Genomic DNA, 144,179 nt, shown 5'->3' with positions numbered 1-144,179 from the left:
ACATCCCATCTGATGTTGCTGAAACACACTGCACCAAATTTAAACAAGCTCAGGGCCTGGGTAAACCCTTGTGGACTCGCAGTGCAAGGATTATTTAGGGAATACAGGTTCAGGAACCTCTCACAGTGAGTCAGTAATCTCCAAGAAGGAACTGAATTCCATCTGGCAGGCACAAGTGGTAGAGCTTTCCCAGCTATCTCTTCCAGAGGTACCCTCCAAGCAAACTCTGGTGTATTTTGCACATCACAGTTAATGCCATTGGGGAAAAACCAACATGTTTGGTGTTTAAACAACTGCTTTTGTTAGGCTCTACCAAGACTGACATTTACAGTAATGCTAGTAGAAATACTGTTCAAAAAAAAAAAAAAAAAAAGCTTCCACAGAAAAAAAATGCAGGCATATGTGGGGAGCTTTAGGATTCCTCCCTACAAACAATCCCCTTGTTCTGAGTCTCTCTCTCCCAGGGGCTACCATCCACAGCTGCAATCTCTGCTCTCTGTGCTCTAGCCTCGGTTCTTGTTACACTGCACAGTTATTGGCAAAAAGGGAAAGAGAAATTGAGACGGCAGGAAGGTGTTTTAATCAAGAAAAGTCATGTGGCTTTCATACAATGACTGGAGCAATAGCTTAACTGGTGCTAATGCAAAAATAGTTACTAAGCCAGTTATATTAAACACTCCAGTGACACAATGACTTGGTTTCCACATGCAGACACACTCCTCGCTACTTCTCAGAGCCAAGGGAACTCCAAGGCCTTACCAACTCCAAGCAGCACAAATGCCCAGACTGTGCCACATGGGGTTACACAACACACCTGCACACCTTCACACTCCTCACCACCTCCTCTCACCTTCACAATTTCAAGACCAATCAAACACACTTGGATTAAGGAATTTAAACTTTTCCCCCTATCTCACGGAGTCATTACTTCAGCCCTAAATACAACCTAATTTAAAACAGGTTCAGTCAGGCTAATCAGTATCTGTATCCCAACATCGTTCAATGGAAGTAGCCACCCTTCTACAAAAGGTACCAGATATTGTCACTAAAACAGCGACTTACTTTATCAATGTTTGTGTTGTCCAGTGCAGCATCTATCTCATCCAAAATAAAAAAAGGAGCTGGACGAAAGCTGAAGAAGACAAGAGAATATTTTGCCTTGAGATACCAGAAGGTTAATCAACACTAATTACTTATTCCATAAGTAAAGTTTATAATATTTTGCAATATTCTATTTAATCAAATAAATAGGTATTATTTAACATTAAATAACAGACAAGAAATCAATTAACAGTTAATAATTTAATTAACATGAAATTCTACATTGAATATGTAAAGTCATGACACAAAAAGAATAAGGACTTCAGCAATGCCTGAACACTCCATCAGCAGAATTTTTCTTTTTTAACGTGTGTGTAAGTGTAACACTGTCTCCTTCTATCACCTACTCAGCCAGATACTTGGAGAATGCTCTCATACTTCTTTTTTCCCCCCCTGCATATTCCCAGAACACTTCTTTTACCTGTGAATGGCAAACACAAGAGCCAGGGCTGCCACTGTTTTTTCCCCTCCTGACAAACTGTCCATTGGCATAAAGCGCTTGCCTGGAGCCACACAGTTAAAGCCAATGCCTTCCAGATAGGGCTCCTCAGGATTTTCAGGGCTAAGGAATGCCTGGAAACAAATATATTTAATTGTTAATTGTGAGATTTATCAAATTATTTAGATAGGTATTTTTTTAGGTTTAAATACTGCCTGAGCTAGTGACAAAACCAGCGAGTTTGCTTCACTTTTAGGGAACCTCTTCATCCATTCTGGGACCAGCAGTATCTGGAGAACATGGTTTTGTTAAGAAACCAGGAACCAAGAGGCTCAGTAACAACACCAGTATGAAAATGGTTCCATATATCTGTTATTTCCAAATTTTCAACTACTAAACAAACTTGATTTTATCACTTTTTATGTAACTGCTTTCATTTTTTTAATTATTAAAATGTTAGACTTCAAAAGCAGATTTCTTGTTTTTTGGCCTGGAAGACAATATAATTATTTGCAAAATTGCCTTTTTTTGTGAAATGTTAGCTTTACAGAACCTAGCCTTGAGCTAGACAAAGACTGCTTGTATTGAAGTCTTTTTCTGTACTTTGTATCTCTGTTCCCAGGGACAAAACTTGAAAGCATTATTTTAAATGAACCACCATTTTTCCTAACCACTAAGGGTACGATGGGTAAGATCTTTGCTACATGGTTTATTTTTCTCATTAATAGAAGGGTCAATAAAATAACAGACTCTTTCTCTCTGCACAAGTGGACATCGGTAAGAGAAATTTCCTTATTTAACCCTTGTTTCAAATGCCACCTCTCAGATCACAGACATCATGGAAGAAAACCAAACCAACACACAACATGCTGAAGGAAAAAACCAAAATCTTGAGAGACAAGAGATCAATCCTTTAAACATTCCCCAGCCTATGGAATTTGACATAACCAAAGCATTTGGGAGTTCTCTCTTAACTTTTGATATTAATACAGGAACAAAGATAATTGTTAGACAATTTTTCTACATCTTTCTTAGAAGTTACAAACATACCATGTCTGATTATGTTTCCTAAATATTTAAGCAGGATAGAAGGTGCTTCAAGACCTTGTACAAAACACTAGCACTGACTTAGGATTTTTGTACAACTTGATGTGTAAACCAATGTTATTTTTAAATGAAGTACTTAATCACATTCCACACTTGTGTTCTGATAGTTTTACTCCTTGCTTTTAGCAGACTTGTAAATTAAGCCAATGTAAATAATTCCCAATTCTGCTTGCAGATTACCTCTCTCTGTCTAATGTCAAGCATGCTCTGCCTTATAGCCTATTTCTTCCCTGACCCTAAACTTCTGTAGTCTTTATTTCTTTCATTTTCTTCTTAGGGATTGAGACTGTCTTTAGAAGCCACAAGTGCTACTTTATTCCAGGTAACAAAGCATCCAGTAAGGCCTTTAAGGCAAAGCCCCCTGAGCAGGACAAACCTGAGCACTACTGTTCCTGCAAAGCTTCTTGTAGATCCTGTCAATGGCTATAGAGGCATGCTCAAAGCACTGGCTAAACAGGTCATATCTCCTTTTTTTCACCTCTTCAAATTCCTGCTTGCATATTCTGGCCTCCTTTCTGCTGCTCTCAAAAGCTATGGGAAAAAAATAAAAATCACAGGAATTACTCCTTAAGAATTCTTTGAACAAACACACAGAACAAATAACAGCAAAGAACAAACTGGGTACCATGAGCAGCATCAAAGAAAATACTTCTTGCAGAAAAAGGAACATATCAATATAGCGTCAATATCCTTCCAGATTTCAAACGGAGGACCCACAAACCAGCAAAGCTGTGATCCATTCAATCTGCTCTGTGCCACATTTGTTGGGAGCAAGGAATGATATTCTCCTCCTAATTCCTACCGGGAGCCAGGCAGCTCTAAGCAGCACTAGCACTGACCTGGCACAGCTCCAGAACCCCTTAAGTTTCTTACATTGTTAATATCTTCAAAACTCTCTGAAGAGGTTCATCATTTTGCAGAAATGCTCATGTCTGAGTTTTGGACAAAATTCACAGTTCCTTCCGTTATGTAAGAAAAATTTAAGCAATTTTACCATTAAAGTCAGTACTTCTCAGAAAGCAAGTAAAAACACTTCATGATGTCATGTGGAGAACAAATCCTCCCAATCATTCAAACTGTATTTCAACAAACTACTGCACACTCAAGTGGTGTGTTAATGAATTGTTTACATATAACTAAAAAGATAACTGAGGATAAACACTTAAGCAAAAAAAACCCCACAAACCCTTAGTATCTGAAAGGGACAAAGCCAGCAGAACCAACCCCAAGAAGAGGAATTTCAATTAGGGTGGAATCACAAAAGGGATATGAAAGACTCAGTGTTACCATCTATTGATTCTTGGAACTTGTTCCGAGCCATCTGTAACTTCTCTCCTGCTCTCAGGTTTGGAGCAGCTGTCTTCATTAATGTAACCTCTTTAGATTTGATTTCCTGCTGCATTTGCTTCACATGATCCTCTATATCTTTATCAGATTCTAGTTCCTAAAGAAAAAGAAACCCCAAAACAATAGAGCAATCTAATTTGCTTCTAAGCCAAGACATTTCAATACATAGAGCAAGCACTCACGGTTCCTGAAATAATCACCTCGCTCAGTAATAGCTTTAACTTGAAACACAACTGAAAATGCCACCCAAGTCTTGGTTCTTGCAATGAATCTACCAGGTCCTCACTCTTCTTTCTCAAGACCTTTAAAAACAGGGAGCCAATTTTTTCCCTCTAAACCCCTTTTAAAATACAACACAGGAGCAGGATTAGTGCTTCACTCCTTGATTTTTAAAGAAGAGGCTCTCAATGAATTCTTTGAAATAAATTCTACTGATGACAGACTCATCCTTTGCTCTGTGCTTAGCCTCTGACATTTAAGTATTCTCCTCAAGATTAAAAAGGAAAAAAAACCTACAAAACCTGCTGAGAAAATGTGACCTAATGGGTTGTTAAGACAGGTAAGGATGGGAAGCCTTGGTCTCTGCAAACAGAAGGTAACCAACCTCCCACAGCCATACTTGGGTTCTTAAGTTTTGAGCCTTAACACACAAAGCTGGAACTTCAAGGCACAAAGTAAAGGAGAAAGAAAAGAAAAAAAAAATCAAGGTTATATTAAGTCTCTCAATTCCATTTCTGTGGTTCAGGTAAGGTGTAAGTTAAAGCCAGTTATATGGGAAACCGACCTGTCCAGAAATCCCACACATCAATGCTATGTCACGAGCACAAAACCAGAGCACACATAGACACACGCTTCAGCTTAGCAGTGGCTCTACCAAGTGTCACTTAAAGACCAGGCTGAAGAACAAAAACAACAAATAAAATATCTCTCACAAAAATAAAAATCAAACATTCCATCTCTAATAATTTCAGGCATAGAAGATTACCTTTAGGTCAACTTCTAGGGTGCTGTAGTCTATCTGAATTCCTTCTTCCCTTTCATAGATCCCTGACAGAGTCTGGGTGCTATCTGTTTCAGTTCCTAGCTGTAAGATGAAGGACATTCCAGGTCAGAACTTTGAAACTCTGAAAACAAATCATTGAAAGATTTTAAAATTAAGAGACAGTGGTAACATAGTATGAGGCAAACTTAATCCATGGCTCTTGCCCTGGCCCAAATGGAATGAAGAGTTAAGACCTCATAAGCTTAATTAACACAAACCCCTACTAAATGAAGATGAAAATATCTACTAAGCTCAGCTTGAAGCTATGTTAAAAAAGCAGCAGCTGTCTGTTTATTACATATTTGCAACACTGTACATACTGTAAATCTCCTGATTGCAAAGATGTACACTCCCTGATACCTCAATCCCTTCCAAGGGGAGGCTGAAGTGTGTAAACTGAGGCATTTCTTCCACTCAAATTCAAAAGAATCAAAGAGCTTCAGTTCTGTATGGCCTAAGCCGAGTATCTTCTACACTCTAGCCTGAATTTCAAACAGTCACTTTCCCTCAAATGAAACATGGGCCATCTCTCATTATTAGACCCCTTTACCACCAACATTCTTTCTTGAAACCAAATCTTGCTGGTCTTCTCAGGCAGGTTAATTAAGAATCCACCTTGTTATTCCTTCTGCTCCCCTCCTTGGTTTTCTTACTTCCTTATTCAGAAACAGTGAGAGCAGAGCTCCTATACATACTGAGCAAATTCTTGCAGTTCTTGCTCTTTCCCTTCACACACTGCCCACCTCACCTCACCTGCCTGTATTTTGTCAGCTGCCCAGTTCACACCTATCCTCCACAGTTAAAATACTTTTCTAAGGAATGGGTTCCACAAGACCCCTTCCAAATTCACACAACTTGCTTTAAGTTCTTCAAAACCCACAGCTCATCTCTTTTGTAACAGTGCAGAAAGTTTATTCTTCCTCACAAAAGGTATGCTGGCAAAAGAGGGAAGATGGGAGACAAATAATAAGGTGCACTCATCAGATAGAAGCAATGTTTCTGTTTTAGCCTATCCCCGATTTCTGCGAGTATCTAAATGTACTGAACACAAAAGGGTGATTTTATATACAGCATTCATATTACGGATGTTAGACCAAATATGATCTGAACCCTTGCACATGCTGTATTTATTTACATTTCTGAACTGACCCTTGTATATCTTCTTAATCTTTATACCAATTTTCTTGCACCACAAGATTTTATATATTTCACAAGAATATGTTTCAAGCACAATCAAAAATGTTTGCAAACAATATTTCTGTCTACAAAAATAAAAATAAATCCTTCTTTTGAATGAAAGAGACCTGATCACATGAATAGAGTATATTGGTTTGAACATTACTATGTAAGAAAGACAGTCCTGTAAGGAAAGAAAGAGGATCTTTAAATCCATGAGTAAGTGCTCCTCCATGGTATCTTTTGTAAACACTAAGTACCTCTACTTCACTGATGTCATCCAGCGATCCAAACAGTAACTTGATTTTCAAGTCCTGCACCTTGCATTCAAGCAGCAGATTATGTCGCCTCAATCTCTTAGCTTCCAGAGAGCTTTCCAGAGCTGTAGCTTCCCTCTGCAACTTTGTGGCTTCTCTACGTAAAGCACAAAAGCCACAGCTCAAAGAGTGGAAACACTACTGCTAATAACATCCACATGATTAATACAGCATGGAAAGCAGATTCTGAGCACCAAGCAGGCTTTTCCTCTGCAATAACCCCCATCAAACATAAAGGAAAATGGGACTGTACTTCTGCTGTCCCCTCCATTCTCCCAAATTACTCCAGAGGGAGCCTCAATCTCAGTACACTGCCAAGTTCACTTAAAAAGCACGTTCAAATACGTATCTTTCCTAATTACAGCCTACCTCTGTTCAACCCTAGTGAACATGTATGGAGATTTGATCCTTTAACATGTAATCAGATACCTTTTATCATTATTCCCCTTGAAACAGCTTGATTCTTTGCAACCAATTCCTCTGATAGCAGCAAGATTCCAGGAGTCTACCTAGCCATACTGTGCCAACATGATGGGATTTTTAAACATCGTGATGACTCTACATTAAGGGACATCAATAATAAGCAAGAACAACAGAACTGACGTATAAACTGCCCAAAAAGAAGTTAATCTAATGTAACAGTAGGACAAAATCATGACCTAAAATTAGTATTAGTTTAAGGTATCCAACACATAAGAAGTCTGGAAAAATAACAATGAAATTGGAAAATAAAAATGTTCCCATTAATGAGATCCACTGTGAAACTACAAGGGAACTTGACATGCCCTTGATCAAGCTGTGAACTACAACATATGCACTGCAAGAGATGAGAGATCTGTGGTCAGAAAGCACAGTGAGAGTTAAGACTAAGTAGACAATAAAATAATTCTATATGGTTTATGGGATGGCTCTCTTGAAATACTGTCCTTCACACTACAAATTAGAAAAACACTGTTAAACTAAGGCACGCTGTAGATGCAAATCACTAAGTCTCTAATAAATCTTTCACAAGAAAAGAAAACGAGAAATCCAAACATATGATCAGTAAATCCCTTCTAACTATTATCCTTTTAATCATCTTCCCAGCAAAAGGCGGAATTACCTATTAAGAGTTAACATCATCTTTCTGAACTCTTCAACTTCATTTTGGCTTTTCGTAAGCTCAGATTTATGAGCACTTAATCTATCCTTAAGGTGTTGCTGCTCCTCCAAAAGTTCATTCACTTTTTTAAGAAGCTTTTCTTCCTCCTGCACAGAAATATATTAATTTTTAACACCCCACCAAGAATCTGGATCTGGAACCTCTGCTATACAGAAAGGAGTTAGTTTTAAACTGTCATATTCAAATGTTTTACAGCAAAGATCTGAAAGGCACTGGGAAGGGTGGGTTCCCCCACTTATGGCAGTTTTACACATTTCACTTTCTGTTTTTTTTGTCCAAAGCACATATTTTCTCCATCCCTTTTCTGTGAACAAGCACAAGCTTGTTTCTTTAACAAGCACCATAAGCACAATACAGGATAAAGAACACTGTGATGGAGGAACACATGCATATTACTTCAACTAAAAATCTAAACTGGTTTCATAGGATTATTTCAAATATATTGGCGGTTGTAAAGTAGCGTAAAGATGTAAAGCACCAGAGTTGCTTGCTCTTATTCATAAAATCTTCTGAATCTGAGCCACATGCTGCTGGTTTATCTACAGTTGTATATTGTCTTTTCTTATCAACTGAACACATTAACTGAACAAAATATAGAATACTGTACAGACAGTAACCCAAAACTTAATTTTTAGTAAGCTATTTTTAATAATAAATAAGCATCCAAATACAGCAGTTTATTCCAAGGTTAAAATACAATATGCATCAGCATTTTTCTAAGCAATTACAAAGTCCACACTGAATTAACCCCTTGAAAAATTAATCCACAGCATCAGCTACATTTATTCTAAATTGGAATTGAGAGGAAAGAATGCATTGAATTACAGAGAGAAACTGATTTGAGTGTTACCTTCTGTAGCTTGATAATCTCAGCTTCATCTTTATGAACTGTCTCCCTCAACTTGCTGACTGAGTTTATTGATTTTTGTAGATGATCACGGTTATACTCCAGCTGAACATTCAGTCGTGTCCTCTGATTTTCAAACTCAAGTCTAGTCCAAGTAGAGGATTTAAAACCAGTTCTTACAAAGCAGGCTAGTAACTATGATTGGACTCTATTTAGATACCATTACTGTATCCTCTATGTGAACACAAAAATCTGCATTACATTGATTCTATTACACCACACCCTGTTGGTATATAGGAGATTACAAAGATGTAGTGATATTGGTTAAACAAATACAATATAAAATATAGCCACATCATGGAAAGTGACAGCTGAACTTCAACCATCAGTTCATTTTAACACTCTCCTTCTAAGATACAGATCCGTGGAGAAAACACTAGCTGAGGTTGGCAGTGAAAAACTCAAGAACTTGTTCTCCTTACAGGAGTATGTTCCTATACCAAACATCTGCATCTTACACCCAGTTTTCCTTAGGACTTTTTACACACAAGTGACCTTTTTCTCAGTCTGGGAAGAGCACCATTTTTCAGTGTGGGTATTAGAAAACTACTTTTTATTTTTTTACAATAGTGCTGCCAAAATAGTAAATGTTACCTTGCCAATTTGTTCCAAGTTGTCACTGACTCTCTCTAAAAAACCCAAACCATAGCAGTGATCTAATCTATAGCTGCGGCCTGACTAATCCTTACAGTGACAAGAACCTTCTATATTCTCTGAGGACTTTATGTTATTTCCTGTGAGGAAGCGTCTCAAGTACCAGTGTGCCCAATCTAATGCCAACCACTGGTTTACATTTCAGTGACATATACCACCTTCTCTTATCAATCTCCTCTTGCTGTTTCACATGTTCTTGTTCATACACACGAATATTTTCTATACCAATTTCCTCACAGAATTCCCGGAAAACATCATCTTCAACCTTTGAAAGCAAGGAAATGGAACAAAAAATGATTCTCCTATTTTGCAACTCACAGATGTAAAATACCCAATCACTTCATGCTACAGACTAGATTTTAAAGGCACTTCAAGAAAGCAGCTAACAGCAACGGAGAAGTAATTTGTACTTGAAATTTTCAAATAACACTTTCAGTCCAAATGCCAGACATAAGGTAGATCACAGGCACATATGCCAAGTGTAACTCCAATCTAAGTTCCTCTTGACAGCACCTGATCATTCTGAAGACCAAAGTCATGACAGTGTAACCAGCTTTCCCTGGTTTTGCCTTTTGTTCCCAGAAAGCTGAAGAAGAGAAAGCTGGACAAGACACTAATCAGACACACCAGATTTCTCTGAGTTGTAGTTCAGTTCTTTATTTGAATCCTTTCAAGAGATCTATAAATATTAGTTACTGTGCTCTGTTTATAGAAAAGTCATAGCAAAAACTCTCCCATGGAGTATCTCACTTCCTAATTATACAGGAGATACTAACAAAAAGCATCAGTCAAAACCAATTCTAAAATTTTTAAGAAAAATTTAAGCAGGAAAATACTAGGTACAGTGTATATGGCTGGACTGAAGGAAGAAATAGCTACAGCCTGTTTAAAAGGAAACCCAATAGACTGAACAAAATCTTAAAGACAACTCTACAGATCAAAGCCTGGTATTGTTTATATTGTTTTAGTATTCAGCCTTTTTTAGCCAGGTATCAAATACTATGTCACCAAGTTACACCACTCTTTGGAAACCAATGACTGGTTCCAAATGATAGCCTCTGGTTTTGTTTTTTCAGAACAAACAAAAGAAGTTCCTGTATCTGGAATTCTTACATGGTTAACCATCAACATCTTTCTCAGTTTTTGCAGATGACAGACATCTGCACTCCCTCATGCCTGCAGCCCAAGCAAGAGAGAACACGCAGCAATTTTGGCTTGTTCTGACATGTAGAATTCCAGTCATGGATTAATCCCAGACTGACTGATGAGAATGGGTCAGAAGACAGAAACTAAATTACAGATGTAAGATAGAACCTGAGTTACTGCAGGCAGTGGTGAGGAATCTCTCCTTCTCCAACAATATACATTTACACCAGCATCTAAGTCTTAGGCTGTGAATTTTCCAGACACAGACTTTCTGTAGCTCAACAGCATGAGCTCTCAAAGCTCTGACAGAAGGCATTACCTCATTCATTTTTTTCTGAAATTCTTGTATTTTTTCTTTTCTTTGTACTATTCCTTCATTCAGCATATCATGCTGAGCTTCAATATTTACCAGTTCACTTTCCAGTTTTGATTTTTCCTAGACAGAAAGGAAAAATATGGTAATTTTTCTTAATAAGATGCTCAGTTTTCTAGATATTACAAGACAGCTGTTCCAGGTTAACTGTTTTTTGTGATTAAATACATTAAATGTTTTCTTTTCAAATGCCACTTAACCACTATTATTGCCAATCTGCATGTAAAAATTACAGTTTTAACGAGCAGAAAAGCAAACTAAGTACCACAAAGTGTATTCTGACTTACAGACTTCTGAAGGTTACTAAATGATAAACCCAAGATCACCAGAAATCCCAGTTTTAAAACCACACTAAAAAAAGTCCTCATGTAAAGTACTCTGCAATCTTGTTTTTTATATTTTATCAATTCCTTGGCTGTAACTGCTCTATGTAAAACTTTAACTGAGTCTAAAAACCTATGTAAGCAGCATTACTTGATCACTAAGTGCAGTTTAAAACAATAGAATTATTAAACATGAAAATTATAAAGACTTAATATTATACCATAAAGAGATTAGCAAGACGTCTCTTTTTAATAAGGTCTAATTCACTCTGTGAATATTTAAGTCGTGTCTGAGTTCCTTGGCACTGAGCACGCAATTGCTTCAAGTCAGCCTCCTTCCTTCTGGTCTTCATTAAGCCCTGGGAAAGTGTTATGGGCGAGAAAAAAGCTTTTTAAACAAAAGGCAAACTATTTGAAAACTATTTGTTTTTCAGATTTTAAAGCTAGCCTCACTGACGCAGGCATCATTCAAGGTAAAGGCTGACAGGTCATACTCAATATTAATATTGTAAAGGATTTATTTCTCCCAGGAAAGTAGCCCCTTGCAGATTACGTTACAACTCCATCCCTCTTAAAAAAAGACAACACTAAAGGTCTGATGTATCATTTTACACTGGCAGGTTTTGGTTCATGTCAACATTCCCATGTTGGCAAGATCATACTGTCATTTTCATTACATGTATTGAGGTACTCTTAACTTTTTCCAGGAGGGAGCTTGAACCGAGAGTGTTGTCCTGTATTTATTTCTCCCTGCAATCTGAGAACCACAGTTAAGAACTGAGATGCAGAATTTATTATTAACTGGAAGAGGATGAACATCTATTATGTCCCGTCTGCATCTTCTAGAAGCTTTGCAAATCACATTTTTAGAAAATCATCTTCCCAGAGCTGAATTAAGTCAGACATAGCACGACTTCTGCATTTAAGTGCTTTTAAGAGACCTACCTTTAACTCGTTAACCAAGCTATCTCTTCTTTCTTTCATTTTACTAATTTCTTTCTCATCCCAAATTCTAGCTTTAAATCTTAAATCACTTGATCCTCCAGAAATCACTCCAGATTTCAAAAATAAAGTTCCATCAAGAGCCACTGTCTGGAAGAAAAGAAATTATATCCAAATAAATCTGAAAAAACCCAACCAAAATACTCCATGCCCAAGATATGGTAGTCAAACAAGTAACAACCACATTTGAGTTGGACTCAAATATTTCTTTTCTCTTCCAAACCTGCTAACATGAGACATTTGAAGCAAATAAAGGCTGCTGTGCTTAGCCATAATCACATTTTGGTATTATTACAACTGATATGTAAATAAAATGAAACTGTATCATTTCCATGCATATAGCCCATGCACTTGCATTTAAAAAGTGTAGAACACACAGCTTTTAAACCTGCTAGAACAGACCAAGCAACATGGTAACAGAGTAAAGGCAAACAGCTTGTTTTGTAGAGTGAAAGTGTAAATTTTAGTAAATAACATGGATGTTTTTGTGACTTCATTCCAAGTAAAAATGACTTCACACTCACCTTCAACTTAAAACTGTCTTAATCAAAATTTTAGAAGGTTTATTAGGTGAATAAAATACTGTCTGCAGCAACAGAGACAAGAATAAGAAGAAAGAACTAAAGGAAGTGACAGAGAAGCTTCCGGTCATCAACATAATCAGTATCTACAACCAGGAGGTTCTGGCAGATGTTTTAAAAAAGCTTAAAAGCATTTCTTCAAAGAAAATCTTGCAAGATAAAATCCGTATTTTTAAATCAGGCAGTTTTAGAAGGAGGATTATCCATCCCTCCTACTCCTCATCACAAGGACCATATCAAGAACCAGATTTGGATACCATCCATCCTTTCATTTGCTTCTTCCTTTTCCCAAGAAATCACTTCAACTTATTATCAGAGGAAAACACAGCCATATGAAGTCTCCAGTAAATTGTTTCTGTGGGATGAGACAGCATAGTACCAACTGTGTTTTTATCTGCAATACTCCAGCATGTTTACAGAAATTATTTAATGGCATCAAACACGTAACTGCAATGAAAAACATACGCAGTAAACTTTGGCTTCTTACTTTCAACCTCACTGGTCCATCAAATGCAATGTGCTTTGCTTCCATGACTGTTTCACAGATCAAGGCATTCCCACTCACAAACTGAATCACTCTTTTCAGTGGAGCAAATTGTGTTTGTATAACATCCACCATCATTTTAGCTCCTTTTATCTCCCTTAGCTTCTCGTTAATTGGTTTAACCTGTAACACAAACAAGCAGTGTTTCAAAGCCATGTTGTTGCAGCAAAGCATGTCCAGATCTGAGTAGTCTGGGGACAGGATGTGCAGATCAAGACAACAGGGAGCTCAATCACTACAAGACTAGAAACAGACCTGGGGTTTATGTTCTCTGTACACCACGGCCCTTCCACCTGTGTAACCTATTGCATTATTATTTATGGTGGCATTAAAATACCATTGTGTAACTAAGCCCTATTCTGTTATTCATATCAGAAGCCACAATCAAATCAAAGGACACCAATGCATGGAGAATAAACAAGAGAGTTCAAGATCTGTGAGCAGTTGCAGGGCTACCACCCTGCCCAGGGAAGCTGTGGTTGCCCCATCCCTGCAAGTGTCCAAGGCCAGGGGTAGGAGCAACCTGGTCTAATGGAAGGTGTCCCTGCCTATGGCAACGGTGGAACTGGATGAGCCTGAAGATCCATTATAAACCAAATCAGTCTGTGGTTCCAAGATTTTTTGGGTCAAGGCGTCATGGTAGGATAGTTCCTCTAGCTGGAGCAGTACCATGGAGGGATACAGGCTTTTTGGGAAGGACAATTGGGGTGGACAGGAGGACGAAAAGTTTCCCTTTATGTGAGAGAACAGCTGGACTGCATGAGGGTTTGCCTGGGGGAAGATGAGCCATTTGGGAGCTCATAGGTAAGGACTGAGGGGCCTGGTAAAGCTGACATTGCAATGGGTGTCTGCCACAGGCTGCCTGATCAGAAAGGACAAAAGGATGAGGCTTTCTACAGACAGCTAGAAGGACAACAACAAAGGGCATAAGCGATCCACATCACTCCTGAGAAGCACTGATGACCAATTCCTTGCCGAAGTGACAGAGATAACGGAGGTGGGAAGAGGTATGCTTGACCTCATTCTCAAAAGGGAAAGGCTTGTAGGGGATGGGGAAGTCACAAGCAGCCCTGGCTGCAGTAAGCATGACACAGCAGAGTTCAGTATCCTGAGAGCAGGCACCAAGGCAAAAGGCAAGCCCACAGCCCTGAACTTTGGCCTCCTCATGGAACAAGGATGTCAAACGAAGACAGGCCCAAGAATCCTGTTCAGTGTTCAAGGATCAGCTCCTTCAGTCTTAACAGTGTTAACAAACCAGTAAGCAAGAAGTCAGGCAAAAATGTCAGGAGGATATACAATGAGCTTCTAGCAAAACTCAAACAGAAAAAGGAAACAAACAAAACGTGGAAGCAGCAACAGGCCATCTTAAAGGAATCCAGAAGCACAATCCAAGCATGCAGGTATGAGGCTGAAAAAGCTGAAACTCAGATGAAACCAAATCTGAGAAGGGATTGGCATCTGTAAATACACAGTGATACAAGCCAGACTAAAGGAGATGTGAGCTTGCTACTGAATGGGGCAGGGGCCTTCATGACACAGGTGACAGAATAAATTGAGGTACTGAACTCTTTTTACCTCAGTCTTTACTTGCAAGACTAGCCTCCGGGAATCCAGGAGGAGCTCAATGGGGAGTCTAGAACACGGAAGACATTCTTGCAAGAAAAGAATCAGCTCAGACAAACTTGAGCAAACTGGACGCATGTAAACGTGCAGGCCTTGGAGTGATGCAACCAGCAGAGCTGAAGGATGTCATTACAAGACCACTTTCAATGTGTCTTTGAATGATCACAGCAACTGAAGGAGGTGCCTAAGGATTAGGGGAAAACAACTGTCACTCCTGTGCTCAGAAAGGGGCAAGGAGCAGGACTCATGGAACTACTAGGACGGTCAACCTCATGTTGATCATGGAAAAGGTAGTAGAGCAACTTATCCTTGAAACCAGATCCAGGCATATAAACACAAAACCTAGGAGAAGCAGTCAGCATGGATTCACCAAGCCAGTCATGAACCATCAACAGCAGCTTGACACAACAGAAATGACTGGCCTGGCAGACCAGAGGAGAAGAGTGAATATCATCTACCTAGACTTCAGAGAGGCATTTAACACTGCATCCCCCAAGACTGTCATGGAGAAACTGACGAAGCAGGGTCTGGATGAACAGTGAAGTGAACTGAAACCTGGCTGAACAGACAAGACCACAGGGGGGTGACTGGCAGCACAAAGTCCAGTTGAAGGCCAGTAGGTAGCCATGTCAGTACTGGGATTGATCCTGTTTAACATGTTCATTAATTATCTGGATGATAGGGAAGAATGTACCGAGCATCTGCTGGTCACAAAAAACTGGGAGGAATGGTTGATATGCCAGATGGTGATTCTGCCATCCAGAGGGACCTCGGCTGGCTGGCAAAGTGGGCCAGCAGGAGCCTCACAAAATTCACTTCCCAAGTCCTCTGCCTTAACACTTATGCTGATTTTAGTTAAACTTAAACAAGCCAGAATCAATACTTACAAGGAGAAAGGAAAACATACTTACATCAAGGTAATCCAAAGCAAGAAAAGTTTCAGGCTCAGCTCGTTCTTGTTTTAGGAACTGAATGCAATCTCTTGCTGTTTTTTCAGTGGAAACAACAATAGCAGTCATGTATTTGCTGAATACCTTGGTAACAGCAAGCTGGTATTTTTTATGAATAGGATGACACAGGTCAAGCAATCTTCCAAACTGAAGATTAAAATACAGAGGAATATTAATGTTTTAGATTTCAAAAATGTTTTGGCATACAAGATATTTTACTCCTTCAGTATTACATATCTACCAGCTGTACTCTCTCACCACAGCTGTACATCAGAAAAAACAGAAATCATAGCAGTCCTCAACCCAACTTATAAAGTATTCCTTCAGAATCTGAGAGGACCTCCTTTTCTCTCTAAGGTTACAGGTACATAGTACATATCAATGTTTTATGGAGAATATCTTTCATGCACTTCTAGAAGCATAACAGAGCGAAAAAGTTAGCTAAGTCTTCTTTTTCGAGAGTAAAAAAGTATCTAACACTAAATAAAATCTTAAAATACGAGGAAAATAAGTAAAATATCCTAATATATATGCCAAGACAGACCATTTGATAATATAAAAATTGTCATTCAGAAGCAGTATTTGTTCTGGAATAAATGGTCTCATGGCTAACCTTCCCATTCATTTGTTCAAAGTAACAACGTCAAAAAGGAGGACAGAAGAAAACAAAACCAAATAAGGAAAAAATGAAACAGTTAAACCCCACTAAACCACACAACAGATCAAAATTACTACTTGATGCAAGCAGTAATACCTTCATTTTTGGAACCTGTGAAAAATAATGACAGTATATGCTGCTGTTCTTCCAGCAATACTATTTCATCAAGTACACTCAAGCAAGATCAAAATTTAAGAGGATATTCCAGACTGTCCAATTTACTCCAGCTGCTTACTCAGTCTAATGCAGAACTTCTAATACTTAAAACTCTAAAATAAAGCACTTAAATGAGGCCATTCCATTACCACAGAATCTGGATACAGCCTTTTCAGACTTTCCAGGATCTCTGCTCTCATCTGCTCACGCCTTCCTTCATGGTAATCAATTTTGGCATTCTGCAGTTCGCCAACTATTTTGTTCAAGTCTTCGTTCACTTCAGCCATTCGTGTTGTTGCATTCTCAATTTCCTGAGCCAGCACTTCCTCCTGCTGTTTTTTTTCTGTTAACGATCCACTTTGAACAGAAGCAAAAATAAAAAGCAATTCACAATTTCATATATACACACTTTCAGCATAAATTAAGGTCATTCTGCTGTCACCTAACTTCACAAGGAGTAAGTATCAGGCAAAAGACAAGACCCAAGCTGTGCTAATACACAATGTAAATATTAATGCTTTCTAGAGCAGCACAACCACAAATTGTCCTGTTTCCTTGCTCAGAATTTGTCCAAAAACAGCCCCTATCCACAGTAACAAAATTTGTGAGAAATTAGACTTATAGAACCAATTCAAACAATATACAGATTAGTCATAATACTTCCTACTTCATTTTGACAGCTAAATTGAGTGAAATATTGAGGTAGATTAGTAAGAATTTTAGTTCTTATTAAAATTTCAAATAAAGTAATTAGAATGAAATTGAAACCTATGTTTTGAAAATTATTAATACCCAAGAAATCCAGTTTACTTTTAATTTTTAAAACATACATGCATATTTTCACATATTCTTCCAACTTCTCGATGCGTTTTTCATGCTCTTCAATCTGTTCCACAGTCTGTTTTATCGTTTCCTACGCATTCACAAATAGAAAGTGTTAAAAATAAACCAGAGCAAGATGACAAGTTTTAAGATATACAGCTCTACATTCAGAACAAGTACTGAGATAGAGCTTTTCTTCTTTATTGCTAGTTCATGGTGAAGTAACAGCAGCTCTTCTGCAGTAGTAGTTGCCAAGCTCCAACAAGAAATCCTAGGTCTTGAAACAGAAGAGATGCTATTCTTGGCCCTACATCAATAGCTTTTTCCAAAGAAGTTGACACAGTTTCCGAACTGATACAAAATCTAGTAAAAAACCCCTCCAAAGGTAAACCAAGAACTTTTATTTACTCAAATTTATTAAAAATACATTAACTGAAGCAACTCCAGAGGGAAAAAAAAATACTGCTACCTACACAGTTTATTAACCCTTAATTTAATTCCTGAACTCCTTATGACCTTTTAAATAGTCCTAGGGATGGAAAAGTTAACCTCCTCTTGCATCCACTACAATGTTTGCATATTCGTATTTCATGCACTCTTAAGCATTTCTTACTCCTTTCTCAACAATACAGTGGGACTTGCTCAGTTTAAGAAGCTCAAGCAATGCATTTAACTTCTAGATACTTACTACATTTTCCTGGTAACCAGTAATTCAAAAAGAAATACTACTTTATTTTATGAAGAAAAAAATGGATGTACAAATATTAGCTTAGCTATTGTGGTAAGGATAACTTTGTAGCCTCATAAATAGGGAGTCAAATATAGACCTTTCAACATAAGCAAGTTCATATGTCCAATAATGAGGTTTTTGGAACGTCATCACTCATGAAGTCTCATATGATGCATTTTTAAGCTTTCTGAACAGCAGTCTCCCTCAACCTTGCCTCTGTAACTAAATGCTGAAGAAATGCACATTGCTAGCTTGCATTTTTGTCACCTACTAAGAAGCTAAAGAGGCAAAGTTTGGAAAAAAAAAAAACCCACAACCCAAAACACCTAACAGAAAAAGGTTCCCATCAAAACAGAAATCACCAGCTGAGCTTCTGCTCTTTTTACTTGTATCAGAAGCAAACATCATGCATAGTAACCAAGCCAGAGTGAAAAATGTACGTATTTTGTTGTCACATGTTTGGATCTGCAATTATAAAAGTTATCACAATCAAAATGACTGCAACTGTATTCACACAAAAAAAAGCTGCCTCCAAAGTGCAAGAGAAGAGTGGACACTGAGATTTTTGCAACTACAACACAATCTCACACACAACTGATCTTAAAACTATCTCAGCAAAAAGGCAGCTGTGATCAAAATACACCTCTGGAGGGGCATTAAGTGTCATACACATATATAAAGGCAGCGAGACACCTCAGAAAGGCTACAGTTACAAAACTAGAAACTGGTAACAGTTAAGCCAATGTTCTGAGTAATTGTAAAATATCAGAGCCAAAGCTTTCAAACCTAAATCCTCAGTGTGGGCCCACACAAACAATTTCTGAACAAATTTAGAGCCTTTTTTCTAAACCTGCTGCAGCTTGGAAATTGAGTTAACACTTGCAATGTACCTCTTCTGCTGAGGATTTGATTACATCAAAGCATTGAGCATGTTTATAAAGACAGTTATACCAGAGGGAATGGCAGAGAGACATTTTTCTCCTAAAACCTAATTCTAGTTTGATACAGGTACCTCAATTTCATTTTTCTTCCTGCGATTAAGTTTCAGCCGTTCTTGATCTCCTTTATCCTCCCAACGAAGTTTTTCTAGCTGCTGGGCTAGTGTCGCCACTCTCTTTCTTGCCATTTCCTTTAGCTCTTTGTACTGCTCTAACTGGACCAAAAAAAAAAAAAAAAAAAAAATTCATTCCTTGGAAACTGAGAAGACTCATGTTGTTACAGCCTGAAGTAACTTTACCTACCCTAAACTTCATGAAAACTATCCAATTGTCCAGAAGACTCTTCTAGCTACTGATTGCATTACAAAAAGCTCTATTTTTTTAGAGTAAGATACAATCCAAAGCTTACATCTAATAGTTCTTGCCTGTAGTCTTTTTTTAGCCTTTTTTATTATTTATTGTTCAGGGAAGACTATAGTACTTCCACTCAATCTGATGGTTAACACTATGTTTTTGCATAGCAAAATTAGTGCATTTTGCTATGCATTCAATTTGCAGCATTCTCATGATATTAGAAGATTTCATATAGTAGGTGAAATATAAAAATTTTAAACAAACCTGCTAAGTGATGACTGACCAAATGCCTCTAAAGTGCAGTACAGGAAGATTCACAAACGAGAGTAACAACCCTGCAGGTTGTTACATTAATTGATCAGAAACTATTTTAATGAGGAGACAGTGGGGGAAAAAAAAGCTATCACATCGTTTTACAAACGTTTGTGGACACACAGTTGCAGAGACCGCTCCGTCCAACGCGAATTTCCTATCAAGGGATAGTAAATTTCCTTCTCAAACAAGCTACTCCAGTTTTGAGACTCCCAGCAGACTGTATGTGTACTACCAGGTCTGGTTTACCTTTTTGTCTTCATTGCTTTTCCCTAACTGATACAGCAGATGAAAAGCCAGTTCTCAAAAATCACTCACCCTGAGACCCTCACGAATGTTTTTTGTCCTACCCTCCCACAACATACCATGTGTCTAAATGAAACTTAGAATTTTGGTTTTGTTTGAGTTCAAGGGGGGGAAAAAAAAAATCACTAAAATCCACAGGTATTTGGTGAAATGACAGTTTCTGTGTGATCAGGAGGTTTTTTGGCCTTCTCTAGTAAACAGGACTTTTGGGCCTCCTGGCTCACCTGACTTTCTTCCAGCTCAATATCTGCGGCTCTCTGCATTCTCTCTTGTTCAGTTTTCTCCTCAAAGGCTCTCCATGCCTTCTCAATATCATTCAATTCTATCTGTAGTTCTTCTATGTTCTGCTTTTCCTTATCACAAGATTTCTCCTTATCCCTTAGAGATTTTTTCAACGTTTCTACTTTCTTGATTTGATAGGATGTGTTTTCCTTTGCTTTTATATAGAGAGGTCTCTGCTGAATCAGTGATGCTTCCAGAGTCCTAAAGAACAAAACCAGAGACAAACACAAAAGAACCAACCACCACAACAGAGATAGTCAAAACAACAAAGCCACAGGAAAGGGGAGAGAGGGAAGACAGAAAAGATACCCCTTCCCCCTCTGCTGATCACATATGCAAACTATCAGTTTTAAACTGTAAGGTTGGGGCTTACACTGTGGATATACCCACAGAGGGGATTTTGTTTTCCATAGCCACTGAAAATAGTAATTTAAGAAGTGAAACATGACTTCCTAAAATTTAATAGCATACAAGTATTTATATAATTAAATATGTATCCAGGCATGGTAAAGGAGGTAAAAACCATTTCTGGTTTTTACTTCAGAGAACTGCTAGGAACTGACTTCCATAACATTAGGTTATCACCCAAATTTTTACCAGGAAATGCACACCTGCCAAGCAACTCCCAGTGCAGATCATGCTTTATTCAACTATCACAGAATCTGGTTGGAAAACCTACTTCATTTCTTTTTCCATATGCTGTTGGTCCCTGTTTAATATCCCAAACATTTTTTTCTTGACTTTAAATGAATCTTCTGCTGCAGAAAGAGACTCTTTCTTGATATAAGCCTCCATATTCTTTTCATCCAAACTGTTTTTCAGAAAGTCAATTTGTTTTTCATTGTGATAAAGCTGAAAAAGCTGCAGTTGTATCCTTTCTTCATCCAGCTCCTTGATTAGCATCTGGTAATGCTCTGCCTACCAACATTAAAATTTAATTTATAGTTTATAAAAACTATTTTCCATCATTAGCAGTCTAATTTCAAGGCCAAAGTGATGTAAGATGACACACAAGTAACTGCAATTCCAGTAATGGTCACTAATCATAAAAATCAAATATTTAAGCAAAAACTTTAATTAATTATACTGGCAAGCCTATACTTTCTTTTATTTAGATTACATGCACTCTTCTACCTTTCCAAATGATACTAAATTATTATATAGTACACCATACTGAAAAAAACTACTAGACTAAAACCAACAGAAGCTCGTGGGTTTGGTTTTGTTGGTTTGTTGTACTTTTTTAAACACTACTGAAGTCCACAAGAGATGCAAAATCTGGCAGCTTATCATGAAAAAATACAGCAACTTGAAGTTACCTCCTCTTTTTCCATCTTTGCTTGTTTGCGTTCTGCTGCCACACTTTTCTTCTTGTTATAATTAAACTGTGCATCCTGTTCTGCTTGCTGCATCCTCTTCTTCTTTCGGTCATAGTCCTCAGCATATTCCCATGAATTACTAATTTGTTCAAAAAGTTGAGTTCTCTCCTTTGGCTTCTTCATTGCAATTGATTCTACTGTTCCCTGAACCAAAATTGAAAATAAATAAATCATGCAGCAGTGTGGATCATTCTGATGCCTCATGAATTTAAGACCATAGAGTACAGATTGACCTTTGTATATATTTAAGGTGAACGCAGCTGGTGGAAATGCATCCAGATTCAAACCCCAGAAAATGTTTAGTGCCAAAATGAGGATCACCTAAGCCACTCAGGTTTCTAGAAAGCTTTCTGTAAAAGGGAAAAATCCATTCTTCCTTAGGAATTTTTGTCAGCAACTCTTAGGAAGATGATTTTGTGAAATGTATTATTCATGAAAAGCTTAAGGCCTATGTCATTAAATTCCTGGAAAACTAATAGCTGAATAGAAATTTCAACCCCCTCAATCTTAACAAAAAAGATCCTTTACATTTTCATTTATCTTTACTAACAGGAGTGTTTTAAGACGAAATTACTTTTTCTTACCACTCTACTATTAAATACACTAAGCATGAATACAGACTCATACTTTTTTATGTATTGTGAATAACAGAAGCACACAACTTCTTCCAGATTAGCTTCTTTCTGACTAGTGTATGCATGTACATACAAATCCCATTAAGTGTATTTTGTAGTCTTGTAGTTCTTGGCAAGGTCATGAAAATATCTGTTGCCCTGCAGTTGGATAAGGGTGCTCTCATTTCTAGACAATACTTAACTGTGTGTTCTATGAAATAACCTAAGAACCTTTTGATTTCTTTTGAAAGTACCTTGAATGCTCACCTGAAAAATAAGGCAATTCCTGGCCTTGACAAGAATGCCTATTTTTTCAAGCTCAGCTATGTATGCAGATCGGCTGACAGACTTGTCATTGAAAAGAAACTCAGAACAACTACCTAAAGGAGGAAAGGAAAAAAAAAATACTGCTGAAAATGGATTAAAAAAATCCACTGGAAAAGAATTAAACTAGTGGAATAATTTAACTGAGCAATTTTCTCAAAGGTGACAATAGATTTCAATTACTCATTGATTCCTTTGAGTATTTAATTTTTTCTGCTTGAAAACTCTAGTTTCTAATTTTAGTACTTTCTAAAGGAACTGACACACTCATGGTGCTCACACCTGCAGCAAGGTGTCAGACCCCATTTCCTAGAGCCTATATCATTTACAGATCCCAAGGAAATATCTAAACAGATACTGAAAAAGAACATATAATAACTTGTTTAATTTTTAAACTAATTAACCCAAACATCTCTTTTTTCATTTATATCACTACTAAAATGCTATCTGAAGGACTATAATATTCTGCCCAACTATGAACTAATACTGGGCATCTGAAATTCTAAGTTGGGTATTTTTGGTCTTCATTTCTTTATGTATCAGACAATAGACAGTACAACCAGAACATACTACTCACCACGGATAACTCTTGAAAATGTTCTTTCTTCCCCATCTTCCTCACAATATATTATCTTCACACTAGCTGTAGAAGAAACAGGTTTTCCAACATGTGCTCCATGAATAAGTTCTTGAATACTTTTAACTCGCAAATTTGATGTCTTCTCACATATCACAAAGCTAACAGCATCCATTATGTTAGATTTTCCTTAAAAAGTTAAAAAAAAAAAAAATTAAGACATTTTTGACATGACATAAATGGAGGCATTTAATTAAGAATTTAAAGAATCTGGAGAACTGCCAAACTCTTTAGAAATTCTATTTCTAATTATGATTTTTTTTATTCTTTTAAGAAGAAAATCTTCCCTGTGAGGGTGGTGAGATAGCGGCACAAGTTGCTCAAAGAAGCCGTGGATTCCCCATTCCTGGAAGTTCAAGGCCAAGCGGGATGGGGCTTGGAGCAACCCAGTCTAGTGGAAGGTGTCCCTGCCCACAGCAAGGGGTTTGGAACTAGATGAGATATGAGCTCCCTTCCTACCCAAACCCTTCTATGATTTTTGAAGAAAAGATGTTGCACATAATAAACACATTTTTAAGATGTAACACACTGACAGCAGAATGTAAGCCTGTCTAATGAAGATTATTACAACACTGATTTATTTTTTCAGTCTTATTGAAGAAGTCTTTTGGTTTTTTTATGTGGCTTCTCTAGAAGAAAGTGTGCCACATCAGCCTCCTCCCTCGGCAGTGTGCTTTCTGGAGTGGTGGAGGGAGGTTTATTTTGCATGAGCATTCCAACCCCAGCTTTTCCACTGCAACTCCAGTCTCCTGAAGAATACTAGAGCACTTTCCCAGAACCATTCACGACAGCAACAAAGCTATCTGGTCATAGTCCTTCAACAAAAATCCTCTTTTTGCTTTATTTCTTGAGTCTTGAGCATTTCTGTCGACAGCTTATTTTCAGCCTTCAACCTTGCTACTTCGAGAATATTTTAATTTACTCTCAAGAGTATCAGAAAATTAACACTAGGAGGAAAACACAGGAATAAAAATACTCAATTCAGGGATTACATTATATTAACGCCTGTTTTCCCCCCTAGATTAATCTATAAAATGTACTCAGATTTAACTGAAAGAGCACCTGGAAAAAGTATCATAATTCTGAGACTTTACAATACAGAGCAGTGGGGACAGGATGATCAAGAACGCGGTAACAACGCTAAACAAATTCAACTTACATTCACAGATCTTACTTCAATCAGGTGAGAAAAATATAGGGTCTAAAAATCTGAATTATAAATTAAACCATTACATTAACAGACTGGGGAAACTAAAGTGAAACGTTAAACCCATCGTCGCTGCTCTGTTAAGACAGCCCTCAGCTCCTATCACTCTGGCAGACATGGAATGGCCTTTGCTGAGCGGCGCTTTCTGAAGCGGAGATCCCCGTTAGAAGGTTCCAGCACTGGGGCTGGCGGCGCCCGCCGAGCCCCGGCCGCCCGAGCCGCGCCGCCCGGCCGCCGCCATTTCGCACAGCCGCTCTCCCCGCCCCGGGGCAGGCGCAGCGAAACCCACGGGCTCCCACATCAAGCAGCAGGTTTCCGCTGGTACAGCCCGGGGTATTAAAATAAAGCCATCTTTATGCGACCTTTGTAAGCTGTGGCGGCCAAGACAAGCTGTGCTGTTTGCAAACTAGGCTTTCTGCTTAAGCTGGAAAGCACCAAGTCAACTCGAAATTAAAGTTCCATCAACCCCCTCTCTCCCCCCAGCCTACTCCTGCCCTTCCATGCTGGAAAAACCTACACTTTGAGCTACGAATTAAGAGGAGGCACAGCCAAGGCTTCACTTGTGCTGCCACCCCTTCAGGTGCACAGGAGGAGATTTCCAGCAGGCCCGTGAGGCTAAATCCCACCAAAGTGAGCCCTCGATGCTGACAGCTCACGGAGCAGCTGCCCTCTACCCGTACACCCACGCACACTACCTGATCCATTGGGCCCGATGATGCAGTTGAACCTCATGAAGGGGCCGATAATCTGCTGTCCCCTCCACGACTTGAAGTCCTTCACCACCAACAGCTTCAGGTAACCCATCCCCGCCGAGAGCCGGGGTCAGGGGCCCCTGAGCGCCTCAACTCCCTCAAAGAATCGACGGGGCTGCTCACCAGTTAGTCTACTAGCAAAAAGACAGCCCGACCTAACGCTCTTCCTCCACAATTTTATTGCCTCAAAAGGCGAGGAGACCCCGCCCCACCCTCACAGCCCGCGAGCCTCGTGCAGCGGCTCCGCTCCGCCCCGCGGTGCCACCGCCCCCGTTCCCATCGCGACGGCTCGGCTCCTCTCCCGGCCGGCCTCCGCCGCTCCTTCCCATCGCCGCGGGCCGCCTTGTGTCCCGGCTGGTCACTGCCGTTCCCATCGCGACGGGCCGCGGTGTGTCCCGGCCGCCGCTGCTCCCGGCCGGCGCTCTCATTGCAGCCCCGCCGTCCCGCTGTTCCCTGCCGGCGCCATGAACGGCCTGGGGCCGCAGCGGGAGCTGGAGGAGGCCGCTGCCTTGGAGCGCCGGCGGCGGCGGGAGCTGCTGCGGCGGGAGCGCATCTTCAACCCGCGGATCCGCACCATAGGGGTGAGGGCGGGCAGGAAGGCAGGGAAGGCGCCTTGTCCCCCCGGTGCTCCTGAGGAGAACGGCTTAAGGCGTGGGGGACCCCCAGTGTGGGGCAGGGAGGGAAGGGGCGGCCGAGCCGGTCACCTCAGTGACCCCTCCTCAGTCTGTGTTGTGTGATGGGGGGGCAAGCAGGAAGGGAGGGCCCAGATGCAACTTTTAGAGTCGCGTTTAAAGTTACTGGTGAAAGAAATCACAGAATATTTAGGGTTGGAAGGGAGCTCTGAAGATTATCCACTCCAACACACCCGCCAAAGCAGGGTTACCCAGAGCAAGGGACACAGGAACATGTCCCGGTGGGTTTGGAATATCTTCAGGGGGAAAGACTCTGGGCAGGTGTTAGTGCTCTGCCACCCTCGATGGAAAGAGGTTCTTCCTCTTGTTGAGGCAAAACTTACGTTTTATTTCATGGCCATTGCTTCTCGTGTGTGCCTGTGCCCCACAGCTCTGGATTCAAGGGCAGGGTGTCATTGTCCCCTCACAGCACAGAGACCTCAAGCTCTGTGTTGTATCTCTGTGTAGGAGTATTTTGAGGGAAGCCAAGAGCTTCCAGAGTCAGCTCATGTAATGTGGCTGAACCAAGTAATTGTTTTTTACCTCTCTGCTCCGTGATACTGCCCTCGTCTGCTTAGACCTTGGTAGAATTGATGCTATGAGAGATTTACTGCTCTAAGTGTCCTGCAAGTAGTCCACATTTTGCATCAGACAAAATAGGCAGATCCATTCTTGTCTGTGTACGTCTAATTAATTGTTGTGTCTGATTTTTCTTGGCATGGATGTGTAAATGTGAACACCCTTCAGGCTGGTGGATTTTCTCCAAAGTTTACTATGCAGTTTGCATCCTGAACATCAGGGAATAATGTATTCTATACCTATTTGACTTTGGAGGCAGTATGAACACAATGAATCTCCCTGTGATGTGTCCAAAGGCCCACATTAATGTTTTGTCAGTGTGCATGGAGGAAAGAGTGCTCAGAGGTGATTTCATTGAACCGGTAGAATTGCAACAAATATCAATTGGATCATCTTTTCTTAGGTACAGAAACACGTCTCAATGGAAAGACATCTTCACCTTATCTTATTCTTGTCACTCTTATGCAAGATTCATTGCAGCTGCAGAGTCATTAGCAGTTCCCACTTAAGGAACATGACAGGTGTGACAGCATCTCCCCCCCACACACCAACAATATACTTAAGTACCCAACAATATACCTAAGTGGAAGGAGTTAATAACATTTTTAGCAGTTCTGGGATGGATAAAGATACTTGAAATTTCTTCGTTGATAACACATACTTTCTCGATAAACTGACTTTCCTAGAACCTTAAAAATGAAGTGCAAACCATATATTCTTAGTTAATGAAATAGCTGACAACTAACATATCCTGGTGCATTTTATTGAGCCATACTGGAGTACACCATCTGAAGGTTTTATCCAAATACTTCTGTAGAATTGACTTGTTTTTTAGAACTGACTCAGCCAGGTCTTAATAGATCTGTTTACATTTGACAAACAATCTAAAATGAAGAAGATCATATCTGGGGAATTTTGATTAACAGTTTGTTTTGATTTCACATCATTCAGTGTACCTGAACAATGATGCTGACAAAAGGGACTGTTCTTATCCTCTGAAGTTAGGCCATAAGGATACCATAAAGGGCCAGGAAATTCATACAGAGGTATTCTGTATCAGTATTTCCATGTGGCTTTAAGATTCTTTGCTTCTGTTCTCTGACCAGTTTACCCAAGTGGCACTCGCAGAGAAAATTTAAAAATCAAGACTATATTTGACTTAAAAACGAGAAATCCTAAAGCAGGGTTTGAATATTTTAAAAACATGGAGGTAATATACTGGAAAGCAGAATGGGAACCCAGATTTTACTTTTTTTTTCTTTGATTATTACTAGTTTTATTATTACTTTGACTACTGTATCTGTTTTGTCATCCGAGTAATGGGAATGTAAACTCTTCACTTACAGATTGAAGAGTTTATCCTCAGTGAATCTCTGATTTTTCTAAAGAGTTCAGTTGAGTAATCCAAATGAAAAATTACTTTCCATTTACATATAAACTGTAAACATAAATAGAACTAGTTTAGAAATTAGCTGCCTCCAACATAGATTTCTTATTTAAACACTTTAAAGTGAAACCTGTAGTCTTACGTGACTGGGAATGTGTGTTTTATGGATGTTTTTATATCAAGTGAAAGTGTTTTGAAGAGGACAGAGCCAAGAGTGTAACACAAGTCGATACAGTGACTTACCTCTATTATTGCCCGAAAACAAAGAACTTGTATTGAATTTCTCTTAACAGTATTTCCTGTAGTTGTATTGTTAGCTTGGCTTTCCCAATGAAACCTCTGAGAGAGTTCGTGTTTAGTGTCCACAACACCATTGTTTTTGAGGATAGAATTCTTGATGGTTTCACTCTTGCTTGCAACCTTACTGCTTTGCCTGATTGCTACTATCAGTTGTCCTTTACAGCACTAACGCTGTGTATTTTCAGCCATGATCTGTTTCTGTCTTCATCTGAATAGGTTTTCGACAAAGGCTATTAAAATTGTTTACCAGATTCCTGAAGATTTGTCATTGTATTTTTTGATGAAATTTTTAAAGACAATGAGTGACTTGACAGTAAAAAAAAAAAAAAAAAAAAAAAAAAAAAGTAAAATCCATGTTTCTGCCTACTAATTTGACACCATCTGCCAACAAAAGTGAGGCCACATTTTTTTGCCTAAAGTGGAGCTGGAGCTGTCTGCTCCCATTTGATGATGTGGGCTATATTATCCTTTGCTCAGGTCCCACTTGCCATGCATGTGGATGTTCTGTACCACACCTGTCAGCTCATCACAGATCATGTATGCCCTGTAGTGCATTTTGGCAACCATGTGAATCTCTCTGATAAGACTGGGAATGTTTCCATTCCATTCTTACGGTGAACCTTCTGTATTTTTTTCAAGTATGAACTATTACAACTGCCTGTCATCTTTACTGTTAAAACAACCTGCTTTATAAATGAAAGCAGAACAATAAACTAAAATTGCCAGCTGTATAATGGGGAAAACATATTCTGTGTAATGCAGCTGAAAATATTTATAGCTCTATGTATCATATAAATGTGGTGTTTTCATCTGATCAGGTGCAAGAGCATAGCTATCAATATTAAAACAAAGCAAACGAACAAGAATATTTCTGTTTCTGGATTTTGTTTTACTTACATTAGTAATGTGTGTATATATTCTGTTGCTAGTGGGATTATATCTATCTTGTACAACTGTGAGTCAATGTAGCTTCACAATACCTGTTTTAATTGTTCAAACACAATATCTCCTAAAGAGCTGCTTTTTTTTTTTTTTTTTTCTTTTCATTTTAATAGATTGATAAAGATGCATTGGATGCACAGGTCAAGGAGAAGAAAATTCAAGAAGCAGCTGAAAAAGCACAACATGAAAGATTTGGTATATTTCTAGATACTGTGATATTTCTGTGAATAGTTGAATGTTTTAATCCTGCTTTCTTTTATCCCTGAATATATTCTCTAAATTCAGCCATCCAGTTGGTGTCCTATTTATGCTCATACATCTACATTGGCACAGTATGTGTTCTCCTTGCTATTTCAGGATTTATACTGACATGATTAAACTGGGATACATTGCCTAACAGGCCAGAATTTTCAGTGTTTTCTTTTAAAAGGTATTGATGAATAGCTTTATTTTGGTTGCTTTCTTGTAGAGTCAGCTCATCTTCTGTCTAGCCATTCCTCCATAGAATATATAGATTCTGCAGAATTCTCTCTAGATTGTTATTGCTGGAAGCATGAGTCATGTACAGTAAGGCAACAAGAGGAGCTGTTGCTGAGTCAGAACTTGCAGCCACACAAATATTTCATGCTGTGCTGTTTGTGGTCTTCTGTGCTTGGCATGCCTTCTTTGCTATCAGATGAAAAGGTCCCACAGCCTGAGCTCTCTGTGTGCTTCAAGAGGAGCTAAAATGGAGCTGCCAACTTCCATGCTGTGCTTCTACTGCAGCTGCTTGTGATTTTCCTGGCTGGAAAATACACCTCTCAGGGTCTGCCTCTTGGGAAACTACCAGCAGCAATGTGGTGTCTGGCAAAAGAGGAAATGATCTTTTGTAGCAAATTATTTTAAATAACTAAAATGGCTAGTTGAGTGGGAATTTGTTGTTTGTTTTTTCTTAAAAATGCTGTACTTTGTTTAGTTTCAATTAAATGGGCAGGAGCTCTTAAGCTGTTCAAATCTTAATGCCAGTCAATGGTTTTACTGCTATGGTTAGAAAAATCATTGGAACTATGGAAGAGCTACCTATATTCCTTGCAGTTGCAGCCCAGTTTTGGTTTGCTTTCTGACAAGCAACAATTTATTTCAGCAGTAGCTGTAAAGGAAGAGTAAATGGAAACAACTGGATTACTGTACATTTCTTGTGTTCTTGCAGGTTTCTACCAAATGAAACCTCATAGCTCTAGTACTTATTATTGTATTTGTTTCACATGCATATATTTCATTGTAACATTAATAAAATAATTTACACCTAAAAAGCTGAAAATATTTGTTAAGTAAATATTACTAACATTAGAGTGTTTGCTGGGCTGGTACTTATGGATCAAATACTCTCCTAAGGTGTAACAGTTTGAAGATTTATATTCTCTTTATTCATCTTGAAAATTTTATTTTCACCTTATGTGTGCACTCCAGTGACTCGTGCACCTCTAAGACTTGTGGTTTCATTGTGTTCATTGTTGCCTAGCTCATGACATGAAGAGAAATGACAAGCTCATGTGTCTGCTGGAAGAACGACAGAAGAATGAAATCAAAGACATGAATAAGGCTCTCACTGAATTTCAGAAGAATTGTCAGAAGCCAGAAACAAGACGTGAATTTGACCTGAATGATCCACAAGCCCTAAAGAAAGACAGACCTGCTCGAATCTCAGATGATGATCCTCGATGTACTATATCTGGCATGCAGAAGTTTATGGGTGAGGACTTAAACTATGATCAGAGGATGAAATTTCAAAAGGAGCAGTTAAGGGAGTGGTCTCTTCAGCAACAGAAAGACTGGAAAAATGCATTAGCGGACCAAAAATTGGCAGGTAATAAAAAAGATAATGTAGTTTTAATCTTCTTTTTCAGAAGTTGTGATGTATCTGATGAAAATATGGCATACCCTATTGTATATTTAACTTGTAGAAATACTAGAGCAGTTTTTACTTTTTGAGCTCTAATATATTCACTGTTTCTTCTAGGAAATCTATATTTCATAAGACATGATTGCAATATCAGCCAGGTTTCATTTCTTGTTTATGCCTCCAGTTGATATGCTTACTTCGTCAGGCCAAACTGTCCAATCCATACTGTCCTAGAGCAGAAAAAATAATACTGATTTTTCTCTCTCAGCTTGTCATGAAACATTATTTTCTGCAGTACTTAACATACTTCTTTCATTTTTACACTAACTGTTTAGACAAGATAGGTTACGTATTAAACTCTTTCATGAGTCACCTGAAATCTGAAGATGGACAGTTTTGATGGTAGGATTTGGAAATAGTTATTTAGTCTACTGCATCTTTAGCTCCCCCCTGCCTCTTCCCCTCATATGGCACATCATGTCCATGAATATTGACTGAATTTCATTTGAATCTAATTTAGATGATCTTTATGACAAGTTTAGGATTGAACTTGACAGAAAGATTATGGAAGAACAAAAAAAAGAAGAGGAAAGCAGGCGTGTTGTCTGTGCAGCTACTAAAACTTTCAATAGAATCCAGGTAAATTAATATTAAGTTGGTTTGTTTGTTTGCTATGAAATGTGGAGACAGAGAAGGAAAACGAGGCACAAAATCTGAATGAGTAGTGATGTTTTCACTGGGGTTTCTTAGCAGCTGAATTCCAAGTTTGTCTCAGCTTGGAAGAAGATAAATTCACTTTGCCAAGAGAACAAAAGATCCAAGGTTCTAGATGTCCTCTATCTAGTTATCCTCTGCCAAAACTATCTCTCCTGGTTCTCAGCTTGCTGACTAGTGGGCAGTAAAAAGCTCCCCAGTCATTTGGGGGCTTTGAGCTGCTAAACTGAGGTACAGCAATAGCCTCCCATGCTTCTTTCTAGGTTTGTGTCTGTCTGCTTGTCTTTGCACCTGTGTGGAAACATTGCTAAGAGTTGTTTGTCCTTATTTATATTAACTCCCCATAACCACTGGTTTTGGCACTTTAGCTGCTTCATGGGTATTTGTGTACCATGTGTCTTGGTTTACTGACCTTGCTTTGGAACCTATCTTAGTACCATTATCTGTCATGCTCTAGAGGGTTTTTGTCTTCAGCTTCTACATACAATTCAAAGGGCTGCATGGATGCTGTTAGCTTGATTAAACTATATTTGTTGTGACTTAGCTTTAAATGTATTTAGTCATATCAAAATAAGCCACATTTCTCCTTGTCTGCTTTGCCAATGTGTTTGTGCCCAGCAGTGATCAGGAAGGAGCTGTTCTACATAAGTGAATATTCCCAAGGCAGGGATTTTTTTTTTTAACAGCAAAATAGGAGAGCGTGCCTTGCAGTGAACATTAGGAACAGTGATTTCCATAGAAAATGTATACTGTGATCTCCAGTTCCAGTATTTCAGATACATTCACACAATATGATTCAAGTTTGCATTTTGTATCAGGAAATGGAATCAAGGCTGCATCTTCTGACTTTAATTGGTCTGTCTGTTTTGAGGGCTTACGCACACTCTTCACCTTGATTCAGTATGTAATATATCAATCAAGGCTAGCAATTGAAGATTGTAAATTTTTATTGTGTATTTCTTCCATATTGTGTCTGTCTGCCAAATATATATTGGTTTTTTACACGGGGATAAATGTGGAATTATTTTTTATTTAATTCTGTGTTTCCTTATAAAACAAAGTTATTTTTCCCCAGTTTACTTGCTGTATGTGATATGACAACATTAAAGTACTGTTTGATATTAGGCTTTTGATCTTGGCCAATAAAACAACAATGATAGTATTTGTATGTGATGCTTTTGACAATTGTATGCAGGTTGGAAATGTATCTGTTATGATGTGTTAACATGTTTTCATGCCTTAGTTCATATTTTTCTCGGAAAAAAGATCACTTCTCTCTTTCCACTGAATTTAGGCTGCTGAACTAGATCATAAAAATGAATTGGAAAAAGCTCAAAAAATAAAAGATGACATGGATGAAATTACCTGCCTCCTTCGAGGAGACTTCCTTTCTGAAAACCCTGACCAAGCAATCGGCCCCTGCAGTAAACATCCTGTCCTGGTGGATCGATGGAAGGGAATGAATAAGGAGCAGCTGATGGCAATTCGTCAATTTCAAAAGGAACAAGCTCTGGAGAAAGAGGTATTTAAGCTCACATGCATTTTCATGCATTTTCTGTTCTCTTGGTTGGAATAATACTATAAACTACTAATGTTTGTAGAAGAAAAATACCACTGTTGGCCCTGGATATGCCAATATGAGCCTGTGTTTTCCATTTATCTGCATTTTACCCAAACTTCAATCAGTCTAACTGAACATAGTACCTCTGAAACACCTGGGATGTGTCATGGAGTAGGCTGGAGCCCTGGAGTTGGATTGGGAGGAAGGTTGCTGGAGACCCTAGGGCCAAGGGAGCTTAGGGCATGGCCCATGATGGTCCAGCTGAGCAGCAAAGTCCTGCCCAGCCCAGGACCCAGGCTTCATGGTGCAGTTCAGAACCTGAGAGTGCACAAGCTGCCTGCAAGGACTGGGCTGCTCCATAGGGGAAGATCTGGGAGCTGAAGGAAAGCAGGGCAGGGCAGGGCAAAGCACAGTATTCTCATTCTCAAGGGTACCCAAGCAAGGCAAATAGAGCAGGTCCCATGACCTTGCTTATGCATATTTCAGAGGCCTAAAAGTTCATGAATGTAAGAATGTAATGGAATTTGATTTCTACCACCCCACACAACTATGAGGCATGCTGTAAAATAGAATTTCAATAATTATTTATTGAATAATTGCTGATTTATTGATAATAATTGCTGCTCTAGAGATATATAGAAGCACAGTCAAAGACATCTAGTTTCCTACGAAGAGTGTCCAGGCCTAGAAATTGTGAAGTAGGAAGTGACTTGCCTCCCTCAGTGCAGAGGCAGCATTTATGACAGCTAAGGAATAGTCGTTTATTTTATCTTTTATTCCTTAGAATTCCTTACAATATCTTACCTAGTACTGTTATTAAAGCTGAAGGTGGAATTGTCATTTTCCTGCCTTTCCCGTTACTCTGAAATGAAGCCATTTGAGTCATTAAGCTGGCTGAAAATGAGTACAACCAAGAAAAGTAAGGTTTTTTGCAGGCTTGATTTTTTGATTTTGTTCAAAGGGGTGTCAGACAAGAAGTGAGGCAGAGGAAAAAACCAGTTGCAGTCGACTCATGTGGTGCTCGTGGCTCCCCTATTATACCAAATTAGCCATATTATAAGCCATACTGATGTCTATGCACTTCTTGCCTCAAGAAGTTTGAACTCTTGCTAACAATAATAATAATAATGAAATCTGTCTTGGTCCTCTGGGTTTTTACAGAGAGAAAAGAATAGATCTTTCATTGGCCATATCTTGCTTCTGCCTGGTTTAGAAATCCTCACTCCTTCTCCCCATTTCAAATGCTACCCCTAGCGTTCAATAGAGGCAAGCAGGTTTGTTTGGATGAACTTACCTGTGAGACTTTATGTACACAGTTCCGTCTTTGAAAGAGAAAATGGGGCATTTTCCTCACTCCTGTAGAGAGCAAGAGAGCAGGAACGCCGAAGGGATGCTGAATGGGACAGGCAGCGTGTGCAGGCTGCAAGAGTCCAGCTGCTCTGGGAGCGGCACCAGCAGCGGCAGGATCGGGTACAGCGCCAAGATTTAGACGTCAGGAATGCAGAGCTCTCTCAGGAACAAAAAGCAAAGTAAGTACCAAGCAAGTGTTGTTCAAATAAAACAAACAAACAAACAACTCTTTATCATTATTAACCAAATAGCTTGGATTTTAAAGGGCTTTTTTACTTGTTCTGTTTGTAACTCTTTAAATATACTTGTTACAAGTTCATTTTTTTTTTAAAGAAATCAACAATTCATCTGTAGTGTGTTTTCCAGTGTTGTTTAATCAATCTTCAAAGGGTAGATTTTCAGTGTTACTAACTGAGATGAATGAATTAGGATCTGGAATTCTTAAAACCGTTCCACTGACAGCAGACTGTTTATATAGATGGCAAAATGGAGAATAAATATAATTAGCTATGGAGGAAATTATATTATTGAGTGAAAACCAGTACATGTTTCTTTAATTTATCTTAGTTTTCTGAAACAAAAAAAGGATGAACTGCCAGTAGAGCTGCCAGTTTCTGAAAGCTAGCTTCTGATAAGCTAGCAACACTAACAACATTTCCATCATGTATGACAGAGCTAGATGATTCTTTAACTAACCACTGGATGTCTTGTTGGGCAGTTCTTATGTCTGCTCTTACGGGAAAGAAGGAAGATAATAAGTGCAGGAAAAGAAAAACAAATGTAATGATTTGATGATCTATTTTTCCAGTTCCTTTTTTTTTTTTTTTTTTACCTTGGTGGGAGCTCATGAATACAGAATCACAGAATAGTCAGAGTTGGAAGGGACCTAAAAGGGTCATCAGATCCAGCTCTTAATTGAATGACCTGTATGGGGATTGAACCCATGACTTTGGCATCATTACCACCATGCTCTGACCAACTTAGCCAGTCTCTGGTTCATACACACCTTTTGCAAATGAATTTCCTAATAGATGATACCTTCTTACTATGAAAACAAACGTTTGGAATTGTGTTAATTCAGGCTTTTTTACAGCTGAGAAATTTTGAGGGATATTTCAGGAAGAAAAAACCTAAGTTTTCTATATTGAGATGTGGTGTGTATTTTGCAGAACAAGTTTTAGTTACGTTAAATTCCATCTCTAAGAATTTATGAACATTTATGGGTGTTAATGCATTGCATCTTTTTTAGGTTTCTCAGGCTACTTCTGTATAATAGCAAGAAAACATTTACTAATGGCTTTTAAACAAATTTATTTATTTCTAGGAACATTTATCTTAAAGAGGAAGAGTATTCAAATATCCCAACAGAAGAGTTTTATGCACAATTTAATACAACCACCCGATGACGATCTGGATAAATCAACCTGAATTGTACAGAAGTATGTAGACACATTAAAATTTTCAGTTGAGCAATCCTATGTTTTATTGTTTTTATCTGCCCTGTTCAAGCACTGCACTCAAACTAAAGGACAGTCTGCTAGGCCAGATCTGTTCTAAGAAAAGGAAAACATTGTAATAATTTTTAAACATAATTGTTGTCCTGAAAGGACTAGTAGATTCAGTAGTAGGTTGTTGGACTCTTATGTCTCAGGCTTAGCTGTAACATTTACATTATTCATGCCTATAGGAATCAATTTTTGGAAAGAAATCTGAATTTAAACTATAGTGCTGCTTTATGCAACTTGGGCAGAGTGATGCCTTTCTCTGGGAGGGAAGAAAGATGACCTAGGCAGAAAATTTTGGGTTGGTTTGTTTGTGGTTTGGTTTTGGGTTTTTTGTTTTGGATTTTCATAAAGCAAGAAATCCACCCAGACACGAAGGCAAGAAAAAATGAAGTGGTCAAGTTGGTCAGAAATGTTGCTTTTATTTTGTGAACAGTGGCAATAAGGAGATAAGGGTTCAATAGTCCTTGAGGTGATTAGTGTGCTGAGGTATGGCACTGAAACAGAATGTGTGTTAGTGTGGAAAAGCAGGGGGGAAAATATTCCTACATTCACCCTCATGCTTTGGAAATAATGGAGAAGGCTCCAGGTAATGTGCTGCTGAAGGAGAGTGAGGACAATTCACAGGTGTAACAGAAGACAGGTGTAAAAGCAAGTGTGCACCAAAGTCAAGGAGAAAAATCTCAGCTTGTGCAGGGTGATTCAGGGAACCCATGTACTTTCTGTGTTCTTGGTGACAATATGGACTTCGCAATTAGAGCCAGTCACTGACATTTGAAACATGGGCAAGCACAGCACAGAGGAAGAAAATACGGAAAAGCAATGTGGGAAACTGACTGCATAAGGGAAATGAATGGTGGAGCTAACAAGGAAATGAATTCCAGAAGAGAAAGAGCTGACATGGAAAGGACTGCAAAAAGGTTTAGATGACCAAACCTAAGAGTCAGAAGATCTGAAAGAGGAGAAAAAATGAGTCAGATGAAAGATTCAGCTGGGAATCCAAGACCTCTAATATTGTGAATCTTTAATAAAAATAGAGCACATTTATGAGAATAGGCCTCGAACTGTAACTTGCCAGCACATGGGACATAAATCTGAGGTGAAAACATATCCTGATGATGTTAGCTTGGAGTCCACTGACTGTTCTTTGTCTCAGCAATAATGGTAATGTTGAATGAACTTTTTGGTGAAACAGGTTGAAGATGCTTCCACCAAGCAAAGGAGGAAAGATGCCTAAAAAACCACAAGGGCTGAGGTAAACTTGAATGAGTTATTCTTATCTCTATGAAAATAATAAAGCATGCATGGTTCTTAAGATATTAGCAGGAGGATTTTAGATGTTTGAAGGAAGCATTTCTTGAAGGAGACTGTTCAAACAGGTCTGTTTGCTCAGCTGAAGAAGTGCGCTGTAGGATCACACCAATAAAATCTTCCTGTCTGATTCAAAAACACTGATTAAAGAAGAGTTTGGAAAAGGGCTATCATGTTAATGCCTTTAGATAGACAGGTGAAAGAAAATCAAGGAGAACATTCAAATGATGAAAGAAATGCCTTTCAACATGATTATCTTGAGCAAAAAGATATGTCCCAATTTTAGTACATTGATACAATTAGAATTCATTATAGTATAGATAGAAACTAAGTAGAAGAACAGTGTGGCTGAAATACAGGAACTGAGGAAAGCTGGAAAATGAAGTTGAGAGGGCATCATACTTGCATTGTTAATAATGAGCTGATCTACAGAGAAGTAAGGAATGATATTCAAGGGATTCCAGTGGGATAGCATTTGGAGATCCATTTGTCAGACTGAGATTCGAGTATGGCTGGATCTCTTTGGAGTATTACCTAGTACTGTATTAAATTGACAACCTCAGGAGTGGCAGCTATGTGTCTCAGAATAGACAGGCCATCAAATGGGATACGTGGATTAATATGCGTTCTCTAGTAGTTATCACGTCACTAAAGTTGGATTTGATCTGTGTTGAATATCTCAGTCTCTGACTTCTTCTTTTTATGTAGAATTTTAGTTACCTGACAGAAAAAATGAATAAAGCATATGCTGAAAAGTTCATGAAGTTGTCTTCATTTGTCCAACTCCTGTGACTGGATGCTTGCAGACTTTACAACAGCTCTATAGTTGAACTAAATTATGCTGGACCTCGTCAGACGATGTTTCTGTTTCCTTCAGCAAGGATTATGTGTTGAAAGCCTTATTGCATTACCTACTTGATTACTTGGAAACATTTTATATGAAGTCATAGAGGGATAGGTTTCTCAGTTGTACTCTGAGTAAGGCTTTAGATGGAAATTCAAGTAAGACTGACAATTCAATAATTGGATAGGATCAGGCATCACGGAATTTCCTAGAAAACATTGATTGTATTTGCAAAAACAGCCACATTCCTTTCTACCTGTTGAGTAAAATATAAATATCAGAGTATAAAAACTGAAATTTATTTTGGGTGTTAAAAAAGAAGCACAATCGAGCTGTAGATAACATGCTTAATACAAATTGGAAAAGGTCTGATTCACTATTACTGATATTTTATGTTAACTTCCATCTTGAACTGAAACAAGTCATGTTTTCAGTAGGCATTGTCACTTGAGCAGGTGATAATAAAGAATTGAAGTGCAGGAACTCTTCAAACCTATGTGGCTTTGTAACAAACAAGCTGTGAGTGGTACCTTCACCTTTTGAAATTTCACTTTCTTAACTTTTACTGAGTTTTTGCTCAGTTTTGAAATAAGTGGAGAAGACAGATTAAAAAGAGCCTTAGCTGATGGAAGGTGCTGCTTGAAAATGTTGGTTTCCGTTACTGAGGTGATCTATTTTTTGTGATATTTTTAGATATTTCTATTAAATACAACAGTGAAAAAGACAGTGTCTTCTGTGTGATGATATGATCAGCTAACTGGAATGAGTACAAATCACAGCTGCTGGGAGTGGAGGGATTGCAACCATCTCTTCATAAAAAATCTTACATATATTTTTCATTTCTTAAGAAAGACTTTTTAAAAACTGTGAGTATGGCATAAAAAGTTCCTAACATTTATCAGTTCTTATATTGGTCCTTAGAAATAAGCACATTTAATTAGATTACCTGGTCTTCATGGAGCTTCACTGAAGTAATTTCGGTAAGATGAAAATGATTTTCAGAGAGGAAAATGATGATCAGTACCTATAATCTTTTAATTTGTGGGTTATATTCACAGAATTTTACCACACTTCTTTGCATCAACAATCTGGGAAAAAACTAGGTATTTGAAGTTTTAAAAAAGAAATTATGGTGATTTAGCTGAATCCAGTATTCTACTTTCTCTTGGGATTATTTTCTATAATATTTATAATATTTCTCTGTCTTAACTCTGGAGCAAAGATCTGACCCAAGGAAATTCTTAGTTAATGTGCAAGATTTTCATGACAATTAGCATTTTTTATATGCTTATTTGTTCATTGACACATATACTAGCTAATTATATATAAAAATGAAGTGTATATTTTTGTGTCTCTCAGTGATTGTAATGCAAAGTGCATAGTTAAGTCTTGGAAATGGTAGTAATTGGTGTGAGCAAATGAGTTTGAAATTCTGGGTATGGTTCCCCTTCGTCCATTCCTTTCCCTAAACAGGGTCTAAGGAATTTGAATAAATATCTAGCTAAGCCATCATCTTCTGCAGGATGGGGGAATACTCCTTTTCAGCAAACTAACTGAGGGACTTCCAGAGCTAGAATAGGTGATTGCTAATACAGTCATTAACTGTGATAACCCTTTGCTTTTTGAACCCAGGTAAATGTACCAGTTAAGATGTATTTCTGCAGACTCACCCTCTATTTGTTTGGTTCTTGAAACTGGCATCTTTGAGCTTCACTTGCTTCTTGTTAATCTTTTTATGAAAATGTTTTAAAAAGGTGAATATCTGTTCGTCATATTTTTAAAGTTGTTTTAGACCGCTGTGACATCACCATTTAATCTTATCTTTTGTAGGCTGAAGAATCCTGTTTGTTCAGTTTTTTCTCTGTAGCAGTTATCACACAGGCTTCTCAGTGCTTTTTACGGACTTCTGTATTTTTAAAATTTTGACTATATAACCTTTTTGAGATGAGAGGGTCAGAGGATTGTGTAATAATGATATTTTCTGGTTTATTCTGTATTTCCCATAATGCAGATATATGTGTATTTCTATAGAATCCTAACTTTGGGGGGTTTTGACCACTGTTTACCCCTGAGAGGCATTTTCATAGAAGTCTATAGTATCTCAAAACATCTCAAAGATACTTTTTTCTTCAGTTATATCAACTAGTTCAGGTCCCCTAAAATATATACTTAAAATCAGGAATGAGGAGCAGTTCTTGGTCTATGTCACTTTTGGGTTTTCCTGTATCAAGCTTCACCTAACATTTTATCTTCTCATCATTCTTTTGCTACACAGGTAAGTTAATAGGATCAGGAAAGTATATGATCACAACATTTACTTCCTTTTTCAGGATGTAGTGCTTTACCCAGGGCTCAAGGGACTTAGCAATTTCCCTCCAAAGCACAGAAATATTCTGTATGAATTAGGGAGAAAATTCCTGTTACATCTTTTCCAGTGAATTTTATGTGTCATTTTTGTCATGCCTTGTTGCAATTATTAATGAAGTTAAATGCTGTTCAGATGGCAGCAGTGGAACTAGGGAAAATTGGATATCCAGTGGACATTCTACTCAAACGCTGATGATACAGTGGGAGTACGATGAGTACTTCAGGTGATCATTTAATCAGGATAGCTACTGCTTTTTGAAGGCAGAGTTTTATCTAAATATGATTTTTTTTCAAGTTTGGCTTAGCTTACTGGTTTGAGTTAATTTCATTAAGTTGATTATCATTACTTTTCTGTTGCCACAGATATGTCTATGTATATATATATATGTATCTGTGTCCAGTTTTGAATGAATCTTTAAATACTTTTTTAGGACATACTTTCTGTTGGTTTAAATATTTTTCCAAATACACTGTCCTTTTCTAGATTTATTACAAGAGTTATGAAATGAGGACATTACCGTTAGAATGTTTCTTGCTATGATGCTCTAACCCAGAAATGTAGTGCTGCTTAGAAGAATTGTAGTGAACTCTCACCCTGAGAAATCTAATTCCTGTGGCTTCTCATTAGCAATCCTGATTCTTCCCAGAAGAAACCACAAAAATCTTGCCCATAGAAGAAACCACAGAAAATAAGCAGCAGCTTCTAGATATCATAGTAGAAATTGCACAATTGCTGTTCACACAGCAAAAAATACTCATGATCAGCTCCCTAGAAAATAGGGATAAGGGTATATCTATATTTTTTAAAAATATATATATTTTTTTAATAATACAAGGTCTAATCTAATTATGCCATTTTGCAATAATACAAGAGATTAGAAATACTGAGGGCCCAGATACATCACTGTCATACCAACTTGAACAAAGCAGTGCTCCAGTGTGTGCTATGGCTTTTGTAATAGAATATTTGTTATTGCAGTAGTGGTGGAAATACACTAAAACCCACAGTATTGTAAATACTGTGAGTATTTGATACAGCATATAAAAATTGAAATGATTTACCTTTGAGCTTTATTAAATTTAAGAGTTAAATTAGACTTAAGTCAGGTTTCATGTTTGAAAATGCTAGGAAGGAAGTGGGATTAAAAAATAGAGCATATACAGGAAAAATGGACAAACAGGAACAGCCAGCTACATAAAGGTGTTACTATTTAAAAAACCAAAATATTTAATTGGCAATATTAAGCTATTAGTTGCTAGTTTAATGCTGTCACTGGCAATTAAGTGTTGTGATGTTTAAACACAAATGTCTTGAAAATTGGTTAAAATGCATGAAACCAATGACACTACTCTTAAATCAGGATGAGTGGAGAAATTAGTGAAAAGACAGATGAAAAACAGTACAACTGCTCAACAGTTTATTAGTACAGTATATGAGAAAACTCAGTTAAAAAGACATACAATACTTTTAATAATTGTGGTTTGCTGAGTAGCAGAATGGGTAAGATAGTCAGTCTCAAGCAAACCTTCTAACTGGAAAATATGGTTTATCTTTTCACATGCAGAAGGATCCACAGTCATTTCTTTGGTTCATGCTTCTGCTGGAATAGCAGCCAGTGTGGAACAATGATAATTTAGGGTTGTGAATTCTTGGGAGATGCAGGTCTGCTCACATCTGTTGTTATCTAAGTGCAGCTCAGAGATCTGAGTACCAAGCCTAGACTCAGGATAACTGAAATTGCAGTGGATGGATGTTTTTAGCCTCCTGCAATATATGTGAGCATGTAATGTGGAAATACAGATCCATGCACATATGCAGAAATGAGAGCACAATTTTCAAAATCATCTGTTCAGCTCATGCTGGCTTTAAAAAAAAAAAAAAAAAAAAAAAAAAAAAAAAAAAAAAAAAAAAAAAAGAAAGATAAAATAGTAGTTTGTTGGAAGGATGTCCAGAGCCAGAGTTCATTCCAACAGAGATCATAAGCTTATTTCTACAAAGAAAATGTTTTTCCCTGGAAGCTTAAAGGACTGAAGAATGAGAGGTTCTGCCAAGGCTAGCCAAGTGTTATCCAGCTGGTGTAGAGCTGGGAAATAGCTTATTGCTTTGATGGACTGCATTAAAGCATGGTCTGCAGGCTTTTCACTTTTCTATTTTTGAGACCTTAGTAGGATGTGTAACAGTTCTTCCAGAAGTGAGAGCATGAGTCATGCTCTGGTGGGGTATGTACCTATGTATGTTTAAAAGGTACACAACCTGTGTAAACACAATCCCTGAGTGGAACCAAAATTTCATCCCTAATCTCTCCCTGTTGGTTTTTTGTTTGTCAAGCTATTGTTAGCATCCCACAGGGAACAGAGCTATAGTTTTTCTGTAAGGTTGTGGGATAGAATTTCACTGATACAAAGGTTAGTGGCAAGTTTTGTCTTAGACAAGGGAAAATAGATTTCATGGTAGTTAACTGAACCATCTGTGTTTTCAGATATCTAATGAAGAAACAGAATAGAAAGACAAAAAAAACAAAGTAGGGAAAGAATCAAGGAAAATACAGACGAAAAGTCAGAAACACCAAAGCATGGCTGAATAAAAATCTGAATAAATTTTGAAAGTAATATTTCATGCTTCCAAATTTTGCATTTTTGAGCCACTGAATAGGTAATTTATGAAAAAAATAGAGCAGAGGTCACTGAGGTTCTGGTCAGGATTATGGACACTGTTGGCTGCAGCCATGATTTGAAAGTTCAGGTGTGTACAGCTATATGACCACTCTGCCAGAACATGGGAAGCAGCATGTACTGAGCTCAGGAAAATGGAAGGTGACAGCTTTTGTAAGGCCTTTTCCACTCTGAAGTAAGTCTGCCCTTATTATTCTGTAGTTTACAATGTGTGTTGATGCATTAGTATTCTGCAAAGAGGCCATGGCCACATACCTGTTGCCATCTTTTCCTTCCACATTTCTGATTTAGTTGTTTATAGTTTGACAAGAAATTACACATTCTGCACAGGCTCCATTAATGCAAAAGGACACTTGGGAGACTTAGTCCTCTTACAGTCTGGATACTTTTTTGAAACATGGAACAGAAAAGTTTGAGTTTCTTCTTGCATCATTATAATCAAGGTGTAGGTTGCATAGAGATAGAAGAATCTCAGGCTACCAGGTGGGTATGTATTTCCAGTTACATTCCATGTTGAAAAAAGTGAAGGTCAAAAAGGGGAAATTATAAAAAAAAGGGAGGCTCTCACAGCAATGTTCTCCTGGCTTGGGATTTTCTTTCCTCCCTTCCTTGAAAAACTCAAATTGTTAATTGTATGCATCGAAGAAGAAAATGCTTTTGCATCCTCACTGAAGACAAAAGCCCTTGCTGTATTAAATCTGGAATACAGCATCAGTTTTCAATTTGACCTGTATATAAATAAGCCACAGAACTGTGTCATAATTCAGTTTATGAGGAAATGCATCAGGGTGGAGCAGAAAAAAGCCTTCTGTTACACATAAGTAAGGCTGAAGAGATTTTAAAGAAATAGTACACATTTTTCTCTTCTGGAAATGTGACTTCTGCTAAAGAAAGTACATTTTTCTTTTCTGTCAGATAAAACCCATGTGCCCTGAAGTTACCAATTATGACTCAACATACCAAAGGCTTGGGGAAAAAGAAGGGCCTCAACCTTCTCCTTCAGAGAAAACGAAAAGCTAGATAACTGCTTTATTGTCATATTTCAGTACAAAAGATCAACTTATTAGAAAAAGTTGAACAATAAATGAGTATATGAACAATTAACGAGTATAACAAGTTTGGCCAGCACAGCAAATCAATTCTATTTATTCTAGTATTATTTATTAATAAGATTAACTCCTAAAGATACCTGTATAACAATCATTATCCCAGGGCCTATAGACCTGCCTTGCTATGAATTGAAATGTTTATTCAGTTCTGCTGTGTGTATTAACTCATGTTTCAGTTTGCTGGAAAATGTTGTAATTTATAGATAGCTACTGTAGGATTGGATTGTTGAAGTTCTCGCGAAGGTAAATGTCAAGAGAAAGTACTTGAGTAATGCCAGCATCTCTACTAAAGAAAATTTCTTTGTACAGTAGGTCTCTAGCACATGAGACTTACTGTATTCTGATGTTATCATGCATTTATAGAAAAGCCTCCTAAATTATGTAGAGGTATTTTAACTTATCCTTAATAAGATAAGTCAAAGGCAGGATATTACGATGGATGGACAACTGGTATCATCCAATAGGTTGTTCATGTTCTTATATTTTCCTGTGAGGAGCCAGTTGTTCAACATTTTGTTTTCCTTTCTCTGTAGTGCATTGAGGAAAAAGGAATTATGAGCCCTATCTTCTGCATGGTCTGTTTGACCTCTCTGAGAACAAAAGACTTGTTCCCATTGGGAAATGTCAATTACTAGACGTGTATATCCTAGGAAAAGACACTTCTAAAAAATACTATATAGTATCCAGGTTTTTTTAGTAGCCAGGAAAATAATTTCATTCTTCAACAGTGATGTCACTGAGCTTGTAGTCCAAATGGTGTTCTCATTCTTGGCAAGAAACATTAAACAAAGAATGTATGGTTTTCAAATGCTACTCAGATTCAGTAAGAAGCATTTACGCAAACAAAAGATGTTGTTTTGTCTAGAAACTGTTGTTTATCTTTAGAATGGAGCCATGTTAATAGTTTTAATATGCTAAAATGTGAGGTCCTAGATGCATAGAATAATCAAATTCTGTTCATCTGCCTGAAAGCACTGTCTTCCTGTGACCTGAATTAGGACTGTGCTGAAGCCTCAGGCCCTGAGTCATCTTGCACAAACTAAATATCATAGAAGGTTTCTTTTATTCTTTCCTTCTATGGAAAGTATAGTTGTCTTTATCAGTATTAGCTGTATTTTTTTGAATGTCTAGAGAAAATATATGTATTATACATATAATTGTCATCCTGCTGCATGCTGCCTCGATATACGAATTTACAGATTTTTACAGTCTGGTTTTTTTTCTGGAATTTTGGAGGAGATTTACATTGAAGAGACATTGTGAGTTTTGGTTCAAAGTGGTTTATGTCCACATCCATGGGATTTCAGTATTTTTGGTATCCTCTGTTTTCTTATCAAGTGCTTACTTGATTTAATCAAAGGATATGATGGTATTGAGTGTGAACATGTGGAGTTATCTTCATATTCATGTCACAGAAAATAAACACAGATCGAAACTTTTGGTTGACAATGTTATCCCTAATGGCAGGTAAGAACACACAAATAGATATGAAGTAAACTGAACAATGTATTCCTGTGGTGATTACTTGACTGCCAACGTGTATTTCCAGCTTTAGCTTTTCTGGGTATTTTTTCTAAACATTTATATTTCATTACAGTGTACAGTGCCATTTTTGCATGGAGCTGTGCTTTTGTATTTGGAATTAATTCCCAGGAAAATGATAGAGCACTGTAACAGACTGCACAGAGGAGATGAGTCTTGATTCTCAGAGATACTCAAAATTCAACTGGGTACAGCCCTGAGTGACCAGCTCTAAGTGGCTCTGTTTGGCTGAGGGAGACTCCACATGATTTCCAGAGACTGCTTCCAAACATAACTATTCTGTAATTTTGTGATTTTATTTCTTGCCTCTAAAAAATGAAAGGAATATATTTTTTCTTAATTTAAAATATTTCTCTGTGTATCTAGGTGTCTTTCATCTCAATATCACTGTGGCATTCAGGGGAACAGAGAAGGAACATCTGTATGTCACCTATGCACCAGACAGTTCTAAAGCACAACCTCAGGGCCATTTGGATAACTGTGTAATTTAGCAAGGCAAGCAAGACTTTATAAGCCATTTCTGAAGTAATATACAAGCAAAATAAATGGTTAGTTTCCATAGTTTGGTTTGTCCTTTCTTTAATTTGTTTTTTTAAGTTATTAAATTAGTCTCAAAAGGTCTTGGACAGAGAAATAAGATAGGAATAACATAAAACATCAGAAAAGAGGAGAAGGAAAAAAATGTAGTAAAATGAAAGGAAGGTTAATTTAATGCTGTAATAAAAGTAATGGTGTCCTCTGAGAACAAAACACTCTGATGGAGTAAAATTCTGTGTAAAACCAGGAAGTTTTAATCCCTTCTGTGAAGAGCTTAAGGTTCCAAAAGTCTTGTGAAATTGTCAAAATTTACTCAGTGCTGTTATTCTGGACAGAATTAATCAATCTACCTTCATAATGAGTCAACCCATACACAAATACATATATACAAAGAGTAGGTTTTCCTAAAATTCTCAGGAATTACACATTCTTGGTAGTTTCAGGGGAGAAGAACCAATATATTTCTATCTTTTAAACAGGAAAAAAGCACTGTGCTGTTTTGAAGGCAAACCAGCAGGAGGAATTAACTCCACACAAATATGTTATGAGAGATTCCAAGTCAGAACTACAGTTTGATAGGAAAAATCACAATAAAGGCAACAGTACAGAAACACTGGCTTGAACTGACAATGTCAGAATACATCCTGACACCTCGTTGGTCAGGGTGGTGGCAGCAATCCTGCTGGATTGATAGATGTGGTCCTGTTGAAGTGGTGATCCTGTAGAAACATCTGGTCCTTCTCTGGAGGTCCAGTGATGGTTGTTGGGAGCTCTTGTCCTCTGGGCACCCAGTGGTGGTATTGTGGTATCCCAGGCCCTAGATTATATTCAAGTAGGAACATTCAGTGCCACAGCGGGGCATTTCACAATAGGATGATGTAATTCTGTGGGTCATTCTGGGAGGTCCTTGATGGCTTATTAGCAGAGATAGCCCCCCTTTAGGCTGAGTGTGCATTGGGCAAATGCTGCAATGACTGACAAGTAACATCTCTTCAGAAGGTGATGTAGGTAGTGATAGAATAACCTATTGTTACCCAATTGTAACCCAAGACAAGCACTCTGAGAGGCATATATAGTACCAACAGACTTCAATTGAAGCAGTCCTGTGAGACAGAGGAGGAAAGGTACCAGTGCTTGGGAGACAGGGAAGGTGGTTTTTTTATCCTCTCCTGCTGTGAGATGCTGTTCTCCACCAGCTGAGGTAGAATATTCCAAATTATTTCAGAATATGAAGACCAAATCTGTAACCCTGTGAATCCCCACAGGTATGGAAACTGTATCATTTACAATTTGAGGCAGCCATGAAGATGTGTATATTTGGCACAACTTGCTGTTTAAAACTGTGAGAAGAAAAAAAAATCCATTTTCTTCCATCTTTTCAACTTCTGCTTTTTGTATTCAGTGACAGACTCCAAGATCTAGTTGCTTATTTTCATTTGTTAGAATAGGCCTCTTAAATGAAAATATTGATTTGCCCATGTCACGTTCCAGTCCACAGACTTTTCCCAGTGATTAGGAAATAATAAACTTTCCTAGAGCATGATACATCATTTTTAATCATCTATAATGCAATATTCCTCATATAAATCTGAATCTTCTTTTTCTGAGAATCTGAGGGAATTGTATATGATTATTCTGGAGTTTGCTGTGCCAGTTCCTAATTTAGCACTAGTATTTTTTGGAAAAAGTGCAAAATAACAAGCAGTGATGCTTACTTTGTATGTATTTATATCTCAGATTTGGAGTCTTGGTTTTGCCCAAGGTTATTCTTTCTCTCATTGACTCCTTGTCATGTAATAATCCTGTCATATAATTAAGTAGTAACCTGAGATCACATAAGGCCATTTAATGTGTCTATTGAATTTGGCCCACTCGGTGAAAATAATGTAGGACAGAAAGAGAGATAGGTGAAAGTACTAGGAGCAATTTATTTTCATTTTAAAAAGTATTTTAGACAATCTAGCTTCCTTTTTGTCTCTGTTTCTTTATTTTTTTAGCCTTTAATGTTTGCCCTAGAAGAAGACTTTTGACCTACAAAGGTTGTACCAGTTCAACTATAAATCACTCAGCAGAGTTAAATATAAAAGGAAGTTGCAGTAATGCAGTTGGAGTAACACAGAGGAGGCAAGGATAATTTTGACATGCCAAGGTAAAAAACTGGTTTGCAAATGTGACAGTGTGCTAAACAGAGCAATGTCTGACACATTCCCCTGACAGTGGCTCCCTGGGATGGAACAAAATGCAGCAGCATCACCACGGGAAGCATTTGCCATTAGTTACTAAGGTGGGTCGGGTTTTCTATTGTGCAGAGAACAGTTGTTATCTGATGGTGAGGTGTGGCATTTGTACTTGGAGTTACAGTGTTTGGGTAGAGAAAGGAGGGATTTCTAATGGGATTCTTCACTTATAGAAGTTTCTTCTTAGGAAGGTTGTTGTCATTTGGAAAATTCTTTCATCCCGTATTGTATGGTGCCCTGAAGAGGTGGGAAAACTGAAATTCAAATGTGCACTGGAGGGAAATAAGCCTCCTGTTATCAGAGACCACTAAGTGTTCTTAATGCAGCAGTTTAGTAGAAGTATAACTGGTGCAGAATTGAGGCTTAGGCTTTGTGGTTAGGCTTTGTGCTCAAAGGTTTGTCTTTCCACACTCAGTTCTTACATCCGGGTATAAAATGTTATGGACAACTGAGTATCTACTTCCCGTACATAGAGCAAATAGGTTGGCTGGAGAACAGACACTGACATGGCTATTTGATTTATTTGAATTATACTGAATGGGGTTTTGCTAATATTTCGACCAAAAATATTGTTGATAAAGATGCTTTTTGTTTGAGAAACTCTGCAAACAAATCAAGTCTTTAACTCACTGCAGTCTCAAATGATTACAGTAAATTTTAAGTTAGAAAAAACAAGCAAAATTCAAACACACCATTTTTTCCTATGCCATGGTGCTCAATTATATTAATATTTTAACTACAAAAGGCCAAAAAGTTCTTCACTCATGGGCACAGCTTTTATTGACAAAGCCCCAGCAACTGCCCCTAAAATATTCTGATTTTCAGCCTGTTCTTTTCATCCTGCCTTGCATCCATGCCGACTGACTTACAGTACGGATGCAGTAATTGGAACATGCTCCTCACTGTCTTGAGTAGTTTTCAGAGCAGTATTTTCCAAGTGTTTGTAACACTTACCATATGGTTTCCAACTCCAGTGCTGGCCAAAGCCTGGCTGTCACCCACAGACATGAACAGCACAGCTTTAGAAACTCACGTTCTTTATTCCTTGTGTCTTGCATCAATTCCCTTCTGCAAAAACTGCACTGAACTACTCTTCATTAAAAGAGGAGAAATTGAAATCAAGTGTTCTAAACATGTAAAACTGCTGCCCACTCACAGGACAATGAATTGCATCTTCTCTACCAGCACTGTTTGTCCTTTTACACCCCTTGAATTTACAGTTCCTTTGATGAATGACTTAGGGTTGATATTGATAAAAGAATGAAAAACTGAAGATACTAAGTGGGGCTAACCAGCTCAGCTATTATTACAAACATGACAACTTAATTCTTTGAGTACTGCCATCTTTATGTTAGCCTGTGCTCCATTTGTGTGTTTACCTCTCACTGATATTTTCTGTCATAGATTTAAATTATGAGTCTTTTGGCCCATGTATACTTTTAGCCTGTAAAAGGAATTCTGTTTTGGATTTTGTCCTACAGGGTGGAGTTTAAAATGTATTTAGGTGCTAATTCATGTTGAATGCAGAAAAATTAAATGCGTTTATAAATATAGTGACTCAATATAAATAATAATTGGAAATTTATCTAATACCTTTGGAATATCATGATTGAGACAGTATTTTTTTTACTCACTGATTTTGCACCATAGGGAGCTTTCATGGATGGCCCTAGGAGACTTGTTGTCCTTTAGATAGTAGAAAAAGTGTATCTGTTTGGATCCTGCTTTCAGGTGACTGTGGGCCAGTGTTGTGTGGAGAGGATACAGGGTAGTGGAGCTGGCTGTGTAACACTGGCTGTGGGCATCACTTCAAAAAGATAACTGTAATGAATACAGTTATTTTTAAATCAAATTCTTTCATAGGGAAGGAAAATACAATTCATAGTTAAATGCTGTGTTTTTCCTTGAAGGCTTTTGCAAGTACTTTTTTTTTATCTGTCTAGAAAGGGTTCAAATAATATGAGTTTTCTTCATAGACAACTTTAGTTTTCCAGGTTTCTAGGTTTTCCTAATGAATTAATTAGTCCTTTTTCTTCTGTGAATTAAAGAAAAGGAATTAATAATTTGACTTTACATTTTTGGTAAAACCTGTGATTTTGGCTTACAGAATGGTATGTTCCGGTGAAAGTAAACGCCAAGCAATCCAGTTTACCACTGATGTAGATAGAATCATTATGGTTAGACAAGGTCTCCAAGATCATCAAATCCAAATCAAGGCAGCTTCATAGAATCATGGAGTTGTAGAATGTTCAGGGGTTGGAATGCACCTTAAAAATCATATAATCCCATCCTCCCCTACCATGTGCAGGAATACCTCCCACTAGACCAGGTTGCTCAAGGCTTTATCCAACCTGGCTTTGAACACTTGGGATGGGCCAGCCACAACCAGTCTGAGCAAGTGCCTTTCTTTCATTGCCATACTGTCCCACATTTGTAAAACAGTACCTGTTTGGGTTTGGAAATACTAATTTGTTTATAATGTGCAGTGATCTGTTCCATGCCGAGTTCAGTTGTAAACTCATTATAAAAATTAAAATGGGGATACCTAACTCAATATGACCTATGTAAGGGAAACAAGAGACTTTTGCCTTATGAACCTCTGGGTAATCTTTCAGAGGATCAGTGCAGTTGTGGACCACGTTGTTTCATGCATTTTGACCACAATGACCCTCTGCAATGCTCTAGGCTGGGGAATGTGTGGCTGGATAGTGCCCAGGTAGAAAGGAACTTGGGGGTACTGGTGACAGCAGCTGAACATGAGCCAGCAGAGTGCCCTGGTGGCCAAGAAGGCCAATGGCACCTGGCCTGGATCAGGAATGATGTGGCCAGCAGGAGCAGGGAGGTCATTCTGGCCCTGTACTAGGCAGTAGTGAGGCCACACCTCGAGTGCTGTGTCCAGTTCTGGGTCCTCAGTTCAGGAAGGATGTTGAGACGCTCAAGCGCATCGAGAGGAGACAACAAGGCTGGTGAGGGGCTGGGAACACAAACCCTGTGAGGAATGACTGGGGGAGCTGGGGTTGTTTAGCCTGGAGAAAAGGAGACTCAGGGGTGACCTTAACACTCTGCAACTGCCTGGAAGGTGGCTGTGGTCAGGTGGGGGTTGGTCTCTTTCTCCAGGCAGCAGCTGACAGAACAAGAGGACACAGTCTCAAGCTGTGCCAAGGGAAAAATAGGCTGGATATCAGGAAAAAGTTTTTTACGGAAAGAGTGATAAAGTACTGGAATGGTCTGCCTGGGGAGGTGGTGGAGTTACCATACCTGGATGTGTTTAAAAAATGACTGGGTGTGGACTTGGTGCCATGGTTTAGTTCAGGTGTTAGGGCTGGGTTGGACTCTATGATTTGGAAGGTCTCTTCCAAACTAGTGATTCTGTGATTCTGTGTTATTTCAGGCCATAGTCCATGTAGATATGCAGTGCATTTAAAGAGGTCTGTCACTGAAAACTTTTAAGAAAATTAATCAACACAGACCAAAAAGGAAGGTCCTGACTTAGCTAAAGTCACCTAAAATACTGACTAAGGAGGATAATCTAAAATGTAATTTTTACAATGAATGGTCATTTGAAAATTTCAGGAGTGGTCTGTGCTAAGATCTGCTCTTTTCAGTGTACTCATAACCTAGAAGCAGATGTGAACATTGAGATTAAAAAATTGGAAGATACAAAGTTATTCAAAATAGAGAGAAGAGAAGATGGTAAGGAAGAGCTTATAGAACTAAATGACCAGGCAATAAAATGGCAGCTGAAATTCAGAGTAAATAAATGTGAAATCAAACACATGGCAAAAAACAACTCTGGAGTCACATAAAACTGAACCAGCTGTTCCCACTCAAGAGCAGGATTCTGAGGTTATGATCTTCAGTTTCATAAAACATTGATTCATTGCTCAGTGACAGTCATAAAACCAAATCAACTGTTAGGCATTTCTGGGACTGAAAACAAAACAGAGAACACCAGTATGCCACCATGTACCTTTATAGTTCCATGATGGGTTTTTCGATATTGTGCAAGTTCTGATCTCTTGATCTCAAAAAGGCATGTATTAAAACTTGAAAATATTCAGAGAAGGCAAAAAAGGTAACAAAAGTATGGAGTTTCTCTAGAAAGGATGGATTACTAGGCCAGGCATTTTTAACTCAGAAAAGGGTGATTTAAAGGGCTGATAAGAAATCCACAGGATCCTGGCTTTCACAGGGATAGTTGATACAGGTCAGCTGTTCACTGTTTCTTTTCATACGAAAACTAAGGACTGTCAAAGGAAAATGACTTCAGAACAAATACAATATGGCAATTCTCTATGCAAAGAGTAGTAGCCCCATGGAACTGCTGACCAGGAGGCATTGCAGATGCTCATATTTATGTGGATTTTAGGGGGAAGTAGACAAACACTTAGAAGAGGAATCCACTAAAGATTACTAAACAGAAAAAAATCCAGTAAGCTTAGGAAATCGCGTGACCTGCGTATAACTGGAAACTGAGGGACTTCTGAAGGAAAAGTCTGGTTTTTTCTGTTGCTCTTCACTGAGCATCCACTTACAGCTACTGGTAGAAAAAAAGATACCAGTCTAAATGGCCCCCTCGTTTGAATTCCTGTTCCTAAGAAATGCAGATAAAGTGTTTCTTTTTTAAAAACATTGAAGACCAAAATCACACCGTTTAAGACCAAAATCACTTGTCAGGGGCATGTGGTGTGCTGTACTATTAGACTATTTAGATATCCAAGCGAGAATTTAGAGGTGATGTTTTCATAAAATATTAAGGGACTTAATGACTTCCAAAATTACTTAAAGGGAATAAATGACTTCCAAATCTGACCAAATTGCAGTCTGGCTTAGACATTTCATTGTATTTGTTGTCCTTGAAAACTAGGGCATAAAAAACTATACAGACAATATCAGAGGGTACTGATCACAGTAAAAATTATATTGACTTTGGCACTTTAATTAGGGATTTATATCTTCTCTTATTTTTTAAGGTTATTGATCTGCCAAACATATTTTCAATATACCATGAGTAGAAACTCATGTTTCTGTTTTAAAAGCCTGGTATGAGAAAAAAGGAGTTCAAAACCAGTTGATGTATATTGTGATTTTCCAGGAAACATGACTGTTCCATTTATGTACTATGTTGTTCGTTCAAGCAGAACAGTGCTTTCTTTATTTGCTGACTCATTATACCCACTATAACATTCCAGAATGGGAAACCTATTTGAAGGGTTATTGCTGAAGAACAAACTGGGGCTTGGAGTTTTTTTGTTTCAGCTAAAACTCAACAAAAAATTATGTGGTTCCTTAAGGTGTATATTTCTTAAAACTATCCAGCTTAAGATCTAGAAGAATATTGCTGTACAAGATTATAATAATGCTTTCAAATGCTCCATCTGAGAATTTATGTATGAATGGGCATTCTCAAAACATATGTGTTAGATTAACATTCAGTCCACCCCAGCCACAATGCATTTCCTTTAATGGATTCCAGGGATTTAAGAAAAGTATATTTTACATTATTACCTTCAGCTTAGTTCTATTAACAGTAATTAATCCTCTTTTTTGTTCAACTTAATGAGATTTATGAAAGTTTAGGATTTTGAAAAGAATAGTTAAATTAGCATAAAGCTACTAATGAAGGGATAAATAGAGAAATCACTCTTCACTGTCTATTCAGTGAAAATTTCCTGTATATCCAGATGCTAGCCTCCTGTCCATCATTAACATACCAGCTTGATTCACAATTAAATGAGGCTTATAGCTGGCACCCTAGAATGCTGAATTCACCTAAAGACTCCTGCTGACTGATACTGAAATTAATGTATTTTTATGTATGTACAAGTATGTGTTATATCTAGCAATACAGTACAGCATTTCTGACAAAATTAGGAATTTTCTTACTACCCTAATCCTTCTGTTTATGTTATTTTGTTGTTTGTTGTTTGCAGTATATATTGACCCCAAATACTAAAACTAATACTAATAATAACAATGTTCTGTAAAGATAGCAAAGGACTTCAGTTCTTAATGTCAGACTAATGTGTAATGAAATAATATCGTGTTGTATGTGACAGCCTATTTCTTGATCTGACTACCTAGTAAGTAATAAGGTGCAAGAACTCAAATTTTATAAGTTGGAATAAGAGTATTTTTGAAGCTTGGAGTCACTCCAAGTGAAGGAGGGAATATTCACTAAGAATTTTGCTCCCAATGTCAGTGCATCCAAGACTCAAGTCTAAATTACAAGCAGCATAGGTCATAATTTTGTTATTTTAATCCTTCTCATCCTTTAGCTATAATAAACATGGTAGTAGCCGTTTTTCAGGATGGCATTTAGATTTTTTTTTTTTTTGTATTCTAGTGTATTAGTTGAATCCTGAGACAGATTGCATCACTTCCTGTGTATTTGGCATGCATTCATTCATTCAAACAAGCTTTCTTGTTCAGTTAAGAGCACTGTACTTTGGAGCTGCACTTGTGTTTAAATTCCTGCTGCAGTGGAGATTTGTTTGCTGAAGTAACATGTGCCACTTTTGACATAACCAAACCATTTCTGTCTTGCCAACAGATGATATGTGTTTGGATTCAGGCAAATTGCCAAAGAGGCTCCACTATATTACCTTTCTTGTACTGTTTAAAAGTTGCCCTGAATACATCAGAGAGGCTAGGAAAATCTGTTTGAAATTTAGACTATAAAGGGGTTGTAAAGGGCTGGTTTAGGAGCAATGAAAATTTTAGTCTAGAGAAGAAATTGCATTCCCTTGTTTTCTTTACCCCACAGGAGTGATTGGAGACCTGTGCCTGTGTGGATATGAATATGGATAATATGAACTGAATGTAGTCTGAGAATTATATTTCTGGTCAGCATAGCAAATTTATTTTCCCTGTTCCTCACTGGGAAGCCAAACTGGTGGTTTAGAAGGAGAAAACAAAAACATTTCTTTTGAGATGTTTTGGTCTGTTTCTTTGCTTTCAGGAAGTTTGTACTTCCTGAAAAACTTCTTTCCTTGTACTTCAGGAAGTTTGGGAGAATAGTAAGAATGTGATGATGATTTTCATTCTTATGGTAATCTCAGTGTTAATTTCCATAATGAATTTAACATACAACTCATTACTAATCATAACTACTAGTAATGCTTTGAGAACTCTGGATGCCATAAAGCCAGACATAGCACTCCTCCCTAAATATTGAAGGGGAGACATTCTGAGCTTGAGAGAGCACTTGTGGCACTTCGAGACCCTGAAATATCCTTTAAGAAAGCTTGGTATAAACTTGGTGTCCTTACTTGCATGTTCTGTGCAATTGTTACAAGATGGCAGCTTGCTTTTCTCCATTTCCCATATGTTGTAAAGCCTTCTGAGCTCTTCTGTTTGGACACTTTATATGTATCCAACACAGAAACCAGGGATTAAATGAACAGAAAAATTACAGAATAGTTTTAAAACAACATGAAGATGACTCCATGTTAGAATTAATGTGCAGCTTCTGATTCCACTAAGTGAAAAATTTACATTGATTTTCTTTTAAGTGAAAAACTTGATTTTTTAGTGAAAGTTAATTTTAAGTGCCATCTCCCCTTCTCCTGAGCTGATTTTTCCAAAGGGATATGAGGCCAGTGGCTCCCTGGCTCCCACAGTACATGACAGTATGCCAAAGGGTTTCCTCTCTAACAGGAAAAAGAGTCAGAGTCGCTGGTGTTACCTGTCAGAGTAATTATAATGAGCTATGGATCTAGGGACAAAAAGTGATCTTGAAAGCAAAAATGGGATCTCACTATCTAAGCCCTTTCTTTTCTAAACCAGTGTATTTCAACTGCATGATTCAAATCGTGGATCTTAATATTCACAGGACCATGAAATTAATAGTAAAGAGAGCTTACATGTTAATAAAGACATGAAAAATAATTATTATATGGTTAGTTAGTATATGCATACATATTAACTGCCTGCTAGTTTTCATTTGATTTGAAGGGCAGAGTATGTCTAAAGTAATCTCCATAGCAGAAAATGTTTCACATAACTTGGATTGGATCCTATTTCCTATGAGGTAAGGATAATTTTGCAGTAGATTTCAATGGACCCAAATTCTTATATAGTCATTTGAGACAATGCAAAGAAAATGAAAGAAAGCTCCCACTATTTTTCTGTCTTACTCACAATTAGTGCAAGGGCTAATGACTAATATGAAACACAGGGAAATAAGGCTCACAAAATACTGTCATTGGGAGCATGCCAGAATCTGTATGTGCAATTACATTCTTTCATTGCAGGAAAAAAGCCTTATAAATTTGAAGTAAACACTTGTAATGGAGCACAAGTGTTAATATCTTAGTTAAATAATTGGCCAGTAGTGAATGCTATCTGGCAGTTTGAACCAGTTGAAACACATTGAGAATTGTTAGTTGACTTCAGTAGTCTCTGGACTAAGCTTTCATGTAAATGTGCAGAGCTGTCTCCATTATTTGTAATTTGATAATTTTATTTTTTAAAGACCAGACTTCAAATTAAGTATTTGCATTTTAACATGCTGTTTCAGCCCTGTGGGCAGGAAGTATTTCTGTTTATTCATTTAGCGCAACTGCAATGTAAGTAGCTCAGTCTTTCTACCCTTGAAATGAATGGAAACGTTGCTGCTGATTCCAGCAGCAAAAAGCAAATCTACATCATAACTAACTGCAATTAGTTTTTTTTACTAATAGCAGTTAATTATGTTTATGCAGTTAGTTATATGCAGTTAGTTAGTTATGTAGTTAGTTATAGTTTACTATATGCAGTTAGTTACTTTACTCCTCCTTCCTTCCCCAAATATTATATTTATTAGAGAAGATTAATTTTGAAATGTTCTTTAGCTAGTGATCTGCTGAAAGACATTTAACTCCCTAAATTTAGTTTCTAAATGTCAGATCTTAAGAAACAAAAGACACTGATTAATGTACTTCTCTTTTCAATTTGTGTTTATGCTGCATCTGTGACTAGAAGGGAGATATTTACATGGTACTTGGTATGTTACAAACACTAAGATCTTTTAGAAATACCTATATTAATGTAATTTCCCTGCTTAAATGTGTCCTGTGTGCTTTGCATGGTACCTTTTAAAGCTTATTATCATACAATGAAATGAAACAGTCCAGTGAAGCAGGCTGTTGTCAGATCCCACATGATGAATTGTAACTTCAGGCATCTCTGTGTAAATCTCTCTGCTAACCTGTTCCCAATTAGTGACATCTGGGACCAGATTTTCTTGTATTTGAAGCAGGGACTGTAAGAAGGTTTTATTCTGAGGGAAAAAAAAAAAAAAAAAAGCATAAGGAAAGGAGATGGGAAATGTAATAACAGAAAAAACTTTAAATCCAAGTCCTATATATGATTTTACAAGCAGTGTCAAATAATTTTAAGTATTACATCTCCGTGTAGTGCATTATATCACGAAGAGTTAAAAGTCTGACTTTACAGTGATTGCTGTTATTCGAAGTCTATTTCAAACTTTAATAGGCTTTTTGTTTTTTTCTTTTTAATAAAGAGATTAACTACAATATCTTTGAGGACACACCAATAAACTTCCTGCCTTACATATAAAAATTCGTAGGATACTGCACCTCCTTTTTTTCCCAAGAGTTGGCAATCCTCTTCTGTTGCAAATTGTCACAATTTTGATGAAAAAAATGGAGCCATGAGGATTTACATGAGCCATGAGATTGAGAATCTTGACATATAGATATTTGTGCTTCCATTGCATTTTTGGTTATGATATCACTTTTGTTTTTCTTCATGCCATGGATGAGTTTTTAAGCTCTGTATCTGTTCAGTCTTTCCCTGAAATTATGGTTGGAATGTAGGACTCTGAAGGCGAAACCGTGTAACTTGCTGAAGTGTACAAAAGGTCCTTTAAACAAGAATTTTTCATTTTGAGAGACACTGAACATTAACCTCCTGAGCTTTTCAGCTGAAATTGGGGATATGTTGAAGCAAGAACCAGGCCAGCATAACAATGTATGCATAGATATATAAACAAACAAAAAAGTAAATGAAACACATGCTCAAACTTGGCACTTTTGTGGTGTTTCACTAGTAATTATGGGTGCATTTCATAGGCATTAGGGCCAAAAGAGAAGGTGGTTGTGTTTGTCCCAGAAAACACATACTCTGTTCTTGAGATAAATAAGAGGGCCTAGATAATTCAATATCTAAATGTAATTATACATGCTGTAGTGACAGCTCCTTTTCCATGTTGCAAAGTGCAAAACATGTATTCCTTTGCTGAGCCCTCTGAAGTAGAGAGGAGCACTGTGAAAATGCCTCCAAATAAAATACAACTTGGGTGGTACATAGGATTGCCAAAGCCAAACTAAGTACAAACACATAAAAAGGGAGCCAGAAAAACCCACATTGCCTGAGCATTTTCTTATATTCTAAGCAAATTTTGAAAAAAATATACATTTTGAAGAGTGTCCTGTGGGACAGACAGAGATAGACAGGAACCATTGTGTGTGCATTCTGGTTGTCAAGTGCTCATAATACAGAACTTAAAATTGCTGCAGGCTGATGTGTATGTTGCTTATCTGTGTCTGTTAATGTGTTGGTTTTTCAGGGCCTGGTGTTTGGTAGCAGGGGGCCCACAGAGGTGGCTTCTGTGAGAAGCTGCTGGAAGCTTCCACCACGTCAGGCAGAGCCAATCCCTGATGGCTCTGAAGATGGACATGCTGCTGGCCAAGGCTGGGCCAGTTAGAGATGATGGTAATGCCTCTGTGGTAACAGATTTAAGAAGAAAACCAAAACAAAGACAGTGGGGCCATTTAAATTGCAGATGGAGAAGAGAAGGAGGTGAGAATGTGTGAGGGAAACAACACGGAGACACCAAGGTCAGTGCAGAAGGAGGGGCAGGAGGTGCTCCAGGTGCCGGAGCCGAGATTCCTCTGCAGCCCATGGTGAGACCGTGGTGGAGCAGCTCTGTCCCTGCAGCCCCTGGGGATCCACAGGGATGCAGAGATCCACCCACAGCCTCTGGGGATCCACAGGGATGCAGAGATCCACCCACAGCCCCTGGGGATCCACAGGGATTCAGAGATTCACCCACAGCCCCTGGGGATCCACAGGGATGTAGAGATCCACCCACAGCCCCTGGGGAGGTGCCCAGGCTGGAGCAGGTGATGCCTGCAGGAGGCTGTGATCCAGTGGGAGACCCTGTGGAGAGAGGGGGCCCTGCTTCCAGGCTGGAGCAGCCTGTCCCTGGAGGACTGCACCCCGTGGGACAGTGACCCAAAGCTCACCAAAATGAGTGTAAAGCAGAAAAAAGGGTAAAACCCCCAAAGAATAGCAAGTATGAAACAACAAAACATCAACCTGAGAAGAAAGAAAATATAAATTGCTGCTCTTAAATGGAAGCTTCATAGATGACTATGAACATAGATGTTCATAGACAGGACAGAAGTTTTCTCAACTACTTACCAATTTAAAAAAATGTAGGAAGAGGTATTTTGACATTCCTCTCTCATCATATGTCTGGATGGAAGGGTGATGTGGGACATAACACTGTAGAAAGGCATTAGAAAATAAGGTGAATATTCATAATAAACTTGAAAATTAATATAATGCTGAAAGCATTATAAAGGGTGATAAAATCTTTCTAGTAAGTACTTTCTGACCTTGCCATGCTGCTGGTAAAATAGTGAGGACTTTTTGAAGTCACATACACAATTAAGTCTCATTTTTATACTGGCGGTGCTCTTAAGAACAAACCTGTCTTTCTAGCAGGAAAGATCTCTAGTAATTTTTCATCTCAAAAGCTGTCAATCTGATGAGAAGCTATTAGCAACTCTGACAGCTTAAAGTTGCAGTGTTTTATCTGGTGTCTAAGGTAAATATTAATTATATTGTATGAGGAGGAGCCAGGGAATGTAGGAAGAGAATACATATAAATTGTTTTGGCTTTTATTAATATTTCATTGACCATTACTACTGCTGGTTGCTGTTTATACGAAGGCAATATCTAGGGGTCTGATTTTAGACAAGTCACTCCACAGTGCTAGATCCTCTAGGAGTGACCAGCTAATGTCCACATAAATAAATATAGGAGTGATTCCACTATGTAGAACCATGACTGGAAGAGATGACTTTCAGCTAAACGCAATGAAGGATAGTCAGGGGGATGTGACAATGTGTTAATGTGTTTGTCTGTAATCTCCTGAAAGTCCCTACTTCTGTGTCTTCTTCACTCATGAAGAAATTGCAGTTTCCTTGAAATGGGATACACTTGCCTGAGATACAAACACAATCTTTGTGTTCTCCATGGAAGTAAGTTCTGAAGAAAAACTGAATGCTAATTCTGCTAACTCTTGAACAGTCATTGCCTCCTTCACAGAATGAATAAACTCAGAATACAGGGGGGAAATTTTACTTTATCTTTTTCTTTTGAAAATCGACATACGATTGACATATGATGACATATGAAAGCTGGCATTACTATTTGGGTCCTCTTCCTCAATGTTGAGTTGAAGAGAAATCTGGCAGTAAAAACTCCAGCATGAATTTTTTTACTAGACACAGAACAGCAAACCAGAAGAGAATTTACAGACAATTCTAGTAAGGCCGGCTTTACTAAGAAAGGAAACAGCTCAACTGACAGGCAGTGAAGTGAAAAAAACCCTCAGATTCTGTGAGCTGTCAGAAAATACAGAAGGAGGCATGAACAGCATGTCTGTGAAAAAAATCTTTTGAGCCATGATGGAGTCTGGCAAATGCTGGCTTCAGAAATCATAGTGAAAGACTACAGTTCTCAACATTTTGAAAAATAAAAACCATGAGTGGACTATTTTTTTTTTAGGACGCTTTATATAACCCAGTTCAATAAAGAATTTAAGGGCATATATAAATTAAGGTGTGTGAGTAATCCCAGTGAAGTTAATAACCCTGTTAAACGATGATGAAGTGTTTGGCTGTATTGAAATCAGGCTACATACCATCCCATGGGAACAAGTCCTGCAACAATCCAAGAGAAATATTACCAGTTTCTTCAGTGGCAATTCCTTGCAAAGTTAAAGCTATTCTTAGCTTTGCTGCTTCAGAGAAAACAGCCCAGTTTCTTCCAGCTATGATCAGAACAGCGGTATTTCAACCTTTACTGTGAAACTTTACTGTGTTAAAAGGAAAAGCAGCTAGAAAGACTTTGCAAGGGGACACAGAGTTAGTCAGTGACCACTAACATGGATCTGCATTCTGTGTGCTTAGCAGAGGACTCTAAGTATGGAGCATCCTCAGTAAAACTTATAGAGAGAATTCGCCACTATCACAATGTTGCTGAGTTTTTGGTTCCACATTAAATTCAGTTCCTTGTGTTTTTTTCCTGTTCGCAAAGTCATCTTTGTATTTGGAGGGGAACAAGGAAACTGAATGGTTCAGTGTAGTAAATGGTCTGGAAAAAACATATATTTAAATCATAGAATGATCTGTGTTGGAGCTTACAACCCAGCCCATTTCACCCCCTGTCACAGGCAGGGACGCTTGCCACTATCCCAGTTTGCTCCAAGTCGTGTCCAACTTGTTCTTGAACACTTTAAGGGATGGGCAGCCACAGCTTCTCTGGGGACCATGTGTCAGGACCTCACCACCCTCACAGCAGAGAATTTCTGTCTAATATCCAATCCAAACCTACTCTCTGTCAGTTTGAAGCCATTCCACTTTGTCCTGTCACTCCAGGCCCTTGTAAATGGTCTCTTTTCATCTTTCTTTTAGGTTCCCTTCAGGTCCTGGAAGGAGCAATGATGTCATCCCAGAGCCTTCTCTTTCCAGGATGGACAATTCCAATTCACTTAGCCTTTCCTCTCAGGCTATAAATCATCCTTAATTCTGATAGTTTCAGAAGATACAAAACAATATACTTATATTTCAACAAATTTTATATATTTCAGTGCATTTATAATGAAACATCAAACTTAAAGGAGAATGTTTCATCAGTGTTCATTTAATAAGCATGAGTTTCTTTTTGGAAATAATAATAATTTTTTAAATTTCTGTAAAACTGTCAGTGAAACCACTGGAATATGGAAGTCAACATAGGTGCTTTCATTTATAAAATGAGAAGCTTTGCTTTACTCCAGGGTAAAAGTTTGGGGATAATTTATTATGCTAGTTTTGTCTTGAGGATTTGGCAAATTCTCAAGAATAACAGCTTTCATAATTGTACAAAGTCAGTTCAACATGTAAGCAGTCTGGACTGGGGTCTTAGCAGAGGCAGGCCAGCTTCCTAGCCAATCTGGATTTTCCTTGTAGGGAAGAGTTAACAGCAGTATTGGCCCCACTGAAGTCAGTGGGAATTTTGCCAATGATTTCCATAGAGCCAAGCTTTCACTTGTTTTTAGCAGAGCTATTAAATACAGTATATTGCATAAACTGAGATGAATAAAGGCACTTTTTTTTCTGGATTCATGTAAATGATTCTGCAAACGCTTTTCATACAACCTATCTTCTGCAGGAGAGTTAAGACACCATTTATATAGCCCCCAAATAAACCTATTTGAAAGAACTCTGTTTTCTGGCTTGTAATGCAACTATTACTGACATGCACAAGTTGCATCTTCGTAATGACAGCATGTATGTTTGTGGAATATTTCAGAAGTAGAGTACAAATTATGGAATAACTATCCAGCAAATGTCTATATCTGCTATTCATCTGGAAATGTTTTCATTCATCTGGAAACATTTCTAAGTTTGGAGAAAATATGAGAGCTATTCTAAACATTAATCTTACTGTAATACAGACTATATAGGATGCTGCTTTGAAACAGGGGAAATAAAAATTAAAATTGGCCCAAATTACTTCATACCGCAATCTTGGGAGGCTAATGGCCTAAAAGTTGCTAGTTTGTAACAACGAATTCTTATGAACCTTGTTTAATTTTATGGAGCTCAAAACATTTTACAAATCAGGTTATCCCTATAGACAACATGAGGCACCAAATGGTCCAGTATTTACCAGAAAGATACCTCAGAAGCCAGAGAGAACGAGCTAGAAACAGAATGTCTGTTAAAGTCTGCTCACACTTGCTGTTTAGCAGGCCATGTTTCTCCTGGATAATTAATTCCTAAATATTTAGGACTTTCAAAGCGTGGAGGGTAATTTTTGGGAGCAGCCTGGATAGTTTTTACCTCCTTTTGGTGGAAGTTGCTGCTGTCTGTCTGTGTTCTGTGTCCTATTTTCATACGTTTACTTGGGGGCTGTTCTTCCCTCTTGCAGAAATATCTCATTGACCCAATCCCAAATTCTATGGCTATCTGAAAGAACAGTTGTGAGATCAAAGTCAAGAGAAATAAGAGTGTGAGGAAAGGGCGGTCTGGAAAAGAAAGGGTTAGTTGTTTCAAGTTCTTTTAGCTGGAACCTAAACTCTTGCTTCCTCTGTTTCCAAAGCTCACTCAGGAGCTAAGAAAGGAATGACGGAGTAGTCCCTGACAGAAGGAAAAGCTCAGTGTTATCCAAAACTTAGAGCTCTCCAAAGACTCTGAGCCGGCCTCCTCATCCACATAGGCTGTGGCTAATGATGGAGTATGAACAAATGAAACTGGCTGTACTGACAACCACAGTGCACACACAGCATGGAACATGAAGTTCATTCAATATTCACATTTTGCAGCTGTACATAGATCCTCTGACCTATTCACCCTTACAGTTAAAACCCAGTGTGTACAAATTTCACACATACCAGGTATCAATCAGTTTCCGTGGAATTGTGCCAGAAAATATGGTAAGCTTACAATATTTTTATTCTAAACAGTTGGCTACACTACAATAACTCTTAAATTCATGTTTATTAAGGTACCCTCTGACAGCCACTGCTCAAAATTGTGTGAGCATTTTGTAAATGCAAGCCACACTCCCTGTAAACAGTATTATTAACACGTGTTTGAAGAATCAGGCCACCAAGAATGATCTTGGGTTCCTGGGACAAAGACATTCAGCCCAAGGCTGTGAAGTCTAAAAGATGTGGTACATAAGTAAATAAAATTTGAGAACCTCTGATAAGGAAACTGAGACTGAGGAAAAGAAACAGGCTGTCTGTGAAAATGGGGGAGAAGGAGGAAATGACCATACATGAATTTGTTGCTGAGTTTTATCAGTGTTCATATTCTTTCCCCTGGCTGCCTGCTTACATTATACTGTTTTAAATCACAGTTTCTACTGGTAAGATAAAGGTTTTCTGGCAGGCTGGGACTGTTTGCAGATGGGTAGGATGGGTTCTCATTTATTAGAACTATGCAAAAAGACTTGTAAATAATACAGCAAATTCATAAAACAATGAAGAAACAGCACTGAATGATACAGGTCTTCAGTAACCATGAGGAAACATAGCAAACTACTCCTGGTTTGAAGTTAGTAGGTACAACTGACTGTGATATTTTATTTATTCAAGACTGAAATGTCTTATATTCTCTTGTATATTTTCTGGTGTGCAAAGATCATTGGGTCACATACTCGGACATTACTTTTATTTGACAAGGGATGGAGTTCAGATTTACCAGGGTTATCAGGAGGGGAAATGGCCTTTACCAGAATAGCCATTTACTTTATTGATGGATTTTCCCCACCCTTTATTATGAGATTTTATTTGGACTGCAGCTTAAATAGTGACTGATCCCTGCTGTTGTTGGATTTGTGGAGGCTCCAAGCAGAGTCTAAAGCAGATGCCATTGTCCCCTCCTACATGTTTGTGCATGACTCACACTGTTCTCCAGCTTATCCAAAGTATCCCAGCCTTCCTAAGGCTCAGGTCATGGAAAACACCTTGCAGATTCACACATCAGGCTAGTTCAGTGTGTGAGGACATGAGAAAGTTTAGAAGGGGAAAGGAAATTTATGGGAAGTGAGAGATCTGAGAGACTGGGAGGATGCATCTCTAGAAGGAGAGGCCCCATGAATGTCAGATTGAGTTATTCCTGAGTACTACAAATAATGCCACAAAGGAAATGACATGGATCATCAAAGCATTCCTTTATGTCCAGGTAAACTCCCCCCCCTTGTCTTAGAAGCAGTCCCCATACATATTAATGGACAACCAGTATGTGTTCTGAGTGTCCAAGATACCTGTATCTATATCCAACATGGGCAAAGCCTCAAAATGCTTAAAAGCAATGTTGTTGTAAAGGACTCAGGGTTATGAGTCCTAGCCTGGAATATTTAACTGATCCATGCAAAGAGGGAAAAGAGGTATTGTCTTTGACTAGGAAAGCTCTTCAAGATAAGCCAAACCTCTTCTGACAGTCTTAAGGCATTTGAAACCTAGAGCCCAGGTAGATTCCTTTTCCTGGGTAAAAGCATCTGTATTTCTTGCATATGCAAATGACATAGTGGCTTGGACTACTGGCATCCATGTAATTATATGTACGCATATATATATATAATTATTTATTTATGTATTTATATGTAATACAATTTATATAAAGAACAGTCTAAATTTAGGATTGTTATGAATGACATAATAATTATTCTAAAAGTAATTCCAGCTCTGCCTTTAGTTACAAGATGCTATAACAAGCCTGGTGGTGGTGTCTGGGTGGGCCTTCTTGGAGGTGCAGTTTTGGACTCACAGCACAACAGAGGAAGCTCACAGTCCTCTCATTTCCTTTTGTTTACCTAGACTGGGAGCCATTTGGTATCGATGCTCTGTAGTTTGGGATTTGAGGATGGGGATGTGGCTGGATTCTGATTTATTCCAAATTGATCCCTGGCAAGAATATGGAAAGTGCATATGAAGTGTCCCCAAGTGATACTGCCCTAAGTGATCAGTGGTGATGCACAAAGTCATGGCTTCAACATGAATACAAGCCCAGAGAGTTGTTAAAAACTAACCTACGTTGATTTAGACTCAAAATAAGCAAGAAATTTTTATCTGTAATGGCAGTAGCCATTTCAAAAAATAACCAGTGATTACTGCATGTCCATCTCTGAAAACTCTTTAAGTTTCTTTTTCTTTTCCTGTTCCAGGCAGCAAAGAAGCTGAATGTTGGTTGTACCATGCTCATACTAGTGTTTGGAACTAAGCTGAGTGGTCATTTGTACTGCAATAGCCATGGATTTACCTACTGTGGAGATTGAGGTCTTATATTTACAGTGGGAGACGGTAAGAACCACATGAATCTTCTTAATCCTTGTGTATCTGGACCAATCAGTGATATATTCTTCCTATTAAGTAGGAAAAGAGGCCTTTTCATGGATCTTTAAAGCAGCACATAACAAGAGCCAATATGTAGCTTCATTTTTTCCATAGGAACCCAAGGAGTTTCCCTTTACAGCTAGAAATCTACAGTTAGGTTTAATTTCTGGGTGAGTCTATGAAGTTCCTTGCAACATTCTTCCTGAAAACAGGAAAGACAGTGCAATTTCATTTCTCTTTCTTTTGCTCAGGTTCTGGGACAGATAAGTGGAGTGGAGGAAAAAATCAGGCTTTGGGAACTGCAGTAAAAGAGATGAGCTGGGAGGCACAACTGCTGGGACTTTGTGTCAGCTTTGTTCATTAGACAGAGGTTGATGCCCTTCTAGAGACTTAATCAGGCCATCTCAAGAATTCCTAAGTAGCCAAGTGGGAGCTGTGAACCTGCTGCCATAGATGGCTGGATTTGATAAAGTAATTCTAAATTCTTCATCAATCTACTTGCGTGTATCTACGCTCAACAGGACCCTTGGAAATGACTTGTGCAATGATTTGTTACGCTGTCATTACTCATTAATCTGAGCTTCAGCAAATGATTTTTATTCTTCTGAAGTAGAAACAAAACCCTCATTAAAGAATTTGTTTGTTTTAGAGCTACACAAAAGACTACAGAGCCTTTACAAACAGATACAAGAAAAAAAATGTGGTTATGCAAAATGTTCCCTCTCATAAGCCCTTGCTTTCCATTGACTCTCAGGACCTCTGGATTGAGCCTGAAGTGCATGGCTCAGCTCATTACAAAGCTTGGGGTCAGTAATTGGAATCACATGTACTCGAGGCCTCTCAATCTGACTGTAGGTGAGAGTGCCAATTTATAGTAGAAATGTGTATTAAGCAAAAAAACCCCACCAAACCTCATCCCAAACCAAGGAAAAACCTATTGTCACATCTGCAGATGACAAGTAGCCATGATGTTCTCTAGAAATACTTCTTAAACTTTTATTTAAATTTGCCTCATTTCTGGTATAGTTTGTGGTGGCAAACTAAACGGGAACAAGGAATTCTTATTCTGGAGTAAAAATGTCCACACATGGTGTTAATCAGGGTAACTCCATGTGTGGACAGGCTATTATGTGTGACTTTACACGGTTTTAGGCACGCTAGGTGAAGTTCTTTCTATCCATCTTTAATCCATTAGGGGAGGTTTTAATGTAGAGTGAAATAAGGCAATATTGAACTGAACCCAGAGTTTCTATAGAGGGGATTCCTCTGGTTCAGTAAACTGGTATGAATTTTAGGCGAGGTGTAATCTTTGTTGGGTGTCTTTCCCAGATGTCTGATACATGAAAAATGGTAGCTTGGAGTTTGGAATGAAACACTGGCAAGGTCTCACTGTAACTGATGTAAAATGCTTTTAAACTGAGTTAGGGCATTTAAAGAAGAGAGAGAACTAGACATGCTTATATAGAAAATCCCCCAATTAAATTCCCACCTCCCTCCCATAAAATCAGCCATCCATCCTTTTCACCTTTTCCAGCTGCCCCTTCCCAATAAAATAGTGAGGAGAAAACTAACCAGAAAAACCCAAAAACCAAAAAAATACCACCATAAAAAACCCACAACTCCCCCCTCCCCTGCAGCAGTTAAAGTAAGATGATGTGGCTGTTCTGAATGTGGATAGAGGTCAGTTCTTGGTCAGTTCTTTCTGCTGTATATGTGTATGTGGGAGGCAGCACCAGAAGGGCGTTGGAACCAGTTTCAAAAGGATCACAAGGAAATGGCCCTTCACACAGTCGCTGGTAAATCCATGAAACGGGTTGCCAAAGGGTATTTTGGATGATAAACTTTTACAAGAACTCATGGGGAGAGTTCTTGTCGTCTCATTTCATGGAACAGAAATTCACTGAGGGCTACTAAGTACACATAGGCCACATTTCACCAAGGAAATGCTCCAAACTCAAACGAGCCGAAGGCTGGGAGAGTAATTGGGAAAATTATCTTGTGTGTTTTTCTTGTTCATGCTCGTCCACACTACTTTACGATTACAGCTGAAGGCAGGCTATTGAGATAGTTGGACTCTTGGCCTTATGACTGTATTTTATGTTCTTGTGTTAGAAAAGTACAAATAACTTGGTGCGGAAGAAAACACACATTCAACTCTTACTGCCTTAAAGACTTTTTCCTTTAGGACATTTTGAGGAGAGATACTCAAAAGTCGCATTATTGAGTAGTAACAAGAGGAATCAGAGTCCACGTGACACAACCTCCAAGTAAACACACAATGACTTCCAACTCTTTGTTTGTGTAAAATCGAGGTCAAAGTATACAGGGGTGTTGAACTCTCCGTGTGTTTCCATCCCCATTTGCCTGCAAATATTACCCCTCTCATTATCTTAAAGATCTCAGCAACAGCATTGCCTGGGTCCTTTGACCACTATCAGTGTTTGTGTTCCTGTTTAAATAAGATAAGGAGGTTAAAAAAAAAAAAAAAAAAAAAAAAAAAAAAAAAAAAAAAAAAAAAAAAAAAGAAAGAAAGAAAAAAAGAAGGGAGGAGAGACAGAGCAAAGCTGCCTCATTTGGGTTGAAATTCTCATCCTGACTTCTTAAGAGGAGGGGGAGGGAAGAAGGGATTTTTATTTTCCCCACTGAATTTCATTGATAGATTCTAGAATCTACTTTTAAAAAATCTTATTTTATTGACAAAAGCTGTATTGGGGTAAAATCCACGGAAAGACCTAGAAGGGAGGTTGAATATCTCCCCTTTAGAGGTTAAACCTCTGCTAGGTGATTTCTTTTGTTTTGTTTTGCTTTGCTTTGCTTTGCCTTGCCTTTGTTTGTGGCTCCCTTGGAACCGAGAGAAGTCGCTGCACTTCTTCGCAGAATCAGTCACGCCGGCCCGAGGTTCACGCTGAGGATCTGCAGTTTTCCGAGCTCAAGGGAGTCACTTCCAGAGCGTGTGGGGGCGGCGGGGTATCAGAAGCAACAGGGTTCGTGCCTCCGAGCTGCGGTGACGGCTCTGTTCTGCCGAGCACTTGCAGGCTGTATAATTAAGCGAGCAGGCGCTGAATTAAATCTTTGTAAAGCCCACCGAGTGGGGGGTTCCTGCAAGCTCTTTTCCAACCGGTCTCAGGCGGCTGGGATAACAGCAGCAGCAGCAAGCGAAAAGGGGGAGCCCACCGAACGCCGCAGGAGAGCCGAGACCCGCTCGGAGCGAGCGCTCCCCGCCGATGGACAACCTCGGCGGGGCCCGGCCGCTGCGGCTGCTGCTGCTGCTGGCGCTGCTGCCTCCGCTCCGGGGACAAGGTAAGTGCGGGAGCGGCCCCCAGCGCCCCGAGCCCCGGGCTGTGCCCGGGCGGGACCCGCTGCCGGGTGCGGGCTCCTGCGGGTGGACTGCGGGGCTCTCCACGGCGTCCCCCGCGCTGCCGGGGGATGGGGCCGCCGGGCCCCCCTTGGGGCCCCCTTCTTCCCCGTGTCCCTGCACGTTCCGGGCAGACTTTAAAGCGCCGCTGCCAACGTCCAAGTGAGCAGAAAGGCGTGGTGTGCGCCGGCCCCGCCGCTGGCCCCGCCGGTCCCGCTACCCCCGGGCAGGTTCGGGACGGGGCTCTGCCTCGGGACGGGCTGTGCCGCGGGGAAAGGGCCAGTCGGTTCGCCCGACGGACACCCCCACCCGGGATCCAGCGCAGCTCGGTGGATATCGCAGGAATCGCGACATGTCGGGGCGGCCACCGCACGGTGCCCCTCGTCCCCAGCGAGAGGCGCCCGGCGGTGGCACCGCGAAGTGATGGGTCCGAAACCGGCGGGCAGCAGAGCTGTCGGCTCTGATCTGCTGGAGACACAACTACACCCGAAAAACCATGGGAAACTGCACCAGCAGTTAATTGGAATCCCAGAGGAGCGGGAGGAATAGCGAAGCAAAGGATACGGGCTTTTTGGAAACAAAATGTGGAGCATTTATGAATGATACCGTGTGATGTGGTTGCTTTTGAAAGCAGGGATCTGGATCCGGGCCATGACTCCTTTTCTGTATTGCACACTTTCCCTGATCTCTTAGTACTGTCCGAAGAGAGGATGTGAATTTGATTTAATTCATTGTAGCAATCTCATGCAAATCTTAATTTGTAGGAGATGACAAAGAAAATATTTGTCCTATGGTGATAATGAGTTTATCACAGCTAACAGGTAAGTGACTTTTCCATTAGAGTAACCCCAAGGGGTCCATTGAGGTTTTATTACACTCTGGGCAAGTACTTGGAAACACATGATCTCTGGCCCAGGCAGACAAAAGCCAGTGAAGTAAATAATTTGTTACTATCACAGTGTCTTGAGTCTTGGATTTTCATATAGTAGAGCACTTGTCACAAATATCTGTCAAAATACTTGGTTTTGATAAAGAGACTGTAGCACTCCTTTTAAAGAAGGACAGAATAAGATGGTCAGAAGAGCAGCGTTCACCTCCAGAATCACTATATCTTCTACTTCACGTTAGACAACCGAGTGCATCAGCAAAACTCTAGCTTTGATGTGTCACAGTAAGCAGACATAGTAATTTTAAGCATTCGACATTATTGTAGAGCATGAAAAACTTCACTTTGTAAACTCTGAACATTTAACCTTAGTCACCGGATAACTTTAGAAAACTCGGACGTCATTATATCTCTAAGTTCAGTTTTTTGAAGTTTTTTTTTTAACACAAAATTTGGAAGTAAAATGTATATCAGGTTTTTATTCCCAAATTAGAATGCATACTCTAACTTGATTGAGAATTTCTATTTCTTAAAACTTAACAGTACACTGGATAAAATTTGATTTAAATATCTGGAAACAGGTGAGGATCCTTGTTTAGGAGATCAGCATTTAAAGAGTTGTCTTCACTTGGGTGAAATAATTATTGAATAATGAATAATAATCTGTGTTTTGGAGGTAAACGAAGTAATTATATGGTGAGGTCATGTTGTTGAAATCTTTGGGGCAGAGCCTGTGCTCCCCTGCAGGTCTGGAATACACAGCATTGGAGCAAAGAGGAGCTCTTAATGTGCTTTAGTGGTACAATTGTCAAATTACTAGGACAGCGTATTTCTGAAATACAGTTTTCTTCTAAATTCGTTACCATCAATTTTCTTAATTGCTTTTCCTTACTAATGAACCATCAAATCATCAGTAGCTCTTAAAGTCTTCATTCTGAAGAAACTGAAGGGACTGCCTTCAGGGGAACTGCCCAGTACACATGAATTTAGGTATGTACATCATTCTTTGCAAGAGTAAGGATCTTAAAACCTTAAAGCATTTCATGATGCAGCTCTTTTTTAACTGTGAACATGGCATTATTTAACATGTATCAACTACCATAAACTGAAGAAGATGAATTACATCACCATGGCCAGTCAGTGTATTAATAGTTCATCCTGTAGCTCTCTCTTTGGCACATCTTGGTACTACAGGAACAGTTTTAACTCACTAAACATCTGGAAACATGTCTATTCAGAGGAAGCTTACTGTTGCAATAAAAAAAAAATGTTCCACTGACTTTGTGGAATGAGTTTTATTTTAAGATTATGATTTTTACATGTGCTTTTATAACAGTACATTTATAAGAAGTGTATGGGTGGAGGTAGGACACATGAAAGGCTAAATCTGAGCTTTCTTGCATGCTGTCACAGAGAAAATCTGCCCCCAAAAATCACATACTACCAGTTCTAAAACATGAGTGCTACTTCTGAATTAGCTTTTAGTTGAGTTTTGTTTTAAGAGGCCGTTTTCAGAAATGACATTTTGTTGCAATCAGGAGAAGAGCAAGATGTTAAAGCTCTTTGTTTTTCATCTGTGTAATTGAAAGCAGACGTGTTAGTGAAATCCAAGAGAAACCCCCATAAACCAGCTTATCAAGTTACTGCAGTATATTTATATTGTTCTGTTAGGTTTCAGGCATTATCTGAGAGTAGGTCAATGCATTTTCAAAAGTTATTTATTTGTCGTTCTACTTTAGCCCATTCTGCAGGTTTCATATCAACTTTACATGTGTTTTCGATAACTAGTTGTGTTAAGACCAACTTGTTCTATAATACTTCTATTACTATTTTATGAAATGAAAGATGGGCTTTAGCCCTCTGGGACTTGACTGAAATAGTTAACTGGGGACCATGAAAGTTTTTGAGTTATGGATACTTCTAAAGAAGTAGGTGGTAAAATGAATTCAGTAAGCAGAGAATCTGGGTTTACTTGATGTAGTAGAATATCTGTAGAGAATAAAAGATGAAACAGAGAAGGTCAAGAAAGAGAGAGCTGAAATCCAAATAAAACAATTTTAGGGCACAGGCAAGAATTTTAATGGTAACATAGAGTGGGTTAGTAGGAAAGATAAATGAATAGAAGCTTTTGTGAAAGTGTAGCAGTAAGTGATGGTTGACAGTTACAGGAAGCAAAGAAAATTAGTAAAGTTAGGAAATAACAAAGTAAGCAGGTAATTTTAGCCAAAATAGGCAGAAACTTTTGTAAGCACCCTGGAAATGTTAGGCACTCATGGTTTTGTGTAGGTTCAATGGAAGGAGATAGATTTGGGGTGAGATTTTCATAGTTAAGTCATCACACCATTAAATTGGGAGGTTCGATAGCATTGCTCCAAGATAAGATGTAGAAGTGGAAGCAGAAGGTTGAGAAGATTGCAGGGTAAGAAACAACAGGAAGGTTGCCTGCAAAGAAATCTGTGAAGGAGTTATCAGGATCAAGAGGGAAAAAATGTAGAAAGAAGCCACAATAAGCAAAAAGCCTAAAAAGGAGAGAAAAAGTCAATACAGATCAGTGAAGAGTTCTAGAAAAATGGCTAGAATTACTTGCCATAGTATTTTGTGAATAAAAATTAGCTTAGAAATGCTCAGAATAATATCAAGTAAGTGGAGAAGGAGTAGACAATGACCTACTAAGATGATATACTGGGTGATTTACAGTGGCAAAGTGTACAGTGAGGGGAAAATTGTGACAGTCACCTGCATGTTTATCAGACTTGGCAAAGCTACTTGTCCTCTGGTAAGACACAGTCCAGAACAAGTTGTGTTGAAAGTCTTCTCTGATCAACAGGATGCAGCATGTCTTAAGCATCTCCCATGCTTGTATCCTCAATATACCAACAAATCTTTGGCTAAGGCAGCTCATGAAGTTTCTTCTGTTAATGTTTTAAAGCAAGCAGCATTTCTATTCCCCCCCAGCACTAAGGAGTACTTTGTCTTTCATTTGTACCTATTATAACCTACTTCAGACTTTAAAGTATTGAGAAATTGCCTTTTGGATTTGAAGTATGTGCTGCTGTTTCTTAAGAAGAAAATAAATTTCAAGATTCTCAGGGATTTTCATTCATGCTCTTTTCAGTTAATCTAATTACTGTTACATTTTCCATTCCAAGAAAGCTGATGTAGTTTTGGATACTGAGTTCACAGGTATAGGAAGTACATTTTTTCCTGGGTTATGGTAGCACCACAGATGAGTGATGCTGCACAAGGGTGCAGTATGTTCCCCAATAAATGTTTCATTTTTGAGTCTAGTCAAAATCTGGATTGAGACTTTAATCGTAGTAATAAAGAAAGCAATATCAGAAAAGATCTTTTTATCAGTACTGAAGTGTACAGATGTAGAAATACTTCATATAGTATATCCCAGCTTTTTAGGGCATTTCCAAGGATTTATGACGTTTTGAAAGGATATAATGTGCAAATGCTACTTCCAGTACATCCATTGGAAATACTGCCACCTTCCATCTTTGCTCTTGTCACTGACTAAATTTCAGGTAGTGAGTACTTTTACTATAAATGCTTAGTCAGAGAATCTGAGAGAGCTAGATATTGATTTGTGGCTCAGTATAGATAATTTCAAAATGAGGAAAGTCTCGTGTAAGAGTTTTAGTAAGGTTTTCTCTAAAATGTAACCTTCCCTAAAGCATTGCCATATAATTATATATATATATATATATATAAAAAAATCAATCCGTATTTCCTTCCTGCTCTGTAAAGTCTGTGGTTCCTTCCATACTTGAACCTTGACCCATTATGCTATAAATTTTCTCCCATCTGCTTAGTGTTTCCTGACTATTCTTTAAAGATGCCATCACTAGAATATCATAATCTTTCATCATTGTCCATTGCTTTTTTATATTCAGCAATAAACCTGCTGCCTACTGAGTAGATACATTTTACTTTAGCAGTATGTAAAAGTATCATTATTATTGTTAATTCTCTAGTCAGATAAAAATACAGAAATCCCAGTGTGAAAATATTTTTCCTGTAATCATTTTACAGGACTAGTAATAGAAATAATTTTATGACAATAGAAATTCTTTAGCATATATGTTTGATATTCTGAGATGTGCTGCTCTGTCACATTCTCATATCCTTCTTATTTAGGCAACTTTTTTTTGGGTATATATATGTACTTGAACTCAATCTGAAGCTTTTTAAGGCCTACCTAAAGACTGTCATTTACTGCAGTATATATTGAGTCATGGCCTTTATACAAATGAACAGGACTAGCAATAGATTAATTTTAAAACCCAAAATAAAACTTTCTAATCACACAGCTTTTCATTATTTGAAATGAGAAATCAAGAGAAGATTAAAATTTGCTCTTAAATGAGAAAGCCTTCTGTGGCACTTTTCCTACCAACATCCAGTGAAGTTATTTCATTATTTGCGTGATTTTCTCACAGGGGGAAGAGTGGAGGGCAAAGTTTAGCATGTGTTGATCAGGCAGAGCAGTTGCAGTTATTCCAATTATGAGGTTTTTTTTGTATGTCCTTGCATATCATCTTGGTAAGTCTGGATTCTACAGTCCACCTGTGTCTACCAGAGCTGTGAATGCACCATCTATTTTCATGTTCTTGTGGGTATGTAGAGTAGGGGCAGATACTACATGTACTAAGCTGTTTACGCAAGGCTGATTCAGTGGCCTCCATGTTTCTCTCAATACTTTTGTACCTTCTAGAAATTTTTTGTGTCTTTATTTTTCTAGTCTTAGTGTCTTTGATCTTCAGCCTTCTCATGGAAGCCCAATAAACAACCTATCTAGAAAGATGAAAAATTTGGTGTTAATTTGTTCCCAGAAAAGGCATCCTCAGGGAGCAGCAGTCTTCAGGTACACAGAAAGTTGAGTGTATAAGAGGTAGTAACAAAAAAAATGAATTGAAATGTGCTTTTGGAGTGAAGTAATATATTATCAAAAAAATTTCTGTTGTTGCAGAATGTATGAGATCTTGTATGAGCACAAGAGCACATTGCCTAGACAAGTTTGGGAATCAGCCGCACTTGATATCAATTTTGAACAACTATATAGAACTCTGCCCACAACTGACTGAAGTTTATCAGGTCTTCCTGAAAGTAGTGAGTAAGACAAGATAACATCCTGAGGCCTTCTACATCATTATCTTTTCTGACATTTTGAGATACAGATATAGATAGATACATATCTCTAAGATGCCTTATTTCTGCAATAGATGGAGTTGTTTTTTCTAACTTTTAGTAGCCAGTTGCCTGCTTTCAGAAAGATTTATTTTAGACTTGGGACATAATAAAAACCCTGTAGTAAAGAATGTGCTTTCCCCACTAAGGACATAATGGATGTTGCAGCATAGCCTTGCCTCTATAAGGCCTGTCCTCCTCACCAGCTATTGCCATGGAAGGTTTTAAGAACTTGTTTTATAACCTGCACACAGATATGTCATGAAATGAGGTTTGGCTGTATCTGAGAAATCCCCCCAGCTGTGTGATGGCCATTGCTGCTGCTACCAGGGTCACATTCCCTATAAATGAGTGTTCTCCAGACCTAAAAAATTTCCAGTAAAATGTTGGCCATTCTCAAATGAACCACAAAACACACTAACATACCAGGCATTTCCTTTAGGGTGCTGCTGCTTTAGTTACTGTGCTAACTGGGTTTCTTCACTGATTTCAGCTGTCCTGAAATAATCACCCTCAGCTGAGAATCCGTCTGAAAGTAAAGGTTCAAACCCTTTAAGTATGTTTAGAGAGATGTCATATTTTTTTCACTGCATATGAATTGTGATGGTCTATCAGCCTGTAAACCTCCAGTACAATCCCTCACACTTGAAGGAGAGAAGCCCAAAGTCACAGGTCCTCTTTAAGGGACTAGAGCAGGACAGGAAAGAAGCAGCTGGTGAGGAGCAAGCCTTGCATCCTACAACATATACATTAGAGAATTCCTCCTGGCCCCTGCTGCTGTGGGTGTTAGGAGAGAGGGTGTCCTGGCTCCAAGTTTTATGCTCTTATTATGAAGTTCAGGCTGTTCTAGTCTTTAAGGGAACTTGTAAGAACGACTGAGTGGAATGACTAAGAATATCTTACTGTTCAAAGATGACTGATGTCATTGTTCATTTGTGTCTGTTCACTGTACCCCATCAGTATACTGATGTATTTGTTGAACAGGCTTGAGGTGAACCAGCACTGCCAAAAAAGAAAAGCTCCTATTCACTTTGCTTCCTTCTTTTCATACAAAATGGAAGAGGGGCATCTTCATTCCTACTCCGTTCTGAAGAGATTCATCATATACTCACATTGTTTCAGATGAAGAATGGTAAAGGTCTCCTGCATTGCTCTTTTACTTCCAGTTCAAAATATTTGTTTCAGGGAGCCATGGGACCAGATTTTCTGTTGTACATCTTTCCCTTTCATGGTTTCAGGTCTCCTTCACCCTTTCCCCTACTCTGTGTGCCCAGTCCCTGGGTTTACACACAATATGAAGACGCAGCAAGGCTGTATTTGTCATGTTAGTCTATTACCAGTTAGATCTTTGAAGTTGGCTGGCTTCCCTCTTGTCTAAACATGTCTCCAGGTCTATTCAATACCTTAAGTGGCCAGTCAGAGCGTGTTTGCATTGCCAGAGACAGCATTTCCACAGTTTGTTGTAAGAAAAAATCAAGACTACAAATTGCAGCTGCTAGCACTCAACTGCTGTCCCTGCTACAAAAGCAGCTTGCTTTGTCCACCTGATAACAGCCAGGTGTCATTGTTCAGGAGGAATACATTTGGTGTAGTAGATCAGACCAAACACGCTTTGTTTGCCCTGAATGTTGAACAAAGGGGAGCCTTGATTAAAAGGGTATGCAGTTGCTGTAGTTTTGGGAGAATGCAGATGTAAAGGGAGATTGGAAGACAAAGAATGTGACTCTGAGTATTATGGCTGGCCGGTCTGTCATTCTGAGGATCAAATTCTGTAAGTAGATTTGGAGTTTTTTCCAGCTGGCAGTTAGATGGATGAGCCTCACTAGTGAGAGAGTTTTCTGGACAGGACAAGAGAGGTTTTATCAGAAAGGTACACAGAGACTGTTAAAAGCGGTTTTCTTACTGGAAGCTTAAACCAGTGTGTGCCTGTTGTAATCACAAGTTCCAAAAATTCAGCATGACGTACTATTACTGAAACATGTTGGATCAGTGCTGAGCTCTCACAGAGTCTGTTGCCTGCATCCTCATATGCTGGGAAGTGATGGTCATGTTTTGCTTTCTCACATTCCATAGTGCTGAGCCTCTTACAGAATAAATTGAGTGAAGGGCAAGATCTGCACCACATTTTGCAAACATAATTCATGTGCTTAAAGGATTATAAACATCTTAAGAAAAAGTGTGATTTTCACCCCTTGATGTGGACTCACTTCCAAACCCACACCTGGTTATGTGGACCTAGGCTCAGGTGTCCCTTTGGTTTGGTTTCACCATCAGGCTGATAACTGTTCCGTAGATCAGTGCCCAGTAATGAACAGCTACCCAATCCTGGACTGTATATAGACCTTTCCATTAGAGGCATCTGTGCAGAACAGCTGCTACTGTAGATTGTTAGCTAAAAAAATCTCCCTTTTTGATCTAGCTGGAATGCTACTGCTATGAAATTTATCCAGTTCTTTTTACTTCTGCTTGTCATTTGCACAAGAAACAATTCAGGGGTTCTCATTCCAAGAATCATGCTTTTGGGTAACATTCTTCAGCTTATCTTTCTTTTGCAGAAAATATTCACTGCAGCAGCTGAGTAAACAATTATTACATCATAGAAGTCTAAGGTTATGCAGATATTACCCTCATTTCTTGCTTTGAACTCTCAGAAGTTATGGCAATCCTATTAAAATTAGCAAAATACGTCTTTTTAAAAACAACTTTTGCTTGTACACATCATGTCTGTATAAACATAATTCAGAACTAGTACATGAATGCATCATGTGCACATAATGTTTGAATATTTTTCACCTTAATAATGCCCTTTCTGATAGATTTTCTTCATGACATATTTTGTAAAATTAGAGGACTTAGTTCCAGCTGTGTTTCTGCTGTCTCCTTCCCAAGACTCCTGAAATCTCTCTCAAAATCCAACATACACCAGGTATCCAAGAGGACAGGCATCCTAGCTGTTACCATACTAATAGAGCTGAAGTTCTTTTGGATGCCCTGCTGCACATGCTTTTGTACAGGAACAAAGTAGTGATAAAGTTGCATTGGATTTTATCCAAAATAAACCTGGGATTTTCTGAATGAATCAGTTAGCATGCAAAATTACTGTATCTGATGAAAATGAAGTTAACATGCTCCTCTATTAACAGAGCTCTGGTTTATCCTCATATTTTTCTGTCTTGTGATACCAGAAAGCTGAACCAGCATTCCTAAATTTTACAAAAGAGATCTGACACTGTATTCTCGCATGTTACAACTTTCCTGTAGAGTTTCTCCTGTGGAATAAAAGGGCACATTTAATCTGAACACAGATGATGTCATCAGCATTTCCCATAAGGGCTTGTCTTTAGGATGCCTGAGATTTCTCTGGCTGGTTTGCATGAAGCATTGTGCAATTGGCAAAACTGTTGAAGGAGCACCAGGTTCAGTGGAGCAGTACTGTTATTCCTACTTGATCACCATTGGCACTGCAGCTCCGAGGTGTGCCAGGAGCTCACCAGCTGAAGTAAGGGACATGTGGCTATAGTCAAGAAAAAAACCCCACTCTTTTCAGTGAGATTCCTTGAGGTGTCATAATCACAGTAGTTTCTACCTTCTGCTTCCCACTGCCTGTTTCTTTGCCCACCCGGCGGTACCAACTCATAGTTAAGAGAGGCTGCAGAAAGGCCACAGCCCCTCCATGCTGTTGGTCCCCTGAAGAGGGTGTAAGAAGGCACAAATGGCCTCAGTATGAACTTTTTTCTCAGATATTTCCAACTAAGAGCCACATGAATGTCCACGTGTGTACAGTTGAATCAGCAACAGCTGCAGCTGGGAGGTGGTAAGTCTGTCCTGTTTCTAAATACTCATTAGCAACTCTTAATGCCCAAGTAGAGTCACTTCTAGTGCAATCAGAAGTTGACACCCAATATGTGAGACGCACACTTTGATATTTTGGAAGAGTAGAGATCTGTCTGTGAATTACTATTTTTAAACCAAACTGCAAAGCCAAGAGAAAATGTTTTTCACTGTTTGATTGTTACGTTTTAGAAGAATGGCCTTGAGGGTGGAGTGCTTTTTGTACTACTTGTTTTTCACTTCCCTCTATTCTCAGGAGATGTTTGGCAGGATCTTTAGAGGATATCAATTGTGATGTCACCAAAACAAAGGGCCTAGACCACAGTTCTCCTTCAACAAACTCTCCATGATCCTTCTTTGTCTGGATCCACTCCTTCATACAGGCTTGCTTAGCTTGGCCTGCTTTGAATTCTTGGGTTATTTGGTTGGAGTAGAAGTGTATTGCCGGGGCTTGGATGGAAGAGCTGGTGTCCAGAGCCAGGGATTGTCCTTCTGGGGAGGAACTTGGCTAAAGACTCATTTGTACAAAGCTCTGCAAAAACCTACAGCCAGCTCTGCATTTCAGTTAAATGTGTATCACTTTTCAACACACTTAAGATTGATTTCAGACAGCAGCACTAAAAAAAAGGTTATTTGTAATCCTTTGTATGAAATTTGATGCATATGATATTTGTCAGCCAGAGGGCCCCAGACAGGGTCCCTATTCCCAAAGAAGAGCTTAGACACAAATGCATGGATTTCAGGCAGAGAGTTAGTTACTAGATCGGTTTAATCCAAAGCATTATAAATTGCACTTAGCTTTCAGCCACTGGCATGAATTCTGGACACACTGAGGGATTCAAGAGAAATATTGCCTTGACTTAGTAATGACAGAATTTTGACCATTATTTTGGGTAAGACTAGAAGAATGACCTGGGTCATAGAGTAAGGAGGGCTGTTATAAACTACCATTTAAATGTAATTCTCTTAATGAGTATAATGATTTTCTTACTAAAACACGTTTGGTTTACTTGATCCCATAATTTTGATTGTTGTTTACTGTAATAATACTGTAATACTGCAATATTTGTTGACAGGAGCCATGTCCTTTCACAGGTTTTACTTATCTATGCCTAAAATGGCCTATTTCTCCCACTTTCTCCTCATTTAGCAGGACTTTGATTCCCCTGATCATCCTCCTAATCTTTCTTTACATATTTTTCATTTTGATGTAATCTTTCCTAAGCAGGGAAAGCCAGAATTCTGAGCAATACTACAGAACTTTGCACTGTAGAATTGATAACTGCATTAAGAGTATCTACCTCAAAATGACTGATGCATCCTACAATCTCGTTCAACTCTTTAATTTTTGCTTTGAATTATAATCACTAGTTAGGAATATATGTTGTTCCCTGCAATAAACCCCCTGAATTACTGGAGGGAATTACCTTCTCTATGTGCTTTCAGCTGCTTTTGCCTTCCCCACACGTGAATATCTGCCAGCTGAGCAAACACAAACTCCATCTAATGTGTGTCAAAGTAAGAGTGATCATGAACAGTTTAAATATTTCAGCTAATGTTAATAGCTGCAACAAGTCACGAGGTGAGTATGTAGACAGATGGAAGGTGGCTGTAATTGCCCTGCATCAGGAGCACCTGAAAATGATAGCTTTGTAACTGGTGTAGCCAGAGGAGACAAATGCTTGTCCTTACAAAACTCTGCAGAAAGTAATTTGTGAAGATGTAGTCTTGAACATAAGGTGGCTGCCTGTTGAAATGCGTTCATTTCAGATGTGCTTGGACCAAAACTAAAGATGAAACAGTCATGTGAGCTCCCTATTTGGCCACCAGCTTGATGTGCAATTTGAGCAAGTAATTTCATCCTTCTGTACTTCATATTCTCCATAAAAAACCAGCACATGCGATTTACCTTCCTCTCTGCAACAAGCAGATGGAAGTATCTTACTTATTTTTCATTAAATTATCAGTCACAGGATCATTTAGTTTGGAAGGGACTTCTTGAAATCCTCCAGAGTTTAGGCAGTCTCACAGCATGGGAGTGTTATCTTGCGTTCAGATGGAACTTCATATGGCATAATTTGTGTCAAGTGTCTCTTGTCCTGTCAGTGAACACTGTGGAGAGGAGTCTGGCTCCCTCTTAATCCCTTCCTCTCATGTATTTATAAAACCCCATCAGATCCCCCCCTAAGCCTTCTGTTCTCTGGACTGAAGAGTCCCAGCTCTTCTTGCCTCTCCTCATAAGAAAGGTACTCCTTTCTCAAAGGTACACAGCTCATCTTGGAGGCCCTGCACTGGATACTGGACACACTTCATGTGCTGCCAATGTTCTGTCTAATGCAGACTAGGATGGTGAGGGCTTCTGTTGTTGGGAAAGTGCATTGCTGGCTTACAATTAGCTTGGAGTCCACCAGGACACCAAGGTCCTTCTTTGCAGAGCTGTTCTACAGCTGGCAGGTCCTCAGTGTGCATTGCTGCATAGACCTTATTCCTCCCCAGAAGCAGGACTTGGCATTTCCTTCTGCAGAGCTTCCTGAGGTTCATGTTTGTCCATTTCTCCCACCTGTTGAGGTTCCTCTGGACAGCAGCATGACCCTCTGGTGCATCCTGCCAGACTTGTGTGATCTGTGAGCTGGTGGAGGGTGCACTGCTTCTCCATGGCCACCTCATTGTCTGCTTACCTAAAGTGTCCATTGTCAGCTTGTCTGTGATGGTGTTATAGAACATGGTGTTGAAAGCCTTACAGATGGGAAACATCAACTCTCTCATCTGCTAAACTAGCCGCTGCCTTGTCAAAGGCTGCGAGATTATTAACTAATCATATGCTTAATTACCATGCTTAATGCATGATATACTCTCCATAAATCCAGGCTGACTTCTGCCAGTCACATTCTTGTCCTTTATGTGTTTGGACATTGTTTCCAGAAGGATTTACTCCATCACCTTCCCAGAGAATGAGAAGAGTGTGCCAGATGGGCAAAAAGCCAATGGCATCCTGACCTGTATCAAAACCAGTTTGACCAATAGGGCCAAGGCAGTGATTTTCCCCCTGTACTTGGCACTGGGGTAGGGGGCACACCTAGAGTCCTGTGTCCAGTTCTGGGCCCCTCACTACAAGAAAGACACTGAGGGGTTGGAGCATGTCTAGAGAATGGAACCGAGCTGGGGAAGGTTCTGGAGCATCAGGAGCACCTGAGGGAGCTGCAGGGGCTCAGCCTGCGGAAAACAAGGCTCAAGGGGAACTTTCTCACTTTCTACAGCTTCCTGACAGCGGGGTGCAGCCAGGTGGGGGTCGGGCTCTGCTCCCAGGGAACAAGGGACAGGACAAGGCCAAACGGCTTCAATTTGTTCCAGGGGTTGTCCAGGTTGGACATTAGGAAGAATTTCTTCACTGAAAAGTTGATCAGGCATCGGCAGGGATGTCCCAAGGAGGTGGTGGAGTCTTCATCTTGAGAGGTGTCCAAGGAATGGCTGGGCATGGCACACAGTGTTCTGGTCTGGGTGACAAGGTGGGGATCAGGCACAGAATGGACCTGATGATCTCAGAGGTCTTTTCCAACCTGAATGATTCCATGATTCTATAAGAGGTTGATCAGCTTGTAGCTGGGAAGATCTTGTCTCTTGTCCTTCTTGTCCAGGAGAAACTTGTATTCTTTCATCCTTCAGGAACTCCTCTCATTCACCATGAGCTCCAAGATTGTAGCCTGGCAATGTCATCATCCAGCTCCTTCAACACTCATGGGTGAAACTTGTCAGGGCCATCAGTCAAATAACTTAGGAAACAGAGAGAAATCATTAGAAAGCTGTCCTTCTGGATAACCAGATAGGGTTTTTATGAAGTTTGTATATTTGTTACGCAAGGAGCTGTTCAGACTACAAGATAATTATTAGAAAAGTGTGACTCAAGTTTTATTCCAAGTTCTGATACACCTGCTGTGCAGTGAACTTTTGCACTTGGAGTATGAAGCAAACCTGTAGTGCTTTTCAGTTCATTAACAGTATTCAGTTTTATTAAATTAGAAGCTTGCAAAAGTATACTCTACACAAATAATTCTCTTCGCTGTGGTTTCCTCCTCGGTTTCAGTGTTGGTATAAGTTGGTAACAGGATTAATTTTTCTTTCATATGTTAGGCGATCAAAATACCATATACCTTTTTGTTCCTCTCTACCTTACTTTTAAATTTACAGACATACTTCTGAGTAAAAAAATTGAAAACAGAGTAACTGGATAATAACTTCAGGGAAAAAAAAAATTCTGCAAATTTGCTTGTAATGAGATTCATCTGTTTTTCATATCAAGTATTTGATTTATCCTGTATTCTTCAGGATTTTAAAAGGTTGCTGTCTGCTACTGCTGCTTTTGATTATAAAGGAGTGCAATCCCAAAGATCCTTTTATCCGGCAGGACTATCTAAACTTGTTTCTGCTAGTCTCTAGGCTGTGTCTTTGTGTGGAAGGTTAGGAGAAAATGCAGAGTGCTTCACCAGGGAAGGAAAACCTCCAGCACTGGGTTTTATTGCAAGGTGCTGACAGGTGCTTTGTTTGGTGATGGCTGTTTTTTGTATGGGTGCTCTGTTCTGTGTGTAAGTCAGGGAGGGAACAACTGACTTGCTTGTGTTTGGTGGGGTTTTTTAACTGGCAGATGCAATACCATTAACCAAGGTTGTATTAAATATATTGTGTTTTTCTCTCTTTCCTCATTTCTGCAGATCTGTCAGTGGAAGAATGCTGTGACAAGGGTGTTGAATGGGCAAATAAAAACAGAATATGTGCTTCTCTGCCATTAATATCCGAGTCTAGAGAATGCAGGTACATAGTTACATATTATATATTAAAACACAGCTTATACTCTGATGTGAAACCATAGGAATGGCAGGCATTAAAGCTAACTTACAAGCTGAAGCACCCAACTCTCACATCCCAGCTTTTCAACTCCATATGCAGCCTTGGGGAGTACCTCCTGAGTACCAACTTTTCATCCATCAAGTCCTGCTAATTTTTGCTGTCAGTCTAATGTAGATTCAGCCAGCCCTAACCCATGTGGCATGTACTGCCTCTTACTCAGAGGTTTTCCCACTGTGCTCTGCTCACAGGGACTTGGGCTTTGCCTGCAGTCAGGACATCTCAGTGTGGCTGCACTAATGTCACCAAGGTGGTTGTGAATGTGGCCACATTTCTGGGCAAACGTTTATAAAGAAACACAGCAGATCCTTCACATGACTAATCTATGGTTTGAAGAAGTACATATGTGTGTATGTATATGAGGCAGCCTCCTGTGGTGCTACACAGGTAATTGTTCTGCAGCCCTTAGCTGACTTTAGCTTTAAGTTCCCCCACAGAGCAGTTCAAGGAGGTTCCTAGTGAGGCCAGCTTAGGAAAGGAGCCTACTAGAAAGATGGAGAGAGGCTATTTACAGGGGCTTCATGCTGACAGAAAATAGGATTAGATTAGATATTCGGAAGAAATTTTTCCCTGTGAGGGTGGTGAGGCCCTGGCACAGGTTGCCTGGAGAAGCTGTGGCTGCCCCATCCCTGGAAGTGTCCAAGGCCAGGCTGGATGGGGCTCAGAGCAGCCTGGGATAGTGGAAGGTGTTTCTGCCCAGGGCAGGATGGGTGGATGAGATGAGCTGTAAGGTCTCCTCCAACTCAAACCCTTCTGTTTTTCTATGATTCTATGAAATGAATCTGACTGTAGAAAATAGAACCCTTCAGTTAATATACAGATTTCTTATTGCTACTGAGAATGGATAGGATATTTCTGTTTGTTAATCTACTAAGTGAAATAATGAAGACAAATGTTTAATTAAGATTTTGATTCTACTGCATCTTTTATATGTTGTTTTGGCATTTGTATTTTTTATGTCAATGACAGTTTGCATTATTTTTGCTATTACATGCACTTATTACCTTTAGTAATTAGTGGAGCTAACAACTGTTAGTTTGAGAGGCAACTTCAGATAGAAATTTGTATTTAAAACACTTTGCTTCCCTCTACTCAAATGGATTGCAAAGTGATTTAACCTTGGTAATTGTAGAAGTGTTGGGTTGATCTTTATTACAGAAAGAATGCGTCTTCTAGAGAAGTCTATCCGTGTTTTCTGCCTTTTGCATTTATACTGGCATTGAAAGTAGTCTCTTATGCAGAAGCATTGACAGATAGGAAATGCCAATTTAGGAAATACTTGGAGAGTCATAAGAATTAGAGACGAAACAGAGGCAGGAAAAACAGGAAACCAAGTTTATTGAACAATCTGGGAGTGAGTATCTTGATGACTTAATAATATATTGATTAATGTGGGTTGAGATTCTGCTGTAAATAATTTATTCTTCAAAAGGTTTTCATTTTAGAGACTCACTAGGACTTCATAGGAACGGGAGAAAAAAGCTCAGTAATACTTTGTCTAGCTTTCGTGCATAACTGAGATGTGGTTAAGAAAATTATCCTAGTGAAATAAGAGGCACATATTCTGTGAGAGGTATGAGCATGTCTTGACAACACTCTAAGTTGATAAACTCAGTTTGGTTGCATTTTTTATGACTGCATGCTCTCCCTGAAGCTTGGTTTCATTCTAAAAACAACGAAGTAAAATAGGCACCTTTTTCAGCATCAGTATTATTTTACTCCAGTTATAATTGCAGACTGGCATATCTGTTAGAGGTACAGAAAAATCACTTTGGGATGCCATTTCAGGTACAAAGGTCAGGGCCAAATTCTGCTCCTAATTGCTGGTGTAACTGGAGCCAGAACAAGCACTGAGGGAGCATGATTCTTTTTGCAGGCACATGAGAGTAGTGACACTACTACATTTATTCCTGCTGCACAAAGACAGGAACAGACCTGGGTTCATTGCCCTTGTTGAGGTCTAGGCAGGTGAAAATAGAGGACTGAGAAACAGGATGGCCTTTTTGGTCACAGATTTTCAAAAGAACTTGGTTCCTACTTAGACTCCTGCATGAAGTGGGAGCTGCTGGGGGTCACATGTCAGCATTCCTGTGGCTGTTTAAAGCTGGGATCCCCTGACCAGCTAGTGCAGTGCGGTGTTGACCATCTCACTTGAGTGCTCTAGAAAAGTGGGAGGGTAGAAAGCTGTATCATTTCATGCCAAGGGGAGTTGTTTGCCCTGTGTATTTTAGCTTCAGTTTGCAAGTTTAGCAGTTGAACACAAGGGGAAAACACATTCTGAAGTGAGCAGGTTTGTTAAAGTTCCTGAAATAAAAGATATTTTTTTGCAGTTACTGTGCAAAGACTGTGTAACACAGAAGAGAATGGATGTGAGTCCTTTCCCCAGTATGCTTTACAAAAACATCCATGCTGGTTTTGGATCATCTGTTTAGAATAGTAATAACTTAGTGGTGCCAGATTCAGACTCCCTCAAAGGAAGGGAGACTCTACTGCTAGAGTCTCTTGTTTGTGTGAGGAACCAGCTGCCTTATTGAGTTAGAATTGCATCCCCTTGGCCATTTCCCAACCATTTAAAATACAACCATAGTAATCATAGAATCATGGAGTGGTTTGGTTTAGAAGGGGCCTTAGAGACCAGCCAGATCCACCCCCTGCCATGGGCAGGGATGCCTTCCATTATCCCAGGTTGCTCCAAGCCCCATCCAATCTGGCCTGGGACACTTCCAGGGATGGGGCAGCCACAATTTCTGTGCCAGGGCCTCACCACCCTCACAGGGAAAATGTCTTCCACAGTAAACAAAGAATTGGTTTCCAGCCCTGTCATTCTCATATCTGCCGTGCATCCCAGAAACAAGGTGACAGTTCTGGGTTCCAGCATATTTGTAGTATTCCTCTCCCAAAGTCCCTTGTGGTTCCTGAGGGACGAGTCAGCTGTGTCAGTGTCACTTACTGAGTATGGTTCAAACTACAGACATATTTACTTTTTTGTCCTACACAAAGTGAGGCAGACCCTGTGTGAAGCTCATAAGTTCTAAAGACCCCTCTGGTTGCTCTTACTCTACTGCATTTAAGCTGAAACAAGGCTCTGGGCCCAACGTCTGCAATCTCTTACTGTGGTTTCTTGTCCCAGACAAGATTTTATCTCATTGCGTTATCTCTCTGGACAATGTCAGTGTTTATCTCTGTGTCTTTGTGACTCAGTAAATACAAGTGTAGAATTTTAATGAGTAATATCTCTGGCTGTCATCACAGCAAGTCTTTTCCCATTCATTCATTTTCTTGTGGTGTGGTTAAACTCACGGCAGCTGGAAAGAGCTGCCATTTAATTTTGGAACTCAACCTGTCCAATAAGTTTTCTTCCTTTCTAAGTGAAGAGTTTCCCCTGCACAGAGCTCTTAGCAAGTGAACTTAATTCCCGTGCCAGAAACAGTCTATCTCCATATGGTATTTGCATGCCTTTAACAATGTGTAGCCTTTCTGGAATTACATCAGGAATAACATTATTTATTAGTGTTGCAAGAATGCAGACTGAAGAATCCAAGGCTGGAAGACCTAGCTTGTTTTCGCAAAATCATTCTTTTAAATTTTGATATTTTATCTGAGACCTTCCACTGTACATATGAATAGCACTGACATAGCTTGAAAGAAGTAAAATGAGAGATATAGAGGGTAACAAAAGTAGATCAAAATACATTGTTTTCAGAAAAAAAAAGTTAAATTTTAATGCTTTTATGAAAACAAGTGAAATAAAAAAAAAAAAAGATTATGAAATTTGTGCTGGTTTAGGACTGCATCCTCTAGACATGAGAATATAAATATGAAAATATTGTGGACAGGAGTGTGTAGATTTTCATCTGGAAATTAACTCCATAAAAATCAACCATATTGGTTAAATTTTAGCAGAAAGTAAAAGTGAGAATATAAACTGTGATTTCTTAAATTGATTTATAATAAAATTATCTAGTAGTGAAGTAAATTTTAGACCAACATCTGAAAAAACAAATAAGGATTTCTTAAATGTCTTGGTGATTTTTGTTCACTAGTGAGCCATGAATAATACTCATCCTTCAGAAATGCATGATTTTACCTGAAATATCTGGAATTAATATCAGTTATGAGTCCTCATATTCCTAAAGGTTCAATATTTAGTGTTATACAATATCTGCCATATTGTGAATACCTGCTTATTTTCAGAAAAATTGAGTGCAACTTGGCTGTAGGATTTGGGCAATGAAGTGTGATTTTATTGTTGTTGTTCTCAGAATGAACAAATGGTATTTTAATCTAATATCCAATTAATGTTTAATTCCTTGTTACAGTTGGGTTGGACCACATGACTTATGAATACAGCTGTGGGAAACATTTTAAGAAACTTTCTTGTTTTGGTTGAAATTGCATGTTTTTCAGAGATTTCACAGAGTTGGCTTGTGTTTAAAAAAAACAAAGCCACACCAGGAATCAAACAGATCTACTGAAAGACTGCTGTTTTTTGTTTATTTGTTTGCTTGTCTGTGGCTAACATATCTAGCTCCTCAAGAGAATCTGGAGGGGTAAAGTGGCTGGAAAGTCTCAGCTCCCACACTCTTGGGCTTGGAGTTTAGTTTTTAGAGGCTTCCAAAGCCCTGAAAGTCAGACCACCCCAGAGCTGGGCAGGGAATGGAAATTCTTCTTCAGAGGGAATTTCAGCAACAAAAAAGCTACACATTCTTCCAAACTGGAACTAAATCAGATATCAAAAACTTAAAATATACTGCCAAATAAAGTTACTGTCCTGGGCTTAACTTCTTGCTATGATTTTAGAGTCTATTTTTGAATAATTTGTTCATGAAATTATCCTGGTTTTTGTTCCTATGCATTGAAATATCATGGCTGTTTTTGTCCAAGTGAGAACACTACAGTCAGACCATTACTAATCACAGAACTGTAGAATTCTAGAGTAGTTTGGGTTGGAAGTGACCCATGTACAATCTAATAAATAGAAATTGGTATCTTCAGGAATGTATCTTGACAACTTGGTCTCACCCACATGCACAGAGATGCGTAATTTGAGCCCAGTACTACATGTCCCCTGCTTTTAGTTGCCTGGCCTGAGAGCTGAGGGAGTCCCTCATACTGCCCAGGAGCTGAAAGGTCATCCTGTGGTCCTGGAGAGCAGGAAAGCTGCTCCAGATGGGATGCACAGTAAGCCACTTATCCCAGGTGATGGTGGGAGGAGCCTGTAGCTCAGTGGTTCCACTAACCCACTCCTCTTCCTGATATTATCAAAATTTTCAGCAGTGGAATAGACGATTTTTAGGAGTACAGGGTATTTTTCTGTTTCCCAGTGTCTGTAACAGAAGCCAGTAGTGGAAGAGCTTTACCCACAAAACTACCAAATAAGGCAGAGTTACACCTAAAAGTAGAGTGGAGAGAGGTCTTCACTGGGCTTTGTATTCATGTCACAGTAGCAACCAGACTGGAGGAGTTTGAAGCTTCCTCATGGAGATTTTTTTCCCTGCAGGAATAAGTTTCCAGCTTTTTCACTGATGTTGAGGTAAAATAGATTTAATGAGCAGTGTAATGAAACTAAGTTTCCTGCACAATTTTATTCTGTCTCCTCTCCTCATCTCCCTTCCCTGTAATACTTTTCTTTCCCTTGTCTTTCTTTTCCCCTTGCTTGCAATACACTCTGCTGTTTCTCACTGTGACTTCCCTTGGTATCTTCATTTCCCTCCATTATCTCCAGGTGTCCCACAGAACAATGCTCTGATCTTCCTTCCACGTGCCATACCTGTTGATTTGGGGCAGCAGGTGCAAGGGTAGACTGGGATTGCAGGCTCTCACAAGATCCAGGGCCTGACTTCTCCATTGCATCAGACTCCCCAGCCCCATCTGTCACAAAACCTGCCAAAATGCAGCCCTGAAGACCTTGAGCCCTGAGGCAGGTGTGGTTGAAGTCACCCGTTGGTTTATAAAAGTTATTAGGACAGACTGCAAGGTAGATCAGCAATGAAACTGTATTAAACATGTCCCACAGACAGTCTGCCTCCTCCCAGAGAATATATTTATTTTGCAACAGTGTTCCCACAGAACAGAACTGACCCTTTCCACATAACTAGTACGAGTACTAATTGTCAAACCTTGCATCCTCTGTTCTTGACCCATATGTGACATTGTTCTCCCCTTTGTCCCATGCTGTTGGCAGCATGACCCAGGTGCAGTGCTGCCGCAGCCAGCTGGAGAAGCAGTCCTGTTCCGATGGGGTTGAATTTGCCAACGTGCGCGAGGAGTGTGACTCACATATTGCCAAAAATTCCACCTGTGAGGCCGAATACTTCAAGGTGAGACATCAGAGGTACTCCTGTTTGTCTCTAAGAAGTGGAATTGAGGTTATTTAAGGTTGACCCTCAAGGTCATTAGACTTGGTTTGCTGCACATGAGGAGGTTTTTCCTGCCTGAGACCTCATGTCTGTTAAGGCCGTTCACTTTGTCCATCTCTTTGAGGAATGGAGCCCTGTTCAGCAAAGCAGACTGCCACATTGCATTTTAGCTGAGGCAGAGGGGAGAATGCAAAAGGGTGAAAAATCCTGAATGAGTAATTGGCCAGGAAACTACTTTTGCATGAAAAGAGGACATCAGTGCTGTAATGACAGATGGGTGAGAAACTCAGGCACGTTTCAGACTTCAGTTTTCACTAAAGCATCGTAGCCTAAGGTCAGACTCACTGGTTTTCAACAGTGGTGGTCTAAAGGGGTTGGACTGAAGTTAATCCTCTCAGGCTACTTATAATTCCAGCTTGTGTAAGTGTTCTAATTTAACATGACTCTGACTTACAACTGGATAGAGAGATCTGTAAGCCTGTGATACCAGCATTTGATAGCAGAAGAAAAATGCCTTTTGTTGACATCTCCAATTAATCTGTGCCCTGCCTTCCATCTTTATTACTGTCTTTGTCTCCCACTGCCTGGAACGGAGCATAGTCATACCTTTCTTCAGAGTATTTTTGGGAGAATGTTCCACCAATAAGATCATGACCTTGACCATGAACCAGTCATGAACAGTTTTTGGCCTGTTATGGATTTCTTTCCACAGTGACGAGAACAGATGAGAGTGATTTTACTTCTTCCCACTGCTTCACGATGCTGAATGATTCATTCAGTTAAAATTTTAAAAATCTACTATACAAGGATGGCAGACAGTATCTGTCTGACAAGTGATATTCTAGAAAATGCTGGCTTGATCTGCTCCTGTCAGTGGGATGCCACTGATTCCAGGGCTGGGAAGTAAACCAGGTTCTCACTGGGAGTAGAAGAAAGTAAACACATGCTAATGAGGCTGATATTGTTGGGTTCTCCTGAGTCTGTCTGCATGTGTGGTATTCCCTTGTCCCATGGTGGAGTGTGTCTCCCAGTGGGGGCATGCATCACTTGTTTATGATGTCCAGGGAACACCCTGGTTTTGGCACAGGAATTCCTGTGTGCAGCCTTTACTGCTGGGAAGCATGTCTCCCTCAGTCTGAATGTGGCACAAAATAATATTTCACTCTCTGTGTCAATATTTTGAAGGGCTCTGAGCAGATGGACAAGGACTAATGGGGAGAACTCTGCAGATCCAAGTGCTTGTGACCAAAGACAGGATTTTAGCAGCAGTACTATTTTAATCACACACCATGGGACAACTCTAAAGCAAAATGCAACTGTTCAAGGAAGCCCGCTTACCCACCAATTGCCTGTTGTTTCTCTATGCAGGCTTGTCAGCATGAGGAAGAAGACTTAATGGTGTTTTTGTAAAGAACCAGACCTCTTTAAAGATGGCAGATATAGTGACAGTTTTATTATTAAACAAATTGAACTGGGCCGTGATCTCTGGCCCTGAGAAGAAATGGCTCAGCACAGCTGTCACGTAGCTGCTGTCCTTCCCCTGCAACACACAGTGCAGGAGGGCTGTGCTGCCCTCAGAGCACACTTCAGCCTTGTGTAGAGGTAGACAAGAGGTAGACAGAGTGTTAGTTACCATTAAAGCTTGCGGATATTTAAACATTACAGGTGATTGTAGGGTAATGCCCTGAGCCCACATTCTGTCCCTGTTTAATTTACTGGTATAAACATAGTCTGAGTTAATTTATCTCTTACAGTCACATTCTGCCCTTCCACACCCTAACAGGAACATCCTACACTTAATTTCACTGAGGTAGGAGAATCTTTGAAGGTAATCTCTGATCCATGGTGGACATAGGTGACTTACGATCTAATATCAGTGAACAGTTCATAATTTCTTTTGTTGACTACATTTTAAATTTGATCACCATACAATGTCTGGAAGTTGTACCTTGCTGTGGTAAACAAACTTGCATCTCATTTCACTGAAGTTGGTCCATTTTTTTTGGCTTAGGTCATGTCTTTTGGATCTTCTTTGTCTTCTTCAAGGAAGCAGGAAGAATGATTTAGTAATTCAAATAGTAGGATTAAGTGCAGTCCTTTGCAACAAATGAAGCAGCTAAACTTTCCTTTGAATCCAAAACTTGGGATTGGAAAAAAGATAAAAAGTTAATATTTTGAAAACATTTACCTTAGCTTTTACACATAAAGGCAATAGGCATAGAAAATGATGGAGAGAATTTTGTCCTCTGGTTGTTTGGAAGCATAGTTTTTCTAGCCTCGGGAAAAAAAAAAGATGCAAAATGAATGAGTGCTCTTTAAAATCTTCATCAAAAGAAAGCAATCAATTTCTAGACATGATGTTGGTACATGGGATGTAGAAATTATATTCTGGAAGTCTGTACCACAACAGCCCTGCAGAAAGGAGTGCAGCTTCTAGACATTTACCCACCGTCAAGGTACTTGGACATTTTCCCCAAAATTTGTCAGGTACTTTTCAAAGGTTGAGATATGTCCTTATCTCAAAAGTTTTTTCATGAATACTTTGTTGTGTGTAATAGGTGAGCACAAAAGTTTTATTGCTTTGGACTGCTGAAAATATTTTTAATTTTTGTTTATCTCTTTGAAGTTCTGGAAAATTCCTCTGAATTATTATTAGGTTTTTGATCAGCATCTAATGAATTTCAGCAAGGGAGAGACCTCTTGTGGACAGTTACCAAAAGCTGTGTTACTACAGGATTCACACGAAAACCGACAACTTAAATCCAAACATAAATAATAAGAAATATGGCAAAACTATTGTCAGCTTTACATAATCAAGAGACCTTATTCATCTATGGAATTTCAGGTGCTTCCTAATCACACCAAAAATACATCTTCAAATTTCTCATATGTAACTTCACCTTCCTTTCTTTGAGAAGGCAGTCAAGAGATCATGAGACTTCAGGTAGGACACAGTGGTCTACTGTCTATTCAAACATGAGGAGAAAGGCATGGCTTTGAAGCTGCATGGGATTTTGCTAATACCAGGGGAAAAATGTTTGATATTACTATTATTGGAGTGACTAAAGAAGCAAAATTAATGATCACATTTTAAAAAAACATCAAGAGAACCTCTGTAACTCCCAATATGAACACCTTGTGACAAGATAAAGAAGTACACTGAGTCTTCCAGCAGAAGCCAATGAGGATAGCAGAATTACATAATGTCAAAATTTGTCAAGGCATCACACTATTCAATAACTTAAATAATATTCAATTATTAAAAATATGCAGGTTTAAGTCAAATAATGAATCTTTAGCTCACTTTCACTATTTGTCTTCTAATTTAGGATTGGGAAATATAGTTACATTTAAGAACTTTGAGAAGGATGCCTCAGCAAATTTATTGATATGTTAGAATAAATATTGAGAAATGTTGCAGTCATCATGGGTTTATTTCTAAAGTCATCCAAAAAATCCAGAAAATATGGAATTATCCAGACATAACAGGATGAAACTGGAGCATCTTCCACTGGATGGAAATGGTTGGAGAAACTAGTTAAAAAATTGGGTAGTAGGAACCATCTCACCAAACGAGTAAATAAGGGAAAAGATGTATCCTAGAGAGTGGGAGGTCATGAAAACAACACCCCAGCAGATAAGGCCACAAGAGAGAAGTTCCAGCCCTTACAGCAGTGTGCAGCACGGAAAAGTTTCTGTTCTGTATTAATGACATCATACAAAATGGAATATTACATACTTCAGGATGTTATTACTATCTTGCCCTCATGCTGCTCTAAGTTTTAAAAGTGGCTTTCCATTCAGTACAGGGAGAGAAACATGTAATTGCTAACAAGGGAAAACTTAGAATATTGGCAGGGACAGACATCTCAAAGTAATGAAAAGCATTTCATAGTTGCCTTCTTTTTAGCAGGTGTGGTGCTTAAAGCACCAAACTATAGAAATTTAGTTGAAAGGTTGGTTATTTTATATTCCATCTGTTCTGTTTAATGGTGCAGGAAATTTTCTTCAACCAAAATAGAGTCCAGAAGACTAACAAAACTAATAAAGACAGCTTAAATCTGCTTCCATGTGAGAGTAGCAATTGGCAGACACCAATTCCAGAGAATCAAACACTTTTGCTGCTTTCTGACAGCAAGGCAGAAAACTGAATAAATCAGCAGCATCTTCTCCATTTAAAATAAAGGAAGCCTCCATGGGATTAACTTGTCCTGTCCTTGCTTCTGTGGTGTATTCCAGGACTGCAGTTCAGCAGGTCTCAAAGAGGAGGATCATGTGTTACTCCTGGAAGCCATGTCAGGACAGTGATGCTTTTAAATAATGTCGGAGTACGTTTTTCAGAGCAAAATAGCTCCTCTTTATGACCTACTAACACAAACCTCAGACGAGGTGTGTTTCTTCCTTCAAGGAGGAAATGGAGTAAGCAGCTCCAGTCAAACTGAGCCCTGAGCTTCACTGAATGTATCTCATTTTAATTAAACTGGACACAAATGGGAAGCAGAGGTGTGAAGAATCCCTGGTGTTTTTCTATTGGTGCCAAGGGGAGATAACTACTGACATTGTCAAAGCTCACGTTGCTTTGATTTTGTTAATATTTTCATTTTTTTTTAACAGACATGTTGTTACTGTTGTTTGCTGGGAAAGGCTGCCCAAGTTCAAGGACAGAGTTGTGAACCCAACCCGAAGATGGGATATCAGTGTGGAATTGTCTTCAGAACTTGTTGTGGGAAAGGTGAAGAAGGCATTGATCTGTCCATCAGTGATTATGCTCCTAAAAAAGAGCCAGGTATTTTATTGCATACTTAAAAGGGTGAGACACAAAATGATACAGGGTGCAAGGAGTGTTTTCACTTTAAATTATTTCTGTTGGAATTCCTCTAATTTGTCATCTCATCTGAGTAATTTAATGATGCATGTTTTGGAGCTCATTTTTTTGGCTAGTGACAGCTGAAAGGCTGTTGTTGAAAATAAGAGGTGGAAAGAGGTCACTCAGTTTCTGGTGTCAGAACTTAAATGTATGAGAGCTTATTTTGGCAACTAATGATATTATCTTGGAAGTTGGACATAAGCTATTAATTTTAATGGCATTTTGCCCACTGACAAATGCTTAATTAAAATGAAAATCAACAAACATTTCTTTGAATTGTGTTGAAAAGCTAGAGTGCCTTTGCCAGCTCAGCAGAATGCAAATATGTGAGAGACAAATGCCCAAAAATCAGGGATGTTTGAAATGCTTGGACTGTCTGGGACAACTGAAAATCTCCAGGAAGTGTAGGACTTTTTTCTTTTGATACTACCAAAAAAGAGGAGTACCTAGATGGCAGCAGCTCCTGATACACTTCTCCATACCTAGTCCACAGAGCTGAAGAGGATGAATCTGTACATCCTGACCCTTATAGAACCTCATTTGTTTGGGTTTTTTCTTTCCCTTCTTCACTTAGCAGACAGACCTGAAACTGCAGACAAGTCATGCTGTGTGATGTTGCCCCCTTCGAGGGCTGCCAAGCACTTCAATCACCTGGCTGGCAGACCACAGGCAACAGATTTTGGGGGACATCATCCTAATCAATCATTTAAACACAAGCCCCATCATAACAGCTTGCACTGGTCTGTTTGAGCCAGCATCTTAGCAGACTCATTTCAAGTCTTTCAAGCCTGGCTTGTCTCAGTGTCCCCCTTATCAGGTAACAGCTAGAAGTGCCCTTTCAGGCAGTTTCTCTTGGGTGCTGTTGTCTCAGGAGGGGAATTTCCCCTGTCCGTTAGCACTGGCTGAGGTGACTGGACTGGTAGATCCCTGGTACTCAGACATCCCTGCTAATAACAGAAGTTTGCATACTCAATGTACCTGTATGGCATGAGAAATATATCATCTATGAGCACTGCAAGCATGGCGTAGAGTATTTCCCTGCTTTGCCTTTGTGGGAAAGTGACATACACAACAATCATTAGTATGATTATTGTGGCAGACATAAGAGCCACTGTGCATTGCAAAGTTGGGGCTGTGTCCATGACAGGACAATGTTCTCATCATTCAACTAAGAATCAAGCTTTTACATCAAGAAACCCTATTGACAATAAAAAAATGCCTGTAGAAAGGCAGAGCAAACAACACAAATAGACACTCTGGTTCATTGTGAAGGGGAAATGAGGCTCCATTTTGTAAGGCAGATTTTTGGACTAGAACCTTGTGTTTGTTGTGCCATAGCAGTGCTTGAAGGGCATTCTGCTGCAGGAGTAAGGCAAGCTGGCTCTCCAAGTCACATAAAGTGTTGCCCACAGGTTGGACTAGATGGTCTTGGAAGTCTTTTCCAACCTAATTTATTTTGTGATCTCTGGTGTTATATCCCCAGAGGCCTATACAAAGTCCAGTCAGACTTGGGCAAACTGATTTAATCAGCTCTGCATAACTGAAATGTGGCCCTATGGCTTGAAGATTCAGTGAACCAACCCAGCCTCATGGCATTGCACAAACATTGCTTTCACATGCTCTATGCATCCCTTGCTTGTAAGTGACTGCTGGTGGAATGGGCTCATGGACAGTCACTGAAACAAGCACAAGCTTCCTAGTCCATAAGCAGAGTATTTTGGGATTGTGTTCTGGGATATATATCTTGAGATACATACATGAGGCAGGAGTATCGCAGATCAAAACTCTCCAATGTATATATTTGAAAGAATGCTGTAAATACATGCTCAAAAACGTAGGTGTGGAGTTCTTTTTGAAATGAAGTCTAAATAAATAACTGAGGTTAATCTGATTTTCATTAAATCTCTGAGTACCCCAAGCTACTATAAAGCCAGCGGAAGCTAAGCATGCCTCAACAACATGCCTTATGAAAATGAGGTTAAACTCTGGTTGAAAGTCTGACATTAAGAATCTGCATTTGAAAATCTCAGTCCATATGTAATCTATGATCACAGTGTGACTTTCATATTGAATCAGTCAGATGGAAAACGCCCCATGGCCATGAGCATTTAAATGTCAAATTTAAGAAATAGCTGTAAAATATGTAAATAATGCTTTTAAATTTTGTTCTGGTTTGTCCAAAACCCTGGTGTGAGTTCCATCCCAAGCACACAGTGTTTTGCCTTGAGAAGAAAAGTGCTTTCTCCTCTAATGCCTCTCTCTCCTCTTTTTAGCTGAAATTTCAAAGGAGGAACTAGACCAAGAAGATCCTTATCTGCATGATGGCTGCAGAGGTGAGTCAGGTGACTAGTCCTGCTAGCCAGCACTTTTGTGACTGCTTGCAATAAAGTGAAGCCAAATTAGATCTAGAGATTAGCCAAAGCCTTTTGCCTAGGATAGTTATGGGTAAAAAAAAAAAAACAAAACACCAAACCATGAGGAAGAGCCTTTCCAAGGAGTAATGGGCCACTAAGTGATGTCTGAATAGTTCCTAAATACAGGGGAGGCATTGTCCCTCACAGTGGATTCAATCTTATCCAACTGCAGCTGACACAATGCATTTAACTTCTTCTTAACTTCTAGTGGGTAATATCTCAGAAGTGTCACCCTTGAACATGTGGAGTATTTGGGATTCTTCAGAATATGGTGATCCTATATTAAATATGTGCATCTTTTATTCTTCTCTTGGTGTTTGAATATCAAGGTGTTTGAATATGAAATTAAACTTGTTTCTGTTTGTGATGTATCACCTGAAAAAAAGGAAGTCAAAAGTGGCTATTGTCCTGATTAGTCATGCTGCTGTGCCCTCCTTGGAAACATGCATTTGGAATATTGCTCTGCTAAGTATTCTGATTTATTGCTTGTCACATGTGATTTACATATCTATAAACCTAAATTCAGCAGTGATTCATTGTTTTCTGCCAACATTTCAGAAATGTATTTAGGATAAAATCAATTTAATAGGCTTATATCCCAGTTGAAAAATTATTTACTGTGCTCCATGTTCTACAGCTGTTACACTCTGGAGAGAATGGGAATATCTACCAGGTCATTAGTGAACCAGATTCAGCAATACCTCTCCTCCTTGACTCCAGTTGCTAATTACAAGAGATGACATAGAAATATGTGTTACATATTTTCCCAGCATTATTTCTTCATGTAATCAGTTGTGGTATTTCTTAGTTAATCAGCTGTCTGCAGGAGATGGATTGGTATTGCTAATTGCCAATTGGTGGTTCTGTCTACAGTATATTTTCTGATAAACTTGGCATGCCAAAAGTAATTGTGATTTTCTGAACTTTAACAAGGGAAACTTAAACTTCCTGGGTAATGGAACTTTCAGCAAATTGTTTTGGAGCACCTTTATGTTACATGGGGGTATTAATTCTGTTCTTCTAATGCTTCCACTACAGGTTTTACTGTGTCAGGATGGAGCTCACAGTATTAGCAGAGATTCAGAGAGCAGAGGCTGTTGCTCTCAGCCACAAAACTATGGTTCCACCTAATTTTCAGTGATGCATTAATTGTCCTGACCTCATTAGAAACTGTTGTACTTAGAAAATTATTTATAACATATTATAGCTGCAATTGCTCACATGGATTGTGCCTATCTCACACCTTTTGTTTAATACTTATACAGCTATTCTAAAAAACACGACATGGGTTCTGTTAGTACTAAGAATATCTGCGGCCTTACAACAAGTATTTGTTGTTGGAACTATATAACGTTTTCTCTATTTTTTGTATGTGAAACATTTTTAATATTAATTTCTATTTTAACAAGGTCAGAAAAAGTTTTGAGCCAAATTTTGGGTAAATTCTCTGTAATATTCTCTTTCTGTTTGTCAGAATAACCCTACTTGTATTAATTTTTAAAACTTTCGGTGCTTAGCGCCTTCTTTCATATTTATGAATATACAACTTATGAAACCCCTTTTCTAAATAAATAACGTATCCTGTAAATTAATGGTTTGTTTCAGTTCCTGTGAAGAGCCTCTTATTCACATGAGACCTTTTAACATATCCATTAGGTGGAGGTCCCTGCTCTCAGCAGTGCAGAGACACAGGATCCAGTTACATCTGCTCCTGCTTTGTTGGCTATCAGCTTCAACCAGATGGTATCACCTGTGAAGGTAAAAGAAATAAAGCCCTTGTTTCAATTATAAACATTCTTGTTTTAAAAGAGCAAGAACAGATACAAAAATACCCAGAGAGAAGAGACCAGAATGTGCTTATGTCAGCTGGGGAAAGAGGTGAAGTCATAAAAAGTTGATTTGAATGGAGTGTTGAAATGAGAATTGTGGGAAGATGAAGTTAAGGCGGGTCAGTAGAAAAGGTGGAGAATTTAGAATGGAAAAGAGGCAGAGTTCGAATTTGTTGCTGTGAATAAAACCAGAATAGAATACCTATTCTCCCTTGTAAAAGTGAATTGTTATTGATAAGGCAGACAAAATAAATAGAATAGGATTCTTCAGCCTGTTAAGGACACAGCTGACAGAAAGGATTAATATTCTAGATTCCATGAATGGCATGGGAATTGTAAAGAAAGGATTGTTAGTTTCTCCCAGTAGAAGAACTGGTTCTTCCCCATTCCCCCCACACCAAGTGTGGTCAGGCACTGACCAGGCTCCCCAGGGAATGGTCATGGCCCCAAGGCTCCCAGAGCTCCAGGAGAGTTTGGACAACGCTCTCAGGGATGCACAGGGTGGGATTGAGGGGTGTCTGAGCAGGAGCAGAGATTGCACTCAATAATCCCTGTGCATGCCTTCCAACTCAGCATATTCTACTCTGTGATATCAAATGAAATAGTCTGGGATAGAGATTGCATTTGGCTTCAGGCATGTGCAATGTGACATTTGGCTCCTTGTTGCTGAGGTATATGATCCCTTCCAGGGCACAGTTCACCTTGCCCATCCTGCATAGCTGTTCAAGGATGACAAGTGTTCCAAATGAAGAGTGCCTTTTTCTGTCAGTGACTGGAAATGAGTCTTCAGTAGCTTAGATGCAAACTTCAGATTATAAAATAACTATTGATGATTGGTCAGATTAACGCTAACCTAGTTGGACATATAAAAAGGAAGAGCTTTTACATTTAATATACATGGATGTCATATTTTTGTTATGCATTCAAAGTTGAACTGAAAACATTTCACAAAGGAAATATCTATCAGTAGCTGCAAAGTAGAAATTCACAAGTTTGCTCAGACAGTCTCTCAACCATATGTTGGTGCGATGCAGAGCAAGGTGAGGATTTCTGAAAGTCTGCCTCATTCATGTAGTCACTATAACCTGATCATGAAATCACTGAGGTTGGAAAAGACACTTAAGATCATTGAGTCCAAAATAAACTAAACACTACCAACTCCACCAGCAGACCATGTCTACACATCCTAACTCTAAAAACTTTAAACATGTCCAGAGACATCATCTACTACTAGACTCAATCAAATGATGTTGACTCTTTGCTCTCACTCTGTTAACCTTCCTCTTCTTAAGTACACTGAATCAGCAAGTCTTGGTGCCAACAGGGCGCAAATGTCTTTGCTGGCTTATGCCCTGGCAACAGCTGTAGTGGGATGTGAGTGTGAGGCCAAATCCACACCTTTGTATTTTGATGCTCAGAGGAATGCTTGGTTGGAGGTGTGCCCATAGCTAGCCTTCGACCTCATCTCTTCCCATCATCATGCTTCTTACTTATTTCTTTATTTCTTATTTTCTCTTATCTCTTTTAAAATAATTGCATATTGTAGATATTAATGAATGTATCACTGGGACACACAACTGTGGGATTGGACAAACTTGTGTCAATACATTGGGATCCTTCCGCTGCCAGCGGGACACGAGCTGTGGAACTGGCTATGAGCTAACAGATGACAGTCGTTGCAAAGGTATGTCCTGTGCAGAGAAACTAGAATCTTCCAGGCTTAAGTTCGAAACAAAGCACATCATCATGCCATACTCTTTGGCTTTCAGTTGTTGTGACGGGTTAAAGAATTATAAAAGAAAGGCCTCATAAAATCAGGCCTGCTCTGCTACTTTGCCAAAGTTAGCCTGACACTTCTAAGTAATTTGCAAGTTCCCATGTGAAAACAATCTTGGTATGAGAACTGGTTAGCATAGCAACCTATTCCTGGGTTGAAAAAACAAATGCACCTGCAATTACAAGGGATTTGTCCCATGCGAATCAGTAAAGAAAATATGTAAAGAATACAATATGTAAACAATACAAGACTAGAGAGGACAAGGAAAGACTAGATGGACAAGTAAAATAGAGTAATTGGTAAGAAAGCTATTAATCAACTGAAATTGCACACAAGGTCTTTAAAAACTGTATAAAATGAGTAGTGAAAATAAAGAATTGGTTTTTTCTGCATGAAGATAATGGAGTCTTGGCACACATATTACAATATTGGTAAATACATGTGTAACTGAGACACACACACTTCAAGGACAGTAGTTTTTCCACCTGTTACCTTGCAAATAACCAGATCATTAAGCTGGAGGCTGCTGCAAAGACTTCCAGGAGGTATAACTATATTTCACACTGGCAGTTTGTGTTGCATGTTAGGAGCTGGTCTGGGGACTAAAACAGGTGATTACAAAACCCAGTTCAGTATTAACCCAACCTAAACCTCCAATGGTCTCCACACTCATTTTTTTAAGTCCCACAAAGCTCTATGGCTACTGTTGAACTGCATGAGTGAAAAAGCTGAGGTATTCTATTGCTGGAGAGTTTCTGTATTTTGATAGGTTTAGGAGATTTCATTGCATTGCCAGGTGGCAAACATCAAATTTTAGTTGCATTATGTAGATGGGTGTACATTCATGAGTGAAGCCTCATTTTCCATTGTCTCCTTTACTGGCTTTACGTGAACAATAATTTATTCACAAATACTTACTGTCTATTCTGAACTGGAGTAGAATACTAAAGTAAGCAGAACTCATATTTATGGACATTTTAAAGCATGAAAATGCAGGGATATTTCAAGCCTTAATATGGATGGGAATCAAGGCCAATTACTTCACTTATGAAAGAAATGAACAATATCTGCACTGGATCTAAAGTTGAAATTAAAATTGCACTTGGGTAATTAAATCTTCCTGACTTCAAAGCTAAGCACACTGCTGAATCAAGGCTGAGCAGTGCTGAATGTGATGCTTCAGGTGCTCTGTAATAGTTTTGAATTATTTAGTTGTGAGAACTTAACTTGTAAAGCATAGTATGCACAGACACACCCCTATATACAATATTAATAATGAAATTGTAAAAAATATCTTAACCTACCTGGTTTTACTGAGATCTTTTTTGAACTAGTAAGACAGATTGATCCTGGATCACAGAATTCCAGGAAGGTATGCTGAGGATTAATCTATGAGATCATTCAAACTATGTCTTATGTTTTAAATGTAATGAAAAAACCTGTCGGATTCCTGCTAACAATTTTTTTTTGTGATGTACCAGATATTGACGAATGTGAGACTGGTACTCATAACTGCCCCCCCGATTTTATCTGTCAGAATACTCCAGGATCTTTCCGTTGCCGACCCAAGCTACAGTGCATGAGTGGGTTTATACAAGATGCACTAGGCAACTGTATTGGTAAGGCATGTTCTTGTCTTGGGGAACACTCAGATGTTGCCTGGGAGAAAAGCTGTAGTTTTGCTGGGTGGGTTCTGAGCTGTTCAAGCTACTCTTCATCTGCATATGCATTGCTCTTTCCTTGATCCCACAGGTAAGAGTGACAGACAAAAGCCATTTAAATAAAAGGCTTAAATATTAGGTGGCTATTTTTAATGAGATTACGTTACCCAAGGTGGTTAGGTGCTTAAGTCTTTGGATCTTTTATCTGAATTTGTTAAAAACTGTGATATATTTTATCTAACTTTATCCAAAGGGCTTTAGACAAAGCTTTGTGTAGAAAGCTGACATCCTCTGCAACACCCTTTGATATTAGTCTGTTGGGTTTTACAGGCATGTAGGTCTATACAGACCTGTCCCATGTTACAGCCCATCAAGAATCTTATTGTGTATGAGAAAGATGGGACAATTATAACTATACACTATGTGCAGCTCTATACCATGGAGAGGAGTTTTACTTTAAAAACTGATGACAATCAGGCCAATGCCTTGTTTCCAAGACTCCCCAAACCCAGAATTATAACCTCCAAATTAAAATTACTGGTTTCCAGCAGGCTCTATATGGATTTATCTAATGTGACCTACAAATCTATCAGTTATTCCCTTGAGTTTATTATTTTTAAGTCTCAACTCACCTTTAATTGCCCCATTGGCATAGCAAGTCTTGGACTTGTGGAACTGGCCGAGCAGCAGCAGCTGCCAAGTTGCACTCATTATCAGGCCCTTGTTCTCCAGTAGCATTGAAATCTGACACTGGAAACAGACTGAAAACAAAACTGCAGCCTTTAAAATGAGAGAGGCCAGTGGCTGTGCACAGCAAGCCCTTTGAAGGCCCACTCCTGCTGCACGTAGTGCCAAGTTTTGATTAACTTGCTGTCAGGGACATCAGTAGAGTCACATCAATTTGCAGCAATAATAGTTATGGCCCATAAAATGCATTTGCTCAAAAATATTTAGGCAGTTTCACAGCCTAGCTTTACACACTGAGAATCAAATCCTGCTCTATGTGGAGCTGAGGGGATTTTGTTGTTGGATTTGTGACTCTGATCATCATGTAGAAGATAAGAGCTCGATCAGAACAGAGTGAGGCAGAACTGGTTAAACTGATGAACTGAATTGTTGATTAGCTCTGTAAGTTTAGGAGAGACCTTTAAAGGCTTTGAAACAAATACAAGTTCTACATCAAATTTTCATTGTTTTTCAGTGGTATCTACGGCTTTTATACCTCCCCAGTCTTCACTCTGGAAGAATTGTATCAGTGAAATTAAATGTCATGAATAGTTGTCTTCTCCCACAGGCAGAACTTTTCTCTGAAGGCTTACATAATGAGAGGATCTTACCTTAAACCTCTTGAGATGGGAAAGAGTTACACTGACTTGTGCTCTTGTAGATATCAATGAGTGCCTGAGTACCAACATGCCATGCCCAGCTGGACAGATCTGCATTAACACTGATGGCTCCTTTACCTGCCAGAGAATCTCACCCAGTTGTGGCCGAGGTTACCATCTCAATGAAGATGGAACAAGATGTGTAGGTGAGTGACAGTTGGGAAGAAAAAGCAGTTCTAAGAAAATCAATCACATATATAATTTATGTTTGACAGTTTCTTGAACTTTGCCCAGGTTTTTATCGTTCCCACAGTCAATTCTTGATCCTGTTCTTTCCCTCATGTCAGTCCCAGCAAGTGAAGAATGACAAGTCCACCCTCTGTTCTTCATAAAACTCATGAAACCCTGTATTTTGAGAAAAGGAATTATGATTATCAGCCCCCATAAATGGCATTGGTTGTGACTGTGTCAGTGGAACAATGCTGTGTGGTCCCAAATCTCCTTAGTAAGTTGGACACAAGGTCAACTTAATGTCCCACAGAAGCCATTCAAGTAACACTGAAGGAGATAGACACCTTTGGTTGGCTTTTAACTGAGGTTTTTGCAAAGAAACATTTTTGTATGTATTTTCAATTTCTGTGAGTGACTTATCAAAGCACTACTGATGACTCTGGATCTCAGATGTCTTAGACTAGATGAAGATCTGATCCACAAATATTAAGTATGCATAATAAAACAATTTTGCACCTGAATTCCTCCAAAGATTGCCCAATTACTTCATCATTTTCCTCTCACGTCCATCAACATTAAGGACACCTTAGAGCTAACCTGCTTTGGTACAAATAATCTGGATTTGTGATTCTGGTCTTGTAAAAACTGAGGGCATGATAACATCTTGCTTTCTGTTTCAAAACACTTTTTAACCACCATAGTGCCCTATGTCCAGGGGACAAAAAAAAAAAAAAAAAAAAAAGAAAAGAAAAGTTAACATGTTGCTCTTCTCTCAACTTGCATGTCAGAAGTGTACTTAAAATCACTGCTCATTTTAGATGTGGATGAGTGCTCATCCCCTAACCAGCCCTGTGGAGAAGGACACATTTGTATCAATGCCCCAGGCAATTACCGCTGTGAGTGCAAAGCTGGCTATACTTTTGATGTCATCAGCAGGACGTGTATTGGTAAGTTGCACCATCAACCTAAATATGTGCAGCCATGGCACTTAAAAAATGATCCTGTGTAAAGAATGTTGCTGCTCTCTGCATACCCTCTGTCTTCAGAATGTAAAATTGACTGCTGTATTATTTGGCTGACTCTAAAACCATATTAAAGAACAGCTGATACTTCAAAGGAAGCTGTATTAGTATTGTCAACATGATATCTGCTATCCTCTTAAAAGGTAAGGTTGTGAGAGTGTGTGTAATTGCTTTCCATGATATTTTTATGAGCACCTTAAGAAAAGATTCCTTCAGAAGATCAAAGCAACTTTCTTCTGTATATATCTAGTCCAATTATACTCTGGGGTGCTTCTAAATGAACATTTTGAGGGCTTCTTCTCTCTAGTATGAAATTTAAATCTGGAAAATAACAATCAAACTTTAATAACCACATTCTTGTCCAGACTGGTACTGCAGTGAGCCAGCCAATGCACAGACCCCTCTGTGTGTTTGTCATTGCAGATATCAATGAATGCAGACGCTACCCAGGCCGCCTCTGTGCTCACAAGTGTGAGAATACTCCTGGTTCCTACTACTGCACTTGTACCATGGGCTTCAAACTTTCAGCTGATGGTAGATCCTGTGAAGGTACAGCTGTCAGTGCTTTGGTTATGGAGCATGAGAAAGAGCTCATTGCTCTTTCAGCTGTTTTTCATTTTAGCTTGTGAGACAGCACTGGAATGGCATGAGAAATCATCACAGTGCAGTTTCTTGATTACATGAATGTTGCTGTTCTAAGTCAAGGCCACTATAGCCCACAGCTTGAATATATCGCCCTTAGACTGGATCATTTGACAGGACAAGATGACACAGCCTCAAGCTGCACCAGGGAAGGTTCAGGTTGGACATCAGGAAGAATTTCTTCACTGAAAGGGTGGTCAGGCATTGAAAGGGGCTTCCCAGGGACGTGGTGGAGTCTCTCTCCTGAAAGTGTCCAAGGAATGCCTGGACATGGCACTCACTGGTCTGGTTGACAAGCTGGGGCTTGGTCACAGGCTGGACTCAATGGTCTTGGAGGTATTTTCCAGCCTGAATGGTTCTCTGATCTGTGATGCAAAGGTGTATGGATCTGCATTTGCTGCACTTTAACGAGTGGTCCAACTCAATCAGTTTCAAAACCTTCAAAACCAGCCTTGCTGATAAACCAGACACAGAAACATAAATGTTGGCCTAAAGATACCCTCCCAGTCTCACACCTTAAAGTACAGTAGGAAATTATAGCACAGTGCAAATTAACCTATACTGCCAGACCCTGTTCAGAGCAACACACTCTGAGTACCCTATTTCCAGGTTAGTCAGTGATGCGTGCCATCCTTTTTTAGTTAAAAATAAATTACCTTCCAAACCTTTGTCTTATTCCAGTATTTGGATGATGAATATTGCAAGAAATTTGGGGTTCAGGTGTGTAACCATGCATTTCAGATTTGAATGAGTGTGAGAGCAACCCCTGTAGTCAAGAGTGTGCCAATGTGTACGGCTCCTACCAGTGCTATTGCCGCCGTGGGTTCCAGCTCAGTGACATCGATGGCATTTCCTGTGAAGGTGAGCTCATGGTGCTGCAAGGAGAGAGAGGGTGGGTGGGCAGTCCTTACTGTTGCCATAACAAACATGAGCAATTCCATGTAATATTTTGCATTTTGACATTTGAGTCTCTTAGGGATTTTCTTGTGAAACTGTATTTAATGAAGGTATCCCACCCATGTCCTTTTCTAGAAGCATCTCTTTGCATGTGTGGTGACACTTTTGCTGTTTACACTGAACTGTTGCTTTGCACACTTTTTTATCTCGAAAGAAATTTTTCTTTTTCCTGAGGAACTACTAGAATTTCCAGTCTTCAGCAAGTGGAGATATGAGCACATTTATATGTTATATATTTAATATATGCTATTATTAGGTAGTATTGTATATATCCTCTTTTTGTGGCTGGTTCTGAACAAATGTATTCTCAAATACAAGGAGGATATGGGTGCGACCTCACTGACAAGATCCTGAACTTGGACTTGGGTCTCCAAGACTTACTAAACAGTGAGGCCTTGGGTAGAACACCTAATTTTGATTTGCTTTTTTGTAAAAACAAGGATAAAACTATTCCCTTCCCTCTCTTTCATAAAGCACTACAATAGATGTCAGTGTAAAGTGCTTGCTTTCATCCATTACTTTGTCTCTGGGGCTCTCATGTAGCTTTTAATTTTCTTCAGAGTTTCATTTATTCCTTAAAATCTTTGCTATTTAGATGTTGCTGGCTAGAGCCACACCTTTCTGATGATCATCTTCATTGCCCAAAAATTAGAATCATCAAATTGTGTTTGCAGCTCACAGCAGGAGCACTGTACATGTGCACTGGGTTGAATGCCATGAACACATAGTAAATCAGTGGTGTTTTTTTCTTGCAGATATTGATGAATGTGCTTTGCCCACTGGAGGACACATCTGTTCCTTTCGATGCATTAATATTCCTGGGAGCTTTCAATGCACTTGTCCCTCCACTGGGTACAGGCTGGCGCCCAATGCACGCAACTGCCAAGGTGGGTTCAATAACTGCAGGGAGACCTCACTGGATTGTGGAATTCTGACAAGTTCTAGCAGTTTTTGGATTTTAAAAATGCCTTTCCTATGACATTATAGGTAACACAGTACACATCAGCTAGATATCTGAAGAAATCAGTCTTTTATAATAAATATACAGGAAATTTCAGTTACAAACTAATGCAGTAGAGACTACTGTAAAAAATTAAATAATTATAAAAAATTGTACTATGAAGATTCCACTGGTGAAATGCTATGAGTTAGTTTAGCCATTAAAAGGAAATATCCTGCTGTAAAGGAATGTCAGCAAATATTTAGGTCTTGTCCACTTAGTGGCACTGCTGCTCTTCCTTTTCTTCTTCTTGCTGGTTGGTTGAATTAGTGGGTTTTTTTGTTCTTCTGCCCTCCCCTTGCAATCCTGTAGTAATGTTTAATTGCACCCCATGTTCTGGAGTATCTAACAGGATACTACCATTGTCTCGCACCTGCAAGGAGAGGAAAAGCCATGTGTGTGATCCACTCTCATGTTTCCATTTGGCAGATATCGATGAGTGTGTTGCAGAAAGCCACAACTGCTCTTTCAATGAGACCTGCTTTAACATCCAGGGTGGCTTTCGCTGCCTGTCCTTGGAGTGTCCCGAGAATTACCGCAAGTCAGGAGACACGTAAGTACCTCCTTTGTCAAGGTCAAACAGATTTCTGGTGCCATGATCTCCTGAAGGTCATGCCACTGCTGACTGAACACAGAGCTGTTTCTAGCAAACATGTATTGTGTTGGCAGGCCTACCCTGTGTTTTGCACACACCAGGTCTGGTTTCTTTCTTGTGCTTCTCTTTCTAAGAAAAAGATTCTCCCTTAAAGAATGCCATGTGTCAGTGGTTTGCATCATAATGATCCCCAGAGCCATAAGCAGATACTCTCTGTCTGGCTCCCTTGCAGGCAGCCTGATAGGAGGGCTACATTTGGCTTTGAAATCCTTGGCTTTTATTTCAGAATCACACATAGTCTTTCCTTACTTTGACACTTCAGCTGAAGGGTTCTTTTTAGCTCCCTCTCTGAACTCTCACCTGTACTGTTGCAAAGCATTGCAAGAATGTCTTTTTTTTGGTACCATTTAATTGAATCATAGACTATTAAGGGGTTAGAATGGACCTTAAGAATCATCTAGTCCCAACCCTCTCTGCCATGTGCAGCGAGATGTCCCACTAGGCCACTTTGCTCAAGGCCATATCTAACCTGGCCTTGAGCACTGCCACGGTTGGGGTGCCCACCTCACTGGCCAACCTGTTCCAGTGTCTCACCACCCTCACAATAAAAAATTTCTTTTTAATATCTTACATAAATATCCCCTCTTTCAATCTGTATCCAGTTTTCACTTGTATTAGAAAACCTGGGAATATTAGCAAGGATGGTAAGTTAGCTCCAGCTCATGATTGTGCCTCTAACCTAGCTCAGAGATAGTCTGTGCATTCTGGTGTAGAAAATAGGGACAGCTCTGGGAGGAGAGGCAGCTGGCAGCTCCTTTATACCCACCAAATAGTGCCAGCAGAGAGGAGAAGTTGTTGCAAACTCTCAGTCGTGTTGCTGGAGTTTATGGCTGGTGAAGGTGATGCTTTGCCTACTGCCCCATGGCTTTCTAAGCACCCTGTACTCCAGCAATTCTTCCAAAGGCCGCTTTATGGTCCCCTGTGTGCCCTGTACTGAGGTAAGTGCGTGATCCACCAGCCAGGGAGTAAAACTGACAAATCACATCTGTTATCAGCCAGCTTTTCCCAGCCAGTGTTGGTATAGTCACCATCTGTTAGACAGACCTGAAGTACTCTGTGCCTCCTCTGTGGAATGAAGTCAACACTGATCTTCATCTCAGGGATTTTGTGGGGATTAGTTAGTTTGCATTTAAGCTTTAGTCTTTGAAATGTCATATAAGTGGCACAGCAGATGTATTTGATCAGAATGCTGGAGAGGAAGTTGGTGTAAACCCAGCTATTTATAAGATATGCTTGTGTTCTGGGAAGGGTCATAGGAATTAAATTTTAAATTATATTTGTCACATCAGTGACCAAGTAGTGCCTCATAATGCAGGCATTCTCTTTATTTGTAAGACTGTGGGTTCATTGCTATCATATTTTTTTAAAAATACAATGTGCAATGGACCACTAGGCAGAATTAGCAGATTTCTTCTCTTATGGACATTCTTGTGTTGCAGAGTTCAATTTATGAAATACACATCGTACACACATTCAATTTCATTTTCTCTCTTATCTGTATATGATTTCACTGGGTATTTGAGCTATATGGGATCTTTTGGAAAAGCAGAAAAATATCTGAATTGTTTTTCTGTGTCGAGGTTGTTGGGCTCTCTAATGGCTTTCTCTGCCTACCTCAGACCTACTCATAGGATAAGATCCTTCTGATGTGCTCAGGCTATAATTAGGCTGAGTCAGACAGAAATCCGGCAGCTGCTCCATGAAATTCTAATTATTTTAATTCCTTGAGTTATTATCTCATTGGATTTATTAGGTTTTCCTCCTCTCAACAGCTACAGATAGTTACTGAATGTATTGTTGAAAACACGTTTGCATAAAGCAAAGAGAGGGTGAGCTCACTGTTATCACTGAACAAGTGCAGTGGGTTCTGCATACTTAGCCAGGATACAAATATTATACCAATGTGCTGGAATCAGGGCTTATGGGTGGGATTACCTGGTGCTCATAGGGGAGCAGTTTCATAAGACAGCTCTCTAGCACCCTTTTTACATCCCAACTGCTTCACATCTCCTTGACTGAATCAGTTTTGCATATAAACCCCAGCAGGGCTGACAGCCAGCATATCTTTGTTACGTTCTGCATGATAATGACATTAAATTGCTTTTTCACCCAGGCTCTAAAATCAAAGTAGTTGGCTTCTTATCACATCTAGTACAGATACCATTTTTTCTCTCCTTTTTATTTAAAAGACATTCCAGTTTCACCAACTTGGCACACCATAAGAAAGACAACGTATTCTTCCATTCCCATCAAGCTGGCACCTCAGGAAAATTTTTTAATCTGTTACCCATTATCTTCTATGGAATAGTTATAATTTAATAGGCTTCAGTCCTGTAAATCCAAATCTCTTTATTCTTATTTTTCCTTAAAATAATTATTTAAAGGCAGCAGCACTTAGTGATCCAGAAGCTCCTTTCCAATACCTGTAAAGCAGAGGTTTTTGCATGGTGACTGTTGCAACTGTGATTGCCATCAGGTGAAGTGATTGCAGTATCATCTCAGGCCATGGACTGAAACCTCAGGGTGCTGTTTAGATACTCTGAGCTCCAGAAGGAAACAGTCTGTGATATCTTCCCCAAAGACCACAAAATGCCTGGCCTGATCTAAATGGTGACAATTTTATTGAAGACCTTATTTCTTTTACTTAAATTCTGCTTTTTGTTTTTCATTGATCAGTCTATAGGCTTGGTATTTTTCCCAGGATAGATAAGATCTGCTGCTCCTCATAATAGAACTTAACTTGCTGCACTGCCTTGCCAAACCGTTTTTGTTTTCAAATTGCATGACAATTAACTTCTCTTTATATGGCATTGAAGTCTAACATTTGTAATATTTAAGCCAAGAAAAATAGTAGAAAAGATAAAGAAGCATTTATGGCAACATGTCAGACGTGTGCTGCTTTGAGCCAAATGGGGAACTATTTGTATTTTCTAGACATGTCGGCATATTATAAAGGTTGCCTGGTGCTTATCATTATTAGAATGTGTTTTTAACTCCTTAAAATTTTGCCAAAATGTAACCAATGGCTGAAATTTTACATGCCAGGTGTGTGACTCAAGCTCAAGTTTTGGCAAATTTCAGCCAGAGCAGTTCACCCATTTCCAAGAATAAGTGTGGAGAGGGACATGCTGGTTTGTGTTTTTTAAATACGTTTTGGTGATTTTTAAAGAAAGATTATTTTAACAGTTTGTTGTTTTGGTATGGAGCAGAAATCTGAAATTTGCTAGGAAATTGCTTTTGTGCTTTTTGTCATCCTTACCAAAATTCTCTGAAACTTTTGAAATGATGAACTTTGTAAAATTGCATTCAGCCCTTTTTTCCCCCATAAATCTTAGGAAATTAAGACCTTGATGGGTAAAGTTAATCCACTCCTGGACAGCCAAAATAGGCTCAGATGTACCTGGAATCTTTCTGAGAGTTCTTTATTTAACTTTTGCTTCTAGTCCTTGAATGATAAGGATTTCATAGCCTAAGCAGCAATGTGTTTGGCTACCTGCTTCACTGCAATTTAATTCTTTCTATCAGTAGAGAGGTCTTTTTCTTCCAGCAACAAAGAGTTCACTTCTGATTTAGTGGTCCTGAGCTCCTTATTGCTCTTCAAAGCAGTCTGAGACGTGCAGGTCTGACTCCACAGGGTGTCTGAGCCTGCTCCCATATAAAGCCACAGGAGAGGAGCCCAGTCTGTCTGTCCTGGGCCAGGTATTGCCTGCCTGGACAGCCCCAACTCCATGGATAAGCAAGTTGTTTCTAGCATGGGTGAGAGAGGAGCCAACTTGGTAAGAGAAAAAAGCATACTTTGAGATAAGGAGGCTGAATGTAGAGAGAGAAGGACCTGAAGGTATGTCAAGGTGAGGAGAATGAGTGTGGGGGATGCTTCAAGGGTAGCAGGTAAAATGGGGTAAAACTAGAGGGAAAAGGGGCAACCACAGGGGTCACGACCCGATAGTCAAAGGTGATTGATTCCAGGGAACTTGTGACAGGACAAGAGGACACCAGGAAGAATTTCTTCACTGAAATAGTTGTCAGGCATTGGAAGGCGCTGCCCAAGGAGGTGGTGAGTCCCCATTCCTGGTGGTGTCCAAGGAATACCTGCACATGGCACTCGGTGCTCTGATCTGGGTGACAAGGTGGGGCTTGGTCACAGGCTGGACTCAATGGTCTTGGAGGTATTTTCTATCCTTAATGATCCTATTCCAAATTTAGATGAGGACCATCAGAGGAAGGAATAATTAGGGATGGCCAGAAAAGATCCTGAGGGAAAGGACTGTGCTTCGGGCCTAGGGCTGTGAGGTGGAAACTGAGAGAACTAAGTGTCAGCCAGGAGAAAATGGAGCAATAAGAGGAGGATCGCCACTGGCTTAGTAGACAATCCTGATGCCAAATATTTGAGCAAGCAGCAAGGGCCATAGGCTAGGAAAGAGGATAGGAAAAAGAAATTAGGATAGGAAAGACAGATGAAGGAGATGAGGATAGAATGTGGATAGGATAGGCTCAGTGCTGAGGACAAAGAGAATATAGTTCTGTCTCCTCCACAGCTTGAAATGTCCTAGAGACTTTCCATCTCCAGGCAGGAGGAGCATACAGAGTTGTTGTCCACCCTCACTACTACTCTGCTGTATCCTGTTTTCCTTCCTGAAGCAGGGCTCCAGATTCTCCTCGGGTTAAGAATTGTCTGTGGAGACCAACCATCAGTTAGTTTCATTCCTCTAAAGTTCTGGTCTGTTTAAGACAAAACCCACCCTCCCTGCACAGCTGATCATTAGCATCAGTGTCCTTGATGTGGTGATGGGTCTCTTGGACCTCATGGTGTGGTGCAACCTGCTGAGAAGAAGTGCACACACAAAAGATGGTAGCACAAGCAAGAGCCTTTGCAGTTGAATGTATTCTAGGAGCCCTGGAAGACTGATAGAGCTCTGAAAATCTACAGCATAGAATGTATAATGAGGGTATAGTTCACTAATAAAACTTGGTGAGTTGTTCAGCGTGTTTAGTTGGTTTCCCTGTAGGAAGTAAATCATAAAGCCATAAATCTTGATAATAAAAAGTTCATTTTCCTTTAGTATATGAGAAATTGTTGCACACCACTCAACTCCTTTGAGCAGTGAAGTGAAAACCTGACTCAGAAATTAACATGAGGGAAGGCACAAAATATTTTTCTCCTTTTTTTTTTGTTACGAAATGTTGTATTCATTATTTACAAATGGAATCCCTCTAGTTTTGGTAGTCTTCTTTTATCAGTGTATGGTACATGAAATTGAAACTGGGGGTAATTCTTTGAAATCAATATTTCAGCCACATAAATAAGCATAAGAGAACAGAGTAAAAAGTGAGCTAAAATAACTGGGTTCAAATTCAGAAATAAGCATTTAGCGGCCCCATACACTTACTTTTGTAGCCCATGCACCTGATTTCAGAGTTTTGCAAAGACATATTCAACTGCCCCTGGGCTCTGGGCTGGTTTTCTCTGGTAGCCTCCTCAGCACACCCCTCTCCTTATGGCCCTCTGGGCTCTGTCCCATGGTGGCAGGACACAGGAGCTCTACAGGCAGCTCACCTGTCCCAAGGAGCCACAGAGCTGGGCAGCGCCCAGGGCTTGGACTGCTCCCTCATTAGCAGCAGCTTGTGTTCCCCCACCGTGGGATTTCCTGCTGCCCACTGAAGGTCTAGAGAGTACACTGGGCTTGAAATGCTCTTTGCTTATTGCCTTTGTGGTGTGTGACCCCAGAATGAACTCTGATTCTTGAAAGCAACAATATTTGCTCTCTCTCCTTTGTGGTTATTTGACGGAACAATTACTGCACATTAACTGATCCTACAGTGCAATGTGCAGTTTATACCACGAAAGCATGAGATAGAAGATGATGAATTTTGAATAATTTTAGCTCCTAGCTGAAGGCACATCTATCTTCACAAATAACTTTCTGAATCAACAGAACGTCCCTTCTCAAATCTTGGAAACTTGGAAGCTTTGTGTTTTGTTCTTTTAAAAGATTCTGGACATAATTTAAAAATGTATTTTACTTTTATAAAATAATAAGGTAGAGCATCTTTATGAGCCTGTAAGTGCTCATAAGCTTGTACATGCTTCTATGAAGTTGTACTTGAAGAAAACATTTCCAGCTAAGGAATTAACTGTCTCAACTTGCTCCATGATTTCAGCAAAACCAAGTAGCCTCATGATTTCAACAACATCAAGTCATTCTCCTTAGTGGAGTTATTAATGACGTTTCAGAAAAGAATGCAGAGCTCTCCATACCTGAAAATACTTCAAGAGTATCCACACCTAATTAGCTGGCCATCCTGTGAGGACTTGTGCGTGATCTTTAAACACATGAATAAAATTAAGAATGCATTCAAATCTTCAAAGAATTGCTTCAAAGAACCACTTATGTTTGCAAGTAGTATTAAAAGAAAACATGCAACACATTAATTGAAGAACTGAGGGTACTTTTAATTAGTCTTCTTGAAAGTGCTGGTTTTGCATATAATGAGAAGTTCCTGGAATTCAGATCACCGTGCCTTGGCAACAAAGTGGGGCTTGCTTATGAACCACAGTTCTGTTGGTAGCAGGTGCTGCTGACGGGAGCTCAAACTCATGTCAAAATAAAGTAATGAAATGGACATCAGATTTACTTGAGATGGTAAGAAACAAGCCATGCTTTTATGCTGGGGCATTTCTTGGTAAAGAAGGAAATTGTTTCAGTTCCAAAACATCCTGTGGACCAAATACTGCTTGGAGTGGAGAGACTCTTGCATGTAATTTAATTGATTCGTAGTTTTGCACGAGGCAAGTTTGGAGCTAAATGCTCAACCTGATCATGATGAAATTTTGCAAAGTCATCATCCAGCTGAGATCATTGTTGTTTACCTTTGCTTCCACCCACCTGCCTTAAAGGATGTTTGGACACCTATGTGGTGATTTGGGCGTATCTTTAATCTGAAATGCATACAAACTAATCCAGTATGCAATCCTTTACACACTTCTCAAACCCACCAGGTACCATGCCATGTCAGATCTTCATCATTGTGCTAGCAAACTATAACACTCTTAAACAGCAGTGACTTGGATGCCCATAGCTGTCTACCATATTTGCTGGACAAAATTCACTTCTCTCTGGAACAGAATACATGAAGATTGTGACTGCTAATTGTAGAGGTTTGTTGTTCCCTTCCAGCCTGTATGGGTGCTCTGGATTTTTCACTGTGACACAGTGGTAAGGGAATGAAAGAACAGAGGACAAATTCCTCTCTTGCCAGAGTTGTTCCCATGACTTAGGGCTATGTAAGTGGAGACTGAATGTGTAAGAGATGCTGGAGACATCAGGCCATTGGATCTTGTTTTCAGGGCTCGCCTAGATGGATGTTAGACTGACTATGGTTGGTTCTGCTAGTACAGAGGAATACTGTGCCACATCAGCAGGAAAAGGTTCATCTTCAGAGACCAACTCCTTGGACATTTAGAAGTATTCTGAGTTTTCAGAATACTTCACTCAGTCTTAAAATACAGCCAGACATCCCAAGTAGGACACAGACAACTCCCTAGCCCATCTAGTATCTCTTCCTTTACTGAACATACGTTGAACCAGCAAAAGAATAAAACGTGAAGGGAAAAAAGTGCCAGTGTTCTCCCTAGGAGAGCTTGGCTGATGTAAATGAAAATAAACTCTCATCCCCGCTGAGGTGCCAGACTTGATCCATCTGTGCCTGCAGAGCAAGGGCAACACTTCTGACAATGGCAACACTCCTCCCAAAGCTCCAGCTGCAGGCAAGTTCATCCTTACTGAATTCATATCCCTTTGCAATATGAGTGAGGTGCCAGGCTGAAGAATGGATACAGGATGCAAGTCAGCCTGTCTTTTCCCACCCCCACTGCCCTTGCTCTCCCTCCCACTCGCTAAATGTGCGCTAATCTTCCTCTTGTCTTGTGTTCTCACTTTTCTTGCAGTCGCTGTGAGCGCTTGCCTTGTAATGAAAATAAGGAGTGCCAGAGCCTGCCTCTGAGAATAACCTACTATCACATCTCTTTTCCTACCAACATTCAAGTACCCACCGACATTTTCCGCATGGGTCCTTCCAATGCTGTCCCTGGGGATAAAATTCAGCTGTCCATCATCAGCGGGAACCAGGAGGGGTTTTTCACCACAAAAAAAGTGAACAACCACAGTGGCCTTGTGGTCATGCAGCGTCAAATCACAGAGCCCAGAGACCTTCTTCTGACAATTCAAATGCGACTTTCCCGCCATGGAACTGTCAACACATTTATTGCCAAAATTTTTATCTTTGTTTCTGCACAGCTTTGATCCCTAACTCACAGTCATCATTGGCTACTCTTTCTCTTCCAAGAGTAGCTTTTCCCCCCCTCGATTTTAATAAAGTTTTAGTTCATCTGTTGCATGCTGCACTTGCATTTTATTTGCCATCATCATTACAGTTTTCCACTTTACCCTAAAATTCAACATCTTAATTTGTGGAGATTCTTCTGTGTACTCTGCATCATAATACGAGGCATAAGTTGGTGTCAAAGAGTTCATTACCTGAACATACTGAGGACTGAAACCTATTAATTTACGTCACAAAGCAGGGGAGTCATCTGATCAGACACTGTTACATTTGCTTAGGTCGAAATTTTCCACAGGAAACTGGTACATATTTTGTACTATCTGAACTGGGACATCTCTAGAAAAATTAATCAGTTATGCAGCAAATAGTGTGCATTTTCTAAAAAAATCTGTTAAAAAGGAATAACTTGGACCCTGAGGACCCCTGAGGTGCCCCAGCACATGGGTCAGTATAAAAATGTGCAGCCCGATTCTCAAGCTGTCCTATTTATTTTTGCTCTCTTGTATCCTGTCAGCTAATGCTGATTTCCGCCAGGTACAGATCCTAGTTTTAGCTTCTAAGGACGGTACAAATCTAATCTCCTCTAAAGAACATTCATTTGAGAGATATTTCATCTTTCTTTCTGTGGAATTTTTGCTGAATGGAAAAACTAATGACAGCAGAACAGCAATCAACTTCATAACAACATTCAGCTAATAGCAGAGAGCTCCTTCCTGTCTCACAAGCTATATCCTGAAACATCCCCATCTACAGGAACATTTGAAAAAGATATTTGATTTGTCTCATAACTTTCAGATTGTCTCCAGCTTTCATATTAAAGCTGATAAATTTTGACCAGTAAAGACTTTATCCACAACTGCCATCACACCAAACCATAAGTGCCCTGAAAACTCAGTCAGAATTCCAATATCTAAATCTTTCTTCCTTTACTTCGGCTTTCTTTGTTTACTTCTAGGCCATCAAGAACAATGTAGAAAATACAACTGAAATTTCTTTGGAATTATTTTGTTTTCTGAGCTGGAGGAGGAATTATTTATCACACATAGTCCTTGTGTTGATAAATATTAAAAGCTCAGTCCCAGAGATATTATCCAAAAATTAATGTTCTACACTACCCTGGGCTCAGTTATCTCTGCTGCTCATTACACAGGCACAACAGTCATTCCATAGAAAACAGGGAATAATTCTATAGGTGAATGCACCTATAGAAAAAATACCTCACTATGTAAGTGCTGACAGCACAGTCAGGATACAAGGGTAGAAACTGAGAACCTTCTAAACCAAGATTATGAGCCTTAATCACCTGAGCACAAGAAATTACTCCATTAGCTGAGACCTGCAGGCTCTCAGGCTCATCATCAGCCTGGATCAGTGCATGATTACTGCACTCCGCCAGAGTATTCCATGTTCCCCAAGGCAAAGTTCATCCCAGCTGGCTGACAGGAGCTTCAGTCTCATGAGGAATGCCAGTGTTTAATATGCCTCTTGACACTTCCTTATAAAGTTGCCAGAAGTTGCCAGTGGGGAAAGAGTCACAGGTTTAAACACTAAGAGCACAAGCTTGTGCTGCTTGAGTTGGGGTTTGTTACTACCACAGAAGATGCTTATATGTAAATGCCCTCTGGCTACCAGTTCCTTATGAGGCCATAATGAAGTAGGATAGATATTAAAAAATAAACTTCAGTTTTGCAAGCTTTTTTTTTTTTTTTTTTTTTTTTTTTTTTCAGGAGAAGAAGGGAGTTTGAGAACTTGGCCCTCAGTGTTGTAAAATGCTGCCACGTTAATTGTATTTAGCAAGGAATTCAAGAGCACAAAGCTCACGTTTCCCTGTGTTAGATGCTTTAATGCTGCAGTGTCACTGGGACTTTCAGGAGCATGTATGTAATTACATAGTGCTATTTATATTTCCCAAATGAAAATGAAATCACAGCTCCTGGTCCAAGGAACTCACTGACTGAATCTAACAGACAATATGAAAAAGAATCATACCAGGACTGTAGAAGAATGAAAAAATTATACTCAGGAAATAATCAGAGCAGCAAAGCTGTTTCTTAACTTTCTTCTCTTTAAATGAAAATGCCTAGAGGGAAGACAATCTCCAAAGCTGTAATTTGTGCTAGAGGCAGAAAACTTGAAGGAAAGTACAAATAAAAAAGTTCTCAGTACTGAGGAAGAAACTTCTTACAGTCACAGTTCCCACTGTAGGAGAACATGAGCAAAAAGGAAAACATCAGCTCATCAGAAGATGAAATGCAAAGATGATGTGTAAGGATAAAATTATAAAATATTATGAGAACAGAGCATTTCATTTATAGCAAATATCAGAATTTGAAATAGATGTTAGTTATCAAAGAAGTTACTCCAACAGAAGTTTGGAGATGACCAAAGGATGAAGCAATGAGAGAACAAAGTGTTATCAACTGCACTTTGGATATGCTGGCATGAGGCAGTTAGCAGGGACAGCAAAAGAAAGGAGATCAGAGAGTGAGTATAATGACAGAACAAATTCCAGTTCAGCAGTGTGGACAGAGCATACAAATAAAAACCAAGTTAATGGGTTTGTAAGAGAAGAGATAAAAAGTGCGAAGAAAAAAGTTGACACAGACATTTATCTGTCACACGTGTGATTATGAGCTTGACGGATCTAGAAACTCAGTTTAGATGAGAACTAACACAAATCACTTGTGATCATTGAGATCCTCTGATCTGTACCAAAGTCATATCAGAAGGTTTTATTCCACAGGTGAGAATCATGAACGTAAGTGTTACTTAGGACTTCATCTTACGCAAAATTATGGATTTGTTGGCTAAGTATTTAATAAATATTTGTATTTGCCTTTTGTTCCAGCTGAAGTTGAACGTAAAATTCCCTCTTATTCCCATAGAAAAGCAAAAGGAGACCACTACTGAATGCCTAAGACACTCCCATCACAATGCTTTTTGCATACAAATTCTACTATCTAAATACAGCTGTGTAATTTAGGATGTTCCAACACTACTTCATCAGTAATAGTGTCCCAAAATAAGTTATACAAGCTACTGTTTATAAGTGAGGTGCCTGGGACATGACAAGATTTTGTACACAGATAATGGTGGGAAGTAAAAGGTCTCTTCTGGCCTGTATCTCCTGGCCAGTCTCAAAGCATCAAGTGCAGGGTGTGAATATGAAGCTCAGCAGCTCAGCTGGTGTTTATTAACTCAGCTCTGTTGCCTCCCCGTGGACTGTGCCAGTTCATATCCGTTGAAGAATGAGTTCCTTGATGTTGATTTGTGTTTTCCCCCTATTTAACTTCATACAGTATCAGCATATTTGACTTAATTTTCTTGAGTGAGCAGAGGTGGGAACATGTAATAAGAAGTTACTGATATATTGATCATAAATAGAGCCATAAAGTCCCTTTGAACATATGAAAAAAGATGGCTTGCAGGTGTGGACTAGGATAACACATTTTGAAAAGAGCAAGAATCATTTGGTTTAGAGGTCTCTAACAAACTAAGTCTTCCCTTTTTTGGTTTCCCTTTAACTCAGTAATTTTTTCTCACTTTTAATCTTCTAATTCCCCCCCTCTGACACTGCAGTATTTTTTTTTTTCCCACTTAGAAATATGTAGAAATGGGCAGGTCAAAGTTGAGATCATTTGTGGGGCTTAGTCACATTTTAAGTCCCTGCACAGCTCTTTCATCTCTCCTGAACACAGAGTGGGCATTGTGTGAAGTTCTTGAACTGTAAGTGACTTTAAATTCACTCTAGTGGGCAAAGGTGAGAAGTCATTTAACTTTTAATAGACTTTCAAGGCCGAATGAGCAGCTGGTTGAGATGGAATATGAAATGACCCTTACCATTTCCCCAAACTCAGAATTCAATCTTTGAGGTTTTAAGTAATGTGGTTTTGTCCTCCCTTAGTTTCCTTTCCTCTCTGTTTTGTCAGTTCTTTCAGATGGAAAGGGAGGGTATGTAGAAAAGACTTAAAAAAAGCTCTTCTGGCCCTTGCTACACCAAAAACTGTGCAAGTTGGCCCTTTACATATTTAAGCCAGGTTTCTAAAATGGAAGCAATTCCATCTGCTTCATATAACTGAGTAAAAAAGGCTTGTGGAACAAAAAGAGGCTCTGCTGAAATGGCTGAGACCAGGCCAGCTGAGGGTGTGGGTGTCATTGTTTGGTCCTGTTTGTCCTTGGAAAAGGACGTCATATGGTATCTTGGGCACTACAGCTCTCCTTGTTTGCACATGCCTGGCTTGAAGAACTGTGTTTGAGGGGGTTTTGACTGCAGCTCTGAACCAAACCAGGTTCTCCAGGGGTCTCAAAGTTCTCATGATCTGTGTTTGTCTAAGTTTTTGAGGTGAAGAATCAACACTTACATCAACTACTAGATTGCAAGACATCAAGTATTTAATATTCAGTTTGTATATAAATCTCTTTTTGGTTTCTCTTAGTGTCAGACTAGAAAAGACAGATACCATCCGTTGCATTAAGTCTTGTCGACCAAATGATGTCAGCTGTCTGCTGGATCCAGTCCACACAATTTCCCACACTGTCATTTCACTGCCCACGTTCAGAGAATTTACAAGACCTGAAGGTAAGTGGTTTGTTCCTTTTTCCATTTAATAGACTACAGCATATAAAACCTCCACCAGAAATCCTTGCCTAAAGCCAGACTTACTACCAGTGCAGTAAATGTTTGCATAGCTCCAAATTATAGTTTACTATTCATTTAATTAAAACCTTTGATATCCAGGAGTTTTAATTTTAGGGAGGAAAAAAAGTCATTCTGAGCTCTAACTCATACTGCCTCCCAGTCTAAGGAAATATTGACTCTGAATTCCCACGTACCACATTTACTCACACGATAGCCATATGCCTCGTGACATTTTTTCTTCCCTTGTTTGCAGGTTTTGCTGTAGGAACAAGGTACTAAATATATTTCTCTATCTGTCTATGACCAGTTGTTTGCTACTGACAGGTGACGTGTTCCAAGAATAAAAACCTTATATGCAGACATTAATCACTAAATAAATTATATTGAGTAAATTATTATTGGCTCATTTTTAACCTATGAAAAAAACTGTGGTTTGTTATAGATTAAAAGAAAGGAAAGGCAAAGAACTGGGCAGAAAGTTTTTAAGACAAGAATTTCAAAAAGCACCCAACTGAGTGGCCATCCTCTGAAGTTCCTGCAACCTCTTAAGTCCTGCAGTTTCAGACTCTTCACTCACTTTCTTACTTCATATAAAAACTAAAACCTTACAGATAAAGAACCAGGTTTTGCTCCTTGCCATTTGTTTGGATTTTCTGGCAATGCATCCATCAGTGGGATAACTGCCTGCAGCCCTGCTGCTCTCAGCACCTTACTGAGTGGAACAGAAACAGAGAAAAGGGTATAGAGGTAAAAAAGGTTATTTTGGAGGGGTTTCCAAAGGTTCTAAATCCCCAATTCTGATGTACCCAAAATCTCAGCCTCGCTGTTTCAGAAAGTTGTCCTAAATGAAAGCCAAAGCTAATTCTTCCCCTCTGCACCAGGCGGGAGTGGGGAAAAAGACATCCCAGTCCTTGCCCGGACAGGAACAATTTAACCACTGATGTGGAGCTCCTGTAGGTTCTCTCAGGCCTTGGCTGGCCTTGTTTCACAGGGAATGCAGGAATGCCCCATGGCCACTTCTGCTCCCGTACACACCCCTTCAGCTTCACCAGGTGTACTGGCAGCAGAGCTAAGGATTTGGCCCAGGATGCTTCCCAAACCTCATTAGTCCATCCTCGTGTTTTAATAAAAAGAGATGAGACCTAGTGATCTGAGATTGCTACTGAAGCCCAGAAGATGTAAACTGTAATTCAGTGCATGGCCTCAGGTGAATTCTTACAGCTCCAAGTCTAGTTTCATCATCTGTAGAGTGAGGATAATAATGAGAGTAAAAATACCTCCATCCCTCACAAGGGACTTGAAAATTGTCTCACTTGTATTTTGAAACCTAAACACCTCCTCCAAAGGACTCTTTATTTTGCAATGGCAATGATTTGTGTAACCACCATGGGGAATCAGAGTGGAGAGGTTTATCTGTTTGGTCCCTTCCTCAGACCAGCCTGTAGATCCTTGGTGTTGTCCTCCTTGGATACATGCTGGAAATCTGATTGGCTTCTTAAGAGCAATCTTTTTGGATTTTAAAAGTAAGAGCATTCTGGCTTCAAGGGTCCTAGGATGGTGGAAATAGGAGGAGAAAACAAATCTATCCAAATCCTTGCTTCCCTTAGATCTTCTGCCTTTCTATTTTAAAGGACAAACTGGGACTGGTAAAGGAGGGGAATGTCTTCCGCCAACTTTGAGGACAAGTAATTTTGGATCAAATTCTGTTTGATTCTTCACTGATGTTTTCAAATACTTGTCAGTGCATTCTGTGATACTCTTTACTTGCAGAGATTATTTTTCTTCGTGCCATCACACCTACATATCCGGCCAACCAGGCAGATATCATATTTGACATTACAGAAGGAAATTTAAGAGATTCATTTGATATCATCAAGCGTTACATGGATGGTATGACAGTGGGTGAGTAGTGTTTTCTGCCTACTTCCTTCTTTAAACTATACTGTAGGACAAGGTCAAAGAAATTAATTCAAGTAACTAATTCCTACCTTGATTTTCAAGAGAGTGTTGAGTTCAAATTCTTCAGTCCAATATGTGTAATTTGAACTAATATCACAGTTAATTTTTATTGAAAATACCAGAGGCCTATTCTTTAATTTGTGAAGTATTTAAACTTTTTTTCACAACTGGCTCTTACTAAAAATGCAAATGCCTTAGTTCTAAAATTATGAAGGACCTAATGTAACCAGGAGCGTTGGCAAATGATGTTAAGGTGGAGGGCAGGAGTATGTCCCAGCTGATGTGTTGCTCTGCCCAATGGGAGCTGCTCAGGCAGTGGCAGGGGAATATACTGGAATTGTCATGACAGGTATTAAAAAGTAGTATCTGATTGCTCTTTATTAATGTTTATTTATGAAAATAAAGGACTACTGTTCCCAGTGAACACTTGTGCTTTGGTATGTGAATGTGCAGATTCTGCTCAGGCTCATACATGTACTTCAGCAAGACTTGTCCTGAGGACAAGAAAAATCATTGCAGCTTTCATATGGAAGGTTGTGAAAAAAGCCCTATTTCACACGGTCTGAAGGTGGCACTGGTGCATTTCAGAAGCAGGATAGCACAGCGTCAGCTCTGGAAAGGTTTTATGAACTGTAGATAAAAATCCTAAGTCATTAGGTTTCTATTTCTTTCTTGATCAAACAGAAGTATACGTGTGAATGCTGAGAAAAAGGGAGAGTCTGTTAAAACAGGATGATAAGATTACAGATTTCAGTTATTGGGGCATTTCTTTAGCAGAGTATAAATGTTATCAGATCCCACAGGAGTTACAGTAGTTTGCTTTTCGTGCCGTATGCTTCTTTCTGTCTGAAAAAAGAAAGAAGGATGTGTTTGGAAATTTGACTGGCCAAGGCATTTGCCTGAGGGAATGGTTTCTATTTTGAAGAACAGGACTATGTGTCAGTGGTATTTTACTTGGTAAACTGGATTATTTGCCTCACATTGTAAAGAGAGAGGATGTTCTCATACACTGAGTTGAGAAGATATTATACATACCCAAGTATATTCACAGCTCTGTGAAAGAATTGGGCAACTCTTTCTTCACCTCAGTTCCCCCTGTGCAACAGAGAGATGATAAAACATGCCTATTACTGTCTTAATTAATTCTTGTGTGTAAGACTCTTAATTAATTCCTCTTTGTAAAAGTACTTTGAGATTAATGGGTGGAAGCTGCAAAGAAAACTGCCTACAGCAGAATTGGAAAAGAAAAAAAAAAACCAAAAAACCCTAGCTGATATTACCTGGAGGGGCAGTAGTTCAGGACAGCACATTGTCTATGTGATATTAGAATTGCAAATAATTCTGCCAGCAGCAGTTCTGCTGCTCTCATTATAATATAATTTTTATTATTATTAGTAATCAGAATGTTAGGTGTTTCCTTAAAACATGCTGGGAAGTTTTCAAGACAAATCAGATGGGATCCTAGTCCATGAGAATTCACAAAGTCCCTCTAGTAAAGAAAAGGTTTGTATAAGGGAGGAAAACCCTAAAGGGCATAGACAGTATCAGAAAGCTTTAGTGGTTATCCCACTAAGTTACCAGGACATCAGAACTGTGTGGAACACAGCAACTCAGGCAGAGCAAATGCCAAACTAGGCCAGTAACAGAAGGGTTTTCTGGATGTCTCGGCAATTAGAATATTCCAACTTGTTGCAAAAAGCATTTTATGTGCTCTGGGAGAGCACACCTGGACCATCAAGCTGGATGACCGCACATGCCACTGGGGTCCATGTAGCATATTTTTTATTTTATTATTATAATTATTATTATTATTACATACTTTTAAATATATTTTTGTTGCCTATATAGGAAAGAATAAATTTCATTTGATAATAAACCATAAATGCATTGGTAAAAGAAACAAGAAGTGTACTTCATTCTGTTGTGCTGTTTCAGGAGAAATTACCAGAATATCAAAGTCATTTTGTCTGCTAATGAAAATTAGATCACCAAATATCTTTTTTTTTTTTTTTACAAGAATAATTTTCTCTACAAGAGAAAAGACTGAGCATTTCTACAGTAAGCTTTTGTTGGTTGGAGACTTTTTTTTCTGTTAAAGAAAAGACACAGACTAGTTCAGAGCGTGATGAAATGCATAAGAGTACATAGAAAAAAGCAGGAAAATAATTACTAGAATTACTGAAAGACCTCAGTGTAATAAACCTTGACTCAATATCAGACTAGAGGAAGCCAATGAAGGGATTCAGAGAAAGCTGGGGGCACTGGGAAAAGAGGGGAAGAAAGGACAGACCAATGAAGATGCACTTGGCAGGAAGACCCTCATGAGTAATACAGTTTTAGCTAGGCTGTCACTAACAAGGACAAAGATGATGCCTTAAGAAGGACCTGCATGTAACCTGTGCTTGTGTGCATGCAAAAGAACATGCTCTCAAAAAAAGGAGGAAAAAAAAGTGAAAAGGTACAGATCTTTTGGGGCAGGTTTTAAGAGTGGCATGAGATGTTAGAGATGAAGTTACAGAGGAAAAGTGGGGGCTTCAACACTGAGAATTTTGGACTGAAAGGATTCAAGTTACCAGTTTCAGCCATTATCCCTCTAAGCTGACACTGAGATTTCAGGGAGATGTTAGAGAAGCTGAGTTATGTGTGAGATGGGATGGAGAATGGCTGATCAGGCTGGTTTGTGCTTTGTTGATGGAGAGATTGCAGCTGAGGTCATTGGAGGAGGTGAGTGTGAAGGAGCAGGTTGTGAAGGAGATAAAAGGAGAAAAGAGAAGCAGAGGAAAACACTTCCCCAGGGAATGTTAGAAAAAGAAAGAACGCAGTATCTCAAATGTAGATATGTAGAAGAAGCAGCCCCAAAGGCAGGAGAAGAACGAGGCAAGGACAGTATTGTGAAATCAAGGAAAGAAAACATATCAAACAGGAATCAATTATCAGCACTATCAGACATGGAGGAGCCAAAAGAACTAAGAACAAACTCCAAAAGTAGCTCTGCTAACCTACAGAAAGTATCTTCCAGTGGAAGAGGAGGAATGAAAGCCAGATTCCTGGAGAGACAGTGTGTAGACTTCATGTAATCTGATGAAAAAGAATTGTATAAAAAGTTACTCTTGATACTTTTACCCTGTTATATTAAAAAGAGATGCAAATCCCCAATCTTTCCTGGTTCAGGAAGTGCTGAAGACTCCTTGTTTCCTGACATGGTTACAGGCCAAGATGGCAATGAATCTAAATTATATTGTTAGCAACCTAACATCACTTACTAGCATGGGTGGGAGAAAAACAGAAGTGCAGACCTATCCAGGTTTGGTGGTTTTTTAAAGCTTTTATAGACTTTTCACTGCATTCCTTCTTTAACCAGCTGTCAGTGAAAAATGAAGAATGCATTTTCAACCTGTGCAAAAATGTCCTATCAGTGCCTAAGGTATTATCAGTTGCTATAAAACACTTTCCCCTTCAGCTATGCATTAATTTTTTTAAACAGTAATTCCACCTTGTAGTCTGGTAAACTTCAGGAAGGTTTTAAAATATCATAATACAGCCAAAAATAGTTTTGATAGGCTGAAATCTTCCATATTGCATTGGTAATAACCTGAGCCTATATTCTTGCCTATAAAGCAGAATGGTGTTATTCTTCTGGAAAACATCCAGAGCCAATATAGCTATAAAAAGTCACTATGGGGTTTCTGTGGGGGGTTGTGCTGGTGCTTGAAAGCACTTATATCTACAGTGATACGTACGACTGCTCTCTGTTGTTATCTGCATGGGTTACATTGCTGTCTGTCCAAAATTTCCAGCCTTTTTCCTGTGGGTGACAGTTCATGATGTTACCTTCGAACCAGTAAAGTGTGCCAACTACTGATAGCACTATGCTGGATTTATCATTAGTCCAATTTCTGCTGTGGCATCGTTGCTTAGTGTGTCCCAGAGTCTGAGGAAAGACTTGTCAAAAATTATCAAGAAGGTAAACAAAACCAGGTACCATGAGCAAGTATGTTTGTGAGATCCCATATTAGTTGGAGCAGGAGAAGGAGACTGGAGTTTTGTTTGAATTTTGTGACCCCTGTCTTTAGCACAGGGGTAGTAGTTCTGTATCTCATAAGTAGTTTGGCCATTTGCAGTGTGGCAAAGTCATTTTACAGTCCTCCATGCAAATGTTTGTATGGTCTGACACTAAATTCAGTCATTGGTCTGCAAAAGATTTGGTTCTGAACATTGTCCCACCCTCCTTTCCCAGGCAAGTACCTTCACATTCCCCCTGCTTCTCTCTCCTTCTCTTTCTCCAGACTCTATCTTTGGGCCAGAGGCTGGCTAGTTCTTACCGTGTGTGTGTTCTGGTGTTCAGCAAAATGAGTTTCCCAGACTGATGTGGGCTTCCTGGCACAGCTGAAAGCAACAGTTGACCTACAGCTGGGTTTCTGTGAGGCAGAGCCAGGGCATCCAGGCAAGCTCTGCTGTTTACAGGGGCAAGAAGAGAGAACACTTGTTATCTCCCTACATGGAAACTCTTTCTAGAAAGTAAGCAGCAATAGGAACATTTTGTTGTGATTATAGTATTACCAGCCTGAAACAACAGTGGTGTCTGGCCATACAAAACTGGTCCTGCCCAGTCATTACCAGCAAGCTCATAAAGCAGGACATAACTCAGTTTTTGAACAGGCTTTTGTAGCTGTACATTAAGAAAGACACGGTTCCTTTCAGTATCTTTGTTCTGGTTTCATCCCTAGGCTTTTCTCTCTCACATGAGGATCTCCTCAGAAAAGAATATTTTGTGAGTTTTTCTCTGTGCCAGGTTGTCAAATTAGTAGCTGTCCATTTGAGATGAGGGTGCCCAGAAGCCATTTGGTAGATGGGATCCTAGATTTACTGCCTAAACCTGCCCTTTCAGGATGCTGCTGAGTGCACTGCTCAGTAGTCAAATTGCTCAACACCCTCCCTCCCCTGCAGGAAAAAAAATGGGGATGGAGAGCTCTTCTGGAAGCTAAGGAGCACCTTAAGCACGAGGCAAATTTTAATTTCATATCTGAGAAATGCTGAAGGTGTTTTTCTGGTGAGAATGAGTCTTGATCTCAAGTGGAACAACCTTCCTAATGCCAAATTTCACTCTAGCACATTGCAAGTGTCTGCTTAATCCAACTCTCCTCCTTGATCTCTGCTCATCTCACCTCTCAGCTGGTACAAGTTATTACAAAACCTTTCATACAGACCACCTTGGTTACAGTTTCCAGAAGGCTCAGCAAGCAGATAAATTATACTGTGGCTCTGATGAAGTTTTGTGAAGTATAAAACCTGACAACTTGGGAAAGAAATGGACTGAGTTAGCTGTCGCAAAGGGCACCAAAGTCCTTTGTTCAGATTGCATAGCATGCATTTTCTGGTGTTCATGCCAAACAGCAGGCTGAGATACTGCATAAATGAGCAAATAAAGCCAGATTTGAAATCCAGTACACCAAGAAACATACTATAGCAATTCCTCTAAGAGATGTCTGTGTGAATACAGCTTTCTGAGGTGCTCTGCTCCAGTTCAAAGTAGTCAAAGACCTGCTTTTATGATGATCTCCAAGTGTGAAATATATGTGCAATCGATCAATGACTGGACGTGATACTCAGTGCTCTGATTTAATTGAGACAGTGATATTTGGTCAAAGGTAAGACTTAATGGTCTTGAAAATCTTTTCCAGTCTTAATAATTCTGTGATTCAGGTGCTTCCACTGCTGTATCCGAGTTTGTGTGTTGATAGCAACCATCTTATTCCTGAAGCAGCACCTGCACCCCCTATAAAAATGGAAAAGGAAGAAAAGACCCAAGGTGTATCATAAATCTTTCCCAGTATGATACACAGATGCCTGGCTCACTTAAAAACAACCCTACTTTAACTTTTGTTTTGAAAGGGGCCAAATGTGGTGAAGTGAACTCTTATTTCAGCCTTTGAGAACTGGTCAGGAATTGACACACATTAAAGTTCAGGAAGCCTCCTTGTCAGAACTCTGCAAACAGGAACAGCAGAGCTGTTGCCCCAAGGTGATGACTAAGCACTCTATAGGGGCTTCTGTGTCAAAGCCTCAGGATTAGGTACTTTTCCTTCCATGGTAAATCAAATAAAAGAGATATATCATGCTGTGTGCCATAATTGTGGCTCTTTGCCAAGAAATGCTTTTATCACAAGGGTTGCAATAATCAATTGCTCTGGAGTTGTGGACCCAAGTGTGGCTGAATCTGTGGAATAATGCAGTTATGAGACAGGCAGGGTAAACATAACCACTCTCACATAAAGCCCCCTGTAAATAACATATTGGGAATAAAGTAGAAGGAGGCTGATAAATGTGATTTTGCACATTTTGGACATTCATCGCTCAAGTTTTTCCACCTGTTTTTGTAATATGTAAGGCTCTCCTAATATATAGAGCATCTCACATTCTTAAAGGTGGAACAGGAAAGATTAAAAATATATATGATGGAAACTATTTTTTAATGAGGCTACTTCAAGTACAGTTATTGCATTTTAGGCAGGAGTGATTTCACAGCATTGTCAACATTGAAACCAATTGCGAGGTTTGGCTGGAAGGCAAACCAGACATCTAAAAGCACTTCAAGTTTGCCAAACCAAGATAAGAGCACATCTCTCTGAAGTTATTTAGTATCCTTAATAAAGATCACAGTATTTGTAAACTAGCCAAACCTCAGTAAAATCAAAGATTGTTTTTAATTCTTTCATAATACCAAGGCTCCACATGATCCAATATGACAGATAATAGCTTTGAAAACGTTCAGCATTTGTTTCTGGCCAAAAAATGTATTAATGAGATGACACTTCTTTATGGCCTCTTTATTTGATGCACTTCAGCAATCAAAGCTTTCTAGAGAACCCCAAGTATTAATGAAATTAAACTTCATGGAGTCGTTGAACTTATATTAAATTGAATCCTAAATTTCTGATCTATTGAATAATGCAGAAATGTCCTTTTCCCATGCTGAAATATAATTCCTGTACTGTAATTTCATTTTTTTTTCTTTGGAGTAGAAGCAAAAGGAAAAAGAGAAGATTCAGTTTAAGCTAAACTAACACTCGTACCCTGGGTGGAAACTTCAAAGAATATGAGTACCTGGAGAGTTTTAGACAATTGTTTAAGCAGTCTTTAAAAGAGAGCTTTGCCTTTACATAGCTTATAAATTATTCCAGTGGCCACACATCTTCTGTGTATGGGAGAGATGTGAGCCAGAGGTGGTGGCTGTGGTCCCAGACATGGCCCATCTGGTTACACTGTTTTCCTGAGGGGTCTCGACACGCCCCTGGTCCTCTGACACTTCTCAGAGAAGCATCCAGTACTGCCTTGAGCTGCACTGTTTGATAATGGTTGTTGAACTGCTCCAGGGACACATACATATATTATTTTCATATCCCAGGGTAATGTGCCACTGCAGTCAGCCCTGCACCAGCAGGCTTGTGTCATTAGGAGCCCTGTTCATGCCACGAGTGCGGTGGTCACTAAATCACTGCTGCCTTTCTATTCCCAACAGGAGGAAAACGGAAGTTGCATTCAGTGTTATGGAGCTCTGTCGGTGCTTCACAGGGAAATCCCCTTCTCCTGTCCACCTCTGAGCACACACTCCACCCTGTGGTCAGATGAGTGCTTGTGTGGCAAGCTGTGGTTTTGGTTCTTTCAGGTGCTCATCCAAGGAAAGGGGTGGAGGATATAACAGCAACACTATTTTTGATCAGCTTAAACCAACAGTGAAATTACCCTGAGTGTCATATAGCTTATAAAAGTGAATTTTATGTGGCCAAACTGACTTCTGAAGTATTTTATAAGCACTTGGTTGCTCAACAGTTGAAAAACAGGCTTTTTACCTAAATAAAGATCTGGGACATTCATGTTTGAAAAGTATGTTTTTGAAAATCTTGTCCCCAGATACTTCAGCAAAGATATGTATAGCCAGCCACATTCCTGTGAAGCAGTTCTCCATCAGCACGGAGACCTTGTCAACATCCAACTCTAACTTGATTCTCCAAAACTTTTCTTTTGTCAAGTGTTCACCATCAACCTGGAATGAAGGTCTAATTCACAATGTTATGAGGGCAATATACTTCAAAGCAAGAGGAAATCTATTTTGGTACTTGTATTTTGATTAATGAGTTTTCTGAATCCTTTCACTGTAGTTATGTTTGTCAGGTGTGGCATCTTAAGGATTAATGATATCTTCAGAGCTATTTTTCTGTATATGATTTGATGCCTGAAGTGATGATTACCAAGAAATATTTTACAAAGAGCAGCCACTTACTATTAAAACAGATATATCAGAAACTAGAGCACCATGTAGCAGGAGCCACATTGTTATTGTGACAAATAATTGAGAGAAATATAGATAGCTTACACATACACACACACACACACAAAAAAAAAAAAAAAAAAAAAAAGACTATTCAGCTTTTGAGAGATGGAGGAATCTCAAGTATACCTTAACTTTCTGAAGTCAGCAGACAGATATCTGGTGGTCTGGGAAATGCCTGCAGTTTGACAGCTAGATTGTTCCTTTAGGCACAGTCATGAACTGGAGAAGAGTGGAGGAAAATAATGCCTGTTAGACTGCCTGTGGTGGCAGGAATAGGGCAGGAGAACTGGTGACACAAGACATGGAGAAAGCTGAAGTATTCAATGCCTTCTTTGCCTCATTCTTTACTGATAAGGCTGGCCTTCCAGAGTCCTGGGGCTCTAAGAGCAAAAGGAAGATCTGGAGCAGGAAATACTCACCCACAGTGGAGGAGGTTCAGGTTTAAACATTTGAACAAACTGGGCATAACTAAGTCTGTGGGTGCTGGTGGGGTACTGAGGGACAAGTGCTGAGGGAACTGGCCAATGTCAAGGCACTCTCAACTATCTTTAAAAGATTGTGGTGATCAAAAGTTCCCATGGAAAAAGGCAAATGTCACTGCAATCTTCAGGAAGGACAGAAGGGATCTAGGGAAGTACAGGCTGGTCAACCTCAGCTGAGGCCCTGGGAAGGTGATGGAGCAAATCCACCTGGAAACCATTTCCTAACATCATAAGGACAAAGAGGAAGCAATCAGCAAGGATTTATGAAAGGGAAACCATGCCTGACCTACCTGACATCCTTATACAAAAAGATGGCTGGATTAGTGAGAAGAGTGGATGTTGTTTATCTTGACTTTAGTAAGGCTTTCAACATCATCTCCGTTAGTACCCCCACAGGCAACTCAAGGAAATGAAGGCTGGATAAGTGGACAGTGAGATGGATTGCAAAAAGGCTGACCTCCAGGCTTGTAGGCCTGGGATCAGCAGCACAGCTCACTGCCAGTCACCAGTGCTGCTTCCAAGAGGTCGATTTTGGGGCCACTTTCTTCATCAAGGGCCAGTGGGCCAGAGGGCACCTGGACAGGGATGATGAACCACAGTTGTGCTGCCAGGCAGAGGGACCTTGACAGGCTGGAGCAACAGGCTGACAGGAGCCTTGGGAGGCCCACAAAGGCAGCTCTCACTCTTCCAGGTGCATTCCTGATGTGCAATGTTTGAGCATTGCATTTTCAATGGTAGGACACATCAGGCAATTAGGAGTTGATTCACTTCCCTGGCATAGTATAGGTCAGTAAGTACTTGAGTAACTATGTTGGCAGAGCAATTCATGCACTACAAATCATTACTCTGGAACAACCTTTTGTATAATAAACAGAATCCTTTAGGAAAATAATGTAATTAAACTTTGATGCAAAGCTTTTTACAGAACAAAAAATAGCTAAAATTGCCTACAATATGTATTTTCTGTTTGTGACCAGGAAGTGAATTACTTTCCTACCCTACTGATGAACTTTGTATATTTGCAATGAATACTGAATAAGAAATTACAAATCTTACCATGAATTCTTTTGAGTTAAGGTCTGAAAAGCCAAAAATTTGCTATGTAGTTTTAGCTTCACACTGTGGATATGTATTTCTGTGTTGTAGACTGAGAGAGCTTGGTGTTCAAGCCTAACCTGCAACTGCTATGATTTGATCCAAAGAAGCATTAATTCATGTCTGGGTTTATTTTCCTCTTGCTCATTTCTGGAATGATACTATCAATTTACCTTTTATAATAATCTCTGCCATGATCATTTCCCTAGTCCTAAATTTTCTTATTGCCTGATCATCTCTTCTGAAACTATGACAACACACTAAGTAACACTGATGGCGTAGAGATGTTTACTCTTAATTCTGTAAATCTTGGCCTGCAGTATAAAGCAAAAAGCTTTCAGGAGAAAAGAAAACTTGAAGTTATAGTCCAGGATCTCACATTAACGTGAAGAGATTGGTCTTGTATTGCTTAAGTGAAACTCATAAACAAGCTTTTCCCCTTCAAAAAGTTGTTCACTACACATTAGGGCAACCACTGTGCCAGAGTTTTGGGCCCCTTGTCTTTAACAGCAACACAGTGGCAGTAGGTTTCAGTAGCAACAACCTCCTTTGCGATCCCCAAAGATCCAGTACTTAAAACGGAGCAGTTACAATTGTAGTGTGGTAGTTGGGACTGTTTATTTCTGACAAGGCTGTAAAAAGGACCAGAATGTTTTTGTGGGGAAACAGAGACCCAGGAACAGCCAAATGCAAGACTTCAAAACACAGGATGAGATTACTTGGAATTCAATATAAAGGCGAATAAATTACTCGAGTTTCAGCTGAATTTAGGTTCCAGCTCCACAGCTCTCATCACATTTTTTTATACTTGAATTTTTCCCAATTGATCATTTCATGTTCCAAGTATCCATTTAAAGCACAAGGAAAATAGCTGGAGGAAAAATTATATGATGGGATTTCTTGTGTCATTGAAATCTCTCTCATGTAGGTGTCACAAGCAGCTCATCCCAAAAGTTCCATCTCAAAATAGACAGCACTCACCCACCATGTAATAGCACATTCTCTTGAATCCTTCCTGTGCTTCTTTTCAAAGGGGGAAATTTTCAATGGGTTCACAATGGTTTAAAAGTGAAAGAGGGGAAATTTTGGCTGGATATACAGAAGAAATTCTTCCTTGTGAGGGTAGTCAGGCCCTGACACAGGGTGCCCAGAGAAGCTGTGACTGCCCCATCCCTGGAAGTGTCCAAAGCCAGGCTGGACAGGGCTTAGAGCACCCTGGGATAATGGAAGGTGTCCCTGCCTAGGGCAGGGGGTGGAGATGGATGGGCTTTAAGATCCCTTCCAGACCAACCCACTCTATGGTTCTGTGATTTCATGATGGACTTAAACTTTCACTTACAATCAGGCCTGTCATAGACCAAGGGTTAGGAAATTTAGGGAGAAAACCAGGCATGCTTGATCTCACATGGTATTTTATTTATCTAAAGAGGACTAGACATTCATACATTGCTACTAATATTAGTTTCTGATTCATGGAAGTTAATTTCAATACTGCATGGCCACTGCAAACCCCAAAACAGCAGTGTGTGCTTAGTTTGAAGGAAAAGCAAACTATGAGCTACAGTCAGACTTCGTAGCATCACAGAATCATTAAAGTTGGAAAAGACCTTTAAGGTCATCAAGTCCAACACTCAACTCAGCTTCACCACCACATTCATCACAAAACCATGGTGTTTGTTTGATGGCCTCCAGTATTTCAAATACATATCCCATGCTTATTATTTTGCATAATTTTTACAGAGACTTTATTTTAAAATGGATCTTAGAATTAATAAAAATATGCGTCTTGTTCTATTTAGGATCTCATTAATAGACTGATGATTCAGAAAAGTGGATTTTCTTCTTTTCATCATTTCATGCTTTCTTAGTACCTCCTTATGATACATCCCACATTTATTCAGTCCATGGTCAGTTTTCAGCTGACCACAGGTCATACAACTAAACAATGATTACAAAAAATAGCAAATTATCCTAAATGGATTGTTTGTTCCCAGAAAAAGTTGCTAAATTAGTACTTACCTGTAATGTCAAGGGTGAAGTGTTGCACTAGTGAAAACAGGGTAATACTGCTGGATTCACCCAACAGTAACCAACCACACATCTCTCTGGTAACTTGCCTCCTGAGAAGAGTCACAGAAAGGACATTGTGTGCTAGCTGTGAGCACAAAGGGAAAGAAAAAGGTGACTTTTTACTGTCCTTTGGTATGTAGTGACAGGAAGAAACAATATAGCTGTAACCCAGTGAGGGAAGCAATGGTAAAAGGGGCAAGAGGAACAAGCGCTCTGGTGCTTGTTACTTAACACAAAGCTTGGAATGTGGTTGAGGGAATTGATCCCAATTTTGATAACTGTGTTTCTTGTATTTCCCTGAGTGTAGCCCACAGGTTATTTGGAAGAATAACTTTTGATTTGGCAATAGCTGGGATTGTTTATATGTACACAAATACATATGCCTGCATATGCAGGCAAGGCAAGAAGAGTTTACTGTAGCACATCCCCTCTTCCAGAAATCACCAGATACAGCCCCACTGTCAGCCTCTGATTCTTTGCCTGCTCCACTAACATTTCTCTTCTTGACTTTTTGGGAGATCCTTAAAAATTTAGGATCTCTGAAGCTCTCTTTTTGATGAACGACTGCAATTTATGTCTGTTCTGTGCTCCTAAATATGATATAGATTTAAATATTTGACTAGACTCAAGAATCAATCCCTGTGGAAAATCCTGTGAACTTCACCTCTGAACCATAAAACCTAACATACTACAACCTCTCTACTAAATCAAACCAGTCATTTCTTAAGGCAGTATGAAAATAAACTGCTTGGTTCTGCTTTTTTTCTTTTGCACACTATGGTGATCCCTCTTAGAGGAACTTTGTCTAGAGGAAAATCAAATGCAGTGTGAGGAACACCACGACCCAGATCCCCTCAGAGTGTAATTGCAGCAGATTTTGTGGCTAGCAGTGTCCTGTTCTTTTAAACAGGAGTATTTTAAGGAGCTTAGTGTAGGAGTCAGAATTAGGAGTCTGGAGGCAAGATGTGAGTGCATGACAAGGCAGGGTCTTGTCACCAGAATGGCTTAATGTAGTAACAAAACAGCCGCTCTTCTCCTCAGCTGAAAATGGCGTTTCTTAGCAAATCAGCTGCCTAATGCAGAAGTACAAGCAGAAAGCAAACACAGAGGTGAATTGCCTGAGGGTCTCACATATTTCAAAGCAGAGAAATGTAACCATCTCTTAAAGAGGTATGGACAAGCCAAGGAATACCTGTGGCATCTAGACAACGTGTCTTATGAGGAGCAGCTGAGGGAGCTAGGGGAGCTGAGCCTGGAGAAAAGGAGGTTCAAGGGGAAACTTCTCACTCGCTGCAACTCCCTGACAGGAGGGGGCAGCCAGGTGAGGGTCAAGCTCTGTTTCCAGGGAACAAGAGACAGGACAAAGGCAAACAGCCTCAAGTAGTGCCAGAGGAGGTTTAGATTGGATGTTAGGGAAAATTCCTTAACTTAAAGGGTTGCCTAGCATTTGAACAGGCTGCTCAGGGAAGTGGTTGAGGCACCAACCCTGGAGGGATTAAACCAATGCGTGGATGTGGCACTTGGGGACATTGGTCAGTGATGGCCTTGGCAGTGCTGAATTAATGCTTGGACTTGATCTTAGAGGCCTTTTCCAATCTTAACAATTCTGTGGTTCTCTCTGATTAAAATACTAGAAATGCTGCTGAAATGCTTAGGAATATTAACAAATTATCCTTGCTGTCTTATTTATCCCATCTTCTCTGATGAGCAAAGCTTCAGTAAGTCAGTGACAGTTACTCAGATTATTGGCTGTTGTAATTGCTTTCATTTAAAAATATGTATTATATATTATTTAGGTTATTGTCCTCACTACACATGATGACATGCTTTACACCTTAGGAAAAAACATGAAATAACAAACAGGAGAGGAGAGTAGCTCAGTGTTTCAAGAGCTTTAGGAGCTGGGCCATGGTCAGACCATTACTGTGACATGCAAAAACTTGCTGTCTCTCACTCTGAGGCTGTTTGCATTCACAGATCAGCAGGTGGAAAGGATTGCCATAGATCCTGTTTACAATAAGAGCAAAGTGTTCAAGAGAAAGAAATCTTATCACTGTTTTTCAAAAGGAGGTCAATAAATCATGAAGATCCCCAAACAGATTTTGGACATGTAATGACATTTGTGCTCAGTTATCAAAACAGCAAATCCAAGCACAGGTGAGCTCACGGAAGGCATTCTGCCTGGCCCATGACACGTGGCATTTTCTGCAGGTGTATTTTGTGTTTGGGTCACAGATGAGGGATCAAAGAGAATGAACAGCACCAGCAGCTCATCAGGCTGGAGGGCACTGGTAGATGTGCCTGCAGACAAGACAACATAGATGCTTGAGGTTGCCCAACACAGTGGATTCAACATCAGGGGCAATCTCCATGTTCATTTACAATCGAGAATTCACCCTGTTCTTCTTCCTCTTCTTTCTCTTCTTCCTCCTCCTCCTCCTCCTCCTTCTTCTTCTTCTTCTGTGCTAACCTAGCTGAAGTCTAATATTGTTGGAAAAGGATTGGGGTGAACTTGCTTAAATGAACTCACCTTCTCTGCCAACTGTAGAGCCTGTAGCTTTGGTCAGACAGTGACTCACAGAACAGTGGGCACTGCTGCAGTGCTCCAGGACCGAGTTCCAGTCTGCAATTATCCCCATGGCAAATCTGAGTGGCTCCATCCAGCTATTTTGGATTTAGATGGGTAAAAAAGACATCAAAAAGCAGCTGCTTAATTTTTATATTTCCTGACTTCTCAGTGCATTTAAAATTCGTAACCTTCCTGTTACTATAAGGTATGTTTTTGTACTTAGTGTTCAGCTATAAATGCTGACAGCTGCCAGACCACAAATCTGGACCCATTAGTTTGCCAAAAGGGATAGTGAAACAGCATGTTTATGCAAATGTTGCAGTGCCTCACAAATCCATGTAACTTAAAAACACCCAGAATTATTACATGTGGCTTCTCCAAATGTGTCCTGGGCTAAATGCTTTTGAGACACTGACTGATTTGTTGAGCCACATATGTGAAGTACATGGGCCAGGCCTAGATCTCAAGGTTTTTCTTTAGTCTTTTGTATGAATCAGCTCAAGGCACTGCTGGCCTTGTTTGGGTCTGGCAGAGCTGTGCCTCCCTCATAGGTGATGTGAAAGGTTTGAGACAGGAGAGAATCAGACACAGGAAGCATCTTGCATGGTTTCCACCTGCATTCGTCCTTGAGTCTGGTGGAGAAAAATACTTAGGTTTTCATTTTAGCACTTGCCACAAAACAAAAATGCAAAGCTCTCAAGGAGTGAATCTGCCAAGAGCAGCAAACCTCTCAAAACCCTTCTGGTATTTTGTCCAGAAGAACATTTCAAGGGTTTCTCCTAATCTTTTTTTTTTCATTCTACCCATTCAGAACGAATGCATCCTTACACATATGCTGCAGCACAAAGCCACCTGCCTGTATCAACCTGTATCATCCTCATTCATTTAATGGGAGAGAATGGAAATAGTTCCTGCAGTGGTGATCATTTCAGGACCATCAAGGACATGGACACATCTAGCTGTAGAAATAACAATTGTCAGAGTGTTGTTCCTTTCTACATTCCCTCAATTTATTTCTTCAGTATAGCTGTCAGCATGTGTGACATTCACTTCTCAAGCCATTTTATAGACTGGATTTTAAAACTGCAGCAGGAGAACTGTGTGAAAAGGCACTGCCACATGGACTGCCCTTTGCAGTGTTCGCCCATTGCACCTTTTTTCCTGCCTGTTAGCAGGGTGCATCTCAGTGGGAATGAGAATGTTATTAAAGGCTTTGAATGCTGCATCAGTGATGTGTGAGTGTTTGCCAAACTGTGGCAAAGCACAGCATAGAAAACACCATCTGCAATCCCACCTCTAGAGCAGAGTAAACTACTGGAGTAGCACAGAAAGTGTAGAATGCAAAACAGGATTACTAAATTAAAATAGCAATCTTTGCTCTCTAGGGCTTGGTGATGATTGCGGGAGCTGCTCATGGGGTTGGTTAAGATTGCCAGCACCGAGTGATTTCAATGGTATGCATTTTCATGGTTCTCAGTTAGAGCAGTGCCTGCAATAATGTGATGTGTTGTTAGCAAAATGCTTTAAAATGTACCCTAAAGAGAGGGCAATTTTAGCAAGGCTTTTCTGTTTCAATACATCGTCTGCCAAGCCCAGTCATTTTTATAAGGTACAGGAGAGTAGCCAAGAAAGCTAAAGAAAATAAAATATGAGTATATATGCATATAAATTGTAGGGGGCAGGATGCCTAAAAAGTGTATTCATCAAACATGGCAGGCAAAGTGACTGTGGTGAGAAATTTGCAGTTTCATTCATGCTTAAGATACTCGTTAGTGTTTGAACAGGACAGAACTGTAATGTCATCACTGCCTTAGGAAAAGGTGCTGACAGCCTGCATAAGCAAACGTTTATGTCTCCCATCAGATCTTAGGCCAGTGTGTTCACAGGCAATGGCTGCAGGAGCTGGGCTGGGACTCCATGATGGTACTGGTGTGCTGCCTGCTTGTGAAACAGCTCCAGCAGGCAGCAGGAGTGCATCTAAAATCATCCTTCCTTAAACTGTGCATTTCCTTCTGAATCAAACACCTTGTCACAGCAGTCTGTTGTCAGAAGGAGGTGTCTGTGGAGGGGGTCCCCACCAGACTTCTTGTGTCTGCTGGCTGACCTTGGCTTTACATGATTTTGACATTTTGGGGACATCCTTTTCAGATGAGAGCAGTTTGGTAGCTGCCTACTCTGTAACATCAAGGCCTAGAAAATAAACAAGAAGTGAGAATATGTTTAGGACCTGGTCTGGAACCTTTGGAATCAATGGCAAAGCTTGTGTTGACTTTGTTTTGTAGGTCTGAAGCTGTATCACTGTTCTGTGTAGCCACATTTCATCAAAGCACAGATAACTCCTCGTGACCCAGATGAGCCCCCCAGGGTCCTCTCCCACACCCTGCCCAGAGCCCAGGAGCCCAATGTCAGCTTTAGTCCCTGCCTGAACAGTGCTAGAAGAGGGCTGGTCTCTGGCTGTAGCACAGCTGAGGGTCTGTTTGTCCTGGACCCTGCCCCGCACATTGTCTCCTCAGTTTGACTCGGGCCCAGCGTCATCCATGAGCCAGGCTTTGATGTGGGTCTCTGGCTGAACCTGGCTGCCCCTGGCCTGCCCTGCTGCCTGGCTGGGGAGTGGGACAAGCCCTGCCCTGCCACCCGCTGATGACCCCAGCAATCTCCATCCTTCTGTGCCTGGCACTGGGGCTCCTCCATGGCAAACAAGTAACAGGACTGGAGCCCTGGAAGATACAGCTTACTTCTCCCTTACTGCTTCCTCCCTTATCAAACCCCAGTGCTGGCAAAGGAATGGCCACCAGTCACATGAGGATGACCTAGGAGCAAATGCAGAGATATCTCCCTTTCCTCATTACACTTTATTCCCATTGTGTCCGGGAGGGTTGTCCAACCATGACTCAGCACACTAATGATTTACAGATTGGTGTCCTCTGATGTTCACAGGGTAAGGGCTGATTTTACTGATGCAATACAGGTAGTTTCTACAGTTCCAAATGAAATGGGGTCTTCAACACGATACCAGGAATTGCATGGCATTCCCAGGTATGCTCATGTACTCCTCTGAGCAATGTTCTGGGTATGTTCTGGGTTACCCAGGGAAATCTCCTGCCCTATGTAAAAGTAGTGTCACAGCAGGCTTACTGAATTTATGTCTCCAAATAAAAGGCTAAAAGAATTTACTGATTTCAGAATATACGGGAGGGTTTCGCCATTTGCAACATTTGAGTGCTCATTACAGATCTTCAAGCTATTTTGACTCAAAAGTTGTATTTTATCCTTCTTTTGCCAGCTTTCTTGCGAGCTATTTACAGATCCAACAGATAAAATACCTTTCCCTATATTGAACACCGAGGGTGGTGTAGCTCCCCCAGACTTAGCTGGATTCTCCTGCTCACCTGTTTGTGTCCCAACAGGTGTGGTTCGCCAGGTGAGGCCCATAATTGGACCTTTCCACGCCATCCTGAAGCTGGAGATGAACTACGTCATGGGCGGGGTGGTGTCTCACCGCAACATCGTCAACGTCCACATCTTCGTGTCTGAGTACTGGTTCTGAGGGACACCCACAAGCAAGTGCTCCAGCCTCAAACATTACCATAAAAGCTATTATGTCATGTACTTGTTTTTTTAAAACCCAATAGTGTTCTTTTCTTGTTGTTTTATTTTTAAATATTTGGTTTATAGTGTAAGACAAATAACAAGCTATTATGTTGATTAGACATAGGGCGGAGCAAATTAAGTGAGCCTGATGTAGTTGTTTGTATAAATATGTAGTGTGTAAAACTGCTCAGCTGCCTGGTGGAATTGAAAACTTTTCTAAACGTTTGGACAAATCTCAGCTATTGCTCCTTGGTCAGATAACCTGAGTGACAGGCTGTGGAACAAAACTGATGTCAAAGTTCATTGAGATCAGTATATGGTGTCTTTGGATGGAAGAAGTTGAATAAGGATTAATAATATAACCTCAAATTAACTAGCTACTACTACTATCAGAGAGTGATAAATAGTTAGGTTTGGGCCTTCTGAATAGGCTCCCAGAATTGCTAACTATTCCTGAAAAGTTCAGCCTGGGTTTTTAAGACCTGACATTCAGCTGCAACTCCCAGAGGAAGTGCAAAAGGAATTCAAAATACTTAGAGACTAACAAGCTTTGCACATATTAAAAAATACTTTTTTTTTTTTGGTAGCTATTATTTTATTGTAAGATTGTTTGATTCTAATTAAATACATACCTCTCATTGAAATTAATCCGTTACACGAACACAGCATATTGCTTAAATTCCAATCTCACCAGAACTCAGCAATACATGGGAAACTCAGACCTTAACTCCTGTCTGTTATAAATCTCCATGCCTTTTTAAAATTGGTAATAAAATTAGCATGTTAAACTGTGCATTTCCTATGCACCAAACCAAGGCATATGTAATAATATAATGAAAATCTCACAAATAAATGAATGTTTAATGTATTTTCTGGGCATCAAAATCCTCTATCTTTTTTTTATTACAGAACAGAAAAGAAATAACTCCATGTTTCAGTTTGTTATGTTTGTTAAGATATGAGGAAATAAAGAAGGTCAGATGGAAAATACTCTGAAGTATGTAATGGTTTCTGATTCCCAGGAAAACTATATGATACAGCTTTTGCAAGCAAATTCATCAAATACATATTCCCCACTCAGACCAGACCTCCTGGGTCATTATTGGCACTAAGCATGGAACAGGTTATGAGAAGCTGTGGCTGCCCCATCCCTGGAAGTGTCCAAGGCCAGGTTGGATGGGGCTTGGAGGAACTTGGGATAGTGGAAGGTGTCCCTGCTCATGGCAGGGGGGTGGAACTGGATGAACTTCAAGGTCAGTGAGACACTGCTACCTTTAACTTTTAAATGAATGTTTGTGGTC

At 39.5% G+C, this 144,179-nt stretch overlaps 3 protein-coding genes across 5 annotated transcripts in view; 2 read left to right on the top strand and 1 right to left on the bottom strand.

Moving 5' to 3' along the window:
- SMC1B (structural maintenance of chromosomes 1B) overlaps positions 1 to 25,329 on the bottom strand; it is a 27,548-nt gene extending 2,219 nt beyond the window's left edge. The window contains exons 1-23 of the mRNA XM_066319465.1: positions 25,209 to 25,329; positions 23,247 to 23,435; positions 22,613 to 22,725; positions 21,672 to 21,875; positions 21,032 to 21,270; positions 20,295 to 20,553; positions 19,173 to 19,313; positions 17,439 to 17,521; positions 16,758 to 16,965; positions 15,756 to 15,941; positions 13,165 to 13,344; positions 12,040 to 12,186; positions 11,316 to 11,453; positions 10,718 to 10,834; positions 9,411 to 9,517; positions 8,542 to 8,683; positions 7,632 to 7,777; positions 6,473 to 6,626; positions 4,980 to 5,078; positions 3,935 to 4,091; positions 3,024 to 3,178; positions 1,523 to 1,674; positions 1,063 to 1,132 (exon numbers count right to left, since the gene is read on the bottom strand). Of these exons, the coding sequence (XP_066175562.1) occupies positions 1,063 to 1,132; positions 1,523 to 1,674; positions 3,024 to 3,178; positions 3,935 to 4,091; positions 4,980 to 5,078; positions 6,473 to 6,626; positions 7,632 to 7,777; positions 8,542 to 8,683; positions 9,411 to 9,517; positions 10,718 to 10,834; positions 11,316 to 11,453; positions 12,040 to 12,186; positions 13,165 to 13,344; positions 15,756 to 15,941; positions 16,758 to 16,965; positions 17,439 to 17,521; positions 19,173 to 19,313; positions 20,295 to 20,553; positions 21,032 to 21,270; positions 21,672 to 21,875; positions 22,613 to 22,725; positions 23,247 to 23,435; positions 25,209 to 25,317 (3,495 nt within the window). The 5' untranslated portion in view covers positions 25,318 to 25,329. The remainder of the gene's footprint in view (positions 1 to 1,062; positions 1,133 to 1,522; positions 1,675 to 3,023; positions 3,179 to 3,934; positions 4,092 to 4,979; positions 5,079 to 6,472; positions 6,627 to 7,631; positions 7,778 to 8,541; positions 8,684 to 9,410; positions 9,518 to 10,717; positions 10,835 to 11,315; positions 11,454 to 12,039; positions 12,187 to 13,164; positions 13,345 to 15,755; positions 15,942 to 16,757; positions 16,966 to 17,438; positions 17,522 to 19,172; positions 19,314 to 20,294; positions 20,554 to 21,031; positions 21,271 to 21,671; positions 21,876 to 22,612; positions 22,726 to 23,246; positions 23,436 to 25,208) is intronic.
- Positions 25,330 to 25,681: 352 nt separating this feature from the next.
- RIBC2 (RIB43A domain with coiled-coils 2) lies at positions 25,682 to 36,395 on the top strand. The gene is made up of 7 exons (XM_066318496.1): positions 25,682 to 25,846; positions 29,258 to 29,339; positions 30,646 to 30,990; positions 31,547 to 31,665; positions 33,035 to 33,262; positions 34,664 to 34,830; positions 35,976 to 36,395. Exons 1-7 carry the CDS (start codon positions 25,730 to 25,732, stop codon positions 36,055 to 36,057), a joined length of 1,140 nt encoding a protein of 379 aa, XP_066174593.1. The 5' UTR covers positions 25,682 to 25,729; the 3' UTR covers positions 36,058 to 36,395.
- A 33,295-nt stretch (positions 36,396 to 69,690) lies between these two features.
- Positions 69,691 to 143,875, top strand: FBLN1 (fibulin 1). Of its 3 annotated transcripts, none has more exons than XM_066319462.1 (17): positions 69,691 to 70,198; positions 84,870 to 84,969; positions 91,247 to 91,382; positions 96,036 to 96,207; positions 98,562 to 98,621; positions 100,359 to 100,460; positions 102,078 to 102,215; positions 103,790 to 103,927; positions 105,357 to 105,500; positions 106,344 to 106,472; positions 106,971 to 107,096; positions 107,931 to 108,050; positions 108,902 to 109,033; positions 109,576 to 109,699; positions 122,578 to 122,720; positions 124,551 to 124,682; positions 142,695 to 143,875. In XM_066319462.1, the coding sequence occupies exons 1-17, from the start codon at positions 70,123 to 70,125 to the stop codon at positions 142,832 to 142,834; spliced, it is 2,112 nt and encodes a 703-aa protein (XP_066175559.1). In that variant the 5' UTR covers positions 69,691 to 70,122; the 3' UTR covers positions 142,835 to 143,875. The 3 variants fall into 3 exon arrangements, with proteins under 3 accessions (XP_066175559.1, XP_066175561.1, XP_066175560.1); XM_066319463.1 differs by lacking the exon at positions 69,691 to 70,198 and adding an exon at positions 77,994 to 78,103; XM_066319464.1 differs by lacking the exons at positions 122,578 to 122,720; positions 124,551 to 124,682; positions 142,695 to 143,875 and adding an exon at positions 117,747 to 118,155.
- The last annotated feature ends 304 nt before the right edge of the window (positions 143,876 to 144,179 follow it).

This window comes from Sylvia atricapilla, chromosome 5 (assembly GCF_009819655.1).
Source record: "Sylvia atricapilla isolate bSylAtr1 chromosome 5, bSylAtr1.pri, whole genome shotgun sequence".
NCBI lineage: Eukaryota > Metazoa > Chordata > Aves > Passeriformes > Sylviidae > Sylvia > Sylvia atricapilla.
Note: the sequence above shows the minus strand (reverse complement) of the source record. Positions and strands in the feature narration are given on the sequence as shown.

Excerpts from the sequence above, each read along its gene's own strand:
- RIBC2 (XM_066318496.1), top strand. The coding sequence starts at position 25,730 with ATGAACGGCCTGGGGCCGCAGCGGGAGCTGGAGGAGGCCGCTGCCTTG. Across the intron at positions 25,847-29,257 it reads CGCGGATCCGCACCATAGGG|ATTGATAAAGATGCATTGGA; the intron begins GTGAGGGCGGGC and ends TCATTTTAATAG. Across the intron at positions 31,666-33,034 it reads AAACTTTCAATAGAATCCAG|GCTGCTGAACTAGATCATAA; the intron begins GTAAATTAATAT and ends CACTGAATTTAG.
- FBLN1 (XM_066319462.1), top strand. The coding sequence starts at position 70,123 with ATGGACAACCTCGGCGGGGCCCGGCCGCTGCGGCTGCTGCTGCTGCTG. Across the intron at positions 98,622-100,358 it reads TCTGCATGATGGCTGCAGAG|GTGGAGGTCCCTGCTCTCAG; the intron begins GTGAGTCAGGTG and ends CATATCCATTAG. Across the intron at positions 100,461-102,077 it reads AGATGGTATCACCTGTGAAG|ATATTAATGAATGTATCACT; the intron begins GTAAAAGAAATA and ends TGCATATTGTAG.